Below are 116,937 nucleotides of genomic sequence, written 5' to 3'. Positions count from 1 at the left end.
AAATCCCAGAGGTTCTTTGCTTGGGCAAGAGGGGTGTTCATAACCTACAAGGAGTCTGAGAGACCGGCCAAGCATCTTGAGGGCTCGATTCCCACTTTCATCATTCACTCTTAATAGTTTTGTTGTTGGGCTTCTCAAAGTTAAATGCATACATTTTCCTAGGGTTAGCGATGTCCGAAGTCAGCATACTGTCTCAGTGAGTCTGATGATATATATTTTTTCAAGTTTATTTGCGAGAGAGAGAGAGTGCGCACATGTGCAAGTGGGGGAGGGACAGAGAGAGAGAGAGAGAGAGAGAGAGAGAGAGAATCCCAACCAGGCTCCACGCCACCAGCGCAGAACCTGATGCAGGGCTCGAACCCATGAACCATGAGCTCGTGACCTGAGCCAAAGTCAGACACTTAACTGACTGAGCCACTCAGGTGTGCCCCGCGAGTCTGATTATATTTTTAACCTGTAATTTCTATCTGACCAAAGCCCACGTATTTCGGAACTGTTCTTTGCAACTCTTCTCATCCTGGGCCTTTGGCACCAGTGGCTTTTTTTTAGTTTTTAGTTTGATTCGTGTTTTTTCATTTTTGTTCACGTTTTGGTTTTGTTAGAGAAGATGAAAAAAAAGAGTTGAAAATACAAAACGTATGTGAGGTAGCATTATTTAATTCAATTTAATGTTTACTGAATGGCTCCCATGTGATAGACACTGGAAATAAGACGATCGGCAAGATATGGGCCTTACCCTCCAGGAGTTCACAGAATGGTTGGGACAACTGTTACGTAAACTATTTTACAGTGTGGCAACTACAGTGAAGTAATATGAGCAAGATTCAGGGAAGAATGCAATTAGATATGGGTGGAGAGGGGATAGGGTAGATATTAAGGCACTTTAAGAGGAAGTCAGCCTTGGGGTGCCTGGGTGGCTGTCGGTTAAGCGTCCGACTTCGGCTCAGGTCATGATCTCGTGGTTCGTGGGTTCGAGCCCCGCATGGGGCTCTGTGCTGACAGCTCAGAGCCTGGAGCCTGTTTCGGATTCTGTGTCTCCCTCTTTCTCTGACCCTCCCCCGTTGATGCTCTCTCTCTGCCTCAAAAATAAATAAACGTTAAAACAAAAATCTAAGAGGAAGTCAGCCTTGGTGGCAATGTTTGAAGTATAAATAGTTCCACATGGAGGAGTATCAGAAAAGGAAACAGCGTGTACAAATGCACAGCAAGTGCGAAACAGCTTGGTTTGTTCAGAGAGTGACCAATCACTTAGTGCTGTGCAATGGGTGGGAGAAGATAAGCACAGAGATCAGGAAGGGGCCTGTGTGCCAAGAGACAAAATATACCCGGAGGCAGAGAATATAAACAACGCTCGGGTTGCATTCACTAAGTAACGGTGAAGTTATTCTTCTACCAGATTCAGGATTTGCGACCACCCGCCACTGTTCAAGGCTCCTGGGGTTAAAGCAGGGAACCAGACCAGGACCCTATTCTCACATTGCTTACATCCTAATTGGGGTGTCCGATGATCAGCTGTCAGAAGTGGTGTTGACGAACAACGATGAACAGAGGCGTGGACAGTCCAGGGGGCAGGTGGTCAGGGGAGCCTGGTGGCTGAGGTTGCCAAGCACACGTTCGATGCTGAGGATTGATTGAAACCTGCATCTGTCGACTTGTTCCTGTCGGCGACAGAAGGACTGGAAGGCATCGAGGTCCTATTGCTACAATTCTTCCCTCGGAAATGCCACTTCTTTGGGGTGCAGGGAGTGAAGGGAACTGACTCTACAAATACTGATTAATTAGACTGTGAAAATTAATAAAGAGAAACTTCACTAAAATGGAGCCGGGAAGTTGGGCAAGGGCGGTCTCCCGCTCTACCACTTGCCCTTACTTGCAAATCCAACAGTGGACCTGGCAGGTGTATACTGCTTTATTAACGCCCACAGGAGGGAGAAAGGCTTTCCTCTTCCCCCAGCAACAGCCCAGCCAATGACAGCGTGACAACTCGCCCAATGAGAAGCCACTGTAGTTTGAACTCCCAGTTTACTCCAATGGCCTTTTAGTTTGTAACAGCCTCACCCAAAGTTTCCCTTTCCTTTATAAAAAGAGCGATCCACGCTTTGGGGGTACTTGCTGTGGTTTTGCCTGCAGCCTGTTTGCCCCGGGGTTGCAACTCTCTACGATTCCTGAATAAACCCATTTTTCGCTGGTAAAACAACCGGCAGTTTTATTTTTTCAGATTAACAGGACCAAGCGGATCCCCGTGGTAGGTAGGGCCGCCGGGGCTTGCGGTCACAGGTTTCTGGGCACTGGCTGGCATAACTGGCCACTGGGCCGGAGGAGGGGGGGAGCCAGCTAATCCTGCTGCCAGCCTCCCAGCGGAGGACGTCTCACGATGGCTCTTCCCCTCCTGGAAACGAGCCCCATCCCTGCCCGCTCTCGCAGCCGGCGCGCGAGCCACTGCTGCGGGGCGGAGAGGAACCCGGGTGGGATCCCAGGCGAGGAAAACATCCTACACACAGAGAGGAAACAAACACGGCCGGCTCTCTTTAGGCCACGCCCTTCCTCGTTCTGCGCCTGCGCCTCTGCTGGCGCGCGGCCGTCTTCGCATCTGCACCTGCAGGGGGCGGCCTAACTCGCGTCGCTCTTTCTTTGCGTCACGCGGCGCTTCCGCGTTGCTTCCGGGTCAGAGGCCGGACGGCCGGGCGCTGTGTGGGCCATGGTGCAGCTGCGGCCTCGCGCGTCCCGCGTCCCGGCGTCGGCGATGGTGGACGAGGGCCAGCCCGCCTCCGAGGAGGAGGAGGAGGCGGAGCACGGCCTGTTGCTCGGGCAGCCCAGCAGCGGCGCGGCCGCGGAGCCGCTGGAGGAAGACGACGAGGAAGGGGACGACGAGTTTGACGACGAGGCCCCGGAGGAGCTGACTTTCGCCAGCGCCCAGGCGGAAGCACGAGAGGAGGAGCGGCGGGTTCGGGAGTCGGTGCGCAGGTTCGGAGCCCGCAGCCGGCCGGGAGAAACCGCCCCCCCTACCCCCCCCCACCCCCCCCCCCCCCCGGCCCGCGCGTGTCGCCCCGCACTGACTTGTCACTCTTTCTCTCAGGGACAAAACGCTCCTGAAGGAGAAGAGGAAGCGACGCGAGGAGCTGTTCATCGAACAAAAGGTTAGAGGCTGGGGAGGCGTCTCCGTTTCAAAGGCACCCCGGCCGGGGCAGAATTCCCATGTTTGGCAGGGAGAGTCGCTGAGATTTCTGGGGACAAGGCGCTCGTGCTCTTTGCTGTCCACCGGTTGAAAATGGGAGTGGGAAGAGGCGGGAGTTTGAGATCGTGGGGTTCTCCCCCTTGTACCAGCTCACCGTGACGAGCCTGGTCGTTTAGTCTCGCGGAGGTCGTTTCTTTACCGGAAATTGGGTTGCTGAGGTACTTTGCAAAGTGAAGGCTGTACCTGGAGTATCTTTGCTTTGCTGTCTGACGTTTGGCAGATTGGCCACAGAGAGCCCGCTCAGAGGGACGTGACTTGACTGCGCTCATGGCAGAACGGTGACCTCTGGGGTGGAATACCGGGGCCAGCCTTCCCAGTCTTCGCTCAGTCTTCCCAAGAATGTGTTACAGGCTCTGAGCTTCCTGGGCCCACTCCTTCCACAGCGTAGGGATCGCAGGGGCAGGGAGGGTTCAGCCTGATTCATTTCTTGCTCTGGGTGTAAAGCTGTGTCCATAGAGCCAGAAACTTGAGAAGCAGCCCAGGGTGTGTCATGTATCTCACCTCTGATTAATTTTTAAATGTTTTAATCTAAGAAAAGGAAACTCCTTCCGGATAACATTCTAGAGAAGTTAACTACAGCCGGACAGACTAAGTAAGTAATAGATCCTGTTATATGCGCCTTGCTTAGACACCTGTCTTTGGATGCTATACGGGTACACACGTTTGTTTGAATCCACATAATAATAAAGAGAATAAGACAGAAAGCTACACAGCAGGTGGTTGGATTTGGTGGGAAAGGTGGAGAGGTGGAGGGAATTAACTCCACTTTTCAGTCTTCTGCCACTTTTTAAAAAAAATTTTGATGTTTATTTTTGAGAGCAAGCGGGGGAGGGGCAGAGAGAGAGAGGGAGGCGCAGAATCCGAAGCAGGCTCCAGGCTCCGAGCGGTCAGCACAGAGCCCGACGCGGGGCTCGAACCCACGGACCGCGAGATCGTGACCTGAGCCGAAGTCGGATGCACCACCCAGGTGCCCCACCACTTTGTGTTCATTCCCACAGCAAACTCTAGCCTCCGAGTTACTGATTCCAGTGTGTTCAGTCAGGGGACGGTTGTGCTCCTGTCATTGTACTAAGGGCAGGGGAGACGGTGGTGAGTAAAATGATGTCTCGAACCGTATCAGCTAGTGGAGTAGCAGGCACATCCGCAGGCTCTGAGGCTCCTCTTGTCCCGTGCTTGCCTTGGCTGCTCCCCGGCTTCGGTTTCATTCCTCTCATTTAGCAGCTGTGCCCTGTGCCGAATGTGTAAAGGCCCGTGCAGTAGTTCTCGTCCTCCTCTAGCCCTTGAAATCAAACCTTAATAAATTTAGGCTGCTAGATATTCGGCAATTTTTTAATATTCTCCTGGCCTCTCCTGACTGCTTTGTTAAGTTCAGAAGTTTAGTCCTGTAGTTTTTTCTTTTTTTAATATTTATTAAGAGAGCGTGCAGACAGGGGAGGGGAGAGGGAGAGAGAGAATCTCAGGAGCCCAACCTGGGACTCAATCCCATGACCCTGGGATCATGACCTGAGCCACTCGCTTAGTGGACAGCCACCCAGACACCCCTAGTCCTGTATTTCTTGCCTAGGCCAGCGGTTCTCAAAATTTTCAGTAAAAGGCTTTTCCAAAGAGCTATTCAAGTTCTGTAAACACTACCAGTAAACATACCAACAGTTGTTACCTGGGGCACGTTCCCCTTTCCTCCTTAAAAACCAAGCTCAGATGTCCTCGCTGCCTCCTTAGTGTAGCTTTTCCCCTGTGCTGATGTTTCCACATGGGAGTCTCCTGTTGTGTTTTGTCAGTTCACATTGGTCTCTCGTTAAGACCACTACTCTTCCAGGCTAGTCCTGGTCTCCATCCTTGTCTTTCTGTCTGAACTGCTGGATTAACCCTTTGTGATTCCTCCAAGTAAAACGAGGCGGTCTCACCACCTTTTCACTTTGTATTTTGAATACTGTATTACAGAACTCGTTTTTCCTGAAGTCTTTCACTTTACTGTTACCCACATCGATCTGCTTCTGCTGAAGTTTGCTCATATGCTTTGAGATCTTCACTTCTGAGAAGATACTCCCTTCCTAGCGTATTACTAGTTTGGGAATTGGTAGCAGTGCCCTGGGGAGGGACTTTTGCTTTCCAAAACTGATTAACGATCCTGAGTAAAAACCGAGGATGGTGGTAATGAAAAGGGGAGATCTTCGTAAAAGCAGATGAAATTGTGTTAACCAGTGGAGTCATCTTTGCTATCTGCCTTACCAATCAGTGTTTTTATTGTTCTTCCTTAGCATCAAGAAATCATCAGGAAAGTTGAAAGAAGGTATGAACTATTCTCATTTCAATAACTTCTCTTGTAAGTGTCAGGTACATTTGCAGATATTTGCAGCCAAATGTTTGGCCCCGAGAGAGTGTGGGAATAGGCCTGGCCAAGCGGAGCTTGGCCCGTTGTCTCTATTTCTTACAAGTAAAGATTGCACCCAGATTGGTACTAGATTTAAAGTACAGTCCAGTAAATGTTCCTGCTTTGTTTTACATATATAAGCTCAATTTTTTAGCGAATCTGCAGAAGGAAAATGAAGACTGTGACAAAGGAAGTGATTCCAAGAAAGCTAAAGTACAAAAAGTACAGTCTGTCGGGTAAGGAGGGTCTTTCTTCTTTTCAGAGAATGTAAAGCTGACCTGAGAGAGAGTATTGGCTTGTGGGGGGAAATAGTTTCATTATAGTAGTTTCAGATTACCTCCTCTATGGGAAAACCAGTTCTGATATTTACGTAAAAATAAGACCTCTGCCTCCTAAAATGGAAACGTTAGTCTATTTGTATGTAGTAAAATAGCCCAGTGATGTCATTTTATTCACGATCTGCACATACAGAAAATTAGGATTTTGGGTTTTTTAAAATTTTTTCTTTTTTTTAATGTTTGTTTATTTTTGAGAGAGACAGAGACAGAATGTGAGTGGGTTAGGGGAAGAGAGAGAGGGAGACACAGCATCCGAAGCAGGCTCCAGGCTCTGAGCCATCAGCACAGAGCCCTACGTGGGGCTCGAACTCATGAGCTGTGAGATCATGACCCGAGCCAAAGCCAGACGCTTAACCAACTGAGCCACCCAGGCACCCCTTTTCACTTTTTTAAGTAGCTCACAAAACTTTTTATTTTCAAACTCAGCATGTTATCAGATTTGCTCATTTTGACCTTTTGTGTTTGTCACCAGCCAGAATAAAAGCTACTTGGCTCTAAGGCTAAAAGATCAAGATCTGAGAGATTCAAGACAGCAAGCAGCAAAAGCCTTTATACAGAATTCTTTATATGGTCCAGGAACCAACAGAACTACTGGTAATTTCTTTATAGACTGTCTCTCTCACTTTTTACTGCAAATTAAACAAAGAAGTGATAGGTAATTCTCTTTTCTAGTAAATAAGTTCCTGTCTCTTGAAAATAAGAGGTTACCAGTGAAAAAGGCTGCAGCCCAGTTTCTGAATAATGCTTGGGGTAAGATCCAGCTCCGCTCCCTCAGCTTTTTATATATTGCACGCTTTCTTTTAAGGAGGTAGTAAATACTTAAATAATCGTGAGATATCCATTTTTTCCTTATAATGGCTTCTGTATTAATATCTTGAAGTTGCTTCTAAAACATAGATCAGCGTGGTATATCTACTGTACAATTTGATTAGTGTTTATATTCATAGAATCTTGAAAACTTTGGAATTGTTTCTTGCGAATTTCGTATCCAATATTCTTACTGTATAAAATTTTCTATTCTAGGAACTCAGAAAAAACAAAATGCCAAGAGGTTTAAAAGACGGTGGATGGTCAGAAAGATGAAAACTTCAAAGAAGTAAATCAAATGAAGTAAATGAAGGATGAGAACTTGTATGTATAGGACTCAGTTATTTGGTTTAGAAAATGCTCTTAAAAAGATCTAATAAATGATTTATAAAGAGTTTTGAAGGGTTACTGCAAAACTCGTAGGTCTGTTGGGGGAAGCACCCCGTCACCTCTCATCCTTCAGGACAGTCCTGCCTCGTAGTTTGAGAATGACGTTGGAAGACAAACCGGTTCAAAAGATGGTTTCTCTTTTTTATGAGCGTTTGCGCATTTAATTGAAAGCTCGTCTTCCACCTGCGGTGTTGGGTGCACAGCAGGGCGAGAGAAGTGGGCCCTGGGGTGTTTTCAGCTGCAGCTCTCAGCTGCCTTGGTCTCGCAGAGGTTTTGGTGCTCTGAGGGGCATTTGTTTCCCAGGCTATGGAACGGGAAGGAAGTAGCTGAAAGCTCAGTATCTCGGTGCAGTAAGTATTTCTTCTCGAGGAAGATGGAAGCCTCCGTGCAGAGTTCATTAGCCAGAGGATTTGGTGATCTTGGCTGAGTGTTACTTTTAACCAGGTTGGGCGGGTGTGCTTTGGTGGCAGGCCACGTGCCATCGTTCCTACTGTAGTTACAGAAACAGGAGCTGAACTGTTTTCTTGTGGCAGCACCCACAGCATCAGGTCTGACCCTACTCTAGGGCGGCCAGTAAGCTGAAGGCAGTCTTGCGTCGTAGAACTCAGATTTAGAGAATTGCTCTAATTCTGTATTAGAAGTGTGCGGGCACCTAGTATATAAATTCAATTGACACTCTAGTATCTGTAATAGTAAATTTTTAATGGCTGGTTAATTATATCACTACATTTTTATTGCAATATAGTACTCATTTAAGCACTTAAAAATGGAAGGTGTACAAAGATTAAATTAAGACACGGTAAATTGACTAAATATTTGGTTTTTATATAAATAAAGGTCATAACCACACTGTTGACATGTAATACTGTTATAATACAACAGTTAAACTTGTGAGTCTACAACAGAAGTTGTCTGTAGTTAAACAGGAAACAAAGTTGAAAAAGACCATGTTAAAACAAAACTACTGGGACTAACAGGTCGGGATTGTAAGTAGCAACAAACATATTCACTCAGCTCCTGAGTATTTCAAGTTTTACAGTACACATTAAAAATGATTTCTTCCATCAACACTATAAATTCAAACTGTCGGATGTTTATGCGTTTTGCAAGTTACACTGATTGAATGCTTCTATGGGAGCGGGGGTCGGAGCATCTCCCAAATTGAAGTTTACATCACCCACATGCTAACACAAACACAACTGGTTCCGTTTCCTTCCCCCCTCTCCCCCGAACAAAGGCGGCAGGATTTTTTGGTTTCTTTTAGGTAATTGTTCTAAAGGATTTGTGATGATCAATTTGAACGTCTGAAATTCAGTAATACCGAACTCTTAGACAACTAAGAGGTTAAAGATGGAAAATAATTTCTCCTAACACCAAGTTAGAAAATCATTTGCATCATGCTGTAAACTAGGAAGCAATGTAAAGCGACAAAAACCTGTCCCCAGTACATAATTAAAAAATCTAAATTTCAAATCAGCAGAGCTGGTCTACTTCCAGGTTGACTATATGCCACAATGTACACGTGAGCTCCTTAAATGCATAGCTAGTGTAGGTAGTCTTCCACTGTGGCAAACGCACAGGATCCGATTCCTGACCGAGCCATCAGTCCTAGACATTGTGTGGCCTGGCCCATGGCTAGGGCGAGTGGAGGTTGCTTTGGCAGATTGTGGGTTTCTGAGGAAAAATGATTAAAAACGGAAACAGCAATTAGCAAGACATTTCCCAAAAACTTCTCAATGGGGAAAATACTGCATTACTTGAAAACTTACCCCTGCCTATACTGTTCTTAATTACCTCACTAGCATCGGTCATTTCTAAGCCAGTCATTAACGTCTTTGGCCCTGCTGCTCGGGCTAGGTGCTATGGGTACTGAGTATTCGACTCTGAAGGAAAATTCTTGCAGAATTCGACACTTAGAAACTTCCACGTTAACTATGATGGGAAAGAGGTCCGGTCTTACCTGATATTTACAGTGGGGAGTAAGGACTATTTAGTATTTCTCTTCGCCTTAAGTCACTTGACCTAACAGGAAAAGGCCTCAGGCTTAAAGTAAAAGTTTCACCGATAAACGCCTCCCCTTCTGGGGATAGAACCCACCAGAGGCTAATTGTCTCCAAGGCATATTGGTGGATGTTGTTTGGGGGGCCGTGAGGCAAGACAAAAGCAAAACCACCCTACGACGTTGGAGGGAGTTGACTTACAGTTGGTAGATAAGATACGTTTTAAATGGCCGATAAATTTGTTCTCCGTGTCCTACATACCAGAAGTCTGCAAGACTTCAAGTTCTGTGCCAGAAGTGAAAAAATGAACTACTGGTGAAACTGGCCAAGTTCCTAGTGATCTCTCCCTGGGTGGAGAAGTCCAAGTTTCAAGTTGATTAGATTCCCAATTAATAAAATCACTCCTCAGTCCTTTCTAGGCATAGTGGACAACGAAGGGCAAAGACCATGATACTGGCAGGTAAGGCCACACTCCATACTATCCTATTTTTGTTATTTCATAGGGAGAGAGCATGCACGTGAGTGGGGGAGGGGGCAGAGGCAGAGAGAGAGGATCTGAAGCAGGCGCCACGCTCAGCCCAGAGCCCGACACAGGGCACGACCCCACGACCCTGGGATCATGACCTGAGCTGAAATCAAGGAGTTGGACGCTCAGACGACTGAGCCACCAGGTGCCCCAATTGAATTCTACTTTTGATTCCAAGGTTACAATGGGGTGGGAGAAAGTTCCATAAGGAATGACCCCAAAAAATAAAGGAAGCAAATACAGGATTTAAAGGTACAAAAGAACACAAAATAGGATCAAGAATTGAAGAATGGAAGTCTGTAAGAAAAGGTACACAGATCAGTGAGAAAGTATGGTTTGAAAAGTGGTCTGTGGGTTAGGATTAATAAAGTCCTGGCTATTCTTCGGTGAGACACTGTTTAGCTAAACTTTGATGGTGATACAGTTTTTGCCAGCTCTAAGCAGGACGGACTGTATAGTTCTGTCTCGAGTCCAGAACAATTTAAGTTTTACACAAAATCAACATGAAAAGGAATAAAAAATGGAAAAGGAAGCTTTTTTTTTTCAAAAATGTCTGATGGTTCACAGGGAAGTAACCTCGCTGGAAGATAAGCATCAGGAGACATGTGGTTATAAAGCATCTTTAAATTCTTTTGGGATCTGCAACTGACAAGAACTAACATACAATTAATATGTAACAACTTTAAGCACTAATTACAGATTTATAAATATTCACATATTCATCTACAGCCATTTATATTAATAAGCCTGTCATTAATTCTGCAGGAATCCTATGAATATAAATTTAAGTACTAGGTACAGCTGAACCTATCTACTAGGTAGCACAGTGAGAGTACACAGATCTTTAATGGCCCTACAAAATTTCATATTTAATCACTAAATTACCTTGAAGAACTCGACATAAAAAACTATTCTAAGAAAACTGGTTACTTCAAAAATTCTTCACGAATCTGATCCTTAAATATGAAGGCTGTAATTTCAAAAAGACCATTACAGTAAACCACGATTTGCCCTACAATCTCAGCATTACTACTGAGTTCTGTTTTTACCAATAGAGCTAAGTGGGTTTCATATAACCAGAGAATACAACACGTTAACCAGAGAAAATTCACGTGATTTATTATATACAAATTCTAAATTTATAGAAACCCCACCAAAGACTTTTTTTTTTCTTACCGTTATTGCAACCCCCCCCCCCCCCCCCCGTTCTACTTTAACACAAAGAATTCACAGTTCACCCCTGAGAAACACCAGTTTGAACTACACAGACCCGCTTCCAGCTGCGGTTTTTGATACGGTACAGGGATGTAGACGGCTCTTCCCTTCGGGTTTTCTTCACCTCCGGCTTTATTGTAAGAATCCAGAACACAACACGTGTCACATACCAGATCTGTGTCTATCAAGGGCTCCTGTTCTTGGCAGGGCTTCCCGCCAGCAGCGGTTAAGTTTTAGGGGAGTCAAAAGTTACACGCAAATTTTTGTGCTGGGGGGTTGGTGTCCCAACCCCCACTCGGTTCGAGCGTCAACTGTAATGAACTTTGTAAGAGCAGATAAGGCTCATGTAGGAACACTTGCTCCCTTCACATTCTAGCCATACGGTCCCTGGCCCGCTGCAGGTCTCCCTGCTCTTTGTGGCAATGCTCTCGCGCACCTGAAATGGCGTGAAACGTGTTGCTAAAAGCTCCCTAACAGGGCCGAGCAGGAGTGGGAGCCTCATTTTACCTGCGGATTTAGCCTGTAAAGTCAGGTCAAAAGCCACTCTTCTTTAAGTTACTTGTGAAAAGAATCTCCGAGAGAAGATCATAGTTTCACGTAAACCGCCCTGTACGGTTTATATATAAATGCACGGAATGTTCTAGCATTCACAGAAAAAGTATTTGTTCGGGACATGAGTCCTGTAAGCATACTCTGTAATGAGTTGCTTACAGGGACAGCAACCGACCAGGGGAACGGCAAACCGGTCTCCCTCCGTGCTCCCCTCTAGCGACGTCTCACTACGGAAACTGCTGCTCTCTTCCCCCCCTCGCTTTTTACCTGGTAAGGGCATAATACGGCTGAATATGCTGAACTTTCATGCAAATACGGTGCTACTCCCAGGGCTGGTGCTGGCAGGGCAGTCACACGTCACCCGGAAGTCCCTCGTGTCCGTATCTCAAGCACAGCGGAAGCTGCGGTATGTGCGGCTCAGCCCCAAAACGCTTACACGACATGCACACAAAGACTTCCATTTTCCAGACTTCCCGGGGTATGATCTCAATATACCGTTGTGGTTTTTTTTTTTATTATTCTGTTTGAATCCATTTAATTTTGGAATTGAGATGGTGGAGGGGAAGGTTTCTATGTTTTGAAATAATTTTACCTTTTTTAAAATGTAGAAATGGTTTCTACATTAAGATTTTACCAAAATACGAATCCCGTCTCAAATACGCAGACACTCTGGCTGAAGTGCCGCTTCACTCACCTAGTATTGCACTGTTAAGGGCTGAGCACACAGGTTCTCTCTGAATCGGGTCAAGCTGATTTCCAACCGGGCTGTTCCAAGGATCCGAGTAAGCGAGTAAACTGAATGCGTCCTGTTGAAAACACAGCAGTTTGGTTTTTCATTCAAACGCTTCAGCTACTGTCCTCCCCACGGCTACAAAGTTGAGAGACAAAATACACAGCTTTCCGGCACAAGACTACGGTAACACTCAAACCCATTTACCCCAATGATTATGAGGCTATATGTGTTTTTTTAACAAGATGATACAACAAAGCCTAATGGGTCTTCCTTCTTCTTTACTGTAAACAGCCAATCCGAATCTGAATCTTCCCCCATCCCTACAACACATACACAACGGCAAAATTAAATTCTGGTGGAACGGGCTAATTAAAGAGGAAGACAAAAACATTCAGATGCTCTATAATTTATCACCACTGGTATGAATCTGACATTAAAAGGACAGAGCCTATTCATTTTCTTAAACAGATGTGGGGACGAGCTCCATCTCCCTGGATGTCATTTTCTCAAACTCGGGACCAACAAGGTAAACTGGCTGCCCTTCAGGAACGTTCGGTAGCGCCAACCATCCTCGAGCCACCCTTCCGAAAGGGACGGACACGCGGTCTTCTCAGTCAGTGACTCTCGGTCAGTAAGCACTAACCGCTCCAGGACACTGGCAGCGTCCGTTCGTTCTAACCTCTCGGTACCGGAGGTCGTCCTCTCCTGCCCGAAGTCAAGGCCCTAATCCGGGGCGGTGTTCCCGAGAGAGGCGAATGACAGGACGCCTTCCCGGTTCAGAAGGCCTACGTAGGACAGTGCTCAGGAAAGCGTCAACGAATTCGGTCAGTGCCACTTTCAAAATGCGGATTACGGACACGTGGGAGACTGGACTTTCTGAAGGAAAGGGTCCCAGGGCCGGCCGCCCGGACGTCCCTCCGCTCAACTCACCGCTGCTCAGAGCGGCCGCGGAGGCCGGGCTTGCCGGTCAGCTGTGCTCTGGCCCTTTCTCACCCCACGCGGCCTGCACACCGGGGAGCCCGGGGGAGGGCTGTCCACGCAGCCGGAGCCGCGCGGCCTGGGGCTACCGGGCGGGGAATACACGTGCCTCTCAAAGAAAACGCGTGCGGCTCGTCCACGGTCTTCCTTCCGCTGCTGAATATTTCACGGGTGGTGGGCGGCTCGCCCCGGTTTTTATAATGAAAGGTCTCTGAAAGGAAAATTTCTTTCTTACACTATTTTGAGTCCCCTGCAGCTACTCACAGACGCTGGGAACAGGGAAGCAGCTTCACACACCCGCCCATCACAGGACCTGCTTCTTCCAGTGCATCGCACAGGGCCACTCCGTTCTACTTCCTGGCTCCCCCACCCCCGCCATCCGAATTTACTGATGGAAAGAGTATTAACGTCCTGTATCCTGGGAAGCTAACTCTAGTCACGGATCTTCGCTCAAGACTTAACTGACCCCACAGCCACCTAGTGAGGTACCATCCCCATGCCACAGAAAGTTAGCTGAAGTACACCGAAGAAGCGTTCAAGGAACAACTGGCACCTAACCACCTCTAAGCACAAAACTGTCCTCTCGGGTCTATACATCTGGACACGCAACCGAAAACGAGAAAGGTCGCGGTCCCAGATCTCAAGGCAGACCGTTCTTCTGTTAACACCTTCTTCTAGTATTTCACCAAAACCTCGTGGAAAAAAACAGATAATGATGGTAATAATTTATCGTGCACTAATACCCGGTGAAGCAATGTTTCCAGCCCTAACGTGGAGAATCTCATTTTATCCTCACAATAACCTTAGGAGACGGATACTGTTATGCCCATCTTACAGAGAAGCAAACTGAGGCAGTGAGAGCTTAAGGGCACACAGTTAGTACAGAACCTCTTTTAGTAAGATGCAGCTTCTTTTAACTGCCAATCTAAATATCAAGATGAAGAAAGGCTAAAATTTAGCTCCGATATTTTCAAAACAATGGAGTATTATTGCACACAGCTGCCAGACCCTGAGGACACAGAGAGCAATCACCAGGACCTAGTCATTGTGCCAAGAACCCACGCGGTCTTACGGCGAAGTCAGACATGTAAATAAACAATGGACAGGGTACTGCTTATGAACATGCAGTATTTTGTGTCACGTGTCACAGTCCCAGAGAGACCCAAAGTACGTGGAAACAGGCTGAGAGAAAGAAAGGCACGGACGGAGCCAGAGGTAAGGGGGGTTAGATCCTAAAATGTCCCCAAAGGCTTAAATTTTTTTTTTTTTCCAATACGACAATGGAGTTTTAAATGGAGGACTGATGTGGGTAAGACTTGACTTCAGCAGGATCCCACCGCAGCACAATGGAACAGGCTTGGAAGTCAGGTGAAGCTATAAGCAAGAAAACTAATAAAACCTTAAAAGAAGAAGAAGAAGAAAAAAAAAGGCTTATGCCACCAGGTTCCCTGAATATCTACAACTTTTCCTTTTCAAAGGGAGTGAAATCAGGGCAGCAACATTAATGTTTTAAATCCTGCAGTAAAACCTAATTGATGGTGATGACCAAAGAAATGCAAACAAGCGATTTTAAGGTCTGAGCTTGAAGTCACTAAAGCAGACTAACACAGGAGTACGTCCGGCACTTTCCTTTACTACTGCTGTAAGCTGGGGGAAGGTTTCTGGAAAACAGTATAGCAATATATAGGAAAAGCCACGATAATCCCAAGCTTTGACTCAATCATTCTCTTTCCAGGACTCTATCCCGTGTTGTAATTTTAAGGAACAAAGACGCATGTATAAAGGCATTCACTAAAGCATCTGAATAAAAGCAAAAAATTGAATAAAGCAACGCTTAAATGAACTGACACAGCAACTCAAGAGAGTAGCGTGTAGCCATTTAAAAAGAACTAATGCACAGAAACTGGGAGTACATTTTTAGGACAATGACAACACCACAAAATGGTATACTTACTACGTGAAATATACACACGGGGGATTTAAGGCACAAAACTAAAACTCTGAGGCGTGGGATCGTGGGTCACTTTTCACTTAAAAAAAACAGATCTCAGTGGGAATAACTTCTGAGGCAAACGTGACATCATTCAGGTAGGATTCTCAAACTGTACTTGTAGGTGGCTTAAAATCTGCAGCAGTTTCTAAACAGGGCTGGTCTTAAGTGGTTCTGTTTTGGCTTCAACTGCCAGCCGGGGCTGCTCCTTCGTATGTGTGACTCCACGGTCCCTCCGGCCAGAGCCTCAGGACGCAGCTCCGGAACAAACTCAGGTAGCTGTCTGACGAGCCACTGGCAGGCGTAGGGAGGCGAGGAACAGAGAACAGGAGAAGAGGAAAGGAAGACAGAGAACTGGGAAAGGTCAAGGCAAACGGGCGCTGCAGGACGCCCTGCCCCTCCCACCCATTTGTACCGCACACGGGCCACCCCAGGCTCTGCACGAGGCCTGCTCCCCAGGACCCTGGGAAGCAGAATACAGGAAAGCACTTAGGGAACTCTTAGCTTCACATTTAAAGGAATCTTTCTCTCTACAGATGCCTGTGTGATTCAGATGCTTACGCGGATCCACACAAAATTAAAGATAAAAATCACCCACTACAATCACACGTGCCCTGAAATGAAAAATGAAAGGGGATAATTTCTAAACCTTCTCAACGATGACAAAAAAAACCACCTCTTCATGTTGTCCTCAAACCCTCCAGCTGTTCTTCGGGGACTTGTAACTTGGATCAGTCAGTCATCTTGTCCCCACGTGGATCAAGATAAGTTTGGGGAATGGGAAGGAAGGAGTTCAGAATATTAAGAAAGTCTCTTCAAGTAGTAGTTGGCATGTGCTTAGAAGTCAGAAGTGCAAAATCAAAGCCATCCACACTCTTTAGATGAGGAAGATGAATTACATCTTCACATAATTCAATATATAATCAAGGACTATCTTTGAGAAGAGGCCACATCAATGCCATTTTCTCAGCTTATGCACATCAGCATCAAAGACAGTAAGCTGATTAAGTGAAATCTTACATTCTGAAAGGCACTACATAAATCACATTCCTTCATCATGCACAATTAGCATAAAGTTTTAACAAGAAAACAGTCAAGATGACCTAGCGTAAAAAAGCACGTGAATTCTTAGAAACATTCCGTATCCCCAAATATCCCCTAAAACAGCAGTTCTCAAAGTACAGTCCAGAAACACTGGGTTCAATCTAAGATCCTTGCAGGAGGTCCCGGAACGTCAACGCTGTTTTCGTAATAAAACTGAGAAAACCCTCTCTCGCCTCACCCTCACTCTCATTCCCTCCCGGCCACACAGCGGGGTTTCCAGGGGCCACGGGGCCGGTGACAGTGACAGCACAGCACATCGAGTGCACAGGTAGGGACGAGAATCCAACTTCCCCTCCATTAAGCCTGGCAAATGTAAAGCGATGCCATTCTTCGGAAGTTTCTGGAAGTTATTTTTCGTAAAAATATTCAACGGATCCAGGATTATTGGTCAGGAGATTAATCATTTGTTTTAATTTCTAGTATGGTAAATATCAATAAACAGAACCCATATAAACAAGACTCTTAATAAACATTCATGAATAGCGAGGTGCCATGCGCACTGGATATATTTAAAAGGGGAGGAGTTAGGTAAAGACCTAGTCTGACCTCAAGGAATTCTGCACCTTACAGGGCAAACGTGGGCAGCCATATTCCTAATATATCAGTGTCTGGCTTTAATTTATTGTTGTTTTTTTTTTTTAACGTTTATTTATTTTTGAGACAGAGAGAGACAGAGCATGAACGGGGGAGGGGCAGAGAGAGAGGGAGACACAGAATCGGAAGCAGGCTCCAGGCTCTGAGCCATCAGCCCAGAGCCCGACGCGGGGCTCGAACTCACGGACCGCGAGATCGTGAGCTGAGCTGAAGTCGGCCGCTTAACCGACTGAGCCACCCAGGCGCCCCTATTGTTGTTTTTTTTAAACTTCAGTATAATTAACACACGGCACTAGAATAGTTTCAGGTGCACAATATGGTGATTCAACAATTCTACACATTACCCAGTGGTCCTCACAAGTGCGCTCCTTGATCCCCAACACCTGTTTCACCCATTCCCCAGCCCCCTCCCCTCTGGCAACCAGCAGTGTGTGTTCTCTAGAGTTAAGAGTCTTTTTCTGGTCAGTTTTCTTTATTTCTTAAATTCCACATATGTGTGAAATCGTGTGGTATTTGTCTTTCTCCAACTTATTTCACTTAGCAGAATACGAAGTCCATCCATGTTGTCACAAATGCCAAGATTTCGTTCTTTTTTATGGCTGAGTAACATTCGTGTGTGTGTGTGTGTGTGTGTGTGTGTGTGTGTGTGTGTCCCACTTCTTTATCCATTCACCGGTCGGTGGACACTTGGGCTGCTTCCCTAATTTGGCTGTTGTAGACAATGCTGCTGCTATAAACACAGGGGTGCATGGATCTTTTAGAATTACTGTTTTCATATTCTTTGGGTAAATACCCAGGAGTGGAATTCCTGAATCCTATGGTAATTCTATTTCTAATTTTTTGGGAGATCTCCAAACCGTTTTCACAGTGGCTGCACCAGTTTGCGGTCCCACCAAGCGATTTGACATTTTAAATGAAAAACTGTTTAAATTACATATTCCACCAATTTTATTTAGCATAAAAATCATAATTAACTACTTCTTTTTTTTTTTCTTGGATAGCTCAGGGTCGCCACCAGAAACCGCAGTTGTGAGATCCAGCGGGTGAAGTACCGCGTAGAGCAAATACACCGCTGCTCCCGTCGCAGCCCCCGACGCTACGAGACCGCACGCCGTAACTGGCGGTGTACGTGGGTGGCTCCTTCACCCACCACCCTAGGCTGAGCAGGTGGTGTTCCGTCTACACAGGCACCGTACGGAGGCTCCGGTGCAGGTAGCCGTCGGAGTTTTGGCTGCTTTCAGGCCGCGTTTGGTGCTGCTAGGTGGTGCCGACTGTGGCGCTGAGGCTCAGTGTGGGTCAGGAAGGGCTGGCAGAAGCCTTGCTCCTGCCACTGCACCCCAGCATCGGTCTCAGGGCCACAGCACACGCGTCTCTCCTCTTAAACACGCAGGAGAAAATGTTGCTAACGAATCACCTTTGAGCCCAAGCTGATGCAGGATTACAAACAAAAATGCAACAGCTAGGTTAACGTGTCATAGACTTACAGGGCTGTTGGGACTTACGCGAGTACGAAAAAAAACCCTCTTGGAGTCTTAACATCTCTACAACTAACAGCAACGGCGACTTAAGGGAGGGAAAAACTCCATCCGCAACTGACACGCAAACTTGTGACCACCGTCCTAAACTGCTGAAGTCCTAGCCATCTTACCATCTATCATGCGCATCAATCCAGAAGAGATCTGAAAATGTATTTTATCTATCTGGGGTTGTGAAAGTGCCTCGGCAATCACTGTCAAAATGAAAGCCACGTAGTACACGTTCAATCTGCTGCAGCCCTGAGCAGCGTTTATGGAAATAAAAATATCGCAAATTTATAGTTTTATCAGCAAACTCGCATGTCTCCTAATAAGTCTGCCAATTTTACAGCTAAGAAAATTACAGTAGGTCGACAAAGGGCATAAAACGCTGACAGGCGGCAGAACTGGGACTGAATCCCTACCTGTATTGATTTATTAAGTAGCCTTCATGCCCAGCACAGAGTCCAACGCGGGGCTTGAACTCACGACCCTGAGACCAAGAGCTGAGCTGAGATAAAGAGTCGGGTGCTTAACTGAGCCACCCAGGTGCCCTGAATCCATCCTTTTTACCTGAAGTCCAACAAGAATTCCTAGCGCTCAGTGCTTTACAAAATTAAATTTTAGTTCCTCTGACACATCAACAATTTTTCAAGGAAAAACAAATCTACCTTCAACATTTTTTTATTTGCTGTGTTCTTGCCACATTCTCTCCTCAGCTGTTCACTCATGGCTTGTAGCTCTCTTCCAAAGTGAATCATTCTTTCTATGGCGGCTTGACTTCCTCCACACAACTGGCGTCTTAACTGACTCGAATCAACTTCTGTAAGCAAAACAAACGAGTATTTTACTTTCTTATTAAATGGAGTGCCAGGGAGAAATGAACATCAGTTGCTTACAACATTTTGTACGTTTCATTTAGTAATTACTACCTAATAGTTTATTTAAATATGCGGTTTTCTTTCTCACTTAATAGGAAACATTGCAGCTAAAAGGTATACTTTATCTAGGTCTCAAGAATCTAGGCTCTACTCTCCAGCACGCAGGTCAAAGTCCGTCGAAATCGTCTCCATTTAGGATGCCCCTGGTATATCAGGGAAAAGTGCAGAAGAAGTTAAGCACAATTCTCTAAAACTACATTAAGCAGCATTAAGGAGACAACAGCACTGCCACTCCAGCTACTCTGACTGACACAGAGCAGAGATGGAAAAAAAGGACTCCTCCAGGTGAAAAGCTAAATGACTCCAATAAAAACACAGAAGACACCAGGGAATCGCAGGATTAATTACACACTTTGAGAAAATAATTGTTTAGTATATATCTTGGTTGACAATAACCGCTGATCAATAACGTAACTGTATGAATCCCTAATAACATATAAATTACTAACGATGACGATCCTTAACATTCACTAAGCACTTCCTTTGTGCCTACTAGCTTTTCACAAATTAGCCCATTTAAGCTTCACAGTGGCCTATGAGGCGGTTGCTATTATTACCACACCCATTTTACAGATGAAGAAACTGAGGCACTGTGCTCTTAAGTAACTTGAGCAAGGTCACACAGCTTGTAAATGGCAGTTGCAGAATTCAAATCCAGGTCATCTGGCTCCAGAACTCTCAATCACCACGCTCTGATTATACTCTGAATGTTGAGGGTGCTGGTATCTGATAGAAGAAAACTAGGCTGGCCTTCCCAACTATACCCCTTGCTGGAAAAATGGATTTTACACTGAACACATAATCCTCAACAACAGTCCTCAGTAAGGACCCTTTAACTCCCAAATACTCAGAAATCTAATGTTGCCATCGAATTCAGGCAAAAAAGCATTTTGAAGCTCCAATCGTTTTCATTCTCCAATCGATGGGAAAGTTTGCTGATGGTTTAACATTATGGGTACAATTTACTATGCAAGTTACCAACAAAACAAAACTATGCGTGCTAATGTACCTTTCAGCCACATAATTTTGGGGGGGCCTGGGGGAGGGGGAGGGAAGGGGGGGGTCATACTGAAGCACCTACTACGTGCCAGGCACTGAACTATTCATAGTCACAAATATTCACATTAAACGAACTTAAGAAATTGATTCGAATTTATAAAATCAGCTGTACCCATTTGGCCTTCACTGGCTATACTGAAGCCAGTGTAAAAACGTTCATTTCCCCAACCCCAAGTGTCCTAAAAGACAGTTAACGCTAGTAAGAGTACGGCTGCATCAACGCCAGCACCAAGTTGAGCCGAAGACAGTCCGGCACAGAAAACCGGCTGGAACTTAACTTCAGAAGGCACTGGAAAGCACCGCGCCCTGCAGCAGCCCGCGCTCACGAGGCAGTTTACGGGATATGTGCTCTTGTCAAATCCAATGGCACATACATCGCTAAGCGTGATTTGTGCTCATCAGCTGTGAATCAATACAAGTAAAAGCATAACCTTGTAGTCACCATTTTTTATTAAAAACGTAAGAAATATCACTGCAGACCCATTTCGGTGTCACAGTCTTCCATTTCGTGGTCATGTTTAGAGCTACCATTTAGGAAGCCGTTGGATGAAGTCTCTCCAACCCCATTGGAGTAGTGCTCTGTCTCCATATCCACATCATTACTGGAAATAAAGAAGAAACACCTAACTTTAGAAATCACATCCTCGCAGCATAGTTTAAAATCAATTCCTACTCCTAGCCTCCTCATAGACTGACTTCATAGGGCGACAGCAGTCTGCAAAAACAAGGTATTTGGTTCTATCCTGAATGTCTTCAGAGCCAGTAGGCAGCCGACTCGCAACAAAGCCGTACTCCTGGAAGGAGGAAAACAGCGTACGTCCTAAAATGCAGCGGTTTCCTGACTCTATATCCGTACGGACACACTCCTTTTCACATACGTCTCACCGTGTCTCCAGGTCAGATCCGCACTTGGTTCTGTGTTCATCAGCTCTTGCCCCCGGGTGCCCCAGCCTCGCGCCGCTCGCATTTCGAGCAGCCAGGGCAAAAAAGGGGAAAACTACCCCGTCGAAACAAACCATTCCCCGACCCCACTTCACCTTTCTCGTGCCCTCATCTTCATCCCTTCTAGGACGAGGTTTTCTTTAAGTGGCCCGGACGGGGTGGCATCTGTCCTCACCACTCAGAAACACAGCCTCCCACCAAGGTGAACGGTGATCTGGAAGACCGCTCTGGCTCGCCCTCTCACACCCCGGCCAGCCCCCACCGCGATTCTTCTCTCGCAGGCTTTCTCGCTGGCTACAGAATCTAAAAAGCACTGCTAAATCCTCATTTTAAAAATGTGATTTTGGGTATTTAGGTTGCTCCTCATTTTCCCTCAGGTCACATCTACTGAAGAACAGCCCCGTGCCAGTAACTGGGTCTGGACACACTGAACTTGTGGGCGCGCGCACCCGCCCTACGAACGGCAAACGCCTCCTCTTGAAGACTTCTCCAGTGACGATCCAGGCAGGGATTACACGGCCCAGAAGGAACGCGTGATGACAGTGTAGGAAATATTTAAATGAAAATGCACTTTTCTCATTAAAAAAGCAACTATATTCATTCGTAGGAAAAAAACAACACCGAACGCAGACAAGCAAAACGCGCTCTGCACACACACCACCAGAGGTAACCGCTGGTAGCACCTCGGGGTCAGTGCGTGAGTTTAAGTGTGTGCGTGTGAGAGCATTGCCTCCATCGGTGAGACGTGTAAGGCAAAAAGACACAGATCTGGGAAGAAGGGGGCAAGGGCCCCAGGATGACTCCATCAGGCAGAAAAGCTCGCGGACTGTATCTTGATGAGCTTTGACAACGAGAAGAAAAATCAAACTTTAAAAAATAATGTTTAATGTAATGGAAATTGTTGAGATCATAGCTCTTAGTGATCTTAATATACTAACACTTGTTTCTTTCTTTTTTTTTGACAATTCAATTCGGTATTTGGGAGGGATCCTTTCATTCAACACACACTTAAGAGCCTCTGAGCCCACACTGTGTGTTGCGGGCTAAGGTTACAATGAGACGGCCTCCGCCCTCCAGGGGCCAACAGAGGACCCACTGGGAGGGAGCCACCACCTTTGGTGGGGATGTCACAAGGAAATCATCCTGGGAATGACAAGTGAACTCAGTTTTACAGCCGGCTGAGAGGAGGGGAGGAGGGAGGGCGGAGGGAGCAGTGTTGCAGATGGGGCAGCAGGGGAGGGGGGTGCTGTATAATAGAAAAAGCACATGACTGGAAGTCAGGAATCCTGGGACGCAGTCACTGTTCTGCAACTTACTAGCCACGAATTATTGACGTGTATTGTTGACAACAACAAAATATCGCTTACTTTTCTGGTTTGGGCTCTCCATCTGTACAATGTTTTAATAGTTAGTACCACCCTGGCTACTTCGCCATAGGGCTGTAAGGAGAGCCTTCAGCAACTACAAAGGAACTGCTACCGTGTAACGGTTCCGGGCACTTCACAAGCTCACTTTCTTCGTCCGTACGGCACACAGAAGATGCTGTCGCCAAACCCTTCTGGTGAGCTTGCTTCCCTGAACGCAGGTAACAACAGGTCTCTTTAGCAACTTCCTTGCCATGAGGAGGTATTTCAGAGAAAAACCCACAAACTGCCCGAATTGCCCCCGGTCCTGCCACAAACAATGGCAGAAGCCTCTACCGAGAACAAAGTGCTAACGTGCTATATATAAAGCACATACGCACGCACACACCCATATTCCAGACAGAATTTTCAGCACGACACAGTCCTCTAACCTACTTTCCACTATGTCATTTCTACCGTGAAAGACAACCCGAACCTCCTCCGTACAAGACGGAGTTTTTTCCTACTCTTCTCCTACCACTTCTGTGGACCACCATTATGACCTGTATACACCACACGCCATTACTTCGGCAGGCTGGCGCTTGGGATAGATCATCTTGATACTCTCATTATTCTCCTGATTCGCAATACTGATTCTCACACATACGCCTTTCTCCAGAATCCTATTTCCCATGTCAAAAGTCAGATCCCATCCGCTCTCCTTCAGTGAGAAAGTTTTGCACTGATGAACGTTATTCCCCCCCAGATGGGGTGTGACCAAACAATTCATGTTGTAAGACCAAACCAACCTCAAGTTGATAAAATCTACACATCATTTTTCATGTGTATTATTTGTTTATCATGCCACTAGTCCTGAACCAAAGTGAATTCAGATGCTGGATGATCTGGGCAGGCTGATTTCGTAAGAACTCGTATTCAAACGATTACATTTCGTGAACCTCGAGGTTCGTGAATATTCAACCCGAATATATGTGACAGGACGGTGACACACACATCTCTTCTCTCCCAGCTCTCTGAAGCCGGAGACCAGGCCCGGCAGAATGTCTGACATCCGACAGGTCCTCAGCACTGGGCTCATGGTACGCTTACTAAATGGCCGAAGGTCCCTCTGCTGCTACAAGCAAGCCCCGCCCCCTAAAGTCAGGCTTTCAAAAAAGATTCTTTGTCAAGTTAGTTACCTGGAATTCAGAAAACCTGATGCACATCTACACCAAAAAACCCACACAGAGAGAAAAAGACAGTTGTAAACATACCATACGTTACTTCTAGAGAGTAAATGAACGACTGGGACTTAACCCGGAAATACAGGCACAGCATTACGTGACCACGTGTACAGGCCGCTGCCCACAGGAAGCCCAGAGGCAAGGAGTCCGGTGTGTATGCTTACAGCCCGGCAGAGGGAAAAGGTGATGCGGAGCACGACGAAGGAGCAGAGGAAAAGAGGCTGCCGGCCCCCGGGAGACCGGAGAGTTTGGGACTCACTCCTCACCCTTTTGTTCTCTGAGGACCTGGGAGCGCCCAGACCCCCTATGGACGATCTAATTCAAGTTCTCCAAATGATTAAAAATGACGACACAAATAATTAGGCTGCTTATAGTAATGTAAAAGCTAGGGAGATCACATACCTGGTGAAGTTATTAACTTGCTGTGATCGTGACATGTTTATACTGTTCAGTTCTGGTACATTCAAGTTGGATGACTGGTGTTTACTATGGCAATAGGATTGATGTGCTTTATTTGAGATCACACCATTACTACAACTTTCAAAACCTGGGGAAAAACAAGAAAAAGAGGCATGAAAACAGAAACAAACACCAACTTACTGGTCAGCTGTAACGACTATATGCCCATATTCTGATCTTGCATTTAAAACTTTTATAACGTGGCAGAGTCCATGCATTGCTTAAAAAGGAAACATAACTTCTTTGAAAGGACAGACGGATATTAATTGTGGGCTGTAATTATCATCTCCTCTAACATTTACTGAAGGCTTAATTATGGATCTTATTTAATCCCCCAAGCTCCCCCATGAGGCCTGTGTTCTCATCGCTCCCATTTAATGCACGAATACACTGAGGCCAAGAAGTCGTCTGGGCCCGAGTGAATGTATGAAATTCAAGAGGGGAGGTGGCGAAGGGTACAAACGTGGGAATCACACGCACTGCACAGGATGGTGATGTAAATAAACCGAGAGGTGGTAATGTAGAAAGGTGCATGCCGACTGAGAAAGAGCAAAGGTGTTACTCTATGAAAGGAAAGAGGATGTGACTTTTGCTTTAGAAGGTTAAATGTACAGAGGAAAGAGAACACGTTGGGAAGAACAGAATGAGAGAGACCAGCAGAGGAAGACTAAGGAAGGCTGGAAATAAACCTGTAGAAGTGATGTCCTCGAAGGCAGGAAAGGAGAGAATTTTAGTTCCTAGAACACCAAAAGCCTGAGAGACTATGACCGGTGAGCCCAGAGAGGGACGTGAGAAAATGAAGCGGGCAGAGCAGAGGCCCGGTGGGGAAAGAAAGAGAAAGCAGCCGGCCCAGCTAGCGTGGGGATCGGTGGCCAAAGCCGCCACGGCCACGGCACCACCTTCACGTTTATATGGGATTAGAACACACGGGTTACCTTTTACCTTTACCAAATATCTACTGATTTACTTTCTAGAGACAGCTCGAATGTCGACTTTGGCTTATGACGATCTGCTAATAATCCATTCTCAGAAACAGCTCTGCTTCAAGTCACCTTCTGGTACTAAAAACACACGAGTCCGATCCACTTACAATTTTCCTTCCAGAACAGCGCTGAGGTCAAGTATGTGCATGTGCAAAACAGCTATGTGGAAACGTCCATGTTTCAAAAAATTTTCATTTTGGTTCAAAACTACAAAGAAGGGCAAACACTTCAAAGTAACGTCGTAAGACTGAGTCTCACCAGAAAAATGTGCGCTGCTTCCTTTGCCTGGTGCTAAGCTGTGGATGCTCGATCCGTGACTGGGGCTCATGCTCGGGCTACTGAAAGGTCGAGGGCTGACAGGGTAACTGTCCTGAGATTTTGGACTCCGGCCTCCCAGACATCGTACTTCACTATCTGTACCATTCACCATTTCTATAAACTGACGCACTCTAGAAAGATAAGAGACAAATTTACTTAGGTCATTTTCAAATTTTTTTTTTTTATGTTTCTTCATTTTTGAAAGACAGAGAGAGACAGAGCACAAGCAGGGGAGGGGCAGAGGGAGAGGGAGACACAGAATCCGCAGCAGGCTCCAGGCTCCGAGCTGTCAGCACAGAGCCCGACACGGGGCTCGAACTCACAGACCACGAGATCATGACCTGAGCCGAAGCCGGACGCTCAACTGACTGAGCCACCCAGGCGCCCCTACTTAGGTCATTTTCAAAGAGCAGTTTGTTTAGTAGCAACAACAGACCTCTGAAAGGAAATACCTTATGGACTTGTATCTATCAGTAGGTGTGGTCTTTAGATAGTGTGCTAAAAACACTACATGTAGTTTCATACACTGTACTGCTTAGAATAATTTAAAAATTTCCGGAAAAACCAGAGTATAAAGCAAAACACACTCTCTCTCCTTTAATTAAGATTTACTAAGAGGGACGCCTGGGTGGTTCAGTCGGTTAAGCGTCCGGCTTCGGCTCAGGTCATGATCTCACGTCTCGTGAGTCCAAGCCCCGCGTCGGGCTCTGTGCTGACAGCTCGGAGCCTGGAGCCTGCTTCCAATTCTGTGTCTCCCTCTTTCTCTGCCCCTCTCCTGCTTGCACTCTCTCAAAAATAAACAAACATTAAAAAAAAATTAAAAAAAAAAAAAAAAAAGATTCACTAAGAAAATGAAGGAGTCCATAGCTTAAAATCAGAAGACCTCATTTTTGAAGCTAAAAATAGTTTAATCAAATAATATTCGCATTTGGCGGCAAGTCAGATGGCGTGCAAGAACACGATACGCTTTCGTGTACACATCACGTAGACGAAGCGCCTTGCTCCACGCTCTTCCTCACTGCAACTCCCATCTGCAACCTCTTAACCAAAATGTGCCACAGTTAAAATTTTACTCTTAAGCAAAACAATTCTGACATTGGCTTACAAAGGAAGGGTTTCTGGTGGGGCGCCTGGGTGGCTCAGCCGGTTAAATGTCCGACTCTTGATTTTGGCTCAGGTCATGATCTCAGGGTCATGGGATCGAAGCCTGCAAAGGTCGGGCTCTGTGCTGGGCACGGAGTCTGCTTGGAATTCTCTCTCTCCCTCTGCCCCCCGCCCCCGCCACCGGCTCACTCTCTCTCTCAAAAAAAAGAAAAACAAACACAAAGGGCGTCTGGTACTTAGAGAGTTGAAATATTAGGCTTAATAACACCTGAATTTTAAAATAACAAAGATCCATAACACCAATAAAAAAGAAACGCCAAATCATGATGGCTATTAAAACAAAAGCTGCAGAAACCAAGTGTCGGCAGGATGTGGGGACACCAGGACTCTTGGCATACCACTGGCTGAGACTGTAAAATGGTGCAGGGCTACAGAGCTCTAAGGATTAATCTCAAAAAGTGAAACAGATTTATCACAGGTTCAACAATCCCACTTCTGGGTATATACCCCGAAGAGCTGGAAGCAGGGACCCCGCACAGATATTCGTACACCACCCCTGTTCACAGCAGCGTTATTCACAAGAACCAAAGTGGAAGCGACCCAAATGTCTATCAATTGTTCAGCTTCAAAAGGAGGGAAACTGACACATGCTATATAACATGGATGGGTTTTGAGGACAATAGGCTGGGAGAAATGAGCCAGTTACAGGAACAGACACTTTTACGCTTTCTTTTATCTGAGGCGCCCAGAGCAGCCAAATTTAAATTCACAGAAACAGAAAGTAAAATGGTGGTTGCTGGGAGGCAGGGAAGGGAGAAATGGGGACTTCCAAGTTTCCATCTGGGATAATGAAGAAAGTTCTAGAGGTGGATGACGGGTGACGATCAGAACAACGTGACTCCACTTAATACTACGCAACTGCACGGGGTGCCTGGGTGGCTCCGACGGTTAAGCGTCGGTCGGGCTTTTGATTCTGGCTCAGGTCATGATCTCACGGTTCGTGAACACGAGCCCTGCGTCGGGCTCTGCACTGACAGGGCGGAGCCTGCTTGGGACTCTCTCTCCCCCACTCCTTCTGCCCCCCACCCCCACCGGTGCACGTGCATGCTCTCTCAAAATAAACTTAAAGCAAAAATACTACAGAAGTGCACGTGCAAAAATGGCAAACGTTACGTATATTTTACCACAGCTTTCGAAATGACACAGACTTACAATAAGGTACTCTGCAGGAAGAAAAACAGATATCCACCTTCTAACTACAATTTTAACATTTTTAAACATATAGCTAGCACCACAGAAGAGCAGAAACATAGCAAGAGATGCCATCTGCTTATAATCCTACCACAAAAGTGTTTTTTACAAACGGTTATGGAGACGTGCTGTATCACAGAATTATATGTAAATACCTGACACGAGGTGAAACAAAAACTATTAAAACATGAAAACAATTCTGATTATACATAACACACACACACAATAACGTTTTGTTGAACAAACTCACTTTAACGTGAAAAGGAGATTAGGATTTCTTTCAAGTAAACTTGGGTATAACTGTTGTGTTGTTTCAATGGCTTCTCCCATTCTTCCTGCTAACACCAATTTCTGAATTCCTATTTAGAAAAAGAAGGTAAAAGATTAATTTTTTAAGAGTAGAAACATAAACTTAGTGGACCGTCAAAAAAGGAATTAGTCAAAAAAAGTATTTAAATTACGGTGATTAACTTCCATTTCTTTTTTTGTTTTAAATCATAGTTTCTATCAGGCAATCAAGGAACAATTTCAGACACATTAAAAAATTAGAAAAACAAGTACTTTCATAAACTATTTCTAAAAATCACGAATTAATATACAAGTAATACAAAAAAACATCTGTGAAGCATTACTGAAGTTTTAAACACGAAGATTAAAAGCAGGGACGTGTTTACGGCATACAGTGTGATGCTGGCTTCACGGAATCCTCAAGCCCCAACTCTTCAACTTACACACTAAATACGTCAGCTTCTATCTAATATGCCAATCATATCTCAGTAGAGTGTTGTGTTTTTTTTTTTTAAAGACCACAGCAAACATTAAAGACGTAATATTCAAAATGCCTTATCAAACGTGATAACCTTTTGAACCCAGTACTGAGAGAAGGTAGCCTTGGAGTAAAGTCTGAATTCAACATTCACTGAGTGTTCCCCGCTGTCAGGTAAGCTGTTCAATTACATGATGGGCACACAAAAAAAGTGATCGTCTCCGGTTTGCCAGAGCTTAAACACAGCGAGAAAGACAGACAAGCCTACAGTTGGTGACAACACAATGGAGTAAGTGTTCTTATAGCAGCGCGACCTATAAAAACATCGCTTTCACCCATCACGTTGTTTCGATGCCTAGGGTCTCATCAAGCCACCCCCTCCCCGGTGGACTTAGCTGCGCCACTGTCACTTAGGAGGCTAACTGTGGGAGCGACACACTGACGTGCCCCTGGTAGCCTGGGCCGACAGCTCTGGCCACAGCACCGGCACCCGGGCAGTACAACGGAAGACCAATACTACCTTAAGGTTAGCGAGCGATTTGAATGCAAAGGTTTACATTGCTTTGTACGTATTATCTCTGCTAGTCTCTAATCATGGGATTACTTTACCAACTACAAAAAAAAAAAAAAAAATTTTTTTTTGTTTAATGTTTACTTCCTAAAAGCTAATGCAAACATTTTTAAAGAAAAAATGGTAAACATTCCTTATAAAACTTTCTCCAAAATTCTTTCTACGTCCGGAACGCTAACCCAGTCTTACGTGAGTGTTTTTTAAGGTGGTCTTCAAAAATGTCAGTGAAAATAAATTTCAGAGGCATCCATTTTAAGTTAATATATTTGAAAAGATCTTAGTTTAAAAAATATAATTTCTAAAAATTGATATAACCAAACCTATAATCTGAAAACAAGTGTTATCCATGCACCACAGGGTCCTTACTTTGTCTATTCTTAATGGAAGCTAATTCTTCTAGAACGGTCTGGTCTGTAGATCTGGCAAAGGCCTCTGCTGTGGCACAGTACCCATGGTGGACTAAATAAGATGAAACCATTCTTAAAATAAAAAGAAGAAACACACATCTTTTAGTCAAGAGAATACAGGCTTCATACTACAAGTTATATAAAACAAGATCTACTCTGATGTTACAAAACCAACCTATTCCCTTGAAACCAGGCTTTAAGAACCTCCACTTTAAAGTTAAAAAAAAAAAAAAAGTCATTTTGTTCTATTCATGTCATATTTCCAACAAGGCAGCTGCAAATCCCATGTGAAGAGTGCTCTCCCTAGGAGTAACTACCACTAGAGAGGCAAGGACATTATACAGCTCTTGATTCTTGGCTCCCCGTTATCCCCGGGGCCTTTCCTACGATTCCCATCCTTATATTCAATCCCACTAACCGTAATTTCGGTTTCATCTTTACTGCATGGCTTATCCCAGTGAAGTGTTAGCATTTTATAAAATACAGTAATTTTTAAATAACAGATTAACTCTTTTGTGTTGTGTGGAGCTCGACTCCTTTCTCTGCTCCTCAGTTACAAGAGATGGGGTCACAGGAGGTGAACACAAGAAACGCTAAGGTGAACCTGAGAATCTTCCAGAACAAAGTCTCTGAGGGCGATTCTACTAATCAATGAGAAACTGCCCTTCTAATCTAAATCTATTAGTATGACTGTACACACAAAAAACTGACTCAGCTGTGATTTACATGGAAGTGCCATACTTCCAAAGAACAAGTGTACTTTTTAAAAGGCCATCAAGCGGTCAAAACACATTTACATCTAATCACAAAAGGTTACAAAAACTTGACTCAACAATATTAACCCAAATAACCAATATATCCAAGTATTCAACTCCTAAGCCTGCCTCCATCTGGCACTACTGAGGCCCTATCAAAATGGGGAAGGAAGCTGTGGTTCCGGAAGGAGGGACTGGGGGGCAGAGGGGCAAATCTCCAAGAAACCAGATTTTTCATTTTAATTCATCTAATTGGTCAAATTAATTTCAAAGGGTAGGGAAGAACTGTTTTAAATGGACCCCCTAGGAGGTCATGGTGAGTGTCACTTGTGTAAAGGACTTGGTGGCGGTGAGGGTCCTCACTGGACTCTGACCACAGAATTAAGATAAACAAGGTTTCCTCTCCTCTACTACTCCCCTGCAAGGATGCTCAGCGGCACCCATTTTTAAAGCATGAAAGGGAGGTGACCCCGGGACAGCAACCCATCTGAGCTCTAACTCATGGTGACCACGAGGTGTTCAGCCAGACTTCACTGCTGGGTCAAGTGTGCCGGCAAAGACTACCGGTGGAGAGCTTCTGTGATACCAGATGGTAACAGCTCCAAGGAAGAAGCATGTTTTCCAAATTACCATCATGTCTTCCAATCACTATCTTCTCCAAAAAACACACACACAAAATTTCATTGTATCTTTAAGTTTACAACTGTTCAAAGCAATTACACAGACATTTAAGACACACTGTCGGATAGATGGTATCTCCAAGCCTTTGCTATTTTCTTGGGTGAGATGACAGCAGTGAAAATGACTATTTAAATTCACTGGTACTTAGTTTTTAAGTCTGTACCATTTCAAGCTTTCAGAGCTACCGTTTAGTGCTACTGACACCCAGGTGTCATCTCTAGCCTTTTCACAAAGGTACAGTCTACAGAGTTGACTGTCACAGGACTTGCATTTTCCTGCTGACTTCCATAATGAAATCCTCTTTTTTCATAAAGGAGTTAAGATACAGGTTGTTCAGTTTAGAGTACTTTTACTGACACCCATTGTTTGCTGCTACCCATTCTGTATCATCCTAAATCCTAAGTATCAATCCTGCATTTAGGAATCCTCACTCCATAGTCTCAACTCTTTGATCTTCATTCTTTTTGCTTCCTCTTAAATGTCTAATGAGAACATATAAAAGTAAATTGCATTAAAAATAATTAGATTCTTAAAAATTCCTGCCATAGAATGCTTTTGGTCAGATTTTCCTATTTAGAACAGAGGCAATTATAGCCTCCCTGAATCTCCACGAAAAATAGTAAATATTTAGCACAACAGGAATCCTAGTAAGCAAAAGTAGCTGGTATTAGTCTGACAGAGTAACCCACACACTGGAAAAATTGAGTCAAAACTTGAAATACAAAATGTACATCCCAAGTGTGTATTCCAGTACATTAACTATACCATTATTTTAACTGGATTATTTTTTTTAGCCCCATAAATATGTGAACCGGACACAGCCAAGTTCATGTCCAAAAACCACGAATTATACAACCTAAATTATCTTCCTGAATTTGTCTTTTGCGTTGGCACTATTAACAACAGAATCAAGTAGCCTATGGAAATCATTAAATCCTATTACTGAGGATAGCAAATGAACGAACCCAAGCTATCTAGTGTCACTTTATTTTGTCCTCCAAATCAGTAAGACCAGATACGAAATTATTTTTAATCGCTTAAGCAGAGTGAATTACTTTTTATAGAGATTAAAATATCATCACTACATTAAAATTATTAGGATATATAAAAAATATTTTTAATTAAGAAAAGTAAATTACTTTTTATAGAGATTTAAATGTAATCAATGATACACTAAAATTATTAGGATAGAAATGAGATTAAAATGCTTCAATAAATATTCTTTCATACTAGAAGAATGTTTCATAAATATATATATATATATATATATATTTTTGAATAACGTCCATTCAAACTTCCTCACTTACTTTTGTATCATGGTCTGCCATTCGCCTTCCCGATCTCCAATAGGAAACCGGTCTATCTGTGCCTGGATTTTGGTTCTCCACTCTCGCATATAGTCTTCTATATCAAACACGAAAGGATGCTGCCCGAAATTGGCATCCACGACTTCTCCTGGTGTTTGGAGCCCCACGGTGGGATATAAATTTGGCTGTAAGACAACACATTTCACTAGCATCTATCTAACTGTTTTAAAGACTCAGTCATTCTTTCAAATGCTACCTTTCAGAATTTTACTTCTTGAATAGTTTAAAATCTCAATCAAAACCAGCAGAGAAAGAAAATCAGCTAAAGACAAATAAAAGTAAGCAAATAATCGAAGTGAGACCATATGCTCGACAAAAAGTAGCACTTCCTATAATCTAATCATCAAGAGAAAGTCTAAAGCCACCTAAAGCACCTGTTTTATTCAGAGACCGTGTGGCATTATACTTCTAATAAGCAAAAACGTAAGTCTTGCTTTTAAGAACATGTCACATACTAGTTACACATTAATTCAAGTGTAAACACGTTAATTCGGATTTATGCTTTCATATAGGATACGTCTGATGCATTTTCTAGAGACTCCATGAGAAGACTAGTTACTGTACAACTCTATCGGGGCAGGCGCCACTTGAAGTTTACCGATTTCATTTCTCTGTGCATTGGGCATGCCATTATAAAGGGACGGTGGTGAGAACTTAATTATAAGCAAAACACACAGTGCCATTAAGAGTGGGGTTCTCTGTATAAAAATAAAAGACTCAAATGCACACGTTTCGGGAGCGGAAAGGGATTTCGATGATCAAATTCACAGAGAAATGCATTCAGATCTATTCCAAGATTCTGAAGCTAAACAATCAAGTTTAATAGCTTCAAGTATGCAAAAAATACAGGAATCCTTCTGGGTCTATCACTAGTTGTCATACCTAAAGGGCGGATGAATTACTGAATGTCTACTAAATAGCAGGGTTTAAGCACAATAATAATCCTGTGAAATAATTATTATTTGCATTACAAAGATAAAGAAAGTGAGGTTTGGGGTAAATTAACTTGCTCATGGTATGCATCACGACACAGGAGGGACTGGAGCACAGATTAATCTGACAACAAATCCACGCTTAGTTTTACTTTAAACTCCAAGGCTTACTTCATCTTTATTCTCTGTATTTATGCCTTATTTCTTTGCTTTAATGGTTATCACAAATATTTTCACTACAAAATTGGATAAAGATTAAGAGCGGATAATTTGGATGTGAATTTAAGATGCTTAGATATATTTCACAGCAAAAAGCTGAGAGGATGTATTTAACAACAACTCATCGATGATCAAGCAACCAAAATCAGAAACAAAGGGAATACTGTGTCAAAATACCGAGGAACAGAATTGCACTGGATTCGGGAAATAAATGGTGATGCGATGTATGCAAATGCCCGGATTCCAGATCAACCAAACTAGCAAGTGTTTACAATTTTAAGCCGGAGATAAGGGAGACACTTGTTCCAGCCCTCTCATTTCACCCCCCGGGAAACTGAGACCCAGGGAGTGGCAGCACACATCTCTGAATGAGACACATAAAAAAAGGGACGCAAGCCTCTCCACTTTTGGCACACGATTCTTTCCACTGAACTCCAGAACCAAACTTTGACATACCTTAAAACAAAAGTATATAAAGCCAAAGACTGTTCATACAGGCAACAACAGAGTGAAAGGCAATCCCATTTGTCAAGCAGAATGTGATTCTGACATTCAGCACTGCCCAGAGACGCTTTAAAAGGGGTGTGCTAATCTAAATTTTCCTGGCGAACTCGGGAAAATAATCATATCAACACTAGAAAAGAAAATCAACATCCAGAAATACTCTGATAAAATTGTGCCATAACACAGATTAAGACTTCCCTATGACAAAACATGCCATAAACGTCAAGACAATAGACTTTATGGGGAAAAAAATCTGCTACACATGTAAGAATCAACATTCCCAATGTAAACAATATTCTCAAGATACGGGACAAAGATTAAAAGGCCAACTCAATTGTTTTTAAAGTGGTGACAGCTATACGCGGAATTTGCAGAAGAAATGTCAAATAACAATGAAAATATGAAGAGACACTTAACCTCACTGGCCTTCCTAGGATACAAATTAAAACAAGAAGAATTTTTTGCACATTAGATTAAGATTTTAAAAGCTAAGAATACCCAATGCTGATGACGGTTGAGACAGTAAACCCTCTCATCCACTGTGCACAGCAATGTAAAAGGATATCATCTTTTAAGAAAGAAATTTGGCAAAATCTATTAAAACTGACAGAGCAATTTCACTTTTAAGAATTAAATCCTACAGAGAAACAAACATAACGCCCTGAAGCATTATTTTAATGGAAAAACGTTAAAAAGAATGTCCATTCACAAGTGGTATTACATACCACATTCATCGAAACTCAGACTCCAATAATTGTAAGACATACCATCATTTTATGTCTAAGAAAAAACACTTCCAATTAAATGTGGCAGGCCACAGATTCTAAGATGCACCCCCAGTTTATAAAAGTCAAAACAGAAGGGTGCCTGGGTGGCTCAGTCGGTTAAGCATCTGGCTTCGGCTCAGGTCATGATCTCACAGGTTCGTGAGCTCGAGCCCCACACTGGGCTCTGCGTTGACGTGCGGGGCCTACTTGGGATTCTCTCTCTCTTCCTCTCTCTCTGCCCCTCCCCCACTCATTCTCCCTCTCAAAAAGAAACAAACTTAAAAAAATAAGTGTCAAAATATGAAAAAATGTGCATCTCAGAAATCGTGGTAGCGCATCATACAATAAGATATCAAAAGCAAGCAAAAAACAAGAGTAAAAAATTTGTATGCTGACACAGAAAGATGTTATATTCCTAAATGCAGAAAAGCAAGCTAGAGACTAGTACATAAACTATGACCTCACCTCTGCTGTAAACATTTAAATAATGGACATACTGGCTAACCTAAATTCAGAAACAGACCTGGAAGGATATATATTCAATGCAGCCATCATGTCTAAACAGGCTGGAATTTCGAGAAACTTCTCTTTTGTACCCTTTCTGTATTTACAAACATTTATTATTCAAATACTTAACACTGTGTATTACTTCTGTAATCAGGACGTGATAAAAAACTAGAAGTGGTAAAGTCAGTTGGATTCAATGAAAAGTAACAGTATTTTTTATACCGCTTACTCAACTTCAAACCTGAAGAACTGAGGAGAAAGGAATGGCTTAAGTGGCTAAACTATACATTATAAAAAAAAAAAAATCTAATAGATAACTTGCTGGACTACAGGTTTCTAAAAACAGAATGTAGCAACACAACAGTTTTCAGTATGGTCACTGAGCTGTGCAACCATCACCACTACTTAATTTTATGACATTTTTATCACTAGCAGTCACCTCCTGCTCCCCATCCTGTAACCCCTGACCGCCACTCATCTACTTCCTGACCGTATGCAGCTGCCTATTCTGGACGTTTCACACAAACAGGATTCATACAATACGTGGTCTTTTGTGACCGTCTTCGCTCATTTAGCAAAATGCTTTCAAGGTTCTTCCATGATACGGCATGAATCTAGGTTGTGGATTTATGTAAAACAATGTTTTCTAGGAAACTTAACACATTAAAAAAAAAAGATCACCCCTTCTCATGTAGAATCAGACAAAAATGAAAATAAGTCTCTATGAAGAGAAACATAGATCTCATAATTTCTATTAATGTATTAAAGATAAAGATACTAAAAATAATATTCAAAAACTAAATACACACACAAAATCAAATTCAGTAGCATAATCTTGTTCTAAAGATGTTTTCTAATGAAAAGAAATGAAATGAAAAGAAACAAAAAGAATAATGTTATCTATAAAAAGTAGATTTCAAATCAGCCTAAAGAGCTGGAAAATAGCATCATTTTAAATGAGGACAGCTTCTATAACAAAAAAGAAAGAATTTATGTAATCCCAAAGTGAAATTAGTTTATAGATGGATATTTTTCCAACTGGTGAGGTGAGCTGGGGAAGAAAGATTATTCTGGAAAAGATGTAATGTAGGGTTTTCAGAGCCATGTAAACACCCTAGGTTCCATGATAAATGGAACACAGTCTAGATAAACTTTTTTTTTCTGTAAATACACTCTCTACCAGGATTTAATGCTACAGCTGGCCAGTGAGAGATCACAGGGAGAGAACACAGAAATACTTCTTTGGTGGGGCCCTTAAGGGAAAGATTCACTTTTCCTTTCCTTTTCAAGGAGCGGAATGCTGTGCTGCATGTGGAAGTCCCAGCAGATCTCAGAATCCTAAGAATAAAAGGCTCTCAGAACCACTATATTGAAACAAAACAAAACAAAACAAAACAAAACTTGTAACACTACCCTAACTACCACTTTACCCACTGTTGGTAAAAAGTTACCACCAGCTAATTATAGACAAGGCAAGAAACATAACCAGTGATTCTAAAATGGGACAAAAATAACCAGAAGGCAACACAAAAATAGTCAACATGTCTACAACCGGCGAGTCTTTTCCAAATTGTCACCACTCATGAAAGTGAGGAACAAGAGCTCATAAAACATCTGCTTGTTCCGACAAGTTGGTTCTACTTACTTTGGGTCACAAAGAGGAAAAAACGCCCCCAAACACCCAACCAGCCGAACCCTTTGGCCAACTGCAAATGAAACTCAAGTGTTGCCTGAAGCCTCTGCGATGGTTCTGAGCCACACTGACCTGCGTGCCAGCATCCACACCTGCACCCCACCCCTGGCCCCTCCACAGATGCTCTTCTCTGCAGCCTCCCCTCCACGAGTCATGTGATCCCCAGCTTGTCCACTCACGGTGTACCTCTCCCTTTATGTTAACTTGTTTGGCTGTTCCTGAATCATTCTCACCAGCAAATAAACATCCTAGTAAATCAAAAAATCTTTCACTGCTCCCACCTCTGCCACCAGCCACGACAACCCACTTGTTTCCTCCCTAGTGCAGTCAAATTCTCCACCAGGTTGTCCGTACTCTGTGATTCCCCTCCTCCTATTCTCTCTTAAACCCTTTCCAATGAGGATTTCCCCGTCACTCAGTCGACTGAAACTTTGTCAAAGTCACCAGCGACCTCCACTCTGCTTAAATCCGCCGGTCAATTCTCAGCCCTTAGCTTACGGGATCTATCGCATGGGCATCTGACACAGCTGCTGACTCCTTCCTTCTAGAGAGGTTTTCTTCACGTGGCTTTGTGGACACACTCGCTTCTAAGTCTTCCTCCTACCTCACCCGTTGCTCCGTCTCAATCTCCCTTTGCCGCTCCCATCTCTTCTCCCAAACATGCATGCCCCTTCTTCTCTGCCTACACACACTCCCTTGTTGACGTCACAGTCTCGTGACTTTACATTTACATACTGAAATGCCAAAGACTCCCAAGTTTTCGTCCCCAGCTCAGATCATGCTCTTGAACGCTGTATATACCTGGCAAGTCCATTTCACTTTTCCAAAGCTGAACGCCAGATCCACCCCCACTCAAAGCCTGCTTCCCTTACACACAGCCCTCTATCAGTAAGTGACATCGCCATCCTTTCCGTTCCTCGGGCCAAGAATCTCCAAGTCCTATCTATCCTCTTTCTCATACGTTCACATCCAATCCATCAGAAAATTCTCTTGCCTCTGGCTCTCAGTTGGGGTTTTGTTCAATCATATTGATTTCTGTTTTTTCATTTAACTCTTTACCTGGAACTTACTTTGGAACAAACACAAGACAAAACCCCAAGATGACATATTTTTTCAAAAAAAGAAACACCTTGGGGCGCCTGGGTGGCTCAGTCGGTTAAGCGGCCGACTTCGGCTCAGGTCATGATCTCGCGGTCCATGAGTTCGAGCCCCGCGTCGGACTCTGTGCTGACAGCTCAGAGCCTGGAGCCTGTTTCAGATTCTGTGTCTCCCTCTTTCTGACCCTCCCCTGTTCATTCTCTGTCTCTCCCTGTCTCAAAAATAAATAAAACGTTAAAAAAAAATTAAAAAAAAAAAAAAGAAACACCTGTCCCATCACTGTTTATTATTAAATAATGCTTCCTGGCGAGCATGTTGATTTTAGACTCCAAATTCTCCTTGGCTTAGCAGAGTTGTTTTCTATTATAACTTCGATTTCTTTCTGGGTTTTTTTCCTCCCCTAAAATTTTCTTCAGGAATATTAATAATCTACAGGTCAGATGACTATTCTCTGCCTGATTCTCCTGTCACTTTTCTCAAAACTTCTCGGAAACTGGAACGTGTCTTATCATCAGTGGCACCTTACATGTGTCTGGTCAGGCAGCTGTCGCTGTGCCCACAGGAGTGTGAATTTGTTAAAACAACGTTTTTCCTGGTGAAACATGGATCACTGCAATTTTAGTCAACAAGTCATGAACGGACCAACTAAGAAAGAAGTATCAGAGTCCTGACTGCTGTCAGAAAACCTCTGGTTAGTACCTTTTGGTAATATTAAAAAGGGCTGTCATCAGAGCCTGCACAATGGCACCAGGAGCTTAGAAGAAAATGCCAGAGACGTAATGGACAGCTCTTAAGAAACGTTCTTGATGGCCCAGAAGCCCCCATCATGTAGACAACCAGATGTCAACTCTAAGAAAGTGATTTCAAAGGTTGGACTCTTGACATTAAGTTTGGGGAATACCTCAATCAATCTATATTGCATATCTTATTGTTTTTAAGTGTGCAACGAGTGATATGGATTAAAAACCTCTAAATACGCTGAGATAATTCAATAAATACAAAATAAAAATTCTAAGTGACAAGAAAGCATCGTATCATTGTTTGTTAGGTTTTTTCCCTTACTGTAGGGTTATATATACATGATGCACATGACAATGGACAGCCTCTGACTCGACAATGTATCTAGAATCACACCAGTTCTCACATCTCTAATGAGGGGAGTCACCATCATCTCCTGCCTCAATTTCTCAATGGCCTCCTCACAGGTCTGCTTGCTTCTACCCTTACTCCCTGTCCCTGTCTAGGTCTCAACCAGCAGTCAGTGACCCTTTAAAACTTAAGTTATACCTCAAACCCTGCAGGGTCTCTGCCTCTCACTCATAGTAAACGCCGAGTCCCTACAATGGCTCTCAAGGCCTCTGTGATCTAGCTCGTCCTCTCCCACCATGACCTCTGACTCACCTAGCACTCTCTGTGCTCCTGCCTCAGTACGGCTCCCCTGACTGTTCCCTCTGCCTGTGCCCTTCTCTACATACCCATTCAGTTGACTCCCTCACTTCGCCACAAGTCTCTGCTCGAGACTTACCCTGAGCAAAGGTGAGCAAACCGTACAGCTCCTCTTCTGTCTTTGCTACGCCCACGTTTTCTTTCTTTAAAAAGTACTTAAAATAGGTTATAATTTACTTGTTTTTAATGAATTGTTTATTCTCTATTCCCCAGCGTGAATGCTTCAAGAGGAGAGAGACCTCCACCTGTTTTGATGAATGACGTATCCCAAGCACAGAACCTGTCACCAGCAGGCACTCAATATACAACTGCATTAATAAATGACCAGAACTGTGGCACAGCCACCTGCTGAAAAGTTCAGGGATACCAAGTGAATGCAGTGACATTACAAGGTGTAGTCTAAGAATCAATCCTGATTTTTTTTTTTTTTTAGCTACAACAAAGTTCCCTTGTGCCATGGCACCCAGAGCAACTTGGGAGTTTAATTTCTAAAGTGCACAACAGCGGTGGCTACAGAAAGGATCTCTATTCTACGCATGGCATTCTAAAATTAATAATTATCAGTAAGACTGAATTCCACACATGCTTAATACTAGTTTAAATTCTTTTAATTAAAAATGCAAGACTGCTTGTAAAAGAAATTATGTCTTACCGGTAGGTCGGTGAAAGCAATACCTAAAAAACAAACAAACAAAAACCAAAAAAAGTGGCATTAGAAATGGTTTTTCAAAGGCAGACAACAGTGACAAAGCTGAACTGAATTTATAACTGAAAACAAGGGAAGGAATGGCAAAGGAAGGAAAGGAAAAATTTAAAGGCTAAATATAAAATAATGAGACCAGCATTTTTCTCAAGAACACCAACAGAGGTTGGAGTGAATGCTATCTCCTCTCAAAGTCCACATCCTTCTTAGTCACACACCAAGTCTGTTTATGGGGTACCATCTTGAAAAATGGTTTTAGATCTATCTCCTAGGCTATGTGAGGACCCTTGCGAGAATACCGGTTGCACGACAGTGACATCTGATTTTTGGCCAACACCCAAGCTGCTCTATCCAGTCTTATCACTTAATCTTCCTCACCTGGATTTAGTTTTTCAGTAATTCGGGGGGGGGGGGGTGGAGGGGCGCGGAGATTTCTTTTGTTACCAAGAAAAAGAAAAGTGAACAATGCAAAATACGGTATTTGTGTTTCCTTAAAAAAAAATGTTTCCCATGAAAGTACATTCTTAAATAACTTGACTGTTCTGTGACAAAAGTCAATTCCTCACTCAAAGAATCAAGATTTACACGGTTGAGAACTTCTCATGAATGTCCTGACAGTAATTTGAACACAGTCATTTTCCAAATATACTTGAATAACGTGACGTCATTGGAGTAAGTCTACTGGCATCCTGAAATGACGACTTAATAATCTCTCTTCAAGTATTTAAATATGTTACTTAGCGGAAAATAAAATAATAAATAAACCAAACATTTCTGTAGGATCTCATTGATAGGTTTAAAAAAATGAGCTCTAGAAAAAGAGGAGGAGATGTTGTTGGCTAGTCAGTTAATCTCAGTTCTTCCAGTCTAAATACACATTAAAACAAAGCAAAAAAAACCCAAACCAAAACAAACCAAAACAAAAACCCACACCAATACCATGACCTCTCTGGGACTGATCATCATCTAAAAATTGAGGGCGTTTCTGTTAAATTATCTTTATGGTATCTCCCCACGTGAGATTTTATGGCTCTGTAATTGTGCTATACCATCAGAAAACACAATTATCTGATATTAAAGTAATAAAACTGAAAGACAGACTATATACATCTCTACTCGATGGTTTTTAGTAAATGTGTAGAAATAGTGTTTTGTAGTCAAAGTCTTATTTTTATGACTTTTAAAAACTAGTAAATTCATGTTGGCTTGTCAAAAGGCAAACAAAGCTGGAGGTTCCCCCAAGTCCCCTGTGAAACATCCTGATCATTTTGGCTTCATTCATAAATGGAAAGCAAAGGGACTACAGGCCAAATATGAAAATTTATTCTAAAATTTTCAGAAAACTAAACAGGATACAGAAAACAACAGAGAATATTTTAGTTGCCATTCATATCTTTACCATTTGCCATAAATTAGCAGCCTGACAAATTATTTTCCTCAAAGATGTCTGTTATAGCAAAGACCGTCTACTTTTATAGTTTCAGCAGAAGTTCCTTTCTGTTATTACTGAAATCTTCAGTCTTCACCAAAAACTCTAATGGAAAAACCCAATTCCACACATGAACCTTTGGAACGTGGCCAAACCCAGCTACCACAACCTGTACACATCCAGACCACAGGAAGATGCCACTGTAACTAGTGTAATTATTGAAATTTCACACAGAAGACACTTTTTTAATATTTCTCATTTTGTGACTTGGCAAGAGGTTTTCCAAAAAGTGACCTTCAATTGATAATATTCAATAAAACAAGTAAAAAACTTTCCCAATTAAGTTAACCTGCATACCGAACTGTTTCTCCTTTACCTATTTCCTCAAATAAAAACTTCTCCATTTCTATTTCTATGATCAGTAAATATCCAGTTTTGAAAACCTTCACGAAACAGAAGCTAAAGACGTATCACCTTTTGGGTAGAAATTATCCACTCCAGGAAGTACACAACGACACTGTGGAAATAACATTTTATTTTCTAGATGCCAGTATTCGGATCAAAGTTACGTAAGCACACTTCTGTAAAGACAGTACGTATGTTCTGCTCTCTAGGCCGTATGGCCTCTGTCACAACTGCTCAATTCTGCCACCGAAACAGGGAAAGCAACCATACACATTACACAAATGAATGGGTGTGGCTACGTTCCAATGAAACTTTACTTAAAAAAAAAAAAAAAAAAAAAAAAGACAGGAGACCAATCTGGACCATGAGCCATGGTCTGTTGACCTCTGTCCTAGAGGAGTCCTTTTTTACCACTGGACTTCCAGCATCTAGCCCAGACCCTGGCAAACAATGATAATAAACAACATTTAGTGCATCCTCACTATGTGCCAGGCAATCGCCTCAGAACTTCGCATGCGTCATTTCAGTCGACCTGAACAACCAAAAAAAGGTGGGTATTATAGTAATCCTGTTTTACAAATTGAGGCACACAAATACTAACCTGCTAAGGTCACAAGGCCTAAGCCAGGAGACAAACGCAGGCAACGAAAGAACCCATTTCAATCGCTCTTATACTGCCTCTCTGTGGGCCTAATAACCATTACTTTTAGAAACGAATCATGACAAATGTCTCAAATTTACTTAAAATTAGAATGTGATCCCATCACTAAAGTACCCTTTTCCTAAAAAGCATCTCACATTTTAAAAACTGTTTCTTATTCAAGAGAAAACCTCAACATAAATGTTTGTGAAACTCGAACAGGAAACTGGCACATCACCTATGATCTTTCCACTGCCCAAAATAGAATTTTTTTCTCTGGAATAAAGTTTTAAAAACATGTCTTCCTTTGCATTTTTGAATCGAAAGTCATACCTCAAAGCAGATTTCTCCCAACTTAAGACCAAATATCTGACGCGAGCAAGGCCACTGAGACCATCCCAGTTAACTGCTTTGATAAGTCAGAGCCAAAGCAGTTATTAACAAAGAAGCTGAAGAGGCTGCATCCTTCTGGAAACTGGCTGGCCACAGCAACCCAACCTTAAACACACACGTTTTGCCTGGCGTCCTGAATCAACGTTCCTGTACCAAGGACCATATAAGGGTCTAGTATGGACTTGGAATGACCTTTTAGTCAGGTAACACAGGGCTTCAGGATCAATATTAAAACTTGGAAGGAAAAGATTGAAGCCATATATAAATGTGAAGACATTAACTGCATACCACGAAGATGCTGAGACACTAGAAAGGAATAGCTATTACCAATGTAGCAAAACACTTAGAATTTCCCACGATGAAATGAAAGACACAACAGCTTTTGTGTTCTATCAAAGAACATCTCTTATTTGCCTAAGGACACTATTTGCAGTCTAATTTTTCAATACTGTTTATGAGCCAACTGAAATTTCTGCCTTCTGAAGCTACTTATTACTTTTTGCTTCCTTACGCTTTACCTCATCAGAAATAATTTGCTTTGAGCCAAGGATTTTTCAAATAATGTGAAACCATTTTATTTGTAAAAGCATCAGTCTTACCATTCTTTCTTTATACCTTCTGTATAAAAACGAAAGCAAAAAGACTTCTAAGAAAAGCGAGTGTAACAACCGCATACGATTCGGAATTTGAAGTGCTGTGGGTGCACACGCAACTAAAAAAGCCTAATTTCCTACTCGTCTTACAATGGACGGGCTTCTTCGTGTTTCCATTAACCTGTTTATTGTGTATCTGCCATCTGTCTCTTACCCGTAGAAATCCTGCTGTTATTTTTTTCCTTTCAGTTCTGCTCCTTTCTGCAGAACTAACTTGTAGCCATCATCCTGCAGTCATCACACTGTTAGCAGGCTTGACCTTTCAGTAGGTCACGGCCTTTGGTTTGCTTGATAGTACCAATCTTTTCCTTCATTATTCCCCCATACTACAATACCAACTGACAGCCCTTCTCTTCCCCTTAGCACCTGTTACCTAGAGACTTCAGTCATGCTACGAAGTGTTTTACTCAAAGCAAAGCAGAGAACACTTAGCATTTACTTCTATTACTAGAATAAACACGTGAGAGCCCCGGGGATTATTTTCACAGTTATTCCCGTACATGTGATACAATGTGGCCTTCACAGAATACAAATTTTCGCCGTTTGCTCAACCTCCACCTGGAAGGAACAAAGAAATAATGTCTACGGGCAACTATTTATAACAGAGAACTACATAATAAATGTGACTACCATGCTGTAAGTACAATAATCACAGTATTCGGTTATTTTACATGCAATACGTTATCTTAGTACCTAAACTATGTCCATTCTTGGTGTAGAAGCAGGTATTGTTGATAAGGTTAACACAACAGCCAATGACATCACCAGTCGTAAAAGTTGGTCCATAAGGTTGTCCCGTTCCAGAAGAACAAAATGAATGTCCATCATCCCCATGATAACCATATGAATGTTTATCCCAGCCTAGAGAGAAAGTTCCAGTATATTTACAATGAAAAGTCAGGTTCCTCTGTACGAGAGCTATTCACTAAGATTATGACAAGCAAGAATGGTACAACAAACAAGAGCACAAAGATAAATTCCCAAATGTACATTTAAATTCTCAACAATTACACCACATGATTTCTACATTAAAATACTGCTCACAACACTAAGGAAAATATGCCACACAGAAGACTAAAACATGCATTAAACAAGACTCCTACCATTTAAAAAAAAAAAAAAAAAAGTCACATTTTCCATGCATATTTCCTTTGCTATCAGACCAAAGGAATTTTGCTTTGATTTGGCTTAGACACACACACACACACACACACACACACACACACACAGAGCATTTAGTGTAAAATATAAGATTTTTCTATTTTCAAAAAGTTTCCCCCCAAATTAATTTTTTAACATTGGTAAGCGGGATACCAGAAAATATAATCCAAGAATCACTTTCACACCTTCCTTAGTTTACTTTTCCTATTAGCCTACATTCCCAGAACATTAAACAAATGACAACAGGTTAAAAGCCAGGAATGTGCTGGGTAGCAAAGAGAACCAACCAATCACATGAAAATAGTTAAAGCAGTTGATATGGCTATATACTGGAAGTTAAAATGCCAAAACAAAACAAGCAAAAAACCCAAAAACCCAAAAAACCAAAAACATGCATAGTACACGTAAGTTTTGCTAAATAACATAAAATTTGAATTTTTTAAAACCTCTCGGCTTCCACTTTGAACTCGTAATACACGTGATTAAAAACACAGAAAAATCAGTATTTAACGATTTCAAATTATTACTTCAAATTTAACCAGAAAGAAGTAGTTGTAGGACAGTACTATAATTCAATCACAAGTACCTGGTAGTCTATTCATGTTCACACCTTGAGCAGAAAGACCAATTCCCATGTAACTGTTAAAAAAGGGGGGGAGGGGGGAGAAAAGCATGTTATTATAACCATATATGTAAAAAAACTACCCAACACCCTGAAACATCAGAACCCAGCCCAAGTTGAAACTCCTAGGACAGCTACAAAACAGTTATTACAATTCATTAAATGGCAAAAAGGACAATATTAAGCACAATAAAACCCAGATTCACAGTAAATTCATACAGTACTCATTCATAAAGACACCCCAACTATTAGAAATAATTATGCACTCTACTAACAACTAGAAAAACCTTTCAACTTATCCACACAAATATTTAGGATTAAGACTTCTAATAAAAAGTGTAGGGGGATTGTGGAAGAAAAAGAAAACAATAATTAGGAAACAAATATATTTCTAAAAAGACACAGTAAAGATCTAGACCACAAAAAAAGGAACAGAGATACAGATTTAGAAAAAAAAAGGATGTCAAATTCATATAAAAACATCTGAAATATTTAATAAAATTACACTTAAAAGTACTTTTAAAAGCTTATGAAATATTAATAAAACCTATAAAGACAGGAGAAAAGTGGAAAAGTATAAAGCAATACACCTGTAAATACTGACACAAAAAAACCCAACAACTAAATAAAACAGTAAACTGAATCCAGTTTGTTAAAAGGCTAATTGACTATGATTGCACCAGGATTTAAAATGGCATTTGACAGGATGCCTCAGTCGGTTAAGCATCCTACTTCGGCTCAGGTCATGATCTCACGGTTTGTAAGTTCAAGCCCCGCGTTGGGCTCTGTGCTGACAGCTCAGAGCCTGGAGCCTGCTTCAAAATCTGTATGTCCCACCCCTCCCCCCACCACGCCCTCATTCATTCTCTGCACCTCACCGGCTCCTGCTCTCTCTCAAAAATAAACATTAAAATAAAATGTCATTTGACCAATTTCAGCTACATTTCTAATAAAAACTCAAGCAAAATAAGAGTCTAAGGAAACTAAAATATGACACACCTCCCCCCCCCACCCCACCCCCCGCCCAACTCTAATACAGGAAGATATTCAACAGTAAACCCTGAAGCCATTTCCATTAAAATCAGGACATGGAGTTGTCTACAACTGTTAAACACTGTTTTGAAGTTTTCAGGTAATTTAATAAAAATAACTAGTATAATATTAAAAGATATAATCTTTACCCGTAGTCGCTATGATTATATACATAGAAAACCACAGAGTCTACTAAAAGTTTTTAGAATTACAGTTGACCCTTGAACAATGCAGGGGGTTGCAACACTGACCCCCATGCAGTCAAATATCCAAGTATAACTTGATTCTCCCTAACTAATTGTCTGCTATGGACCAGAGAAGCCTTATCAATAACATGAACGGTCAGCTGACACATATTTGGTATGCTATGTGCATTACACACCGTACTCTTACAATACAGTTGTGTCTAAAGAAAGAAAATGTCAAGGAAATCATAAGGGAGAAAAAATACATCTACCGTGCTGCATTTATTGAAAAATATCTGCATATAAGTGTACCCATGCAGTTCAAACCCGTGTTGTTCAGAGGTCAACTATAATTATTTTGGCAAAGTGACTAGAAATGAGACCAACATTTACGTTTCTCTTTTAGTAGTAACCAGAGAAAAAAAAGTGGTGTGTGTAAATATACAGTCACAAAACTACAGAAATCATAAAACAGGAGTCCCACGGCATGAAAACAAATATTAAAATAAAAGCTATAAATACATGGATATACTATGTATTTGGATAGCCTGCCAGTACAAAAAAAGAGTATCTTTCTAAAATTTATACATGTAATAAGATTTAAGAAAGATTCCCAACGGATTTTCAAAACTAGAAGGATTTTGAGAGTATTGCACGTATTTTACATGCAATGTAAGTATTGGGAGAAACAAAAGACTTAATAAAGTACAAGACTTAAGTCTTTGAGAAGAAACACGAAGCTGCGAGCAGGGATACGACGGCAGACCTGCAAGGTCCTGGGTCTAGGAGCACCCATTAACGGCTACGAGTTTCCCCTTCTGGGAAAACGGTGACTAAAAATGCTCCCCAGGAGGCACATCAGCCGTGCTCACTGCTTAAGACCAAAGACTGGAACAGGCTTCCGCTCCTGAAAGGAAGAGAAGAAAATACCGATACCACTTGTTGCCTTGGCTTAAGCCTACTGGACACCGTGGCCTAGATAAGGCTAGCAGTAGCCTCCTGACTAAACCTGAGCAAAGCTGTTGAACGATCAGGGACTGACTCTGCCAGGCTGCCAATCCCCCTGAAGGGAGAACTGGAAGACTCTTCTACCAGCTTTTGTTTGGGGGCCCAGGGGTTAGAAAGTACAAACTGTCATAAGGAGAAAAGGAGGATAGAAAAAGATGCACAAAATGAAGAGAAACTTTAAATTCTCTAATCAAAATGAGCTACAAAAGCCAAACTCTATAGGATATACCAAACATAGGCCAAGGAAATACATACAACTGCAACAAGAATTCATTCTAGATGACACAAGTGTACAATTAAGACAGAGGGAACAATTTAAAAAGGACATTTAGGATACGTAAAAGGAAAAAGGAGCCATTAGCACGGAAAATTAAAGCAGAACATCAGTGTTTATTAAGATAGGTAGCTAATTTTCCACAACTGAAAACTATCATTGTTGAATTGAAAGCGCACACACACTGAAGAAGATAAAAATAAACCCGCACGGGGCACCTGGGTGGCGCAGTTGGTTAAGCGTCCGACTTCAGCCAGGTCACGATCTCGCGGTCCGTGAGTTCAAGCCCCGCGTCAGGCTCTGGGCTGATGGCTCGGAGCCTGGAGCCTGTTTCCGATTCTGTGTCTCCCTCTCTCTCTGCCCCTCCCCCGTTCATGCTCTGTCTCTCTCTGTCCCAAAAATAAATAAAAAACGTTGAAAAAAAAATTAACAAAAAAAAAAAATAAAAAAAAAAAATAAACCCGCACGCGGACACACTACAGAATATCGGTAACACTTAATCCTAAAAGCTTCCAAAGGGAAGATGCGGCTTATGTCCCTCCAAGAAAAGACCATTAGACTGACAGCAGATTTTGCCCCAGCGGCAGTTGATGGCAATAAACAATGGCACAAAGCACTAAGGGTAAAGAACAGTCTAGAACTTAAGGTAAAGAACCTAGAACTTAATGCCCAGATCAAGCTGCACTGAAAATGAGGGCAGCAGAAGGTATTTAAAGACACTAAAAAGCTAACAGTTTTACTATCCACAGACCCTCACAAAAGAACTACTTCAAGATATGCTTTACCAGAAAGTGAAAAAGTAAAAAAAAAAAAAAAAAAAAAACAACAGAAGAAATGCAAGGGTCAAAGAAACAATAATCAGCACAAAAAATGATGACATATGTAACTAAAAATAATCCCTCAAAATACTATTATTTTAAAATTCTATAATCCATACCTAACACGCTAGAATACAATTAACGGTACTTTACATATAAAGACACGGGAAAACATGACCCATATCCAAGAGAAAAGAAACAAAAAACAGAATGACCCTGAGATGATGGAGTGGTTGAAATTAAAATATAAAGAATTTAAAGCAACTCTTGTTACAATGCTCAAGGACGTAAAGGGAAATATGCTTGTGATCATTTCAACAAAGAAGAAGAAACAATAAAAAAAAAAAAAACCCAAAAATTCTAGAGCTGAAAAATACCTGAAATAAGCACTTACATACTTAACAGCACACTGGAAATGGCAAAATGAGTTAAGTAAACATGAAGACAGAGCTATCTGAAGAACAGAGAGAAAAATGAGGGGAAAAAAGAGTTGCCTAAGGCAGTATCCAAAGGTCTAACATACATGTAAACCCGAGTCCCACAAGGAGAAAGAGAAAATGGGTTAAAAATTTGAGAAAAATCTCCCAAGTCTGGGAAAAGCATTTATAGATTCAATAATCTACAGGTTAAACATAAAGAAAAGCACACCTATGCACAAGTCACAAGCCAAACTGCTGAAAAGTAAGAATAAAGTGAAATAGTGAAAGCAGCCAGAAAAAAAAAAACAAAAAAAAAAACCTATTACTGTCACAGGAACACTGAGCTGCATACTCGTGCATTTCTCACATGAAAATAAGAAAATTTTATTTCACAGTAAAATATCTATAAATGCAGAAACTGGGGGAGGGGATCTCATTATATTATCACATTTAAGTTCCTTAAATTCACTGCACTATACAAAATCATGCAATAAAAACCACAGGGCTTATGGGAAAAAATGGGGTAAGAGCATGGCATTCCAAAACTCTAGCAGTAACACATTTAAAAAAGACAGAGAAGGGGCGCCTGGGTGGCGCAGTCGGTTAAGCGTCCGACTTCAGCCAGGTCACGATCTCGCGGTCCGTGAGTTCGAGCCCCGCGTCAGGCTCTGGGCTGATGGCTCGGAGCCTGGAGAGCCTGTTTCCGATTCTGTGTCTCCCTCTCTCTCTGCCCCTCCCCCGTTCATGCTCTGTCTCTCTCTGTCTGTCCCAAAAATAAATAAAAAACGTTGAAAAAAAAAAATTAAAAAAAAAAAAAAAAGACAGAGAAGAACCCAATTAAAAAATTTTTTTTCAAAAAAAAATTTTTACACAAGCTAAATTGATTAAAATACATAAACACAACAATAAATATAGCCTCCTGCACTGAAGAAGACTTGAAGTTCACTTGGGGAAGTGGGTGGCACAGGACTGTAGCTTGTGGTTTATTGTGAAGCGGTGGAAGAAAAGTTGTTTGCCGGGCAAATCTGTAACAGCAGATGTGGATGGGTGTGGCTTGTAACAGGCAGTGAACCAACATAGTTGGTAGATGTCTGAGGTGTGGCATGACATATAAAAGCAAGTTCGAATTACACAGCAATGAGGGAGTGGCAAGATTTTTAAAGTACATGAACAAGAAATTTATTTTTTATTATTTTTTAATAATATTTATTTTTGAGAGACAGAACATGAGGGGGGAGGGGCAGAGAGAGAGAGAGGGAGACACAGAATCTGAAGCAGACTCCACGCTCTGAGCTGTCAGTCAGCACAGAGCCCCATGTGGGGCTCGAACTCACAAACTGTGAGATCATGACCTGAGCCAAAGTCAGATGTATAACCGACTGAGCCACCCAGGAGCTCCAATGAATAAGAAATTTATTATTGTGATACTCTGTGTTTAGCAAAGGAAATGGCTATAAAATTTTTTCAGATCAATATATCAATTTCAAATTATACAGTTATTAGCATTTTAAAAATAATGGTTGCACCAAATATCAAAGAACAGAGACTAAGAAGATTAGTTTATATTCCTACTATAGGTTTAAGGTTTAAGTCAATTAGCTTGTTAATTTCCCATCTGTTCTCTCCATTCATCCTTTTCTACGTTCTTTGTATTTTTCTATATTTACCCTTTGTTATTAGCTTTCTGCTGTATGTTTTGATAGTATATCAATGAACACCATGTGTTAAGAAATGCATCTTTAACCCACATATTCTTGACTGAATTAGTATATTTATTACATGATGACAATGTAACACAAAACTTTTAAAGCCCGTTTACCTCTTCTCACATTTTTGCCACTCACTCCACAAGAACGGCACCATTCTTGCTTTGTTTAGTTAATGCTACTTAACTCATTAGACACACAACAGACTTCTCATCAGAGACCATGGAAGCCAGAGGCAGTGGGATGACGTTTGGCAATGCTGAAAAAGCAAACTCTGTAAAGCAAGAATTCTATATAGAGCAAAACTATGTTTCAAAAACAGAGAAACTGAGATATTCCAAAGTAAACAAAAACTGGAAGCTTGTCACTAACAAACCTGCATAAGAAATGATAAGGCATAAAAGAAAGGAAACTAGAGACTAACTCAAATACATACAAAGCAAGGACATCAATACAGATAACTACATAGGTAAATACAAAAGAAGGTATGAATGGTTGTTTCTAACTCTCTTCTCCTACATAAAAAACATAAAAGCAATAATTATAACTCTTTAGGTTTAAATTGCACACAGATAGAATTTTAAGACAATAACAGTGAAAAGAAGAAATTAAATATATTAGGAAGCAAAATTTAACATACTATTGGAATTAAGTTGGTATTAATCCAAATTATATATTTTTTTATTTAAAAAAAATTTTTTTTTAATGTTTTATTTATTTTTGAGACAGAGGGAGAGACAGAGCATGAGCAGGGGAGGGGCAGAGAGAGAGGGAGACACAGAATCGGAAGCAGGCTCCAGGCTCTGAGCTGTCAGCACAGAGCCCGATGCGGGGCCCAAACTCACAAGCTGTGAGATCATGACCTGAGCCGAAGTCGGATGCTCAACCGACTAAGCCACCCAGACGCCCCCCAAATTATATTTTTATGTTAAGGTATTATCTGAGTAATCCTCCAGAGCAACCACTAAGAAAATAACTCAGAAACTACAGAAAAGAAACCACAATGAAATTGAGAGGTATACTAGAAGACATTTAATTCACACAAAAGCAATAATGGAAGAGCACAGAAACAAAAAGATACAACACATGTAATAAATATCAAAATGGCAGACTTAAGTCCTACGTTATCAGCAATGATAAGAAACACAAATGGATAAAGTCATCCAATTAAGAGGTAGAGACTCATAGAACAGTATTTTTCATTAAAAAAAAAAAAAACAAACAATGGCATATTGTCTAGGGGAACACTAGATTTGAACACACAAGATGAAAATAAAAGGAAGGAAAAAAGACATTCTAAATAGTAATCAAACAAGAAATTAAGTAATCTATTACTAATACCAGACAAAATAGACCTTAAGACAAAAGCTGCTACTAGAAACAAAAGGATACATTTTATCATCAAAAGGGTCAATACATCAAGAAAACATAACAATTATACACAAATACAAACCTACCAACAGAGCCCTATTTAAAGTGAAGACTCCAAGAATTAAAAGAAATACACAAGTCAAAATGATGGCTGAAAATTTCAATAACTCACTTTGAATGACGGATGGAACAATCAGAGGATCAACAAGGAAATGCAAACTTGAACACAACTGTAAACCAACCAGAACCAACAGACATCTATAGAACTCTCCACCAACCATGGTGAGACATGCTTCTCAAGAGCACACAGAAGAATCTCCAGGCCCTAAAACAAGCCCCTGTAAATTTAAAATAACTGAAATCATACACAGCATATTCTCCAACCACAAAGAAATTAAATTAGAAATCACAAACATGGGGTACTAGGTAGCTCAGTTGGTTATAAGTGTCTGACTCTTGATTTCGGCTCAGGTTACGATCTCACCTTTCATGAGATCGAGCCCCGCGTCGGCTCTGCACCGACAGCACCGAGCCTGCTTGGGATTCTCTCTCCCTCTGTTCCTCCCCAGTGCACACACACACGCACGCTCGCTCTCTCTCTCAATAAATAAATGAACACTAAAAAAATTTAAAGAACTCATAAATACAATAAAAATTGGAATGTACACAAATATGTGGAAGCTAAACACACTTCTAAAAATTCACAAAGAAACCACAATGGAAATTAGAAAATACTTAGAAATGAAGGAAAATGAAAACATAATACACCAAAACTTATGGGATGCATCTAACGTAGTACTTGGAAGGAAATTTATAGCTGCAGTTTCCTATATTTTAAAAAAAGAAATATCTCAGGGCACCTGGCTGGCTCAGTTGATAGAGTGCACGACTCTTATCTTGGGGTTGTAAGTTCAAGCTCCTTGTTGGGTGTAGAGTTTACTTAAAAATAAAATCTTGAGGGGCGCCTGGGTGGCTCAGTCGGTTAAGCCTCCGACTTCAGCTCAGGTCACGATCTCACGGTCTGTGAGTTCGAGCCCCGCATCGGGCTCTGGGCTGATGGCTCAGAGCCTGGAGCCTGCTTCCGATTCTGTGTCTCCCTCTCTCTCTGCCCCTCCCCCGTTCATGCTCTGTCTCTCTCTGTCTCAAAAATAAATAAACATAAAAAAAATAAAAATAAAAAAAAATAAAATAAAATCTTGAAAAAAAAAAAAAGAAATAGATCTAATGAATAATCCAACTTTCTACACTGAGAAACTAGAAAATTAAAACAAAACAAACCCCCCCCCAAAACTAACAAACCCAAGCAAGCAATGGGATTAAAAGATTAGAGCAGAAATAAATGCAAAAATGACCAGAAAACAACAGAATCACTGAATCCAAAAGGTGGTTCTACTACGAAAGAAAAAGACTCAACAAAAGCAGCAACAAAAGAGCGGTAATTACTACCAAAGTAACAAAAGATTTTAAGGAAATAAAAAGAATTATAAGAAAATACTGTGAAAAACTATATAGCAACATACTACGGAAACTATTTAAAATGGACAAATCCCTAAAAAGTCATAAACTACCAAAACTGAATAGCAATCTTAAAACTTGCCACAAAGAAAAGCCCATGCTCAGATGGCCTCACTGGTGAATTCTACCAAACATAAAGAAAACTGATCACCAATCCTCAGACTCCTCCCTGCAAATTTGTAACAGTTTCTAGCTAATTCTACAGGGCCAATGTTACCCTGTTGTCAAAATCAAGCAGATACCACAAGAAAACAAGAGAAAATATCCTTTACAAATATAGATGCTCAAATCTTCGACTAGGAAACCAAATTTGGCAACACACAGAAAAGGACTGTACATCATGAACAAGAGAAATTTATCCTAGAAATGCAGGTTGGCTTCGAAACACAATCAACATAATACACCATACTTGCAGAATAGAGAATAAAAACAACTTGATCCCTGACACAGAAAAAGAATTAGACAAAATCCAACATCCCTTCTTTACAAAAACACTCAACAAGTCAGGAATAAAAGGGAACCTCCTAACCCGGTAAAAAGTATCTATTACAAAAAATCCACAGCTAACATCATACTTAACGGTAAAAGGCTAAATGCTTTCCCCTTAAAATCAGGAACAAGAAAAGGATAACCCCTTTTACTCTTTCTATTCAACACAGAACTGGAGGTTCTAGCTTGGGCAATAAGGCAAGAAAAAGAAAAGACATCCGTATTGTAAAGTCAGGAAGAAACATACCCTAGTCACATACAACACAATTTTATACATAAAAAATCCTCAGAATCCTTACCAAAAAACTATTAAACAAGTTCAGTAATACTGCAGGATACAGGTTCGATATGCAAAAATCAGTTTTATTTCTACTCTCTAGCAACAATTTGAAAATAAATTTAAGAAAACAATTTCATTTACAACAGAATCAAAGAATATCTAGAAATAAAATTAACAAAAAAGTGCAAGACTTGAACGCTAAAAACTACAAAACGTTGTTGAAAGAAATTAAAGAACATCTAAATAAATGGAAAGACACCCACATTCACGGATTGAAAGAATACTGGTAAGATGGCAATGCTGTCCTAATTAATCTAGAGATTCAAGGCAACCCTTATCAAAATTCTAACTTGCTTTTCAGCAGAAATGGAGAAACTGATCCTGAAATTCATATGGAAATGCAACAGGGCCCAGGAGAACTGATCTATCTGGAAAAACAAAACAAAACAAAAAAACTTGGTGGACTCACACTTCAGTGTTAGAACTCGCTATAAAGTTACAGTACTTAGGACAGTGTATTATTACTGGCTTAAGAACAGACATATGTATTAATGCAACAGGACTGAGAGTTTAGAAATTAACTCTTATGTTTATGGCCAAGTGATTAGGGTAAGAGAGACAAGACAATTTCATGGAAAAAACAAGTCTTTGATTTAATGGAAATTGAATGGAAAAGACAATAGTCTTTCTACAACTGATGCAGGGACTAGATGTATCTAGGCAAAAGAATGAAAACAAAGCCATACCTCGACACCATATATAAAATGTAACTCAGAATGAATTAGAGAACATAAAAACTCTTAGACAAAAACACCAGAGTAAATCTTCATAACCTCGGATTAGGCAATAGTTTCTTAGATATTATACCAAAAACACAAGTAACAACCACAAAAAGATAAACTGGACTTCATAAAAATACAAAACTTTTGTGCTTTGAAGAATATTGTTAAGGAATTTAAAACAGGATAAGATATATGCAAATCAGCTGTCAGGGACTTGTATTCAGAACACACAAACAACTCTCACAACTTAGCAATAAAAAGAAAACCCAACTAAAATATGGCCAGAGGACCTGAACAGACATTTCTCCAATGAAAATATACAAATAGCCAATAAGTACATGAAGTGATGCTCCATATCACTAGTCATTAAGGAAATGCAAATCGAAATCATTATGAGATCTCACTTCACACACCCCACGAGGACGAGAATCAAGAATAGACTGGAATCATGAATGAGCGTTTAGAACTTTCACAGTTGGTGACGAGGTAAAACAGCGCAGTCACTTTGGAAAACTGTCTGGAAGTTCCTTGAAATGGGAATCATTGAGTTTCTTTCTGACCCAGCAATTCAACTCCTGGTTATCTACCCAGGAGAAACAAAAACATATCCACACAGAAACATGACACAAATGTTTATAACAGCATCATTCCAAATAGCCAGAAATGTGTTTCCACCTACTGATGAATAAACACAATGTGATATATCCTTATAATGGAATATTTGGCAAGAAAAAGGAATGGAATACTGACAAATGCCGCAACAGAAATCAACTCTGAAAACATCATGTTAAGATAAATAAGCCAGAAACAAAGGTCACGTGTTGTATGATTCCATTTATATGAAACGCCCAGGGTGTAGGTAAATCCATGGAAACAAAATAGGCACGTGGTTGCCCATGATCAGGAGAAGGGACTGCTGATGAGTACAGGATTTCTTTTCGCGCCATGAAAATGTTCTAAAATTAAACAGTGGTGAGGATTGCACAATTCCGTGAATATGCTAAAAACTACCTAACTTCATGCTTTTAAGGGTAAATTTTTATAACTATGAATAATGTCTCAGTAAGATTCTCATTAAAACATCAACAAGAGGACTTTTGTTTGCAGCGCGAATATGTAAAGAGCTCGGAACTTGTCACTCCCTTCCGCACAACAAGAAAAAAAAGGTGAACAAATAAAAAGGCTACAACGCTGTGTGATTACAGAGAATCAGAGCTTACCATGAGCAGGAGTCTCTGAAGATAGTAACTGGTACGAATATCACCTGGGTGGCTCAGGTGGTTAAGTCTGTCTGACTCCTGATTTCAGCTCAGGTCATGATCTCATGGTTTCTGAGATCGAGCCCCACGTCCAGCTCTTCACTGACAGCGCAGAGCCTGCTCAGGATTCTCTCTCTCCCCTCCTCAACACACACACACACTGTCTCTCTCTCTCTCTCTCTCTCTCTCAAAACAAACAAATTTTTAAAAACTAAAAGGTAACAATGAATTCCTGAAGGCAGAGTATAAACTAGCTTGAAGCTTTAAAACTGCTGATGGCCCAGTCTTCCAGAAGCCTCCACACTTGGATGAGTTTTACCTTGTCACCAGGTTATCACCCAGGAGCAAGAAGAGCTCTTCAGTTCTGTCCACGGGAAGGGGAAAAGTAACCATTCAGAGATAACACCCAGAGCAGTGTGTCCCTTTTAACAAAGACCTGCCTTCAAGAGAAACTACTTTATCAGAACCTTATTTGAATTAGAAAAAGAGCATTTAGACAACGCCAGTTCTTGTTAGCCTTCCTGACTGAAGAGAAAGGGTTAAAAAAAAAAGAGAAAGACTAAAATTCTTCTGAAATTCAGAGGAAAGGGACACTAGTCCACTATAACAACTGAGATTTAGTCATTAAATCACAGACCATTGCCTTTCCCTGGTACCTTATCACCACGTCAGCAAGGCTCTAGTGTAACACTATAATAGTCAATTACAACTGACAGAGGTGCAAGACACAGACTCTATTTAAGGAGTTTCTAGGGAAACCCCAAATAAGAGTGACAACAAAAACAAGGAAACCAGAGAAAAATGAAGCCCCTGACACAGTCAAACAATACATACACCAAGGAAACATTAAACACAACTTGACTCCTAGCCACGGTATAAAACATCATATAAAGATCTATTTACCTAAATTTCTATTACCCAATCAATTATGTAACATTCTCAACAACAACAAAAAAATCACACTGCATGTTAAATAGCAAGAAAAATACAATCTGGAGAAATAAAGCAAGTATCGCAATCAGACTCAGGCAAGGCAGAGATTTGGGAATTTTCAAACTAAGAATTTAAGATAACTGTGATTAATAGGCTGTAGGCTATAAGAAATTTTTTTTTTTTTAATGCTAGAAGTTAAAAACATTATTACAAACAGTGCTCTTGATGCGTTCATCATTCGACCAAACACAACTGAGAAAGCCACCAGTGAGCTTAAGGATATGTTATTAAGAACTTCCCAAACTGAAATGCCAAGAGAAAAAAAAAGGAATAAAAAGATCAGAACAGAACATACAAGAGCTGCAGGACCAATATAAAAGGTGTCACATACACATAATGGGGACACCAAAAGAAGAGGAAAGAAACTTGAGTATTTTAAGTAATAATGGCTGGGAATTTTTCCAAAATTCATGACCGGCATGAAACCAAAATTCCAGAAAGGTTACAGAACACTAAACAAGATAAATACCAAAACATCAACACCCAGGCTTACATTCAAATTTCAGAAAGTCAAAAAAGAAAATCTTGAAATAAACTAAGGGCACAACAAAACAAAACCTCACCTGTAAGGAAAAAGGATTAAGAATTACACGAAGACTTATTCTCAGAAACCACGCAAGCAAGAAGAGACTGCAGTGACATACCTGAACGCTGAAAGAAAAAAACTATTCCCCTAAAATTCGGTGTCCAGCAAAATTATCCTTAAAAGGTTAACGACAAATACTTTATTAGACAATCAAAAACTCCCAAGAACTGCCAACAGACTTGCCTTGCAAAAAATATTAAAAGTTCTTCGGAGAGAAGGAAAAAGTATTGGGGAGGAACTCAGATCCACATAAAGAATCAGGCAAGAAATAAATGAAGATATGATAAAACCTTGCATTCTTCTCATTCTGAATTGATCTTAACTGTTGGAAATAAAAACAGCGACAATAAATTGGGTAATTACAGTTTATGGACAAGTGAAATGAGTGAGAGCAGTATTATATGAGATGGGAGGGAGGAAGTGGTTATAATGTAATAAAGAACCTGTACTACCTGTAAAATGGTAAAGTGTTTTTCGAAAATGGACTTACACTCATGAAAATGACTACTGCAAACTCTGAGGCAACTAGGAGAGAAAATGCAATCATAAAAAAATGCTCAATTAAAACCAGAGGAGGAAGAAAGCAGATTTTTCTTTTGAATAAAGGCAACGAGGAACAAACGCAATGAACAGAAGACAAGTACAAATAGCACTGACACTAATCCAGCTACAACAGTCAGTTTCAATGTGAGAGGTCGAAATATATCAATTAAGAAAACTGCCAGTTTGGATAAGAAAACAAGGCCAAAGTATATAGCATCTACAAGAAACCCACATTAAATATAGATACACACATAGATGGAAAGTAAAGGGACAGAGAAAGGCATACCGTGCTAATAATACCAATCAAAAGAAAGCGGGACTAGCTATGTTAATTTCAAAGCAGATTTAACAAGGAAAACTATCAGAACTAAAGAGCATTTCATAACAATAAAGAACCAATTCTTGAAGATATAATAATCCTTAATGTTTACGCACCAGTAACAAAACGTCACAAGATGTATGGCAAAAACTGACGGAACTGCAAGGAAAAATAGTTAAATCCACTATTACAACCAGAGACGTCAACAAATATGCATTAGTAACCGGCAGACACAGAAAAGAAGCACGCATGTAGTCAAACTCAAAGACATCATCAATCAACTGGTTTTCATTGACATTTATACAACACTTCACCCATTAACAGCAGAATACCCACTCTTCTCACGCTCACAAGAACATTCACCAAGACAGACCACCTTCTGCTCCAGCAATCGTGCTCCTAGGTATTTTTACCCAAATAAGGTGAAAACTTATGTCCAAACAAAAACCTGCACATGCAGCTTTGTTCGTAACTGTCAAAAACTGGAAGTAACCAAGATGCCCCTCATTAGGTAAACAGGTAAACAAACGGTGATACATCCGTACAATGGAGTATCATTCAGTGATACAAAGAAATAACCTATCAAGCCATGAAAAGACATGGAAGAATCTTAAATGCGTGCTAAGTGAAAGAAGTCAGTATGAAACGGCTACATACTGTATGATTCCAATTATAACCCTCGAGAAAAGGTAAAATTATGGAGACAGTGAAAAGATCAGCAGTTGCCGGGAAGTTTGGAGACGGGGGGCAGAGAGGGGAGGGACAAACAGGTGGAACCAGAGGGGATTTTTAGGGCAGTGAAACTATTCTGTAAGACACCGTAAAGGTGGATACAAGACATTATGCGTTTGCCAAACCGCACAGAACTGTACAACAAAGAGTAAACCCCAATGTAATCTATGGACTGTAGTTAGTAATAAGCTATCAATCCTGGTTTGTCAACTAGAACAAAAGTACCACATTCATGCAAGATGTTAATGGGAGAAACCAGGGGAGTGAGGGGTATAAACAGGAATTCTTTGTAGTATCTGCTTAATTTTTCTGTGCGAATTTTCTAAATTTCTAAAAATTTCCTAAAACTGGCCAAAAACCCAAAGGTACATTTAGGGAGAAAAACACCATAACCCAATACAAAGGGCAAACAACTTAGGAGTGATATTCCGACATACATAATATAGAATTACGCTAAACACAGAATGTGCTTAAAAATATTGTGAAAGAAGAAACCTATTCGCAGATACTCTCTGCAGCTGTACTCCTAACAGACATATGGACAACACAAAGTCCTTCCTACTGTGAACAGATGAATACATTGTGGGGCACCCTCACAGTGGAACACTACTCAGTAAGAAAAAGCAACAAAGAATTGGTACAGACATCAGTGTGGATTAATCTTGAAGGCACTATGCTAAATGAAATCAGTCAGTCCCAAAGATTACATATGACACAATTCCATCCATATTTTTCAAAAAGAAAACCATGAAGGGAGGAGAATGGTTCAGTGGCTCTTAGGAGTTACCAGTGTAGAGAAGATTAATGATCATTCCCTTTTAGGGAAGAAGTTCAGGGAGTGATGGAATTGTTTTATATCTTGGCTGTGGTAGTGGCTGCAGGACTCCATGAATTTGTCACAACTCAGAGAACTGTACAAACAAAAAAGTTTTACTGTACATTAATTAAAAATAAATTTTAAAAAAGGAAGTACTGTAATAAAAAAATGGGTAATTTGAAAGCCAGCGTTCTCCTCCATGGGTAACAATAAAGGACAGGTAATAAATCATTTTACATGCATACATTCCAAATAGGCGGCACACAAGTCCCCATCTCACGCAGGTCCCCCCAGGACCCTACACGCTGCAACGTGATGGCTGGAGGAAGAGACGGCCCTGCACCTGACAAGCCAGCAAACTGCGGCCAGGCCCTGCCGGACTCCCCAACACCTTACAAAGAAACAAATCCATGTGATTACTGCAAATGCTGCCATAAAAAAATGTAATAAAATGTAAAGATATCGGACAATAATGGAGGAGGAAAGCCTGTTGTGAACCAGTGTGCACATCTGCTGGAACTGTAAAGGGATAGTGTTTTCCAAAAGGGCAACTATGGCCCTTCTGAGTGAAACAATTCAACTTTTGGCAGTTCTCAAAAAGACTGGTGAACTAGATGTTTCTGCCATGTGGGCTGGAGTCAGCTTTCAATTTAATCTTAATTAAGATTTAATATTAATTTAATTACAATAATTCATTCAACCACCGCCTTGTTCGAAACTCACCAGCAATCTTATCACTGTGATTCTTGACAAAAATCACTGTGATTTCTTAACAAAAGTGTTCATGGATCTCAGAAATAAAGAAAATTTCAAATTACACTGAATGTTAGCTCTTCATTAAGCATTCATCTAGTGGGTATAATGGTAACCAAGCAAATTCCTTGTTTGATGCTGAATTTTAAAATTTCAAATTCTGAATAGTTTTTTCATGTTACTCTAGGTACAAAAGGGATCTTTTGGCCTCACAAGACTTGAAAATTACTTAATATCTTTTGAACTAGAATGTCTTATTTCTGTCTGAAGGCATAATGAATATAGTAAAATAAGACTCTTAAGGGCACCTGGGTGGCTGAGTTGGTTAAGCATCCAACACTTGATTTCGGCTCAGGTCATGATCTTACAGTTCGTGGGATCAAGCCCCACGTTGGGCTCCACGTTGACAGCATGGATCCTACTTGGGATTCTCTCTCTGCCCCTCCTCCACTTATGCTCATGCTTTCTCTCTCTCAAAACAAACTTAAAAAAAAGAAAAAACTCTTACTTTAAGAACACCAAAGGAGAGTAATTACTGCTTCAAGATATACTGGTATATGTATATCTCCTTCTATACAGAAACTCAGGACACTTATCTGCATCTCACAAGTACCAATCTAAAACATGTGTAAAAGATACGAATATAACATCCATCTCTTCTTTATGTGAAAGAAAACATCTAACTACTTTCAACTGTTAAAAGTAAACTGCAGACATATACCCAACTGGTGACTCATATAGTGCTGTAAAATTAAACCACAAGATTTCATCAAAAGTTGCACATGCTCCCGTGAAAATATTTCAATCAGGTTTTTAAGAAATGCATGCTTCAGGGTTAAAAAAAACAAAACCAAAACCAAAACCAGAGAAACAAAAACAATTACTAACCAAATCAGTTAAAAACTTATAAGAAAGCAAACAAAGAAAAAGAAAGCAATTGTCTAGGGAGCTCCGGTCCTGAAAGATTATGAACACATCAGAAATTATGAGGAAAAACATATGGAAGTTCACTTTCATAAGCCACTAAAATAGTCATGCTTTTCACCGTATTTTATATGAGGTCTTGAACATCTTAAAGAGCTTGCTGGCCAAGGAGAAGACGGCAAAGGACTTGGCCCGGGGCACGTCTCCCACACACAAACCAGCCAATACCCGGTCTGCAGCCCATCTCGTTATCTCATTTTCACGTCAATCCGTCCCCTGACCTAAATCCCCCCAGGGTCAGGCACCAGAAAACTGGAGACCACCAAAACGGCCCAAAGCCCACCAAAATCATTCAAACGAGCCCCTCCTAAACTGTTGCATCGTTTCCCTTGGAAACCCCAAAGAAGGCTCTGGCCTAGGCCTTCCCCTTGCTCCTGTCTTCTGCCCCCTGACCACAACGCGGTACTTCCCCTGGGGCCCCTCGTGGCACGTGGGACCTCCCCTCTCTAGGACCTGTGAGTGTAATAAACTTCCTCGCCAGCCTTGCTCTGGTCTCCTCCTGCAGCTGTGACACCTTCACCATCGTATCCAACATGTGCGTTCTTAGAACAGCTACTGCTACTATACGAAGGTAATTCAAGATCATGCGTATCTAAAATATTACAAATTAAGTACTAATCGCCAGATGACTATCTGAGAGAAGAGGACTGAGGTAAGAAATTTAACTGAAGAAAATGGAAATAATTACCCTTAATATTACTATTCAAACCTAGCGCACCCTGTGACGCAAAATGTTGTTCCAATTCTGATTCTCCACTGACAGCAAAGCAGCTACCGATCTCTCTCTACACTGCACTGCCCTTCCCCCATTCCTCCTAAAGCAGAAGGGTCATGAAAAACAAACTTAACAGGCTCTACTACTTGCCTCTGGGAAGTCCACCATAATATACATCAAACTTCGAGATGCAGATTTCTCCCATTACCTCTAAAAGAGCTATATAAACAATACCTTAAAGAGTGGCCTTCAAGTATTCACTGATCCTGCCTTTTAAGTAATAATTAAGACAATCAAACTCAATGACCCACAAAAGCAGATACTAGTATCAGAGTTCCTCTAAGAATCTCATCTGTAGTTAATTACAACAACGAAACATAATTTGGTTTCCTGACTTTTGAAAGTAGCCTGTCATAGTGTTAAACAGAGAGTAAGGAAAATAATTTATCACACTTTAGGTACAAAAGAGATCTTTTCCTCTCATAGACACTAAATTATGACTCTAATAAAGTGAAATCTTTGGCTAACAAAATCAATTCTTTCTATTGTACTCCATACATAAAATTCTTGTTTTTCAGCATGTCCCTACAAAATCGATAGATAAACAATAAATAGCAGCAATTCCAAATCAAGCCAATAAGTTAATAAGAAATTGCTTCACATCTGGGGCACTTGGTTGGCTCAGTCAGTAGAGCATGCAACACCTGACCTCAGCGGTTGTGAGTTGGAGCCCCACGTTGGCTGTAGAGATTACTTAAAATCTTTAAAGAAAAAGAAATGGCTTCACATTTCAATCTTATGAACTTTACAGGTACTATCCATTGTACCAAGCGAGGTATACCTACAAAACTACACAGACTGTGGTGTATTTTACAGTTTTTCAGCAATAACATTTCTCTTCACATTTCTCTAGAACTTAAAATTTACATTGGATCTTTAAGACTTTTTAATAGGAAGTCCCCAATTTTGAATAAACATAAGTAGAATAGTGTTTTTACCTGCATCATGTAAGAATTAGAAGAAAAAAATTACATCAGGAATGAAGACAAACTAAACAGAACATAAGAGTGAACAGTCTCCATAGATAAAGATGGAACAAGAGAACCTGGGTGGCTCAGTCGGTTAACCGTCCAACTTCGGCTCAGGTCACCATCTCGCAATTTGTGGGTTCAAGCCCTGCATTGAGTTCCGTGCTGACAGCTTGGAGCCTGGAGCCTGCTTCAGATGCTGTGTCTCCCCCTCTCTCTGCCCTTCCCCAGCTTGTGCTCACTCTCTCTCAACAATAAACAAAACATCTTTGAAAAAGAAAAAAAAGAAAAAGATGGAACAGAGAAATTTTCTAAATAAACAAAGAAGGAAAGTAAAAGGTTTTGTGAGCAAATGATATAGAAGTCAGGCAAAGAAGATCCAACACACCCTCTTGACTGGTGTCCTTAAAAAAGAAACTTAGGTAATGGAACAGGACAAGTACTGAATGAAAATCATCATACACTAAACCTTTCCTAAATGAAAGAGGGCTTGAAATTATTATTTAAGGCCACACAGGAAGGTTAACACCAAGATATATTCAGTACTGGCTCTTCAAAGAAAAATCTTTTGGCCATCCGAGTGAAAGACCAATTTTCTCATAAGGAAAAAAAGATGGCCTAAGACTGTGACAATGATGCTGCACATCCAAGACTATGGAGCTCAAGAAAATATAAGCCAGCGATTTTATATCCAGTCAAATCTTCAAATAAAATGAGTGTAATGGTCACAGTTTTGAACCAAAAAGGACTTAAAAATAATATTGTTCCCATGAGCTCTTCCTGAGTTCTCTAGTAAAGAATGATCTTCAGACAACCGGGGGGGGGGGGGAGGGGGGGGGGACACCAAAAACCAAAAACCAAAAAACCCTAAGAGAACCTTTGGCATAAGGTCTGGTACTGAATTACTAAACACTGAATTTTTAACTAACACTAAAAGATGAGGTAACACAGCTGTGGATGCAAACATATTATGTGCTTTTACAACATGTAGATATAATGAAACTAACAAAATGGAGGATTCTGCCAAAAAAAAAAAAAAAAAAGAATGAACTATTGATATACATTGGACTACCTACATGAATCTCAAATGCATCATGCTAACCGAAAAACAAAGTCAAACTCAAAGGGTAACATTTATAAGACATTCTGGTTTCAAATAAAAAAAAATTATAGGCATAGAAAACAGATCAGTGGTTGCCAAAAATTAGGGGTGGGAGGAAGATTTGATTATAAAGGGGCAGTAAGATGGAATTTAGGGAGGTGAGGAAGAGTTCTGTATCTTGATTATAATGGTTGTTACATGATTTTACGAATTTGTCAAAACTCACAGAACCATATGTACACCCTTTCCAAAAAGTGGATTTTACTGCATGCAAATCAGTAATAAATTTTTAAATGCCAGAAAACAACAACAAAAGATAGTAGGGAAGAGAGAGGTAAAGTGAAGAAGAGGTTACTGGCTGATTTCATTATTGCTCACAAAAGAGAATCTCTTAAAAGCAAGGGACTAGAGGTATTAGTATAAAAGTAACTTTCTAAATGTAAAACTACATAATCTTCCCCCCAAAAGAGAGCAATGAAAATAGGTATCATAAAAAACAAAATTCAGAAGTGACAAAAATGTTTCAAGCTTCCTTTCACTCCTATCTCCAGCTAACCACTTCCTCTATCTAGAAGCAACTGCTGTCACCATTTATTTGTGGTATTTGTTCAGAGTGTTCTAAGGCATATTCGGTTATACAGCTGACCCTTGAACAACACGTGTTTGAACTGCATGGATCCACTTATACATGGATTTTTTATATTACAATACTGTAAATGTATTTTCTCTTCCTTATGATTTTCTTAATAACATTTCCTTTTCTCTAGCTTCCTTTAGTGCATGAATACAACATATAATAGAGATACAAAATATATGTCAATCAACTGTTTATGTTACTGGAAACATATCTGGTCAACAGTAGGCTATTAGTAGTTAAGTTTCTGGGGAGTCAAAAGTTATACACAGAAAAGCAGGGGTAGCAATTCTTCTATCAGACAAAACAGACTTTAAAACAAAGACTGGGGGCGCCTGGGTGGCTCAGTCAGTTAAGCAACTGACTTCGGCTCAGGTCATGATCTCCCAGTTCGTGGGTTCGAGCCCCATGTCATGTTCTGTGCTGACAGCTCAGAGGCTGAAGCCTCTTCAGATTCTGTGCCTCCCTCTCTGTCTGCCCCTCCCCCACTCATGCTCGGTCTCTGTCTCTCAAAAATCAATAAACATTAAAAAAAATAATAAAAAAATAAAACGAAGACTGTGATAAGAGACAAAGAAGGATACTACTTATTAAAAATGGTATCAATCCAATAAGAGGATGTAACAATTGTAAATATCTATGCACCCAACATTGAAGCACTTAAATACATAGAGCAAATGTTAACAGAATAAAAAGGGTGAAATGGACAATACAATAGTCCACTTTAACACCCCACTTACACTAAAAGATCATCCAGACAGAAAATCAGTAAGAAAATAGTGTCTTTGAGTAACACATTGACTAGGATGGACTTAGATATATACAGAACCTTCCATCCAAACACAACAGAATACACATCGAACATTCTCCAGGATAAAGCCCATGGTAGGCCACAAAACAGTCTCTATAAATTTAAGAATACTGAAATCATATTATGCATCTTTTCCAACCATGGCAGTATGAAACCAGAAATCAATCACAAGAAAAACACTGGAAAATACACAAACACATGGGGGCTAAATAACATGCTACTAAACAACAAATGGGTCAACAAAGAAACCAGAGAAGCAATAAAAAACATACATGGAGACACGTGAAACAAAAATGGGAACCCAACAGACCAAAATCTCTGGGACACAGCAAAAGCAATTCAAAGAGGGAAATTTATAGTGATACTGGCCGACCTTAAGAAACAAACAAACAAAAAATCTCAATCTAACCTTACACCCAAAGGAACTAGAAAAAGAACAAAGCCCGAAGTTAGTATAAGAAAGGAAGTAATAAAGATCAGAAGAGCAGAAATAAAATACACACACACACACACACACATGCACGCACACTAGAAAAGATCAAAGAAACCAAGAGCTGGTTCTCTGAAAAGAAAAACAAAATTGATAAACCTCCAGGCAGTCTCATCAAGAAAGAGGAAGGAATCAAATAAAATCAGAAATGAAAGAGAAGTAACAACCAACACTACAGAAATATAAAGGATAGTAAGAGAGTACTGCAAAAAACAATATGCCAACAAACTGGACAACCTATAAAAAAATCAATCAATTCCTAGAAACATACCATCTTCCAAAACTGAATCAGGAAGAAACAGAAAATCTGAACAGAGTAGTTACTGGTAACAAAATTAAATCAGTAATCAAAAAACCCTCGGCAAACCAAAGTCCAAGACCAGATGGATCCATAGGTGAATTCTACAAAACATTTAAAGAATTGGTGCCTATTTTCCTCAAACTATTCCAAAACCTAGAAGAGGAAGGAAAGTTTCCAAATACATTCTACACGGCCAGCATTACTCTGATACCAAAGACCAGACAAAGATACTACCAAAAAAAGAAAACTACAGGCCAATATCCCCGATGAACACAGATGCAAATTTCCTCAACAAAGTATCAGCAAGCCACATTTAGCAATACATTCAAGGGATCGTTCACCATGATCAAGTGGGATTCATTCCAGGGATGCAACAAAGATGGCTCAATATACACAAGCCAACGTGACACACGACATTAACAAGAGAAAGGACGCAAATCACATGATCCTCCCAATAAAAGCAGAAAAAGTACCTGACATAATTCAACGTGTTTATGGTAAGAACTGTCAACAAAGTGAGTTTAGAGAGACGATATACCAACATAATAAAGACCATATACGAAAAACCCAGAGCCAACATTATTTTCAATGGTGAAAAACTGAGTACTTTTCTGTAAGATCAAGAACAAGACAAAGATGTCCAGTGTAGCCACGCTTATTCAACACAGTCCTGGAAGCCCTGGTCAAAGCAATCACACACAAAAAAATAAAAAATAAAAGGCATCCAAATTAGCAAGAAAGAAGTTATACTGTCACTATTCGCAGATGACATGACACCAATACATAGAAAAACCCTAAAAACTCTTAAGAATTGAGTAAAGTTGAAGGATACAAAATTAACACACAGCAATCGGTTGTCTCTAGACACTAATAAAAAAGTAACAGAGAAATAAGAAAATTCAAATTACAAGTGTATCAAAAAATAAAATATCTAGGAATAAACTTAACCAAAGAAGTGAAAGACCTATACTCTTGAAAACTCTAAAACACTGATGAAAGAAAGATGATACAAACAAATGGAAAGACAGCTCATGCTCATGGATTCAAAGAACTAATATTGTTAAAATGTCCATACTACCCAAAGCAATCTGTAGATTCAATGTAATCTCTATCAAAATGCCAACAGCAATTTCACACAAGTAAAGAGTACTAAAATTTGTCTGGAACTACAAAAGACCCTAAATAGTCAAAGCAATGTTGAGAAAGAAGGACAAAGCTAGAGGTATCGTAATCCCAGATTTCAAGACATACTACAAAAGATAGTAATCAAAACAGTATGGTGGCACAAAAACAGACACAAGATAATGAAACAGAATACAGGGTTCAGAAACAAACTCATGTTTATATTGTCAATCTATAACAAAGGAGGCAAGAATATACAATGGGGAAAAATAGTTTCTCCATTAAATGGTGCTGGGAAAACTGGACACCTACATGCAAAAGAATGAAAGTGGACCACTTTCTAATACCAAACAGTAAAATAAATTCAAAATGGGTTAAGACCTAAATGCAAGACCTGAAACCTTAACACTCCTAGAAGAAAACAGAGGCAAAAATCTCTGACATTGGCCTTAGCAACATTTTCTAGACAGGTCTCCTCAGACAAGGGAAACAAAAGCAAAATTAAACTGTTGGGACTACACTAAACTAAAAGGCTTTTGCATAGTAAAGAAAACCACCAACAGAATCAAAGGGCAGTCTACTGAGTGGGAGAAGATATCTGTAAATAATGTATCTGATAAGAGGTTAATATTCAAAAAATATATATAAGGAACTTATACAACTCAACGGTGGGGGTGGGGGGTAACAATCCAATTAAAAACTGGGCAAGGACCTAAACAGCCGTTTTTCCAAAGAAGACCTACAGATGTCCCAACAGACACAAGAAAAGACGCTCAACAACACTCATCATCAGGGAAACGCACACCAAAACCACAATAGGATATGATTTTACACCTGTCCAAATGGCTAAGACCAGAAAGACATAACAGGTGCTGGTGAGGATGCAGATAAAATGCAACCCTCACACACTGTTGGTGGGAATGCAAATTGGTACAGACGCTGTGGAAAACAGTATGGAGGTTCCTCAAAAAATTAAAAACAGAAATACCATGTGATCCAATAATCCCAGTTACGGATGGATATTTACCAAAGAAAACAAAAACACTAATTCAAATAGATGCATGCACCCGTATGTTAACTGCAGCATTATTTACATGGACCAAGATACCGAAGGAACGAAGCAACCTAAATGTCCGCTGGCAGATGAACGGGCAAAGAAAATATGATACACACACACGGAATGGAAACAACAGTGGAATATTACTCAGCCATTTAAAAAAAAAATGAGACCTTGCCGTTTGGCAACATGGGTGAACCTAGCAGGTATTGTGCTAAGTGAAATAAGCCAAAGACAAATACCCTTTCATTTATATGTAGAATCTAAAAAACAAAACAAAACAAACAAAAAAAAAGCAAATGAACACACAAACAAAAAGCAGAAACAGAGCCATAAATACAGAGGAAAAAACTGATGGGTGCCAGAGGGCAGAGGGGCAGAGGGATGGGCAAAATGAGTGAAGAAGACTGGGAGATACAGCCTTCCAGTTACATAAGTCACCGGGCTGAAAGGTAAGAAAGAGGGAATAGAGTCAATGTTGCAATAGCATTGCCGGGTGAAAGACGGTAGCTAGGCTTGTGGGGGCACAGCCAAAGGTACAGAGTCTACACCCGAAACCAACATGACAGGACTCAAGTATACATCCAAGGGAAAAAAAAAAAAAAAAGATGCCATCTCCAAACGTATCAAACATTCCAGGCGGGAAAATAACTTTTGATCAGGTAAAAAACAAACAAAACCCCCCAAAATTATGTATTTGCAACTGCATGGAGAGTTAGCAGCCCTAGTGCCCTGTACTGTTCAAGGGTCCAATGTATTTTCAAAAGAATAATGGAAAGGTAAACCAAGAACTAATAAAAACGATTACTTGCAGGCATGGGGAAGATGACCCATTAAAATGAAACTTCTGTGATGTACCTTCTTATACAGTTTTAATTTTGGAACAGTGCAAATGTTTAAATGTTTTACATAATTACAGAAAACAAAAAGAAAGAAACCCCTAAAAACCTAAAACACTTAAATAAATGAAACTAATAATGTCAAGTTAGTTGTAGTAACACAAAGAAAAGAGTTACTTCAAGGGACTTTAGAGCGCAGTATTTTGAATATCTATCCCTAGTAGGATATGTTCTAAAAAACAAACAAACAAACAAACAACTAAAAACACATCATATAGTAATATTCTTTTTAGTAACGATACTGGTATTTTAATTTAGAAATATATAGCTATGGGGGCGCCTGGGTGGCTCAGTCAGTTAAGTGTCCCACTTCAGCTCAGGTCATGATCTCACGGTTCATGAGTTTGAGCCCCATGTCCGGCTCTCCTCTGTTCTGTTCACTCAGATCCTGGAGCCTGCTTCAGATTCTGTGTATCCCTCTCCCTCTGCTCCTCGCCCGCGTGCACTCTCTCTCAAAAATAAACATTAAAAAAAATTTAAAAAGAAATATATAGCTATGTTGTAGTATGAAACAAATGAAAAAAATGTCAGTAACGTAGGGAGCAAAGATTTTCAGATTAAGAAAAAAGAGATACAAGTATAAAATTAGAAAATGCAAGTAAAACTGATCTGAAAACTGCAATTTACTTTGAAATGCACTAAATGAGACAGACTGATGATGGCTAGACAGACCTGTGATAAAGCAAATGCATCAGTCCCAACCCTAAAATCTAGGTGCTGTGTACATGGGTATTCCCTGAACTCTTGCGTGTGTCTGAAAACGTTGGGGAGGAAAACGCTTAGAACGCGTGCTGTCTGAATCACCAAGAGAGAAAGACTGGGATGAAGCTCAACTTTTAACCAGCCCGGGCTTCCATCCGAGAACAAGGACTGCTCTGTAATCACTTCAAACACTTCGACCGCTCCTCCTCAACAACCCATCCGAACCGCCAGGTCAGCCACAAAGAGGCAAAAGGTCTAGGACCAACAGACCACTTTCTCCTTATTTTGAAATTCGTTTAATTTCACCTAAATGATTCTAGCCGTCAGCGAACAGCAAGCACGCTATCTGAGGTCACCATAAACCAACTGGTTACAAACCGGTTTTCTCGTTCTGAAAAAGTGAAGTACGACCTCAAGTAAGATCTTCATTATGGCAAAGCTATGTATCCTTACAGTTATATTGAAAGATTATGGGTATTTTCAAGACATTATTAGAGAGAGGTTTTCTCTCTGAATTTTTCATTAAACTCATCCTAATGTGAAAATGTAAGTAGTGGTACACACAAGAATAATGTATTTCATTATTCAAATACATCCTAAGTCTTTTTTTTAGAGTAATGTTAAAATTTGTTTGAATAGAGACAAAAAGTCCTGGAGAACACCACAAAACGTCAACTGCACTTTAGTATGTATGGGTGGTGGGACTGCAGATCCTTTTTAAAATAGTTATGCTGTTTTCTACTTCACAGGATTTGTCTGGCTTCTTTTACATTAAGAATGTGTTACCTTATACCTCAAAAAAAAAAGAAAAAAAGACTCTTGAAAAAACCCATATGCATTTGCTGGTTATAAAATAACTGATGGGAGTAGGGGGTAAGGGCGATTTGAGATTCATTACACCAAAGATAGTAACTCAAGAATAATTTGAGATGGGGCCCCTGGGTGACTTGGTCGGTTAAGCGTCTGACTTCGGCTCAGGTCATGATCTCATGGTTCGTGGGTTCAAGCCCCGCATCAGGCTCTGTGCTAACAACTCAGGACCTGCAGCTTGCTTCGGATTCTGTGTCTCCCTCTTTCTCTGCCCCTCCCCTGCTTGCATTCTGTCTCTCTCTCTAAAATATATAAACCTTTAAAAAATTAAAAAAAAAAAAACCAAAACGAATAATTTGAGAAACACAATGGTGCTTTATCTCTAGGTCACTTTTCCCATATTCCCCAGGTCCTTTGTTAAACAACACTGTCCTCCCCACCACAAACACAGCTCCCAAAATTTCTGATCCTTTCACAAGGCAGGTAAAATCACTCCATCCATTCTAAATACATACCTACCCTCTGCACAAGGCAGAGCTGGGGGGATACGGAAGAAAAAGACATCCCTATCTACCTCCACTTGGTCAACATACTCCTCCAGCACCGATTTTGTGGAGAATACAGGAGTGAGCAGAACGGACCCCAAATCCCTTCTGCTTTCTCTTCATGGAAGTTGTCCTTCACTGCTACATCCAACCTGCCTCTTTAGCAATTCCAGCTCAGAAATCCTACCAAATTTCTTCTTAAACCTCACTACAGACAGCAATCTATACATCTCTTTAATTTTGTTGGAGTTTATCAGTTCCTTACTCATTTCATTTCTTCACTACCCAGCATGAACTAAAACTGGCTTATTTTAGTTTAGTTTAGGTAGGATCCATGCCTAAAGTGGGGCCTGAACTCTCAACTCTGAGATCAAGAGTCACATGCTCCAACTGAGCCAGTCAGGTACCCCTAAAACTGGCCGTTTAATTATTCCCTCACCAGTAACCACAATCTACTGCACCTATTCTTCCAATTTACCTAATCATTTCCCAACCTGCATCAATCATGCAATTCAACTTTCCTCCCTAATCAGCTAAGAACATAGAGGAAAACGGTAGTATGTAAACTGCTGTCACAACAAATTCCTGGTTTTATTATTATTTTTTAATGTTTATTTGTGAGAGAGAGAGCGAGAGAGACCGAGCGCACACAAGCAGGGGAGGCGCAGAGAGAGGAGGATACAGAATTCAAAGCAGGCTCTAGGCTCTGAGCTGTCAGCACAGAGCCCAACGCAGGGCTCGAACCCACAGAACTGTGAAGTGAAATGAGCCAAAGTCAGATGCTTAACCAACAGAGCAACCCAGGCGCCCCACAAATTCCTGGTTTTAAATCTCAAGAGTTCCTCAATACGTTTACTTCTCTGATCAGTGACTGTTCACTGATAAGTATGTGGGAGGACAACACATAGACAAAAAGTCTGTGCTCTCATGGAGCAGACACTCTCACAGGGAAGACAGACCTTAAAAAAACAATTATAAACACGACAAAATGCTAGGAAGGGGCAGCACAAAGTGCCATGAGAACAGGCAACAGGAGCCTAACCTAGTGGGGAGGAAGAAAGGCTGTCAAGAAAGGCTTCCCAAAGTAGAGATATATACGTTCCAATCAATTTCAAATTCCATCCCATGTTCCTAATTTATTTAAAACCCCCAAGTCCATCCACTTAGCAAAGGAATTCACTCCCTGAGTCCTTCTTTGGACTCAGCAGGGACTCCTCCTCATCAACTGATTTCTATAACTAAGTCTCTCCCACCTAAAAGGGAGCTGGACTCCTCTTCCTGGAGAGTCTTTTGGCTACTGTATCACAAGTCTCAAAAATGTGTGTATCTTTTCCTTTGGTCCAATAATTCTACTTCAAGAAATCTTTCCCTAGGAAACAGAGATAGATTTCATGCTTAAAAATTATTTATAATAGTCAAAGGAGTTCACTAAAATAACAAGAGAACAGCTACAGATGTGCCTTAATATAGGTACGACAAACTACGTTGCAGCCAAAAAGTAAAGGAAAAAGAAAAAAGATGTTCAGGGCTTTTAATCTTACAGGAAAATGCTTGTCACTGTGTAAAAAACATGTAATAATAAATACAAATAAGTAAGCCAATAAAACAGGACGCAAAAATCTGTAAGTAGAGAATAATCATATTTAAAATATGAGAGTGTATTATCTAAAAAAACTAGAAGGAAACAAGTTGGATTATCAATAGCAATTATACGAGATTATAATTTTCTTCCTCATTTTTCTTCTGTGCTCCCTGAATCTTTCAATTAGCTGCGTATTACTTTGCTGAATGGACAGAGGATGGTTTCCCACGACAGCAACACAGCCCTGGAGTCTGCAGGCTCCGTGGTTTCCGTTCCCCACCTCCGGAACTCGGAGTTCTGACCTACTGTGCCCGCCTCTATCCTGACTTCAAGGAAACTGTTTCAAGCCAGTGGACGCTTCAGTTCTCCTTTTTACGGACTTTCTTGGCTTCTGACACAATACGGTCTCCCATCTCCCTTCTCTCTGACCATTCCTTCCTAGACTCTTCAAGTCGATTTCTTTCCTCCCGTATATATAGGAGGTGGCGTTTCAAGCGTCCATCGCCAGCCTTTCTTTACGCCGCGTATGTGGGTGATCACATCGATCCCTACGGCTTTAACAACGTACATTCTGAGGACTCCAGAATCCACCCGTAGCTCTGCTCTCCCTCGGAAAACCCACCGCTTTGCCGTTAGTCATCTGGCTGGCCCACAGCAGTTCAGACGCTGCTCCAATCTGCAACCTGGAAGCTCAGCTTCCCTCCGGTATTTAATTTGTTTAGTCACCGGAAACCTGGAAGGTGTCCTCAACACTCTCTCTCTCTCTCTCTCTCTCCAAACCCACCCCTGCCACCTCCTTCTCTCAGGTAAGGTTGTTTTTGTTTTTTCCGTGTCCTGATAGCTAACCACATCTGTCTAGGCTCTCACCAACTCCAGGACAGATTAAGCCCTCGATTTAAAATCACAATAGCCCAAAGGGTCCCGTCCATATCAGTCTCAGATCTCCTCTCTGTATTACCATCAGAGTAACCTCCGTAAAATGCAAAGCCAAGCGCTATCATTCCCTTGCTTAAAACTAGCACCTAAATGACCAAGGGCCACGCACAGAAGCACTGGAAGTCCATGTGAGGTCACCTCTGCACACAATCCTCCCACAAAACCTGGGGCTGCTCTTTCTCCACCAGCGACAGCAGCATCCAGCATGTGCACCAGACACTCGAGTAAGTGTTTTCAACGAATTACTAATCCTCTGAGGCTGGCACTCTTATTTCCATTTTACAGATGAGGCAACAGAGTTCATCCAAAAGTACACGCGCAGACCCAACGTTCGAATCTCCGTCTGTCCAATCCCAAAGTACACTGTACTTCTTGGCAAAGGTCACTTATCAGCTTCTAAAACAGCTATTCATCTTTTTTTTTAATATTATTTATTTTTGAGAGAGAAAGAGAGCGAGTGGGGAGGGGCAAAGAGAGAGGCGGACAGAGGATCTGAAGGAGGCTCAGAACCCGAGTGGGGCTCAAACTCAGGAACTGTGAGATCATGACCTGAGCCGAAGTCAGACGTTCAACCGACTAAGCCCCCCAAAAAACAGCTATGTCTTTAAAAGCTCTGCTCATAGACTTGGGGGGGGGGGGGGGGCGGGGGGAATCTCCAGGCAATTAGTCTAGGGAGGGTAAATGAGGGCTAAGGGACAGTGAGAGACTTAGATTTAACCTTCCTCTTCCGTAACTATAAGCAAGCTTTCTATGGTGGCTCCCCACCCTATCCTCTGATAGAGTTGGTCACTTCCTCCATTACTACATATATTTTATACTATATTTAACAACTCACTGACCTGTCCGTGTCCCTTCTTACCTGCGAACCTCTGGAGGGCAGGGACCCCATTCATCTTTATAAACCCCAGGTTCCTAGCACATAAGTACGCCAAAAATTAAACCACCACCTGTCCCTCTATTTTTTTCCATGTTTATTTTTGAGAGAGATCGCGAGCGGGTGCGTGGGAGAGATGGTGGGGGGGGGGGGAGGCGGGGGACAGAGGATCCAAAGCGGGCTGTGCCCTGATAGCAGCAAGCCTAATACAGGGCTCAAACTCACGAACCGTGAGATCACGACCTGAGCTGAAGTGGGATGCTCAGCTATCTGAGCCACCCAGGCGCCCCCCTCCATTGTCTTTTTTTAAAGCACTAACATAATCCATCCCAAGGCACCAGCCTCATAACCGAACTCCAACCGTAGCCACCTTTCACGCTGCCACCGCACACCATATCCAACGTACCCCACCCAGTTAGCACTGCCTTTCGAAACAGGTATCGCTATCACTGCCCTACTAAAAAGACTCCAGGCTCCCTACTACCTTCCACGTGAGAACTGTCCCCAGTGCTCTCTAGAGCAGTGCTCTCTATTGCCATTTTCACTTCTGGGAACTCTTCACTATAATCCCTTCAGTCTCCAGCAATACTGAGCCACATACCTTGGCCAAAGATACCATACGGCTCCACTCCTCCCATGAAACTAGTCCCGCCACTATCACAGTCGGGAGTATTTTTCCCCAAAAGAGCGTCTTCAATTCTTACTCATTTTGTAAAGCCTATCCATACTACCTTCTTTACAAATCGGTCTCCTTGAGCGAGAATTAATCACTCTCCCCTCAGTTCTCCCATATACTCTCTTGCTCTTCAAGTGAGTAGTGTATCTTAATTTAGAGTGATCTGTATATGTCTGCCGCTTCCCCTGCCCCACTGTACTCTCCAATGAATTTACTATTCTTTGAGGGCAAGGACCCACATTTAGTTCACTCAGCGTCCTCTAGGAACTATGGACAAGACAGAGATGTATAAAATAATTTCATTTTTATATTCAGCCGCTGACAATGCCTGACACATCACATGTCACACGTGGTCAATATATATTTGCTAAGTTAATAAATACGTCACCTGATGCCTTTGTTCACTTTTTCCATCTGTGTTTCCATTTGCTGCTTGCTTATCACCCATCGAAAACAGAAGGAAAGACTTTTTAAAGCCGTTTAAAACTAAATGGGAAGAGAGGACTTATTTCTTTTCCTCACTCCCAAGAAATAATCCAGAAAGTCAGCGAGCATAGAAGGAACACTCTAAGGACTGCACTTTCTTATCAGCAGAAGAATTTAGGAACAGAACAGAGACTGGATTACCTGCTGGCTTCTCTTGAACCACTGGCAGAATGGCATCAATATTTTGTTTGAAAAGCTAAAAATACCACTCATAATAAATTATAATTCTACAAATACTCAAATAAAAAATGGATCACTTCTCACATTTAAAACTGACTGGATCTTCACTGCCTGCATTAGTATGGATAATCTAAAACTTGAATGAAATTCCTGCACTGAATGTACATTCATGAGACACAGCTTTGAGAAATTCATCTCGAGAGTCAACAATCATTAACAAGACCACAAAGTAAATATATAGCCTTAAATATGTTTAAAGTTTATTTAAATATATTAAAGTTATATAACTCCTAAAAAAAGCTATGCAGGTGACAGGTGATTTAATCTTGTTACAAAATGTATTCAAAATTTTTTTTTTTTTTTTTCAAAATTTATTTTTAAATTAACTACAAAACTTAGGCTCTTGTGTCCCAATAAATAAGCTTATTTTCCTGAACATACACAAATGTTTAAATGAAAATCTAAGGCAAAAACCAAAATATATTATTTCTTTCACTCAATAAAAGGCTTCCTTCAAGCCTTATTCCTTAGGCAATAAAGTACAAGTAACAATGATCACAGTCATATTCCTAATTTTCCAAGGCAGACCCAGAAATGATGCATATCACATATAAATTAAGAGGTAATTCATACTCAACTCATGCTATGTCATGAGAAAACATGCTGCATTTATCAATTTATCTTAAGACAAGTTCTTGGATCTAAATATTTATTTGCCTGCTCTAATCCTGGATAAACACACAGTTTAAAAGAAAATTAAATTTCAAATATAATAAACTCTCAGATGAGCACATATCGCTGCAAATGAAAAGTAACAGCTGCTCTTTCTGGTCCATCTTTACAAAGATGCTGGGATTTTAGGAATTTTTAGTTCTCTTGATACAGTTAAATACATCTCCAGAAAGACATTACTTGCCCAGTTAGCAATACGACTTGCTTTCCTTCATAAAGGAATCATGCTTCCCTGCCAAAAACATGGAGTTACACCTAGAATTTTGTTCAAAAAGTGCACCAGAAAGATGACTAAGATCTGCCCAAAGACACAACAGATTTGTCCAAGAAGAGAAGGTAAGTACTGTTTCTCATTCATTCATATGAATGCTGGCTATAAATTAGTTACTAGTACTAGAGTGACAGAAACATAAAATAGGCCCTTACCCTTGATTCTGCAGTTTATACCACTGGCAGGAAGTGAAACAGTATAGACATAATTACAGTCTGGCCAAAAGGTAAATGAAGATTGTTAAAGGCATAATCCTATTTGGGGGAGGAGAAAGTACCACGAAAAAGGAATCTTTAAACTAGGGTTGAAGAGTAATTAGTTAAGCCGGGCAAATGGTAAAGAGACAAGAGAAGGTGAATGTAAGAAGGAAGGAAAGAGGGGCCCCTGGGTGGCTCAGTGGGTTAAGTGTCTGGCTTCAGCTGAGATCACGATCTCATAGTTCCTGAGTTTGAGCCCCGCGTCAGTCTCTGTGCTGACAGCTCAGGGCCTGGAGTTGCTTCGAATTCTGTCTCCTTCTCTGCCCCTCCCCTGCTCATGCTCTGTCTCTCTCTCTCAAAATTAAGCAAACATTAAGAAAAAAAATTATGAAAAAAAAAAAAAGAGTCTGCAGACAGAACTAGAAATATTTGGCCACATGCACAGCAAACTGTGGTACTACACTGCTGTCTACCCAATGCATTTTTCACAGATGCTGATTCTGATTAAAAACAGGTCCTTGTCGGGCACCTGGGTGGCCCGGTCAGTTAAGTGTCCGGACTCTGGGTCAGGTCATGATCTCACGGTTCATGAGTTCAAGCCCCACGTAGGGCTCTGTGCTGACAGCGTGGAGCCCACTGAGGATCCTCTGTCCCCCCTCTCTCTGCCCCTCCCCCACTCACACTCCCTCTGTCTCTCAAAAGTAAATAAACATTAAAAAAAAACAAACAGTTTGTTCCATCCCTCTTTGGGGTCATTTCACATTGACTCCACTCTGTTTCGTATCCTACTTTCTGGGGCTAATTTCCCACGCCTAAGCTTGCATTAGGTGGAAATGGAGATTAACTGGATGCCCCAGGTACAGCTTACAGTGCTCAGAAAAGAGATGAGGTAGAAGGACCTTGAATTTAACTGGCGTGAATGACAAAATGAAAACTGCCCTATGAAACTTTCCACTCAGTTTCGCCGTCATTCAGGATTTTTAAGTGTGTTTGTAAGTCGTTTCTTAACCACTTCCACAGTGGTTGGCAGATGATTAAAATCAAAATCAAGTAATTTTGGAGTTTGTTAAAGGGGGGGTCAGATAAGAACTCAAGATGCTTTAACAACATTAGTCATTAGGGAAGTGCCAATCAAAACCACAACAAGAAACTACCAGATACCTATTACAACGGCTACAAATTTGAAATAAAAAAAAAACACCTGACAATACCGAGTGCTCCTGAGGGCGCAAGGCGCCAGGAACTCTCATACACTGCCGGTGGGAACACCAACTAGTACAGCCGCCTTGCAAAAACGACTCGGCAGTTTCTCATAAAGTTAAAAGTGCACCTAACACACGGTCCGGCAATCTCACTCCTACATATTTACCCAACTGAAATGAAAACTCAAGTTTGCACAAAAACCTATACATAAGTGTTGACAGCGGCTATATTCCTAATTGCCAAAAACGGCAACAACCCAGATGTCCTTCAACTGAGAAGTGGATAAGCAAACTGTGGTTGGCTCAACCATACAATCAGCAATAAAAGGACTGCTCTACCAGTATACGCAACAACAGGGATGAATCTCAAATGCACCATACTAAGTGAAAGATGCCAGAATTAGAAGGCTACATACGATGATTCCATTTATATGCCATTCTAGAAAAAGCAAAACGAGAGAGACAGAAGATCAATCAGTGTTGCCAGGGGGCTGGAGATGGGGAAAAATTGTCTACAAAGGGGTAGGAAGGAATCGGGGTGGGGGGGAGGAATGGTTTTGTCACTGATCCTTGAACTATGGTGGCCTTGGAACACCAGCCTCCCACCCCCTCCACCCCCCCTGCCGCCACACAGTTGAAAATCCTGTGTAACTTTTGACATGTCCAAAACTTAACTATTAACGGCCTGCCGTAGCCTGAAAGCCTTACCGATTACATAAACAGTTAACACATATTTTGTATGTTGTATATGTATGATACGCTGTATTCTTACAATAAAGTACACTAGAGGAAAGAAAATGTTATTAAGAAAATCCTAAGAGGGAAGAAAAAGAAAATCGTAAGAGGGAGCCTGGGTGGCTCAGTCGGTAAAATGTGCCTTTAGCTCAGGTCATGATCTCACGGTTTGCGAGTTTGAGCCGCGCATCGGGCTCCGCGCTGGTGGTGCGCAGCCTGCTTGGGAATCTCTCTTTTCCTTCTGCCCCTCCCCCGCTCATGCTTTCTCTCTCAAATAAACTTAAAAAAAGAAATCGTTAAGAGAAAGTATATTTACAGTACTATACTGCAGTTATAAAAAATGTCCGCGCATAAAGTACACCCATGCGGGTCAAACCTGTGTCATTCAAAGGCCACTTGTATATTGACTGTGGTGGTGGGTGCACGACTATCCACACCTGTCAAAATTCACAGACCTGCACACTAAAAATGATCAATTTTACTACACGTAAAAATCACCTAATTTTAAAAAGAGAGGAAAAAAAATGAATGAGGATCCCGGCAACAAAGAGATGAGACTGAAAAACTACAAAGGGAGTTAAGTCACACCACGAAGGACCCTGCTAAGAAGTTTTAGATTTTATCCTCCAAGCAACAAGCGCACCAAACAATCTCCCAAAGGGGACAGGCACAACTGTGTCTGAAAGAACACTGACAACAGTCACAGACTGAAGTAAGACCGGTGAACCAACCACCTCGGTAATTTAGGGGACAAACGAGGGAAGCTGACTTAAGGCGGAGGCCATAGAGATGCAGAGTCAGTTAAGAGGAAGTTCTCAAGTTTCCAGCACGAGTGACACCACTGACCAAGCTAACCTGGAACGTGTGTGGGACACTCACATGCAAACACCGGGTCAGATGTATGGGGCTGGCGCTCGAGGGAAAAAAAAAAAACATGAGGGGCAGCTTTAAAGTTGAGACTCGTCAGGGCACTTGCAGCCATGAAAATATAAGGTCAAGATCATGCAAAGACAGAATATGGAGAATGAAAAGGTAAAGAGAAGGGCGCCTGGGTGGGTCAGTTGGGTTAGGCGACCGACTTCAGCTCAGGTCGTGATCTCACAGCTCATGAGTTTGAGCCCCGTGTTGGACCCTGTGCCGACAGCTCAGAGCCTGGAGCCTGCTTGGGATTCTGTGTCTCCCCCTCTCTCTGCCCCTCCCCTGCTCCCATTCTGTGTCTCTCTGTCTCTCAATAATAAATAAATGTTAAAAAAAAATTATAAAAAAAAATAAAAAGAAAAGGTAAAGAGAATCCTGGGAATCACTGTGAGCGACAGCAGCATTAATGAGGTTGATGGTATAATCTGAAGTAAAAACAGAATTGGCTTACTGAGTATGCAGCAGCCGAGTAAAAAATGATTATAATCATGTGTCTATTTCAATCTGGGGTCTCTCAACCACTTTATCTGTGGCTTCTCTGATTTTATCTTTGCCCTGATCACCCTGGGGAAACTGAGGCAGTTAAATAAGAAGTTATCATGAATTCCAAAGTTTCTACTTCCCATATTGTTGACAATGAAATTATTCCACAAATAAAGAGGAATAATCTATTAAACATACTTATTTTGTCAGTTAAACACAGAAGAAGCACTAAGAGGTTAAATGATTCACTTCAAATACAGGTCAACTTAGTAAGTTTATCTTGGTAGTCGGACAAATGACTCTGGATGCTTTAAAGGATTTCTGGGCCCCTCCCCCGCTTGTGCTTTCTCTCTCTCTCTCTCAAAATAAATAAATACACTTAAAAAAATGGGGGGGGGGGGCGGTGCCTGGGTGGCTAAATAGGTTGAGCGTGTGACTTCAGCTCAGGTCACGATCTCACAGTTCCTGAGTTCAAGCCCAGCATCGGGCTCTGTGCTGACAGCTCACAGCCTGGAGCCTGCTTCAGATTCTGTGTCTCCCTCTCTCTCTGCCCCTTCCCTACTCGCGCTCTCTCTCTCTCAAAAATAAACATTAAAAAAAAAATTTCTTTTTTTTTTTTAAAAAGGGACCTCTGGTACCACAATGAAGTTATCCGGAAATACCAGAGGATAGATCCAATGATTCAAGGTAATTAGTTCTTAATCAGAGATATGCACCAAAATTTCCCGCAAAGCTTACTCAGAATGCCCATCTTGCCTAAGCTCTGCTTCTGAAAATAGTGATTTAGGAACTTTTAGGATAAGGCCCAAGCTACTACGTTTCCAATAGTGCCGTAAGTGACTCTAATGTATACACACACAGAACACACTGATCCCAAGTTGAAAAGCAATGCTATCAAAGTTGCCTCCAGGATCTAGGTGGAGTTCTCATTTGGAGGCCATTCCACCACATCCTAATCCCTGCCAATCACCTCCAGCTGAGAGCATATAAACATACACTTCCCTGATCTAAACCCAAAAGTTAAACTCCTAACCCCCATAAAATACCTATGAATCACCGTTTGGCCTTGGTTAACTAGCTCTGGGAAGATTTAAATTCTCAACAGAATTCAGACAAAGGCAGTGTAAGGCAAGGCATGGAAAATGAGTCAGTCTCTCTGTCGTTTAATTCCAATTCTCCAACTTAATGACAAACCCACCAGAGAAACTTTGTTATTTCACCAACTCAGGTATTAGCTTCAACCAGTATTTAAACAGAACTAGAACTACATCCAACCTGCTACAGTGGAACGTTCAGATCCTACCTGACCGATTACCAAAACTTCCAAGATCCCCGTTTCCCAGTTACATCACAATTATTATAAATCAAGGCAAAATAATTACGCAAGAACAGCCAACAATTCGTCCCACCAAAATTTACACTTACCCATCTCTTCCCTTACTGACAATTTTTACTTCAAAATAATAGATCCCACAGGCTGCTGGTATTGGGTGCGTGGCACGAACGGACGCTGCATCTTTGGGGGTTTTACCATGACCTGCACAGGACACAGGAAGGGGGGAGAAAAACACCTCAAATGAGATATTCAACAAAAATCTTACGCAATTCAGGAAAAATACAGTTTTTAGAACGATATATACATTTCTGCTCCCATCAGTACATATAAAGACTTAGTGAAACATTTATTATCGCAAATCGATATGCAAAACAGCCCACGTTAGCCCCGGGACTTTTCACACTATTACTAGATTTAATACACTTCAAGAATCTGAATACACAGAACCTACCAAACTAAATAGGGTAGACTATGTTTTAAGAGAAAAAAAAGGCTGCATTTGAAAAAGATGAAATTTTATTAGATCCAAATTGCATAGAATTTATACTATTCCCACTCTTTTGTCAAGTGGTCTATTTTTTAAACCTGAAGCATCTATATCATAGAGTATTATTTTATTTAAAAAAATTTTTTTAATGTTTATTTATTTTTGAGAGACGAGAGAGAGACAGATTGAGAGAGAGACACACAGACAGAACATGAGCAGGGGAGGGGCAGAGAGAGAGGGAGACACAATCTGAAGCAGGTTCCATGCTCTGAGCTGTCAGCACAGAGCTCGATGCAGGGCTCACACTCATGGACTGCGAGATCATGACCTGAGCCGAAGTGGGACACTTAACCGACTGAGCCACCCAGGAGCCCCTCACAGAGTATTAGTTTTAAGTGAAGTTTTATATAATTAGATTGGACTTGGCAGAGCAGCTTTCTTATTTGAAGAATTTACAAGTTTTGGGCACCTGGGTGATCTCCTGATTTCAGCTCAGGTCATGATCTCATGGGTCATGAGATGGAGCCCTGTGTGGGGCTCCACACTGAGCGTAGAGAGGCTGCTTGGGATTTTCTCTCTGCCGCTACCTGGCTCCCCACTTCATGTGTGCACACATGCGTCCTCTCTAAATAAACATTAAGAAAAAAAAAAAAGAATTTACAAGTCTGTTCTTTGACATACTCTTATCATTCATTCTATACAAAGGCTGATCCATAAAATTTCTTTGGTCAGTTACAGCCTACTGAGAAGTAGATCTAAACTCTAGTTGTATTTTCTTTCTCTCTTTTTAAAGAAAGGAATCTAACACCATACCACTGCTGAAATCTTTAGGGAATCTGTTAGCTAATGGCTTTTAAACTTTTTAAAATAGCAATTCCTCAATTCTAATCCAGGAGGATTTCCTTCCCTCACAATCGCCTCCCCTGTCCCTTGCCCAAGACACAAATTAGCCTAAAGCTAGCATGTGAACAAAATCAACTGAGCAAGATATGCCCAAAAAATCACAAAAGAAGAAAAACATAAGTTGATGGCAGAAAGTACTCAAGAGTGAGACAACTCTCCACAATCCCCAAAAGGACTGAGAAACAACACTCTAAATTCTTTTTCAGTGTTAAATATGTTTCCCCCAGTACAAACTTAGGTCATTACCCTTTAGTCACACTATAATATGACCTTCATGGGTTGCAAACTTCCCGTTCTCAAATGTACCATGTTTCAAAACTAAATGTCTTCTTCAAACAGAAAATTCTCTCTTAGCTATACAATAACCCTCACACACCAATGAGACAGCTTCCCTTACCATACTTACACCTTAATCAAATTACATCATTAAACAGGTAAGCTTACACTAGCAAAGCAAACTAGCATGCGTTCACATGGCCCAAAAGAAACTGAGTGATCTCAGACACTCCTTTCTGTTACCATGAAAACCTGTGTCCACAGATCTCTTAAGTATGTACGTTATGGGCAAAAGTGGTGACCACTGACAGGTGATAAAATTGGTGAGGAAGATACAAATGGAAGCAGCAATATACCGATGCCCCTAAAACTGCTTTAACATATGTTAGCTAATAGATTTACATCGAGCTAGGCAGAAGGAAAACAAAACAAAACAAAACACATCAATCTGTAGAATGATACCAGTCAATTCTTAAAGAGACATTTAATAAATTACGGTTTCAGCAAAACTTGTTTTTCAGTAAGAATGTGTTCAAATAATTGAGTTGCCTGGGAAATGGTAGGGTGAACTAAATGACCTTTTAAAATTCAGACAGTTAAAAAAAAAAAAAAATCTAAAGAAACCCTACCCTGATTAACCCTGGAGTCCTGAATCAACTTTTACTTTTAGTTTTGGTTTTCTGGAAGAGAAGTGACCAAAACTTTGAGGGAAAAAGTAGTCGCAAGGTATATATTTAATAATAATAATCAGGGTGCCAGGGGACTCGGTCGGTTAAGCAATCACACTCTTGGTTGCGGCTCAGGTCATGATCTCACGGCCCTGGAGTTTGAGCTCCATATCGGGCTCTGTGCTGACACTGTGGAGGCTGCTTGGGATCCTCTCTCTCCCTCTCTCTCTGCCCCTCCCCTGCTCCTGCTGTGTCTCACAATAAACTTAAAAAATGATGATGATGATGATGATAATAAATGACAAGAGTCAACATACATTTAGTGTTATGTGACAGGCACTTCTCAAAGAGGACCATATTTGTTCACTCGTTTAGTGTTCAAAACAACTTCTGAAGTAGGTACTATTTATTATCATTTCACAGTTGAGGAAATTAAGGGAAGATGAAGAAACTCGCCCAAGATCATACTGCTGTGTGAGAATTCCAAACCAGGATTTGTGCTGGGATTTAAATTCAAGAGGTCTGATCCAGTGTGAGCTCCGAACCCACAGGAAGGGTTCAATGAGCATCCTGGGATCACTTCACTTGTATTCCTAGCTCCTATTCTTGCTACTTCTATGGGAAAAGAGAAAGAAAATTAGTATTTGAGGGTGAACAACCTCCCAAAGAATTAGGTGCTTTGGTATAGATTTTCTCCTTCAACATCTGTGAAACAGGTATCATTTAACCTCACTTTAAAAATGGAGAAACTGTGGGGCACCTGGGTGGCTCAGTCAGTTGAGCACCTGACTCCTGATTTCAGCTCAGGTCATGGCCTCACGGTTCGTGAGACCCAGCCCCACACTGTCACATGCTGACAGCACGAAGCCTGCTTGGGATTCTCTCTCTCCCCTCTCAGCCCCCACCCCGAAAACACACACACATACATACATACATACATACATACATACATAAAGTAAAAATGGAGAAACTCTTACAGAGGTTGTATAACTTGCCCCTAATTAGTAGAGTCGTGTGTTAAATCCATATATGAATTAAAATGCCCTGGGGCGCCTGGGTGGCTCCGTCGGTTAAGCATCCGACTTCAGCTCAGGTCACGGTCTTGTGGTCCGTGAGTTCGAGCCCCGCGTCGGGCTCTGGGCTGATGGCCCAGAGCCTGGAGCCTGCTTCCAATTCTGTGTCTCCCTCTGTCTCTGCCCCTCCCCCGTTCATGCTCTGTCTCTCTCTCTCTGTCTCAAAAATAAATAAACGTTAAAAAGAAATTTTTTTTACATGCCCTACATTTTCCTCTTATACAAAAATAACTGTAAACTACACAATCATCAATCTTCCAGGTTCTATTATATTATGTTCTATTTAGACGCTGTAGAAAAATTCCGTAAATGCTAAAAGGATTGGTCTCATTTTTAAATTAAATTAAACTTAAATGGAAAGACCCAGGAAAAAGTTGCGATGTCAGACTAAAGGAGTCGTACTGTCTCCTAGGTAAGACTCGTAATATCAATAGCGAAGGGCCTATTTCTAGTAACTGCTCATCGGCAGGAAGCTTGTTACCTTAAATTCTGTCGTGACCAGACAACACTACTTCACACTACCAAAAGATAAACTTTTAAACCCACAAAGTCTTCAGCGTCACGTGTTTTCTATAGGATTCAGAGACAAAGTACAGTTACTGCTTCAAAACCGTAAGGTTAGCTCTTTCATTTCACAACCTGTCGATTCCTTTTAACTGCAAGGACAAGGTTTTGAGTTAAGCCCACCTCTCACCCCCCTCCGCTCTCCCAACGTGCAGTCAACTGCCTTTCTGGAAATATCAATCAGTCTTCCTAGTGCCACTATCCCCTCACACCGCTAACACTCCTTCTCACCAGCCTCCCGTTCAGCCAGGAAAAAGATACACCACTGCCTGAAAACTCTGTCGATCTGGCCCGCCCCCCAGCACTTTCCACCGCCTTCCAGCACCGGCCACACTGGCCTGACCAGTCTTCACCCAAACCATTCCCCCTAACTGGAAAGCTCTCCCCTTCCTCCTCACCTAGTTACAGCAGCTCGCCCCTTAGCTCTCCGCTCAACTTTTTCTTCCTCTAGCCTCTGACTGGGCCTAACCTCCTTCTTCTGTGCCCTCCTAGCAACACGTGTTCGTCCCATACACTTACACGCTCCACACTTACTTGTGATTATCTTATTGTTCTCACATTTTAATTCCCGGGCCTCTTTACTTCCACTGACCTCCTCCTACTCTAACTTCAATCATTCCTTCCTGGAGCCACACTCTGGATTCTGACAGCACCTGAAACTATTCCGCCTCAGAAACAGTAAATTCTAACGACGTGTGTTCTGCTACAAAACACGTTTCTTGAATACAAATTAGCTCACACGTACTTGATAAATACAGGAATGATGTCAGCACAATAAAGAAGTCATTTAGTTCATAACACCGCTTTTCCCAGTACATTAATGAATTAAAGAGCAAAGCCTAGCAACAGGCAAAAAAACTCTCAAGTCAAAAAACCTGGGGCCCTCTACAAGTGCATTCCTACGGTGTCCAGTGTTCAGTGGCCTCAGGAACAGCTACACCTGCCAGGGCATTAAGCCATCTGGGGAAAAATTCAAGCGCGACACTGATCAAAAAGTACGAAGATACTCCCTCTTCGTTTATATCGGTAGGACTCATGCCTCTCTTGCATATTTACTTTACACTCTGTGTTATAATTCAATACTACTTTGTTCTGCTGCTCAAACTGCCCAGCCTCTGGGAGCTTTTTCATTTGGCTCCCCTGACATACCTCCATTATGTCGCTTCTTGCTGTTTGCTCTTTTCTGGCCCTAGAAGACTCTGGCGGCTCATCTTGTGTATTTCCCACCCTAGTCCTAGAATCAGCCATTCTCCAAGGAGCCCTGGGGCTCGCTCCTTTTACTGGCAAATAGCATCAGAACCCAAGATCGAGCTACCAGGTGTGCTCCTTGTTACTGGGGTGTCACTGCTTTTAGGCTTGCTCATTGACAAGAGCAGGGAAATATATGGATGTATATAAACCCTTACATGCACATACGTACATGTATACGTATGCACACATACACACACACACCCCCTACATGTATCTACGTTTCTATATGTAATCATCTGTTTGTATTAAACCAAACATGAGGTCACGCTGAGGTCTCCAAGTTTATTACCACAGATCATTCTAACCTCTCTCTGCTCATCTGTAAAATTCCACCCCAACAGTAAGAAACGTAGCTCCCACCGTCCGCCATGCATTTAACTGTGCAGTTCCAGTACACGTGTATAATAGCGTCTGAATTGTTAATCCATATCCCCACGGGACACAACTTGATCAGTAAAAGTTCAGTGCTTTTGTAGTTTCTTTTACCTTTACTTTTACAGACTATCGGTTTCCAAAGTTACCTGGGGCAGCTCCTTTCCCCCTCTTCTCCAAGGCTATTCCATGGATTTTTAATAGTTAGACCGGTTTGTCACATTCTGCGTTTTATCCTGGGATTTCCCCTCTCTCTCCTAATACATTTTTTTTTTGAAATGTACAGACATTAAAGTCCACTCTTTATGGCCGTAAAGTTCTGTGGGTTTGATAAATACACAGCGTGATGTGTCCACCGTTACAGTAACGTGCTTTCACGGCCCTAGAAACCCCCTGTGCTTTGCCCATCCCCCCACTCCCCTCCCCTCACGCCCCCGACAAGCACTTACTTATCTTTTTACTATCTCTTTACTTCTGCCTTTTCCAGAAGGTCAGGTAATTGAAATCATACAGCACGTAATCTTTTCAGACTGGCTTCTTTCACTTAGCAATACGCATTTCAGATCCATATGTGCCTTTGCTCGGAAGGACAGCTCATTTCTTTTTATCACTGAATAATATTCTATTGTATGGATGTACCACAGTTCACCCATTCACCCCCTCAAAGACCTCTTGGCTGCTTCCCCTTTGGGGCAATTATGGGAGAAGTCGCTCGAACGTTCACATGCGGCTTTCTGTGTGGGCCAAGTTTTCAAGTCAGCCGGGTAGGAGCTCAACTGCTGGTGAAGCCACGTTTAGCTTTGTTAGACACCACCCAACGCTGTGCAGAGCGGCCGCATCACTTTGCGCTCCCGGCCCGGCAGTACGCAAGCCCCCGTCGCTCTCGAGTCCTCACCAGCAACTGCCATCGTCAGGTTTTCTTTGGACTTCAGCCATCCTAACAGCTCGAGTTTGTATGTTCTTCCTTTGTTTGGAAGGGGGGAGGGGGGGCGGGGATTTGAAAAGAGCTAAACCCTGAATCAGATTTTTATTTTTGATCGGACGGCTGTCAAGCGCTTACCTAAGAAGGAAGCCCAAACCCCAGGGCTCCAGGCTGCAGCCTGTGATGCCGGACACAAACGCCAGCAGAAATTTAACCGGGCTTCTGTTTTACTAGGCCGTTATTTTTGTGGGGCTCTGGTTACAAAGTTCCATAGGTTTCAAGTAGTCTGCCTCAGCCCTATTTTTCCCATAAGCCCCGTTACCTTCAGTGCCCAATTTTGTGGAAAACCTAAGGTTTTTCCAGGAACACATTTCTGGCACAGGAGCTGCAATGTCTGTATCTTCCTCTAGGACACAACTCCCTCTGCCCTCCCCTTCCTAAACATTCCTGGTCCACACTCCTCTTCAACATCAAGGGATCAATGGGAACTCCCAACTCCCGTTCCCTGAGCCCTGCTCCCCCGGCTGCGCTCCGCTCCGCCCCATCTCTCCTCTTCCGGGACGGGCTACGTGGTAATCACTCAAAAGCTCTCAAATATCCTTGATCTCTCTCCCACGCCTATCCTTCCGCCACACGCAACCAGCAAAACCACAGCCTTAGATCAATATTATAATCCACTTCCCTCCTCCTGCCGGGGGCAGTTGGCCTCTACCAAGTCAAGTCCAACAACCTCGCACACAGCCACCACTATGAAGGAAGGACGTCGGCTGGGCTCTCCCACTGCTGTCTACGGTGTACTGAGAAAGCTTTAGTTGGCCTGTGCCCCCTTCCCCTCGATGGCCGGTCCACATTCTCATCACCCACTTTAAGGTCACCACCCACTTTACCGATGCGAGCAAACCGCCTCGCCTCCTTTATCGTACACTGGGACTCCGCTAAGTGCACGGTCATGTTCTCGTCCCCACTCTCCTATTACAAACTGGTCGTCGTCCACAGCAATCCTCACCTCTCCCCCGATCGGGGGAGTCTCAGGGGAGTGGGATGTCCTCTCTTCTTCGGGACTGCGCTGTGCTCCGGAACCGCCCTCCTCCCCGCAGGCCAGCGGCGTCAGCCTCCCAAGCTCTTCTTCCCCCTTCCCCTCGTCACTCTCCTTCCTCTCAATCTGTAAGGGCGGTGTCCCCAGAATCCCCCGTGCTTCGGGGCCACATCATGGTCAGTAATGCACTGGGGTTGGCAGTAAGTATAATGAACTTTTTTGTTTTTTTAAGGTAATAAAAGCAAGTACCGTTGACAGTAACTTTGTCAAAAGGTCCATTAAATTTGGACATAACGTTTACTGGGAGTCCGTACATTCGACTAACTCCACGCTCTCATCCAACTTCACGTCACTTCAGTTTTACCCACACCGCCAAGCAAAAATGAGACTTACTTGGAAATGATACAACAGTCTCGAACACAGTACCTTCCAATGGAGTGTTCGGGGATCATTTTGACTATGTGGATTTTCATCTTCTGTGCTGCTGTTAGACGCTAATCACCAGGCGCGATGTAACCACCGTCCACCATTTAAACAACAACAACAAAAAACCCTGCCTTAACCTCCATCCTCCTCCAGGTTTCTTCACTTATTTTCTCAAGAGTAGTCTATATTCACTCTCCCCTCTGCTTGGTCCCTACTATTTACTCTGATCTTCGCCCCCCAACGCCAAATTCAAACTGCTCTCCTCAGGTCGCAATGATCTAGTTTCCAAATCCAGTGGAAAACTCTGCCTCTCACTGAGCCGATCTGTTGCACTTGACACTTGAGGTCGCTTCCTCATTTCCCATAGTCCTCTGCTCAGCTTCCGGGACACCACACTCTGCCCTGTTCAGGTACCTCCCACCTATTCCTTCTTGGACCCCACCCGGGCTTTTAATGTTGGTGTCGCTCAGGGTTCCATCTTTAGCCCACTGTTTTCACTGTATCTACTCCCTCTCTGGGTTTCAGCCACCACCTAGAGGTGACTCCCAGATCAGTCACGACCTAGACCTCTCTCCCAAGCTCAGTCAGTTACCGTGTGTGCCCACCCTTCCTAGGAGAAAGGACCTCAGACACCATCCCTACTGCAGGTGGGGCCCCGACTCTCCTTATGCCCGGAGGGTGTTCTGTATTTCATCAGTACCCTCTCGCCTCTACAGCTGACTCAACACAGGTCAGCACCTGACGTGAAGGCCACCCATTCACACCACAGCTCGCAACAAAAAGCTGCGCCCAACTAAGAATGATGGCAATTAGCTAAGCCAATCTGCTAAGTCCCTCAGGAATCTGAAATAGGAAGGAAAGGATAAACCAGTCAGCAGGGAAAAGAGAAGAAAACAACCAGAGACTAGAAACTGTAGCTGAGTCTCTTTGGCACTGGAATAAAACGAAAAGTCATGAACTCCAGCCACTGCAGTGACTTGGAGCCACCTTAACTCCAGAAGATCTGTTCCTGCTCTTTCTGTAAGGTGTCTCTGGGTTCTGCTGGTTGCCATGAAGTCAGATTATATGACTAAGATTCCCAGTCCTCCTTATCTCCAAATACACCGTAATACTTCCTTGCAATCGTTATTTGATTCCTGGTTCTTTGCAAGAACCTAACAGAGCTAGAAACCCAAGTGTCACCCTTGATTTCTGTCTCCATCATTCCATCACTTTCTATTAGTGTTACTCTAAAACATATCACCAATCTGGTTTTCCTCCATCCCACCACTGACCAAGTTCTAGGCCTTTCTTATGGTCTGTCTGCCAAACAATCATCTAAATGAATTTGCTCTTCTCAGCCCTGTACTCCTTAAATCTATCTTCCAATTGGTTGTATCACAAAAATGAAACTATGAGCCAGTCACTTCCTAGTTAAAGTCCTTTGAAGGGCACCTTGGGGCGCCTGGGTGGCTCAGTCGGTTAAGCGTCCGACTTCAGCTCGGGTCATGATCTCACGGTTCATGAGTTCGAGCCCCGCGTCGGGCTCTGTGCTGACAGCTCGGAGCCTGGAGTCTGCTTCGGATTCTGTGTCTCCCTCTCTCTCTGCCCCTCCCGTGCTCACGCTCTCTCTGTCTCAAAAAAAAAAAAAAAAAAAAAAAAAAAAAAAAAAATTAAAAAAATAAATAAATAAAGTCCTTTGAAGGGCACCTGGGTGGCTCAGTCAGGTAAAGGTCTGACTTCAGCCCAGGTCCGGATCTCACAGTTCGTGTGTTTGAGCCCTGCATCAGGCTCTGTGCTGACAGCTCGGGGCCTGGAGCCTGCTTCGGGTTCTGGGTCTCCCTCCCTGCCCCTCCGCCACACTTTCATTTTCTCTCTTTCTCTCTCTCTCTCTCTCAAAGATATTAAAAGAAAAAATTAAAAAAAAAAATCCTTTGAAGATTCCTCATGTCCTAGAGAAGAAGATCTAAGCTTGGTAAAATATTCCAAAGGCCTCTCATGATCTTTTCCCAGCTGCTACTTGTCACACACTCTTAAATTCCAACAAAGCAAACCTGCTGGTCAATCCGAACGTACAGGATAACTCTCTCCTCTGTGCTCTTAGTTATGCATTTTCACTCCTAAGGCCCCTTCTCCTATTTCCTCATCTTTCCAGACTGACCACTGGCCTCATCCCTCCCAAAAGCTGTCCCTGACTCACCAACTTTATCACTTCCAGTATCAGCCAGGGGTCGATGCCCCTCCACTCTTCCACAGGACTCTAACACTTCCCTTACTACCCTTGAGTGTTTTACACGTGCTTTCAAAGACATTATCTTATCACCTTGGAGCGCCTAGAACTTGGTACAAAGTAAACATTCACTTAAAAGCTTGTTGGTTGGGCATCCTACTTCGGCTCAGGTCATGATCTCACAGTGTGAGTTCGAGCCCTGTGTCGGGCTCTGTGCTGACCATTCAGAGCCTGGAGCCTGCTTCGGATTCTGTGTCTCCCTCTCTCTCTGCCCCTCACCTGCTTGTGCTCTGTCTCTCTCTGTCTCTCAATAATAAATAATGTTAAAAAAAATTTTTTTAATAAATAAATAAAAGCTTGTTGAATAAATGAATGAACAGAGAGCAGGGCATAAACACAAACTGTCTAGCAGAATATCTGCACCATAGGAACTGCTCAATGAATGCCATTACTACTACTTTTCTATGAGTGTGATTATTAGGTTCACTTAATTGTTGTAGTTATAAACTACCATTTTTAAAAAATTGTTTTAATGTTTATTTTTGAGAGAGAGAGAGAGAGAGAGCGAGCAGGGGAGGAGCAGAGAGAGAGGAAGACACAGAATCTGAAGCAGGCTCCAGGCTACGAGCTGTCAGCACAGAGCCCGACGTGGGGCTCAAACTCATGAACCGTGAGATCATGACCTGAGCCGAAGTCGGACGCTTAACTGACTGAGACACCCAAGCGCCCCTCAACTACCATTTTTAAAGCTCAGTTTCCCTAATACTGGCAAAGAGATCCCTGGGAAAAGCTCAGCTTGGTTTTTAAATTCTTTGATATTAGGGAACATTTTTCTATCATCCCCATAAGTCCTGAAAGACATTCGTATTGGTAGGCAAGCAAATATCATAAAGATATTTCTTCAACCTGAAGAAGCGCAAAAGAATTCAGTGAGTAATTAAATTTCAGAAGTGTCAAAGGCCTGATGACCAGGGATACTGAGAGGGATGGGAGTGAGGCACACCAGAAAGTCAAGCTATTTCATTAGATGCTGTTAATAATGCCTCAATCAAAAAGAGCAATTCACTAGTTCATAGCTACTTATCATTTCCAACTTTCACTTATCCTGCGTTTCTTCTAAGCTGCCATAAATTGCTATAATCAAAGCATCTGGACTTTTCCAAGGCATTAGTGTGTTCCAGACCACGTTTTTTTTTTTCCCTAGAGGAAGTACTTTTAACGTCAACTAGTCCTCAAAAAGTTCTAAATGTGATCACTGGATTATATCCACTAGAGATAACTAAAACTCATACAAATTGAAAGAGGCAATACTGGAGGGTTGGAAAGAGCACTAAATTTAGAGCTGGTGAAAACTAGTTTCCAGGCCTGGCTTACTTGTGACTGGGAACACCTAGCCTCCAGGTGCTGCCACTCGCTCATATCTGAAATTGAGAATTCCACTACCTTGTCCAAGTCCACTAAGACACTTGTGTGTATTAAAAAGCTTTGTAAAGTATCCAAATGGGATAACTTCACAAATATAAAAATGCAATCTGTAACTGAAGCATTTAGGACTAATTGAATCCAATTGTCATATGCATTAAAATGCTTTAAGTTGGAATAAAGTTCTCATTATAACGGAGTCTAAGCTTGTCACATTCGTACTTATTCAAGGCTGACAAGAGTTTTAAAAATAAAAGGGGCTATGCCTGAGTGTTTCACCAGTTGGTGTGTGACTGCTAAGCAAAGGGTCTTTTTTAAAATTTTACCACACAGTACACACACCCTGCTATTCCACTGCAATCCGATCAACTTTGTCTGCATGTCTGGCATTGTTTAACATGAATCCCTTCAAATCATTTAAGGAACCATATGGCTTCCAAAACAGTAATTCCGACTCAGAAGAATAACATCTTAAAAACTGAGCATGGTTCAGAGCAAAAGAAGCCAACGTATTTCTATTTCAAAGGTAAGAAAAATCCTTATCCTTATAACACCCATCTTTTCAAATTCCATTATATGCAAAAATATTTTATCAACAGTAGTTTTCATGTTAAAAGGGTGCGAAAAATGCTTCGGTCCAAATCAAAGCAGCCCAATGATATGTTAAATAAAACTCACTCTTCCAATTTGGGGACTTCAATATTTTATCCTCCATACCTATGACACTCCCCTTTTGCTCCCTTCCCTTCTTACTGGGACAGAGTTGCCCAGTACTTTGGTGTGGTCCACTCAGAAGGCACACAGAAAAACAACAGGAAAAAAAAAAAAAACAAAAAAACACAAAACCTCACACACATTAAAATAACAAGACAAGAGGAAGAGGCAGTGGGGGGGGGGGGGAGGGAGAGATTGTGACAAGGGGGAAGGGAGAGACAAAGGGGAGAGAGAGAGAAAAGAAAAAAGATGACAAACAACAAAATCTGTTCTTCCAGAAATAATGCCTTGTGTTTATAAAAGAGTGAAGTTTCCAGAAAGTGAATCTTAGTATTACACAACAAGTAATAAGAGGCCAACAGGAAAAATAATGGGAGACAGCAGTATCATAAATATTCCAAACTCCAACCAATTTCACACAAGCATGCACTTTTCTGTGACCCAAATCATCAATTTTACGTAAAAGGAGTCAGTAAAACTAATCGAGGCATGTTACAGTGCTAAAGAGACTCTAATCAGAAATCCTAGATCTCACGGAAATTCGGAGCTGGAAATTTCCTTACCATCCAGCTCAACTCACTCAACTCTCAGAGGAAGAAACTGAGGCCCTGTCCTGGAACATGCCTAAAATCACAAATGACTGCGGGACTCAAGAAAGGTAGGATTCTTTGTTCAATAATTTTCCATATCGCTTGCCTCTGATTTTATAAGCTAACTATTAACCATCAACCATAAATTTAAGATAAAGTTTTGTCAAGTCTAACAAAAAGCTTTCCGGTAGCCAGATCAGAAGTAAACACTTCACAGCACAGCACAGCTCACACGAATTAAAACGCAAAATTAAATAGCCTTCACAGAGCATTAACGAAATGTCCTAACTTAAAAAGAAAGCAAAGGTCATTTTCAGCCATTTTAGAATAAGGAACATAATATTTAAAACGGAAAGTACTTCTGTGGATCTATGGAGAAAAAGAAGGAATGTGCAACAAGGCCTATTTTTGTGCGTGATTCTTTCCAGCCAAACCATTTGCTAGATTTCTGCCGCCATTCTCCTTTCTGATCAAACAGTAACTTATTTATCAAGGTTCTTCTCCGATTCTAGTCCTGTGTACTTCAAGAATTTATCCACAAAAACTGTTTATACCCTCTATATCCCCTGTCACTAGGATCTGATGAGGCCCCTTCCTTTGTAGCCAATCAAAACGAGGCTGCTTTGAAATGTAAAAGCTCTTGCTTCAGGTTTGGGGCCTAAAAACTGGATTTGCTTCCAGACAGACATACGTTAGATTTTGTTTTCTCCCGACAAGTAAACTTGACGCATGCTATTCATTTAGACTGCTACGTTTCAAGAATTGTCAGAGCAATTGATAATTTCATATAAAACTGATCTACTTAATGCTTTGTTTTAACAGATAGGTGAGGGAGGAGGGGACAAGCCTAAGGCTGCTGTTGTTTTTTTTTTTTTTTTTTTTTTTTAACTGCAGGTGTAAAACGTAAAGCCGTTTTCTTTAAAATGCTATATAACATTTTTAAATATCCGTTTTCAATTAGACTTCATATAACACGAGCACATAAATATAGGGCATTTCCAATCACTAGTGGTAGGTTTCTGCTCCCCTAAGAAAACACCTACTTTTGAGCTTCACCTCTTCCCCTCCCCGTTGCTCTGAGTAAGAAACACTGATGGCAAACTTGGGGCCCTTGCCCTTTTGTCCCCGTAGACAATCTCTGGCCTAATTTTGGACAAAATCCTCCACTGATTACCCCTCCCCCTATATATCCCTGATCTCCCTTAATTAGAAATCATACCTCGGGATCGTGCCTGTCCACCCTCCACCCCCCACCCCCACGTAAGAAGAGAACGCCTGACCCCATCACCACCACTTGGAGAACAATGTAACCCAACTCCGGGTCCGTGGATTCCTCCACCCAAGCCCTAAGATTTATCTTCAAGGGAAATCGGAAAGCGAGTTATGTCCTGTCATCCTGGATTCCCTCAAGGTGTCCCACTCCTGGCCTAGGATCACCGGTTCCATTACACCTAGGGACATGCTACTCACCTGCCTTGCCCGACAATCTCGCCCGTTCCCCGCGACCCCGGTCCCACCCTCGCAGCCGCGAACGGGCGGCGAGTCACCTCGGAGGGCCCCGGGCGGGAGGGGGTCGGGGGCGGGTCGAGAGTCGGCTGCGGCGGCGGCAGGACACGTCGGGTCAGCGGCCCCACTCCCACCGCACGACGACACACGCCCAGTACCTTTGTAGTGCACCCGCAGGTTGTTCTGAGAGAGGCCGATGTAGCTGAACTTGTCCTTCGGGCTCCAGGATCGCGGCAGCGGCGTCTCCTGCTCGTCCACCGCCGGGTAGAGGCGCTTCAGCCGCCGCTGCAGCTCCTTCTCCTGCTCGTTCAGGGCCGAGTCCCCGTGCGGGAAGGGGGCCGCGGCGCTGCTGCCCGCCGCCAGGGCTGCGGCCGGGCCGCCTCCGGCCGGGCCGGGGCCCGCGGCGAGGCCCGGGGGCGCGGGGGGGCGCGCTGGCGGGGGCGGCCACCGAGGCGGGCGGCGGGGGCGGCGGCGGCGGCGGCGGGGCCGCGGTGGCGGGGGGCGGCGGCGGCGGCGGCGGGTGGAGGAGCAGGGCGGCCGCCGCGGCCCCCAAGCCGCCGCCGCCGCCCGCGCCGCCGCCGGGCGAGCCGGCCGGAGAGGAGCCGGCGCTGACGGCCGGGGGCGCCGGCAGGACGACTCCGGAGACGGGGGCCACGGCCGCCGGCGGTGGCGGCGGCAGCTGCTGCTGCTGTTGTTGTTGCGGCGGCGGCGGTGGCGGCGGCGGCTGCCCGGACATCCCGGCCGCGACTCAGCCTGCGGCCACCTCCACCTCTTCTCTCCTTCCTCCTCTGCTTCCCGGGGGCGCTGTCGCTGCGGCCGCCGGCACCAGGCGCCCAGTCCGCCCGCCCCGGAAGCAGGCGGCGGGCCGCGCGCCGAGGGAGAGCTCGGCGGTTGGGGGGCTCGGAGACGGGGGAGCGGGCGGCGGGCCGGGGGAGGCCCCGAGAGAACGTTGGCCGGGGCGCGGGCCCGGGACGCGGCGCCGAGGGCGGGGGCGAAGCGTGAGCGCGGGCGCAGAAGGCGCGGTGGCGACCGCCGCGGCCGCTGCTCTCGCGGCTGTTTCCCGGCGGGCGGGCCGGGCCGGCGCGAGACGCTGCGCGCGGGCGGCGCTGGGCGAGGGGGCGGGGACGGAGGCGCGAGGGGCGGGGGGAGCGCGGGCGGCGAGGGGCGGGCTCGCGGGGGTCCCGGCGCGCGGGCCGCGGGAGTGGGAGGCGGGGGGGGCGGGGAGGCGCGCGGCGGGGGCGGCGGAGCGCTTCTCCCCGGCGGGGCGCGGGGCTACCGGCGCGGGGTCCCTCTGCCGGTCCCTGCCTCCTCCCACGAGCCCGCCGCCTCCCCCCCCCCCCCCCTCCGCCCGGGCCCTCCCGGGAGAATCTCCTCCTACTTTACTTCTTTTTGTTGTCGTCGCCCCACCTCCCCCCCACCCCCCCCCCGTAGGGTTCCCGCTGGAGCGGCGGTGCTGCTTCTCGCCCAGGCGAAAGTAATCGAGCCCGGCTGGGGCCGCCGCGAGCCCGGCCCGCGGGCTCCCGGGACGAACGGAGAGGCTCGGGCTCCGGGGGCCCCGCTGGGTCCCCGAGGTGAGCGGTCCCGAGACTGCCCACGGGCTGCCCGGGCTCTGCCGGCCGAGCTTGCCCCGGACGGGGCGAGGTACCCTGTCCGCCGCCTCCCTCTCCGTGAACCTACTTGCTCTTTATTCTGCACGGGACTTAATACCTCAGCGTTTAGCATGTGGGGACTGGAAACCATTTCTGAAGGCAAAGTCTCCCACTTTAAAATAGTGGTCATTTGATTAATTAATTTTATGAGGACTTAAAGTGAACTTGGAGTCGTGGAAGGTGGCACAGGAATACTAATAAAGACTGGCATATCTTCAAAGAGCAGGAACACGAACTATATGAATGAATACAAGATTATAGTGTGGGTTTAGAAAGGGCTTCTAGAGACGTCAAAACATTTTATAGACTCGTTAATTTTCCTAACAGGCCTCTTGGTTAGGTAGCAAAGAATTATGCACATTTTTAAAACAAGGAAATATTCACCGAGGTCAGCAGAGTCAAAACTAGGACTTCCTACTTTGCAATTCCCAATAGAGTGCTTTGCTTGGTCGACTAATTTGGCACAACTTGCCAAGTGTTGCTCTCTGACCCATCCTAGCATTACTATTTTGTTTTCCTCGCTTCCCTTTGTTTGGGTTATCCTTTCCTTAGCTGGCAAAATCGATCTCAACACGTGTAAACGACATGATGTAAATTCTGGTATTTTGTTTGCTTGCAAAGATATTGTGGTGGTAATTGTCCAAATATGCAAGGAACGAATAATTTGCTGAATAGAGAAGTATTTATTTTGTCTTGAAGAGGGTAGGTAAATGGTGATTTAATTGAAGGCCCCTAATGTCTGGCCAGAACGAATAAAGTCATTCAAGTCTAATTTCTCCCTCAATTACCCAGACAACTTGATGCCCTCTTGTTCTTTAATAAAAATTTCTGATCATTGTAACCTATTGTTTGATGACTTTTTCCAAGCCAATGCACTTTAAATTACAGGATGTCATTGTATTTAAATTGTTCTAAAACTTTCATTTACATTACAGCAACAACGAGTCCAATGTAAGCCACACTCTATTTAAATGTTGGCTAATCAAGGTAGAATAAATGCGCTCCAAGCCACTCAGTAGAAGTAGGACTGCAGGAGCGTGTTTAGCACGTTGGTTTGAATTTTTTTTTTTTTTTTTTTTAATGTATTCCGATGGGCAGCGGAATTGCCAGGAGAAGGAGGCCAACCAATTAGAAACAGACACTCCTTTCTCTTGATTTAGTCAGTGGATATTGGGCCCAATTTCAGACCTCCCTCCAGGCCTCTTGCACGGGCATAGTGTGAAATAAATATATGGCCCCTTAAAAATATGGTTTTGAAGACCTGGAAAAGAGATTATGATGCGCTACATGGGAAATGACTACCCAATAATCATACCTGGACCCAATTGTTACCAAAAAGAGTTGAAGGAAAAAAAAAAAAAAAATCACAAGATGTTTCTGTAATGGGTAATTATAATACATGATTAAAAGTAAATTTTAATTATGAAAACATTCGGCTTGTACATAGAGATATACGTGGTAAAAATCCATTAGCCTTGAACTCGTCCACCACGTCTGGCACCTGTTTTCAGCCTTTGCCATGTATTGCAATAATACTGATATGTATCTATCTGCTGACGTTCTTGGTTGCAAACAGTAGGAGCCAGTTCGGCTCTCTTAAGCAGAAAGAATTTACTGGAAAGATATCGGATGGTTCTCAGAATTGACACAAGCCTGAAAACAAAGGCCAAAGGTAGTCAGGCCAGGGCCCCACCACTGGTCACAGCAGCCACCATCAATCAGATGCCACCTCCACTGCCTGGACTCTCATCTCTCTGACCTCCAATCTTCTCATCACTCACTCAAATTTCAAAGTTGGCAAAGCCTAGGTGGCATGATCATGCCAGGGGCTCCCTGTGAGCAGAGATTCCCAGCTTATTCTATGGGTGGGTTATAGAGGGTAGCCCTTGAACGCCTGGAGCCCACAGAGCTGGTGGTCTTTCCTGGCCTTGAGCAGCCTCATGCGTTCATAGAGTACACCTCATATTCATTTTCTTTTTAAAAAAAATTGTTTAAATGTTTATTTTTGAGACAGAGACAGAGTGTGAGCAAGCAAGGGATGGAGAGAGGGAGACACAGAATCGGAAGCAGGCTCTAGGCTCTGAGCCGTCACGGTGCTCGAACTCACGAGCTGTGAGATCGTGACCTGAGCCAAAGTCGGACGCTCAACCGCCTGAGCCACCCAGGCGCCTCTCGTATTCATGTTCTATGCCTGGCATGACATGAAAAACGTTAGAACACACTGCCCTAGTGGAAAAAGGGCCACTGATGCCCAGAGTTGAGGATTTCCCAGTACTAGAAAAGAGGGTCAGACACTGGCCAGCCAGTTTCAGGAAATCTCCATGACAGTATCCTTCTAAGTACTGGAAAATGTGACGGCCAAGTATGCCGAGATCCAGAGTATGGCTTCAGGGTCTGTACTGGTTATCTGCTGCTGCTTGGCAAATTACCCACAAAGTTAGCGGCTTAAAGTAACAACATATAACATAGTTTCAGTGGGTCAGGAATCTTAACAACTTACCAGAGTCCTCTGCGTGGGAGTCTCTCAGGGGCAGTCAAGGTGTCAGCTGGGCGACCCTCATCCCAAGGCGTGACTGGGAAAGTTTCTACTCCTAAGCTCACCCACCTGGTTGATGGCAGGATTCAGTTCCTTGAGGCCATTGGACTAAAGAGCCTCAGTTCCCTGCTGGCTATTGGCCAGAAGTGGCCCTCAGTAACTTGGCCCATGGGCCTCTCCAATAAAACAGCTTGTGTCATCAAAGTGTGCAAGCCAAGAAAGCAGATAGCAGCGAGACAGAAGTCAGTCTTTTGTAACCTACCTAATCACAGAAGTTCCATCCCATCATTTTCGCCATGATCTATTTTTTCAAAGTAAGTCGCTAAGTACATAAGTCACTCTAGGTCACTAGGTGCAGCCCGCATCCAAGGGGAGGGGATGATTCTGGGGGATGAACAGAGACTTCAGAGTCCAAGGTGAGGTAGACAAAACCTAATATGAGGAGGATTTGTGTGCTGTCTTGGCCAGGCCAGGAAGGGGGTGCTGGCTATGATCGCAAACCCAGAGGTAGGATTCCTGCGGCTGAGGGTTCGGGGTGAAAAGGGTCCGCAAAATCACTTGGAATAACACAAATGCACCGTTTCATATTCATGCGTGACTAGAATGGTTACAATTCAGTGTTCATTAATAACACAAATGTGAAAACCCAAAAGTTATTAAATGTAGAGGAAACTACATGTTTTATTAATCGGTTCTAGAAGGATTTGAACAAAAATTGCAATTTTGGCTTAGAGAAGCTGGGCTAAGAAGTTAATCTATTATCAATCTGAGTTCCCTCTTAATTTTTCCTTCTGCTTTTTCTAGTCTCCCGGAGCTCCTCCTTCCTTTGTCAAAACTCGCATCTCTTCCCTCCGTGTTGATTTCTGCGTCCCCTCTGTTTCCTGGTAGTGCCACAAAAGCACATGCAAGGTGGTGTATCAGCAGGGAGCAAAACTTGCTGTCAAGCTCTGATCTGGAACTTGCTTCCTCTGCACCGTCTCCCTCAGTGCTATTGAGTGGGGGCGATCAGGTTCTTGATGGAATCATAAAATGAGAAGCCTGCCCCAGAATTTCCCTGAGGTCCAGACAATGCACCTGTGAGCCTAGGAAAAGCCTATTGGATGCTAGATCATGCGGGCAGCCCAAGGCATGCTGGTTTGGTCCGTTTGGGCTCCTAGAATAAAATACCACAGACCAGGTGGCCTATAAACACCCAACGTCTACTGATCACAGTTCTGGAGACGGGGAAGTCCAAGATCAAAGCACCTGAAGATTTAGTGTCCGGTCAGGGTCCTCTTCCTGGTTCATAGATGGCTATCTTCTCTGTGCGTCCTCACCTGGCCGAAAGGGCTAGGGAGTGCTCTGGGATCTTTTTTATAAGGGCACCCGCTCCCATTCACGTGGGCTCCACCCTCGTGACATAATGATGTCCCAAATGCCCCACCTCCAAATTCCATCACATTGGGGGTTTAAATCTCAACATCTGGAGTTTGGCAAATAGTTAGGAGGGAAGAGACAGGTGAAAGGAAGACAAAAGACAAAAACAGAAAAAATAGGCGAGAAAAAGGAAAGAAAGAAAGAAAGAAAGAAAGAAAGAAAAAAAGAAAGAAAGAAAGAAAGAAAGAAAGATGGGTCCTCAAAGGGCAATGGTAGATAGTTCCCCAAAGTGCCAAACATCCCTGAGGTCTATAACTTGCCTACAACTGTGGGTTAGCCCCCTATCTTCCTGGGGTATGGGCTGCATTGCAGCCATCATTTATTGGGTATCTATTACATACAATACACAGCGCTAAGCAGCACATGGGCATTTCTAGCAAAGGAGAGGGGAGGTGTGGGGGAGAAATCTTAAAGTCCTTGACTTCGAGGAGTTTGTCGTTGTGTGCGAAAGAACATTGCTTTTACATAACCAATTTTTCAGGTTGAGTAGGAAAAGTGCTGTAATAGAGACGGAAAGCACTATGGCTATTTTTCTAATATCCCAGGAAAAGTAATTCTCCAGCCAACCCATTGTTGTCAGTAAAATGAATTAATTCTTCGATCCAAGTTTCTTTGTACCTAGGTTACCACACAGACATAATTAATGCACATATTTTTTTTTTTATTGTAACGGCCCTCAAAGAAGGTGCAAGGTGTAATTTGCAATCTAAATACAAGAAGAAAGTAATTTAGTGAGGCAATTTATTTTGCAATTCACTGTTTCCCTCATCACGGCTGCATATCACTTTATGCTCAGTAATTAATTTCTTAAACTTTTTTGTTTGTTTTCCTGAAGTGCCTTTAATGATATGCAAGGAAAAATATGCCAGGCAATATGTGAGGCTTTTTAAAATCATAATATTTCAAAGATGTCAGAACATCTGTATTTTCTCAAAAGATTTTTTTTTTAATGTTGTATTTATTTTTTGAGAGAGAGAGAGAGCACAAGCAGGGAGGGGCAGAGAGACAGGGGGAGACAGGATCCGAAGTAAGCTCTGCACTGACAGGCTGATGGCAGAGACCCAGTGTGGGGCTCGAACTCAGGAACCATGAGATCATGGCCCGAGCCAAAGTCAGACACTCAACCTACCGAGCCACCCAGGCACCCCTAAGGGTTTTATTTTTAAGTAATCTCTACACCCATTGTGGGGCTCGAGCTTACGACCCTGAGATCAAGAGTCGCACGCTCTACCAACTGAGCCAACCAGGAGCCCCCTTTTTCCTTTTTCGTTTTTTAAAATATTTTATAGAACATCTGTATTTTAAGAAGCAGCATAAACGGTTTCAAATACTTCTTTAGTAGTTTTCTGCCTCAGCTGAAATCAGTTTACTTTACAAATATTTAACTTATATAAACAGATAGCAGTTATTTAAAGGAGTGGCCTTAGCTGGGAATTACTGGCCTGTCTCCTGCTGTCACCAACTGTCTCAGCCCCTGACATGTGCTTTGTGCCACTATCCGAAAATTTCCCATAGACAATTGATCTTCAGCATTTTTTTTAAATGCTTGGTTTTTTGTTTTTTTGGGGTTTTTTTTTTGTTTGTTTTTTTGAGAGAGAGAGAGACAGAGAAACAGAGTGTGAGCAGGGGAGGGGCAGAGAGAGAGGGAGACGCAGAATCCGAAGCAGGCTCCAGGCTACTAGCTGTCAACACAGAGCCCGACGCGGGGCTCGAACCCACAAACTGTGAGATCATGACCTGAGCCGAAGTCAGACGCTTCACCGACTGAACCACCCAGGCGCACCATGACCTTCAGCATTCTTAAAAGATCAAAGACCTTTCTAAATCCTTACACTCCAAATCCCACCGTAGCATAGCATGCCACCCTATAAAACACACTAAGCATAATGAGAATCATCGACATGGTTAGAGCACAGAAAAGCTGCACTAACATGTGGGTGTTGGGTGACTACTCAATGACCAGGTTCCTATTTCCATGTAGTGCTCTCACCTCATCGCACATGTGATGCAATCTGTGCTCGGGCAAAATTATGAACCTGGATTTCGTCAAGAGTCTTCCGGGCTGCCTCTAAAGAGGCGAGACTGTGGGCGTTCAGAGTTGAGTACGGTGCGTAAGTGCTGCCCTGGTTGGATTCCTCAACGGTGCACGGCCCTCTCTATCTTGGTGCGGCTGTGCACACACATACACACACACTGTAGTTGACCCCAACATAGCACCCCGAAAGATGTCCATCTGTGAACCTGTGAACCTGACCTTATTTGGAAAGAGGCTCTTTGCCGATATGATTAAGGAGGTAATGAAGTAATGCCTGGATTATTATGGAGGGCCCTAAATCCAATGGCAAATGTCCTTGTGAGAGAGGCAGAGGGAGATTTCGGACAGACCCATGAGGAGAAGACGCACACAGTCAGAAGGCCATGTGAAGACAGAGGAGGGGAAAGGGAACGCCAACATCCACCAGGCAAAGCCTGGATCTTCCCTTACAGAGATGGACAGAGTACAGCCCTGTCCGTGCCTTGATCTCTGGACTTCTGGCCTCCAGAATTATAAAAGAATAAACTCTGGGTTGTTGTTTTTTTTTTTAAATTTTTATTTATTCTGCGAGACAGAGAGAGAGAGACAGCACAAATAGGGGAGGGGCAGAGAGAGAGGGAGAGAGAACCCCAAGCAGGCTCCGTGCTGCCCCCGTAGAGCCCCACGCGGGACTCGAACTCACGAACTGTGAGATCCTGATCTGAGCCGAGATCAAGAGTCAGACACTTAACCAACTGAGACACCCAGGCGCCCCATAAACTTCTTTTGCTTTAAGACGCCAAGTTTGTAGTCATTTGTTACGGCAGCCTAGGAAACTCACGCACACATATACTTCAAACTTATTAGGTTCTGGGGGGAAAAGTTGTACGAAGTCATTAAGAAGATTAAGTATACCGGGTGCTGTGGAAGCCAGAGTGATCCATGAACACATTTCCCCCATCAAAATTGCAGTGCTTTTTACTGGAATGTACTTTGCCATACGATTCAGAGCTCACGTGTCATGTTAATTGTCTATCTCCAGAAGGCAAATCTAATCTCACTACTTGTCTTCATAATTTTATAGCTTAGCCTCATTTCTCTCTCTCTCTGTCTCTCTCCTCTCTCTCCGGGTTCTGAGTTCCAGTAAAGGAGGGGGTTATAAGCACTTTGGTTTGATGGAAAAGTAATTTTATGACTGGGGTATGAACTGAAATGGCTCTTCCATGGGTCAGAAGCATAAATGCCGTAAAACTGCCTTAAGGACACTATTAGAGGGTCACCTTGGCTGCCCCAGCTCAGAGCTGTTACTTTTTAACCATAAGATGCCTAATGTCATGTGTATCATGCTTTAACAACTCTTGAAAAATCTGACCCCATAAGGATAACTTTGTAGGACAGGTCAGTTGTCCTATTTCACGTTTCCTAGAAGCTGAACCCGAGATGGGGTTTCTTTGTTTTTTATTTATTTTTTTAATCCCAGTATAATTAACGTACAGTGTTCTATTAGTTCAGGTGTATGTGCAATGTAGTGATTCAACGATTCTATATATTACTCACTGCTCATCATGATAAGTGTATTCTTTTTTTTTTAATTTTTTTTTTTAACATTTATGCATTGTTGAGAGACAGAGAGCGAGCAGGGGAGGGGCAGAGAGAGAGGGAGACACAGAATCCGAAGCAGGCTCCAGGCTCTGAGCCGTCAGCACAGAGCCCGATGTGGGGCTCGAACTCACGAACTGTGGGATCATGACCTGAGCTGAAGTCAGATGCCCAACCGACCGAGCCACCCAGGCGCCCCATAATAAGTGTATTCTTAATCCCCTTTATTTCACCGATGGTCCCCCCACCTCCCCTCTGGTAACCACCAGTCTGTTCTTTATATCTAAGAGTCTATTCTTATGTTAGTCTCTTTTTCCTTTGTTCGTTGAGATGGGATTTCCGGTGCATGTGGTTTTTGAGACAGTGCTCTCAAGTGACATCTGTAAGAGAATAAGGGGAGCAGGAGAGGGCAGGGGAAGAAGCCAGGCAAAGATGAGTGTCCAGCGAAGTCTGGCTTCTGCCTGACCCCACGGGGAGCTCTGAAGTGTGTGCGATGCTGCAGGATTGCCCCATCTCGGGCAAGAGTCCAGGACTTTTATAACTTGTATTCAGCCCTCATTAGCTGACCACCTCCCTCCCTGGGGGAGCATAACATCCTGGTATCTCTGGGCTACGAGACCCCCTTCAGGCAAGGGCAGTTCTCTGGAGAAGGATATAGTGTGAACCACTGGCAGCTAGTGCTCCCAGCAGCCTGAGATGGGTGAGCCGGCTGGTGACGGATACTGGTCAAGGTAGTAATCGCATTTAGGGATGTGAGTGCTCTGCTCCAAACTACATTTGTAATCACACGACTGATTATTTCTTTTTTCTTTTTAATGTTTATTTTATTTTTGCAACAGAGAGAGACAGAGCATGAGCAGGGGAGGGACAGAGAGAGAGGGAGACACAGAATCGGAAGCAGGCTCCAGGCTCCGAGCTGTCAGCACAGAGCCCGACATGGGGCTCGAACCCATGAACCGTGACATTGTGACCTGAGCCGAAGTCAGACACTTAACCTACTGAGCCACCCAGGCACCCCACATTTTTTTAATGTTTATTTATTTATTGAGAGAGAGAGAGAGAGAGAGAGAGAGCGCATGCATGAGTAGGGAAGGGGCAGAGAGAGAGAGGGAAGGAGAGAATCCCAAGCAGGCTCTGCACTGTCAGTGCAGAGCTCGACACGGGACTCGAACTCACGGACCGTGAGATCATGACCTGGGCCAAAATCAAGAGTCAGACACTTCACCGGCTGAGTCTCCCAGGCGCCCCACGGGTGACCATTGCAACGAATACACCTGCCATAAGAGAACTCGCTGAAAGAAAGCAAACAAACAAGCATGTTTGCATTCCCGAAAGGCTGGAAATTCACGTCTTGCAAATCCTATGAGGAAGACCTCATCAGCAAACACTTTCAACTTTTAGTAGGAATAATCTAGGAAGGGTGTGTTTTGTAGAGAAATCTGTTTTTAGGATGCCTGTGGGAGCAACCGCACAGTTGTGAGTTTGTGCTGCCACGCTCAGTGCTGACCTCACGCCGTGTTTATTTTCGTGGCCTGCATGCCTTTTTCCACTCTCTGTTGGCCACATGAATGTCCGTCTGTGTCCGAGTGGTTTATTTTAGTCTGTAAGGTCCTAGTAGACACAGGTCACATCTATTTTTTGTTCTCTATGTCGCGTGTTGCACAATTTTCTGCTTAATAACTACTTCTTGTTGATGATGCACTGTAGAGACGTGACTGTTTGCTTTGTGATGACGGCAGTGATATTTTACTCAATGACTTACCCAGGCTTTAGCCATATGACTCAGGCACCATCTAAACAGGACGTGCACATCCAGATACCTCCAAGAGCCAGACGGATCATGTAGAAGAGTCACCCAGGTTAGGTTTAAAACCATACGGAGCCGTGGGGACTGTCACAGATGGAGAGTGTGAAGAAATTAGAATCGTAATGTTTGAAACAGTACGTGGGCCAGGCAAAACATCTCTCTGTGGGTCAGATCTGGTTAGTGGGTCACCAGTTAGTGGCCTAAAGGCAACCCTGAGCTCAGAGCCGGACATTCGGGGCCAATTACAGATGTCCTGGATGTGCTCTGCCGTCTCCCATCTGCCTGGTTCACTGAGAAGCCAAAAAGTGTTGTGATTTGCCTCCACCTACCTACCATCGGTGATTGGGGACATTAGTTTTTTCAGTCACGCTACCCTGCCTGTAGAACCAGATCTAAAGAGCCTGATACACTTCCCGGCTTGCCAGGGAAATCTGAGTCACAGGTGCCCCATTTACTTAACACAAGCAGGAGAAACCCCTTCAAAGAGCCCACTTCCTGTTATAATGCCCCACATCTAGTGTGTTCTCCTTAAATACTTCCCAGTGCTACACACGGGCTGGTTTCAAAATCTTCGACTCCAGGCCTTTACGAGCACCTCGTGGTTTTCATTCTCAGAAGGAAGTTTTTCACAGTTTGATTACGATGCCCGGATTACATGTACTAACAGCCAGTGTTGGCAAGAACGTGGAGAAGTCAGAACCCTCACACCCTGCTGGCGGGAATGTAAAATGGGGCGGCCCCTGTGAAAAACAGTATGGTGGTTCCCCAAAAGGTTAGTTACGCATAGAGTTACCATACGACCCAGCGATTCTACTGCTATGTATACACCCAAGAGGAATGAAAACATGTCCACACAAAAGTCTGTACACAGATATGCATAGCAGCATTATGCATAATATAGCCAGAAGGTAGAAACAACCCAGATGCCCATCAACGGATGAACAGATAAATCAAAGGTAGTATATCCATACCATGGAACATCACTCAGCAATAAAAAAAAAAAAGAAAAAAGAAATGAACTAAATGTCTCATTCCTTATCAAACTTTTAATTCACAAAGTTATTTATGTATCTGTCAACACATGACTTCCTATTTATTCAGTCGGTTCATAAATCACCACTATTATCATTTATTTTGATGCTCAAAGTACCCGTGGTTTGGCTAGTGGGTCCTTTTGACACATCTCTGTCATTCTTTGAGCATTTTCTTACTCTCCGGCACAAGATGATGCTCCAGACTCCTCTTGTACCTTCCACACTTTAGCCTTGGAATGAGCCATTTCTCCAAGAAGCCATGGTTCCTTGTAGTTGGAAATGACATTGGAAGAAAATCTGGGCACTAGGTATATGTATTGCTTTTGGAGTGTTGTTGTCCTTAAGCCTTCTCAGTGAAAGCTAAGGTACATGCACTACACGTAACGAGTTATCTATTGCTACATAACAAATTTCACAAATTTAGCAACTTACACCCACACCCAGTTATTATCTCACAGTTTCTGAGGTCAGGAATCCTGGCATGGATTAACCGGCTCCTTTGCTTTAGGGTGTCACAAAATGTCTGTTTGGGGTTGTGATCTTATCTGCAGGTTCGGTTGGGGAAGGACCCCCTTCTCAGCTCATGTGGTGGCAGAGAGCCTCAGTTTCTCGGTGGCTGTTGGCTGGAGGTTGCCCTCAGTTCCTTGCCCTGTGGGCTTCTCTACAGAACCACTGAAAACACAGCAGCTTGCCTCATCAAAGCCAGCAAGGGAGAGAGAGTCTCCAAGCAAGACGGGCATTACAATCTTACGTAACATAAGCACAGAAACGACATCCTATTTGCCGTATTGAATTGGTTAGAAGCAGGTCATAGGTCCTGCCACACTTAAGGGGAGGCAATTACACAAAGGCATGAATACCAGGAAGTGTGGATCACTGGGGATTATCTTAAGAGCTTGCTACTCCGATCACCTTATTAAGTGATAGAGGCAAGGGGGCTATCTTGTAGTCCATCTGCCACAGTACGTATATGCATATGTACGTCTTTGTTTATATTTCTATCTATCTCTCTATCCATCCATCCATCCAGTCTATCCATCCACCTATTCTGTCTTGCAAACCATGCTTCATACTATTTCACCTACTTCCAATGTAACATCACACCGTTCATTTTCGTTTTCTTCCTTTCCGTATTTGTAACTCTCTTTTCCCGACGGTGAGAAACCTCTGTGTATTTATTTGATCCATTCCTTACCTCTTCTGCCACTCCTTCTCCATTACAGATGCTTTCCTCTCTACTCGGGCTCCGATATCCTGTGTCCGGCTGCCCTCACGTGAGGATGCCTCTGTCATCGTGCTCACACCCTGACACACACATGGAGCCACCCTGTATGTGGATGCCCTCTCACCCTCAGAGGCCCTACCTCCCCTTTGCATGGTGGCCCTCTTCACCTTGCTTAAGATCTGACACACCACAGCTAACCCTCTCTCCCCGCACCATGGGTGTCCAGCCCCATCCAACGCTTCAGGTCTGAATCATTTGGGATGAAAGGGAAGGGAAAGGAAGGAAAAGAGCACATTTCTCTTTCATGATTCCATTTTTTTCCTCGTGAAATGCAATTCATCCTCCCCTCCTTCCAAAGTTGGGAGAGTAGGTACACAACATTCCCTGAACAGATGGCGTAAAAACCAAGCGGCTCTTCTATAAATTTGCAGCCTATTAGCTGGAGTGGAAGGAGCTCTAATGGGCAAAGCGGCAGCAAGAAACTATAAAGGAAGGACAAAGAGAAACAAGCAGGCACAGCTCTCTCATTCTACTTCTGTGCTTTGTTCAAGCTCATCTGTTTTCCAGTCTGCAAGGCTCACTTTTCTGTCCTTTGCATTAGTTCAATTCTTCACTCGAGGGCCAACTCCCAAGCTTCCTTCTTCCACAGAGACCCTCACTAACTGGATTCCAGCCATTTTATCCCCTTTTAAAATTCCAACCCATACTCACGTCTTTGTCACCACATTCTAACGCTTGATTCTATATGACCTCGTATTGATCGCTAATTCTTTTATGTACACGTGTCTTTTCTCCCGAACTAGAGAGTGAGTTCCTTAAAGATGTACTTCACTGTGCCTACCACATGCTTGGTGACTGATTGAAAGCAGCCACTCTGTGTAGGCACATGAAATCAGGCTGGAGGGGCGCCTGGGTGGCTCAGTCGGTTGAGTGTCCGACTTCGGCTCAAGTCATGATCTCGCGGTTCGTGGGTTCAAGCCCCACATCGGGCTCTGTGCTGGCAGTTCAAAGCCTGGAGCCTGCTTCCGATTCTGTGTCTCCCTCTCTCTCTGCTCCTTCCCTGCTAGCTCTGTGTCTGTCTCTTTTTCTCTAACAAATCGACATTACGAAAATTTAAAAAAAAAAAAAAAAAGAAAGAAACCGGGCTGGAAAGGGACAGATGGGAACTTACCTCGAAAAGCAGCCACTAGGTGGTTCATCTCTTATCCTCTTGTTTAGTTCGGTGTCTTGAGTAGAAGGCACACTCAGCATTGAAACATTCAATAAACATGGACTGAATTATACCTTAGCGCATACAGTAACCACAATTCTCCAGAATACGCGGGCCCCAGAAGCCATGTGCATTGTATCTCCCTGACTCCAAATGGATGGCCAGTGACATCCATATGAAAGCTGAGGCATTGCTTTATTTATACCCCCGTTTTTCTGGATCCTGTACGTAACACAAGCCCCACAGTTTAGAGGAGTCTCCCTGAATGCGGATGCCCAGTTATATTCACGAACCAGTTGAAGAGAGGGAGCAAAGGGTGAGATGTTCTTCTGATACAGAGTCTGAGTTAAGAAAGGCAGCTTCCTCGGCTGCAAAAGAAAGCAGTAAGCTCAATTTCCGAGGGGGACGTGTACCCTCAGTCTTTTGTGTCACGGCTCCAGTGTTTAAGGGGGTTATTTCTTGTAGATCCTTTGGAGCTACTCAGTGGATGCAGCTACAGGTGACTGAAATTTCAAGCTTATTTATCAAATAACTCAGAGGGTCTGTCCGATAATGAAACCCCTAGTAAGGGAGGTTTTACTAGGGAGGGAGTAGATGTTAGTCATCATCACAGAAGGTTCACTAGCTTGACCAAAGTCACTAAAAAGCATCAGACCTGGCAAATCTTGACCTTCTGACCAGTACCCCTTCCAAGAGTCCTTGTGGGTATGACTGTTATCTATTTGTGGGTTTTTATTTATTTATTTATTTTTTGCGTGCTGGGGTTCACAATGAAAGATACCACAGTGGCTGGCTTTGGGGTGTGCACCGTGGGGTGGTATCATCAGGCCTTCGCTAATCGCCCTGATCTAAGGTCCAGCTAGGCGACACAGCCCCAAAGCGGAAGCTCATGCGATCCCAACACGCGGTATGCCCCTCACCGCCGCCGCTGGGGTGACAGTCCCAGATCCGCTCGGCTGGACACGGCTCCTTTAAGGGGTGGAAGCACGAAAGAATGCGTGCAGGCTGCCAGAGCAACATGTGAGCCTGGTGAAGAGGATCCCCAGCTGGGAGCACGTGAAGAGGGTGAGGCGACACGTAAACAGCGCTCTTTCTTCTTGGCAAAAACAAGGGACAAGAGACACCTCGGAGGAGACAGAGATGCTATTTTTAGATGCCGTGGCTCTGGCCACTGGTAGAGGGTTTTCCCACCGAACTTAAAATTAGGTGTGTTTTTCTTTTCCTAAGCGGAACATTTGAGTCTCGTTCTAGAAAGCAATCGGATACACACACCTGCACCGCTGGCCCATTTTGTTGGCCAGGGGGCTAGCTGAGGAGATCGGACGAGCATTTTGAGGTCCTTATGTGTGGCAGGGACCACAGTGGTTGCCTCTGAGCCTTCTTAGTTCTCCTGAAACACTGAAGGGAAAGGCGGCAGCGTCTGAGGACCCGGGTTAGCCCTGTAAGGAACGGCCCGTTGAGGTTGCCCTTGCCCTTTGATCGACTAGACTACCATTCGAAATCGACATACTCTCACAATTAGGAAGAGACCCCACGGAAAGGGAGCTGGACAGCAGCAGAGGGTGTAAATCGACTGGCCAACTCAACACCTGTTGGAAACGTTCCCCACCTGGGAAGCTGAGCAGCTTACTTATGCTCAAGAGAGGTTCTGCGTCGAATTCTTTCGGTGAGCAACTACCCCCAGTTATTTTGGCTAAACATCTGAGTGTTCAGTTATCGGGCTTGCTTCGTTTAAGTTCCACCTGCGTTTAATCAGACGGTTGTTGAACACCACCACCAACAATTGCTTTTTCATTTGCCGGGCTGGGTAGGTGGTGGGAAAGGGCTCGAACGATGGAGTCAGACCTACCTATAATCCACTTCTGTCCCTAAACAGCTCTGAGTTGCAACAGACGGGTCAGCGAGGCTCTCTGACCTTCCGTTTCTGCGTCTGCAAAATGGGGGGCATGTTCCCAACCCCACGGGACACTCTGCGGTCTTCAGTACCTTTCTGGCCCAGGGTAGACCCTGAGAGAAGAAAAGTGACGATGAGTTTTGTTCATTGCCGGGTCAGAAGCCTCCGGAGGCTGGCTGCACGTCACAGAAGTTCAGCGGCTCTGACCTAATTCCTGCTTGGGCTGTGGAGGGGGATGACCTGAAGCTCAGAGATCTCAGGATTCAGAGGACAAACTGCAAGATTTTTGCCCTTCAAAATCCACGGGAGACACGAAAGGACAGATACTGTATGATTCCACTTAAGTGAGGAACCTAGATTAGGCAACTTCATAGAGAAGGAAAGTAGACTAGAGATCGTCAGGTGCCAGAGATCATGGAGATAATGGATATGGGATTTCGGCGTAGGATGATGGAATGTTCTGGAGATGGATGGTGGTGATGGCTGCACAATCATGTGACTGTACCTCATACCCCTGAAATGGTTAAAATGGTCGATTTTGTCAGGTATATTTGACCACAATTTTAAAAATGGGCAGAAAAAATCCATTGGAATGAAGCAAATCAAGATACAACCAATCATGAAATACCATATAACTGTTAGGAAGAATGGGGTAAAAAGATGTAAAAAGATGAGCCTATTATCATTCTACTGACGTAAAAAGATGCCCAGTACAAAAAGCAAGTTGTAAACCACACATGTAGCATAATGCCAGTCGTGTTTTTCTGCTTTACTCTTACTGGATCATCTTACTTTTGCCACACCCCTATGATGTATATACGGCTGTCATCGCCCCATTTTGCAGATGAGGAAACTAAGGCGCAGAGAGGTGAGGTGCCTCGCCCCAGGACACAGATCTAAGAAGTGGCAGAGTTAGAATTTGGACCCAGCTCCAACTATCTGGCTCCCAAAGTCTGAGTTCTAGACTCTTCAGCATCGTCTTCACCTGGGAGATTTTAAATATGCAGGTTCACAGACCCCACCCCAGACCTAATGGATCAGATCTGCAAGGCACTGAGATCCAGGAAGGGTTCTTGGGCACCTCGGAGCCTTGGGAGACTGACGTCTAACCACCAGGCAACACTTAGTGCCTGTTTGATAAGAATAATAAATGTTAATATACGCATAGGTAAACTTTACTGAGAATTCTGTGGACTTTGTTGTTGTTGTTTTTTTAACGGAGCAGTTTATTCTAGAAACTAGGCACACACAAAAATCTGTATTAAATTGGCCACAAACCAGGTTCCATCCTATCTTATTGGCTTAATAGTTATTTTGTCAGTTTAGAAACATTTTTCTCTTGAAACTCTTGCCTGTGACCTTCCAAACTCAGTCTTTAACCGAGTAAAGTAAAAGCATAGTGAAACCTTACCAAGTTGCACTCAATTCTGAGTGGCAATGTGTTCTTTTTGGAATATGGTGAAGTCTTGGAGAAATTTAAGAAATTGTTGGGGCGCCTGGGTGGCGCAGTCGGTTAAGCGTCCGACTTCAGCCAGGTCACGATCTCGCGGTCCGTGAGTTCGAGCCCCGCGTCAGGCTCTGGGCTGATGGCTCGGAGCCTGGAGCCTGTTTCTGATTCTGTGTCTCCCTCTCTCTCTGCCCCTCCCCCGTTCATGCTCTGTCTCTCTCTCTGTCCCAAAAATAAATTTAAAAAGTTGAAAAAAAATTAAAAAAAAAAAAAAGAAATTGTTTAGTAAATAAATTGTCTAGCTAGTTAATAGGCTCGTAAGGGGGCATGCTTAATTGATCAAATAAAGCCAGCCCAGCCTCTTTTCCAATTTTAAGAATTTTAGTACCGTAACGGTTCTTGACTGCAAATGAGACCTCGGCATTCGTTAGGGGCACATGATTGCTTTCTGGCTCGACGTTCTGGTAGTACTTTAGTTGGTTTGATGTAATTTAATGCACGAGATCTAATTTCTTAGAAATGATTCTCTTATACACTTGCCACATCATGTAAATTCTCCCCCCATTCCACACTCCCCCCACCTCGCAATTGGGTTGATCAATGCATTTTTATCTTATCAAGCTTTGAATAGAGTATTCTGTGATTAGCATGAGTTTGATTAAACCCTGAACTAAGAAAGTTTCTCTGAACATCTCCATGCCTCAGTTTCTTCACCTGTAAAATGGGTATATGAAGGGTTATAGGCAGGGTCACCACAGGTTGTGCAGGCTGAGAGCTGTGTAGGGTTGGGGGCGCCGGTCACAGCCTGCATGGTTGTGGGCTGCTGACCTGCTTGGAGGGTTCCGGAGAGGATTACATGAGCTGACAGACACGGATCAAGTGAAATTGTGCCAAGTGCCGAAGAAGCACTGTTTAAGTATTCGATGATTTTAACAGAATAGGTCTTTTTTAAAATGTTTCTTTATTTTGAGAGAGAGAGAGAGAGAGAGCAGGGGAGGGGCAGAGAGAGGGAAAATGAGAATCCCAAGCAGGCTCCACTCTGTCGGCATGGAGCCCTACGCGGGGCTTGAACTCATGAACCGTGAGATCATGACCTGAGCCGAAATCAAGAGTCAGACGCTTAACCGACTGAGTCACCCAGGTGCCCCCAGGATAGGTCTTGATCCAAGGGATTATTGCCCTCAAATAACAGAGGGCACTCATTCCCACCCCTATGATGTCGGCCCATTGTTTTCTCCTGCCTGGAATTTTCTCTCTAGCACCTGCTCTAAACCCTTGAGTTGAACCC

General features: G+C 42.7%; 2 protein-coding genes across 2 annotated transcripts; one reads left to right on the top strand and one right to left on the bottom strand.

The window, feature by feature from the left end:
• The first annotated feature begins 2,359 nt into the window (after positions 1-2,359).
• NOL7 (nucleolar protein 7) lies at positions 2,360-7,145 on the top strand. The gene is made up of 8 exons (XM_019420093.2): positions 2,360-2,964; positions 3,077-3,137; positions 3,769-3,827; positions 5,494-5,525; positions 5,761-5,842; positions 6,417-6,538; positions 6,617-6,694; positions 6,968-7,145. Exons 1-8 carry the CDS (start codon positions 2,699-2,701, stop codon positions 7,042-7,044), a joined length of 777 nt encoding a protein of 258 aa, XP_019275638.1. The 5' UTR covers positions 2,360-2,698; the 3' UTR covers positions 7,045-7,145.
• Positions 7,146-7,822: 677 nt separating this feature from the next.
• Positions 7,823-98,660, bottom strand: RANBP9 (RAN binding protein 9). Its single transcript, XM_019420012.2, is given in 15 exon segments — positions 7,823-8,815; positions 12,129-12,240; positions 19,019-19,170; positions 20,828-20,949; positions 24,279-24,423; positions 25,577-25,767; positions 28,242-28,350; positions 29,695-29,807; positions 32,479-32,663; positions 40,357-40,379; positions 44,621-44,788; positions 45,675-45,727; positions 83,489-83,600; positions 97,977-98,244; positions 98,246-98,660. Coding segments are annotated over 15 exon segments (2,193 nt in total). The 5' UTR covers positions 98,555-98,660; the 3' UTR covers positions 7,823-8,684.
• Between the last annotated feature and the right edge of the window lie 18,277 nt (positions 98,661-116,937).

This window comes from Panthera pardus, unplaced genomic scaffold, assembly GCF_024362965.1.
Source record: "Panthera pardus isolate Hobbes unplaced genomic scaffold, ASM2436296v1 HiC_scaffold_17, whole genome shotgun sequence".
Taxonomy (NCBI): Eukaryota; Metazoa; Chordata; class Mammalia; order Carnivora; family Felidae; genus Panthera; species Panthera pardus.
This window is presented reverse-complemented; position numbering and strand designations above follow the sequence as displayed.

Coding starts and splice junctions, on each gene's coding strand:
- NOL7 (XM_019420093.2), top strand. CDS start 2,699: ATGGTGCAGCTGCGGCCTCGCGCGTCCCGCGTCCCGGCGTCGGCGATG. Junction 3,138..3,768: donor AGCTGTTCATCGAACAAAAG/GTTAGAGGCTGG, acceptor TTTTAATCTAAG/AAAAGGAAACTCCTTCCGGA. Junction 6,539..6,616: donor AGGAACCAACAGAACTACTG/GTAATTTCTTTA, acceptor TCTCTTTTCTAG/TAAATAAGTTCCTGTCTCTT.